The sequence below is a fragment of the Numida meleagris genome, chromosome 6, assembly GCF_002078875.1.
Source record: "Numida meleagris isolate 19003 breed g44 Domestic line chromosome 6, NumMel1.0, whole genome shotgun sequence".
Lineage (NCBI taxonomy): Eukaryota > Metazoa > Chordata > Aves > Galliformes > Numididae > Numida > Numida meleagris.
The window spans coordinates 55,478,224-55,621,177 of record NC_034414.1 but is presented as its reverse complement, the minus strand read 5'-3'; the positions used below and the strand labels follow the sequence as shown (position 1 = coordinate 55,621,177).

The 142,954-nt window shown below is 45.6% G+C and overlaps 1 protein-coding gene across 3 annotated transcripts; it reads left to right on the top strand.

Moving 5' to 3' along the window:
- Positions 24,394–132,524, top strand: PRKCH (protein kinase C eta). Of its 3 annotated transcripts, XM_021401496.1 has the most exons (14): positions 24,399–24,917; positions 48,289–48,352; positions 66,353–66,503; positions 67,300–67,334; positions 68,710–68,798; positions 70,806–70,935; positions 71,781–71,908; positions 73,133–73,276; positions 74,004–74,177; positions 87,735–87,889; positions 112,588–112,726; positions 113,624–113,812; positions 130,223–130,366; positions 131,505–132,524. In XM_021401496.1, the coding sequence occupies exons 1-14, from the start codon at positions 24,558–24,560 to the stop codon at positions 131,649–131,651; spliced, it is 2,049 nt and encodes a 682-aa protein (XP_021257171.1). In that variant the 5' UTR covers positions 24,399–24,557; the 3' UTR covers positions 131,652–132,524. The 3 variants fall into 3 exon arrangements, with proteins under 3 accessions (XP_021257173.1, XP_021257172.1, XP_021257171.1); XM_021401497.1 differs by lacking the exons at positions 130,223–130,366; positions 131,505–132,524 and adding an exon at positions 125,983–130,208 and having other exon boundaries at positions 24,397–24,917; XM_021401498.1 differs by lacking the exons at positions 112,588–112,726; positions 113,624–113,812; positions 130,223–130,366; positions 131,505–132,524 and adding an exon at positions 95,170–101,675 and having other exon boundaries at positions 24,394–24,917.

Here is a 142,954-nt window from a genome sequence, read left to right as displayed (position 1 = left end):
ATGATTTCCCTTGTTTTCTCCTCCAGAAAACAAGGTCAGTATCTGTCCCTCTCTAAAAGGACTGATAAGAGATTCTTTTCATAACTTCCAGCCCTCTGTGCTGGGTGGCCCTTGAGTGGGGTCCCCCATGAAGCACCTTCTTGCCCTTAAATTTAAACTGTAAAAAATTAGTTTGTCCTGGATTGTAATAGACTCTTTATCCACGGAGACTTTCATTTGAAAAGAGGGTTGTTAAGGTTTGATGCCTCTTTATTATGGGTCTTATGTCACTTGGCCTTCTAGTTTAGAATAATTTAGACCACTTGATTCAGAGAACATTACAGGTTTGGTGTTACTTGGTACTGAGTGTTCTTGTGAGCTGTGGATACTGGAACAGCCTTCAGAACAGCCTTCAGATAAATAGGGAAATCTCTCAAAGCTGACTTTCATGGACAGACTAGCAGCAGCACTAAGACAACGTGGTGGATTTGCGTGACATTGCTGACCTGAAACACAGGTCACAGACAGCTATGCAGTACTGGACACGACAAATATAGGAGCTATTAAATAAACATAAGGACAAGTCACCTTTGGAGGCATGCAGTTACCCTTCTAGAAGAAAGTTTGCTTGAATCTTTAGCATTATCTGAAAGTGAAAGTCAATGACAGAAGCTTGCAACTTGTGTAAACTTCTCTAAATACAAAGGCGACCAAGCAAACTGTGAGAATTCTCCAAGTATTTTCCTAGACTCTGTTACTGAAAAGATCCTCACAAGATCTTTCTGAACATTCTCAATATTTTCCTGAGTTTCAGTGGATTTAGGTCTTGCCATACTCTGTAGATAGGATCTCTGTCAAGTTCAGCAAAAGGGCTTGGAAGCAAATTTGCTGGTTGGTGTAGTGAGAGTTTTTAAAACTATAAAATCATGAGGGGGTCTGGAAAATTTTGTTCATCTTTCTGCAGTCTCACAAAGTTTATTTCTGTCACTTTATTTTTCCGTGATGGCCAGCGTATGGAAAATGGCAACATATCAGACTCCATTCCTGTCTCTAGCAGCCCCAAACAAGGTTGTGTGCTGGCTCCCACGCTGTTTTCCTTCTTTTTCTTGGCCGTGCTGGTGGAGGCATTTTGCTGACATTGAGAGAGGAGTATTTATTTAGTTCTGTACCAATGGAAAGTTTCTCCATCTGCAGTGCCGCTCATCAGAGATCTTCTTTTTTCAAATGACTTTATGCTGGTAACCTCTTCAGTTGAAGACATTTGTTTAAGCAGTGACCATTTTGCTGAGCAGTCATAGTGGTCTCCTGACTAGACAACAGAATACAAACTACTGCTTCTCTCCAGTCCAGGAGATCTTTGCTGGTTAGAAATGCTGACATGGAAGGCCCTACCTGCTGATGAGATTAGCCATTGCATGGCTTCACATTTTGGCTGTGGTGACATCTCTGTAGAACAGCCAGCTTGTGAAACTAAGTAATAATAACAACGCCTGTCAAAATGTCCAGCTCATAATACTCCCACCCTGTTACAAGACATGGGTAAAATACGGTTGCTCCATCAGCATATCTAAGCTATACAGACTATGTGGTTGGGTTTGTCCTGTTTGTGAAGTTAAATGACGAGAGGAAATACCTAATACCCAAATCTTGGTATATTGACATTTTTTCCTCACTGAGAGCTGAAAATGCCTAGACACCTTACTACAATGCTTGAAAATTCTGAAGGGAACATTTTATGATCAAAAAAGAACCAAACCAGCTGCTTCCATTTTGATGGAATAATGCAAATATGTCTGGAAAGTGTGCTGGATTGACCCCCACACCAGAGCAAGGCGGTGGCAGCGGTGCTGTAAGTGTCTTTGAAATAAGTTCAGAGTTGTACAAGGAAAGAGCACTGCTCCTTGATATCTGGAATATTTCCACTCGTTCCACATCCAGCTATTCTTACGACTTTTTCATAGCTCTGGTTTCCAGCATACCTGACCAAGCGGAATGTTTTCTGGGTTCATTTTTTTCTGAGATCAGCATACGCCTTTATCATTTTTGATGTGATAACAAGGAAGGCAGATAAGTGCCCCATTCAAACTGAATTGTGCATCTTGATGCAGAATTCCATAATCAAACAGATATTTTAGATGGGTTCCCCAGAGTGATGTTCTGAAGTTGTTTAAAAATGGATAAAGGAAGCAACTGGATTGAAAAGGTTTTGTAGAGATTGAAAAGGTTTTGTAGAGATGAGGACAGATCATCAGCTGGCATAAATTTCTATAGCCCTCATGAAGCCAGTGGAGCCAGACCATTTTATACTAGATGGTGATTCAGCCCATAAAATTATCCCTCTATTTCCATTGTTAATTATGAGCCATGTTTTTGAAATTCATAGTCAGATGAATAATTATATACTTAACATTGTGACTAGTCATGCATTTGAGGGTTACAGGAAGAGAGAGAAATTATAAAGACCAATATAAGAGCAATACACCTCAGAATCTGATTCCATATGGTATTTAAAAAATGTTTTTCTGCTTTATCATGGAGGACATAAGTTAATTAATCCTGAGTTACACTTCATAATCAAGACTCAAGCAATCAGTGATGTCTTCTAGGAATTCTAATTTTATAACCCATTTACCTACAATAGTGAATTATGTACATTTGCTAACTGTTTAGGATGAAGTTACTATGAGCTCTTTTCACTGCTTAGATGTTGACCACTGATGGTCATAACATCAGAGAATGAATCAGTTTGGGATAATAGAGTCTCAGCTTTTGGAGAATGACATATTTTTATTCCTAAAATTAGGTTAAGGTAAATAACTGCAACTATTTAGTAATCCCAGTACTAACCAGTACTATGGGTTAGTTAATAAGTTACTTAGAAATTGCTGGGAATACTTTATTTTTGAATTTATGGACATTTGATACAGTGCTGAATCCATATACTGCCTTTAAATATAAAAAGCATAACAAAACTCTACATTTTCTGCATTAGGCTAGACGTATTTAATTAGCAGTAAAGCATGAGGCTGGGAGCCAGGAGGTCTGGGTTGTAACTTCTACAGGGATCCTTTGGAAGCACTCGCCTTGCCTGTCACCTGGGAATCAAAGACTCTCCTGGGAGGTTTTGCCACAATGGAACTTAATTTACGGGTGTTTTTAAAGCATTTCAAGGGGCTGAAGTGGGAGGCACAGGACAAATGAGAATTGTGTGGAACTACTGTTCGTCCTAATACCTGGTAACTGTTAATGATGGGCACATTATAGAAAGCTTACAGAACAGCCATGTACTTCTGTACACACCGAACTATAAGTAGCCATTTGGAAGCCCAGTGCTTCCAAAATCAACAAAAGTCCCACGTTAAGCCCAATGAAAGCAAGAGCAATCCTTGTTCTAGGTCTGTGTGAAAATATGGCACAAGGACATCATCATATATTAAATGGAATTTTAATTTTAATATCGACAGGCTTTTCTTGAATGTTGTGTACAGATTTATTTTACTTTGCTATAGCCACTTTCTGTATCTACTGCCAATGATAATTCATTTGAGCTCTCGCATCATGATTAAACACCCTGAGTGAATGAATGAAGATGGGAAATGCCAGCATACATAAATCACACAGGCTGTCAGTTGTTCCCCATTTGCTTCCTCCTCCTCTCTCCACACCCATGATCAATGCTGTTTCCTGTTTGCTTCACTCACATGGAGGTGCAGCCTGCCTAACTATCTATACACATGGTTTATAAAGCCTCTCTGTGCCAAATTTCCCTTGTTTCTTGGGAAAGCCTGAATGAGCTCAACTGTAATGCTCAGAGGACTTAAATCCAATTGGCCTCCATCAGAATTGCAAGGGGCAGGAAAAAAAGATTGAGTTTTCAGCCTTCAGTCACATGAGAAAAGTTGCTAACTTACACGTGTCTGTTCCCATGTGTCCATCCCAGCAATGGCTCCTACTCCTCACCAAAGAGTCTTTCACTTCGTTGCCCATAGAGGAAAATGGAAGGAAAAGCTGATGCTACATTTTAGCCATGAGTGTTAAGACAAGAAATGTGCTCTGGTCTGCTGGTAGCTACTTTTTTCTTTGGAAGAAGGTCACAAACATGATAAGTGAAACAACAACAACAACAAAATGGTAAATCACTCAAGGAAAACTAGATCTCTTTTGTTTTGTCCCAAAGCGTTTCATTATAATCATAAACTATAAGGTGTTAAAGGGGTTAACAGGCTCTCAACTCATTGTCAACTAATTATCTTTAAGGTGTTGTCATCACATACTAATCGCTGGGTTCATGCCAGTTCCACCGCTGGGAGGTGCCCAACCCCAGGGTGACCTTCTCTCACCTAACAGATGCTTACTTCATTAACTTCAACCATCACTTGCCCCCAAAAAAAGCTTTTAGGAACTTTCATCTTTTTAAAAGGGCAGGGAAAAGAGCCCTAATAAACTGGTAGCCTGGTTAGCAGTAGGTGATAGCTTTAGCTTAAGGCACCATGGGTGGCTAAGATGTATGAGAAACAGATGTAAAGGCCTTTGGTGATAGGTCTGCACTTTCTATTTATTGACAAATGAAATAGGCAATAGAAGGCAATTAAAAGCCAATGATTGCACACAAACAGTGAAAACCATAACAGCAGAGAGGAAAGAAAAGCAACAACACTGTGTGGCTCAGCTCGTTTTGGGCCAAGTGACATTGAACTGGGAAGCAAAACTGTGATCTCTTTTTGAAGGAAATGCTTTGAATTTAAAGTTGAGGAAGCTTGATATTTGTTCTTTTGTGCTCTGTATTTCCCACAGTGCTACCTGGTTACAAAGCACTTTCCATTTGTTTTTTTTCCATTTGTTTGACTCTACTGGGCTTCAAAGAGGATATTTTAATATTGCTTCTAATTGATGCAGTGAATGAGGGTGAGAATCAAATGTGAATAGGACAGCTCTTTCTTGCAGTGTCTGAATGTGTCAGTGGTTTGACATGAAACCGCAACTTTGATAACCTCTTTGGATTTAAATTTGTTCTTAACAGGCAGGTAGGACTCGAACATGAACAGATAAATTCAAACGCCTAGACCCAGCTTCTCCTGAGTGAGATTTATCATTTTTTCAAACTAATCATCTGTCCTCAGGAAATAAGCTTGCAAGATCATTTATCTCCTAAAAAACCTGAGGAGCATGAGTTCTGCTTGTGGGCTGACCTCCCGACCCTGGAACATGCAGATAGGTAATATGGGGAAGAGGAGATCTTCTTTGTAGGTGCTTTAACAACCGTTTTATACTCAGAGTTGGGATAACACCTACTTTTCACTTAATATGCTGAAGGTGCAAATCCATAGGCCTAATTTAAATGTGCCTTTCTTCTGCAAACTATAATTTTGCACCAGCGGCAAGGGGAAAAACAGCTCACCCTCCCAGGATGATGTTACGGCCAAGCAGAATCTCATTAAAAATCAATTCCTCATGTCCATAAAACAAGTTTATTTTATCTTGTGGGAGCCTGCTGTTAGCGCTCACACAGTCCCATTGTGTGGAATTCTTGCCTCTAGTTGTATGCCAAGCTGCACAGTGTACCATTAACGAGTTTCAATTTTATGCTAAGCTTTTCAATATTTTTGGTGTCATTTACTGCAGGTTATTTTGCCAGCATGTGGTGTCTTATAACATATGTTATTAATAGCGATGACATGTTTAGGTTCTGAAGGTTTAAACAAGACCTCCAATATTTACATTTATAAAAACGGGAAATGATGAGAGCAGGACTGTGATTGGCCACCGAAGGCTCCAGCTGTGCAGGTATTCATCCTAACCCTTGCAGGTCAAGGTTTGCTGGCCAACTGTTACAAAAACATAACGCAAAACACATTTTGTAAGCACCACAAGACATGTCAATACATGTTAATTATCTATTAATCTGCCCTTTCTCCGGAGGGTAGTAGGGAGCACATGTTTCTGTGCTCGTGCTTCACAGTACCCCATATACACAAGGTGCGTGGGGTGATTACACACCGCCCTGGATGATGCAGGGGTGCCCTACTGAGTTACCCTATTTAATACCACAGCTAAGTAATACTTCATCACTGGGGCCGTGCTTGTCCCTGCAAGAAAAACAAGATAAAACATATTCACTTCAAACTCAGAAGAAGAGGTCTGACTTAATGCACTTTATGTTTTATTGCAACAGATTAGGAATACGTGCATGCTCAGTAACCGCAGTTCTGTTGACCTGTAGTAATTTCAGCTGCTGTAACTCGATTGTGTCTCTGGGTCTTTCATCTGCAGGGCTTTTATATCTCTGTTTATCTGTGTTTCCATTTCAGAAGTTGCTATTTGGGATATTTTAGGCACTATTATAATCAATAAATAATGATGTTGTAGAAACTAAGAAATGCCAACATTGAAAGCTGGGAAGAAAATACGATATGCTGAAAATATTGTGAATCTGGCATGTGTCTGTCTTGGGGGAGCCACAGTTCTAAGTATCAGATGTAATTAGGGTGATCAGTCAATGCTGACTACTCTGTAGATTATGGTGCTTGAGTGATGCTCTGCAGTGCTAGAAAATGATTCATGTTTAGGAATGATAAACACAGAATCCTAAATTAATTATAATGCATTCAGCAGTGGTGGAAGAAAGAGTCTCATTTTGTATTTCTGCTGTGCCTAAAATTCCTGGGTTTTCAGAAGGACACCTTTGGTTTTATTTAGGCAGCCAAAAGCTATTGCCTTTGCTCACCTGGATTCCCTTAGAAATCTCAGCGACACCAGTGGACATTTTCAGTTCAGCACAAAGCTCAAGCATGGAAAATGGCAGCTTAAGGGGATGCTTCCCATGAGCTATGCCGAGCTGCTGTGTTTGCAAGAGGTAGATGTGGGTAGCAAGGAACTGATGGTCACAAATGTGCCTGTGGGCGTGGGTGCAGAACTTCCCATTTGTTTAACAGAACTAGGCATGGGCATGAGACCACTGGGGAGAAGATGACTGCCTTTTATTCTTCTCTTGCTTGGCAAAATGGCATCCTCGAGGGCATCATCTGTTTATTCAAAACTTTGTGTAAATGCAACATATCGAGTACATAATAAACCGATGTTTCTTTCTGATCAGGGCAGTTACGTCCGGTTTATCGATGCTTTGTTTTCCAAAATTCTCCTTTCCCAGGATGAAACAAAATGCACTGCACTCAGAAATCAAGTACAGAACCTTCACATGTGAAAATCACACTCCTGTTCATTGTATAAGCCTTAGCAATAGAGGAATGCCACTTCGCATCTTCCATCCGGCTGAGGGTAATGGTGTGTTATGTATCAAGTGGTCTTGAAAGCCAGTAATCTTTATGCTGCATTGTGTTGTGAGGTTTCACGACCTAGCAAATATCTATGAACCTTTTTATTTCCAGCTGTTGTCTGATGGCTGAGGGTGCAAGTAAAGGACTGAGCAATTATTATGCTTTATATAACAGTGATGTTATTTGCTGTAATCTCAAATGCTTGAATTAAAATCCAGATAATGAAAAATATAGCATGACCTCATGCTAGTATTTCTGAAAGGGATCATCATAGAGCACAAACAGGAGCTGTGTGACATATCAGTTGTTTGAATCATCCTCAGAAAGAGCAGCTGGGCACTGGCACCAGCTGCCCAGGGAGTGGTGGGGTCACCATCCCTGGAGGTGTTCAAGAACAGTGGGGGTATGGCACTGAGGGACACGGTCAGTGGCATGGTGGAGGTGGGTTGGGGTTGGACTTGGGGATCTTAGTGCTTTTTCCAACCTCAGTGATTCTATGATCAAGGAGCACAAAGTCTCTATTCTTAAATACCTCTAGGCATAGGAGATGGTTAGTCAACTTATTAATTTTCCCAGTACTTTGAACTGGAATTTCTCAATAAATAAACTTGGTGGTAAAGTATAACTGAAATTATAACTATGGATAAAGAAACAAAATTACTTTACTTCACATCTTTTCCCACATCTGCATTTTCAACTTCCATTCACCCAAGAAAACTTTGGAAAAGTTTAAGGGAATGTTAACCAAATTAGACGAACAGGAAGAAGTCAAAGTGCTCTGTGTCCAAGTCTGGGGCCTCCAACACAGGAAAGATGTTGAGCTTTAGGAGAGGGTCCAGAGGAGGGCCATGATGATGATCAGAGGGCTGGAGCACCTCTCTTATGAAGACAGGCTGAAGGAGCTGGCCTTGTTCAGCTTCGAGAAGAGAAGGATAGGGGAAGACCTCATATGACATTTCAATATTTAAAGGGAGTTTATAAACATGACAGAAATAAACTTTTTACATGGGTAGATAATGATAGGACAAAGGGGAATGGTTTTAAACTAAAGGAAGGGAGATTTAGATTAGATGTCAAGGGAAGTACTTTATTGAGATTGTGGTGAGGTGCTGGCACAGGCTGCCCAGAGAGGCTGTGGATGCCCCATCCCTGGAGGTGTTCAAGGCCAGGTTGGATGAGGCCCTGGGCAACCTGGTCTAGTACGTGATCTAGTGGCTGGCAACCCTGCCTGGGGCAAGAGGGTTGGAACTTGATGATCCTTGAGGTCCCTTCCAACCCAAGGCGTTCTATGATTCAAAGTAGGTATTCAGAAAGTATTCCTACAGATTTTGGGGAAACAAGCATCTGTGCAAAAAGGAAAGATCCAAGTGAATGTCCATGCTGAGAGAAAGGCTGCAGCACAGTGCCTGCTGTAGATAGAAATAGAAATGGGAATTATGTGAGAAGTGCTCATACTGAAGACCTGAAGAACAGAAGTCTCGCTGGAGTTTGCGCTGTGTTAGACATAGGGTGATCCGCGTGTGAGACAGCCACAAGGAACAAGGTTTCACAAGTCATGTTTTTCACAAGTCATGAGTTTTTCAACTGAACAAGCTAGGCATCTCCTGCTGGTTTTCAGTGGGAACTCAACAATTCAGTCATATTTTTACTTTAAAAGTCTTCCTTACCAGTACACAAGCATTCATTTAGGCAGCGCTAATTATGGATAGAATAGGGGACCGGAGCATTCGCACAGCTCCAGGAACAGGGGCTCAGTTGAGTGGTGAGCCAGCTTCTGTCCCACTGTGCCACTGCACTCACAAGAGCTGCTCCTGCATGTCGCCTTCCAGCGCTGCAACACCAACTTGAAAAATGAAGCTGGTGACTTTTTGTTTTATTTTTATTTATCTCCTCTTCTTAAAAGTCTCCAGCCTGGCTAGAATTTCACAGCAAGGGCCCCTGAATTCGGTGGGAGTGGAGTGGTTGGAGTCAGAACATTTGGACCAACCGGAACGATCCGATCTTCATTATTGATCCTCCTGGTTTGCACTTTATTGCTGTTTTGGGAAGTTATCACCACTTAAGCAAGGCATCCCTTAAAGGTCACTCCAAAACCTTTCAGATTCCTGAGAGCCCTCACCTTTCTCCAGTTCATCTGTTGGCATAAACGAAGGAAGTGTCTGGTTCGCTCACCCTTCCTGTCTGTGTCTCCTCTTCAGGCCTCAGAAGCCATTTCCTCTCCTTCTTGGCTGGATTTATTTAATCTCAGCTGGTCTTGCAATTAGCAAGTATCCCTCTGTTATAAAAGTACGCCCCCATCTCCCGTTGCCTGCACAAGGCGTCTTTCCCAGGAGGTACAGTCCCTTTCGTCTCTTCATTTCAAAATTCACTCCCACTTTCTGCTCTGCCCTCATTTGTTAGGTGACCCTGAGAAGCTCTGAAGTGATCGAAGTCCTCTACTTCAGTTCTCTTCCCTCCCTGCCCGTGTGTATTTGTCAGAGTTAATAAAGAAGGTGGTAGCCTTCTCTTTGTCCAAGGCATTAGAACAAGCTAACAGCAACATGTAATGACCCGCCTTTCTTTTTATTAGCCATGTGCAAAACACAAAAATTTCTCTGATCACCTCCTGTGGATTCAGGGACACTGCAAGCCAAAGGGAGCCAAGAAAGAAAAAAATTCCTTGCTCAGAATGGAGTTTGCAGCCTCTCAGCCATGCAGAGAGAGTCCCCCGCACCGAGCAGAATTCACAAGCTGTGTGTGGAGAGATTGCCCAAATTGTCACTGAAGTTAACATGAATTTTTATGGTCTTTCCCTAGGAACATATATTGCTTTAACAAAATAAAAAAGACTTTCCCCTTATCAAGCATTATTCTTTAACATTTACAGTTTGCCTGACATACAGGAGTAATATTCCATGGTTTGCTACAACTTATAAGTTTATGACCCTTCTGTGGCAGATCAGACTAAACATAATTCATTCACAGCTACTTAGTGTTCTGGGAAATAAACCCCTGAACTTAAATAACTATAGTGTGACCTCTGTAAAATATTATTTATGGGTTAAGAACTATTATTATGTACATATCAAGATGTGCCAAAGGTTATAAAACAAACACCAGTCAGCAAACTGCACTGTTTACTGGCCTAGTCACTCGTGGGTTTCTTTCTGGTTACAGTTCTACAAATATATGTAAATGGAGAGAAATATTACTGGGCAGCCTTAGTAATTAGAATGACATTGATGCTATGGACCACAAAGGATTCAACAACAAATAATCTCTGTTGTAAGAAGAATGCCAAGGTACAGCAAAACGATCCAGTTTTTTGTTAAAAAACATTGATTGCTGCAAGGGTGCAAGCCACTGTCAAAATCAGCAGGGAAATGACAGGTGTTCGTCTGCTATTTGTTTTGTAAATCAGTCCATCCAGTGCAGGGGGAAAGCTCCAGGCATGCACATAGATCTCCAACAGGGAATGTCAGGTTCTCTCTCTGATATCTAATGACCCTCGGGGGGTTTGGGGAAGGGTGTGATTGCACAACCATTGTGCTGCTTGTTCATGTGTAACCCACCTATATCAGAACACATCTTGTGCTCAAGGCTCCTAAAGTGTTTTACAGGCAGAGCTGTATAGACACATACATCAGAAACATTCATATTAGTCAAAAACACATCATATAATTTTATGTGAGAAATCTGTCCAAGTTTATTCCTCCCTCACCACCACCCCAAAACTGTAGTTGGATTGGGGAATGAACCACTGACTCCATTTGGATGAGTTTTATAGCAGCTGAGCATAACGTTGCAGGTCTGATCCTTCTATCCCTTTCTCAGACACAAAAGTTTCCTGCTGCTGCCAGTGAGGCTGCAGTAATTACTCAGTGAGGACAGATGTATTTGCACACAGGTTTTCCTGTCTTTCCAATCAAGTCAGTGCTCAACACACAAAAATGCCTTCCATCCAACTCTGTCTTCAGACGTCAGGGATGGTTTCAGGCATGCAAGGTAGGTGCTAATTACTTTGTGTGGGGAAGCAAATAATTCTTTTTTCACTCTCTGAAGAATTTTTCTCTTTTTTAACATTTTTTTTTTTAACTACAAAAATGCTGAGTAAATGAGAGATCTGGTGCCAGAACAGCAAATAGCCCTGTGGTAGGGCATCCACAGAGATGCTGAAGACCAAAGTCCAAGTCCTTTGGCCAATGTGGGGTTTACACCTTGGTGCGCCATATCCCGTGGCTGTGCCTCATCTGCAGACCTGTGTCTGACGCTGACCAAAATCCCACCCTGGGCTGAGCTGCCTTTCCCCTGGGAGCTGAGAGGAAACCAGCACTTTTCCCATCAAAGGGTTTTGATTCAGCGGAATGCTTCAGTCCATTTCGCGGAAAGATTCCTTGTCACCCTGCCAGTCAAGCATTCTTCTATCCTATTTGCTGTGGGGATGTGAGGGCCGTTATGTATCTTAACATGTCCTTCATAATGTGAACCTTCTGTGTCAGTGATACGTGTGGAGCAATTCCCAGTACTCACAGAAGCTGCTGTTTTCATTGGTTTGAGGCTGTTGTGTTGTTTTTAGGATACTATTGTCTATTTTTTCCCACCATATATTCTAACCCATAACATATTCTTCTCATTGAAGTGAGCTGGAGTTGCATGAGTTCAGTAATTTTCAGGATGACAGCCCTAACCTGGATGAAAACTAGCACAGTGAGTTACAGGAGCCAAACTGCTCACTGAATCCTTCTGAGCTTCCCTTAGAATACAGCAGGTGCAGACTTAGCCACCAGTCTGAAGGTGTATGGGAGGAACTGGAACAGTCAGAGCTTGCAGTGCTGGATTTGGTTTCCACTGATGTGAAATCAAGTGGCATTTCCAAATATTTGGTTCTTTTTGCTAGGTCACAGCTTAGCTTAATGTTTGTTCACGCTGGTTCTTTGCTGTGACCTCCTTTAGTCTAGCTGAAACAGAGTGGTGGGGGACCTGGCTTTCAGCAGAGCTGCTTGTAACCTAGCTGGAAAAGCAGAACAGAATGAGCCAGGGTGTGCGGTGCGCATACAGCATTTGGGAAAGCGTGAGCCAAGGAGGAGAACCCTGGTAGGGGAACTGCGCGACCTAGGTCCTACTCCTGGCTCTGTTCCATCTGCAGGGTGTTCTGGGGACAAAGCTTTGTCCTTCTTTGGTCTGCTTTTCTTCCCCCTTATGCCTTGTACTCATGGCGAGTTCTGCGAGACAAGCTGCACGCTCCTTACTAGGTGTTCACCCCCTTCCTAACACAGTGCAGTCCTGTGCTCATTTGGTTCCCCTTAGGCAGTGCTATAATACAAATAATATTACAGATCTGAACACTTTTGCTCTTATCCCTCCAATAAAATTAAATATGTATTTTAAACGTGAGCTCCTGCGGGCCTCCTGCTGTTTTTCATTTACTCCCCAGGGTCATTTGCAGCTTTGATTGCACATGAGGCTCTCGCGGTTCCATTTCGGGCTGGAGCTGTTAGTTGAAAGCACAGCCGTACGCTGCATGGTGCGGTCCCAGCCTGCCCAGGGGGCTGCTCTGACCGAACAGAGTCAAATTAAAACGCGTCATAAAATTACAGCATGCTTTTCTGTAAAGGTCGCCTTTTACTTTCCCGGGCCTGGCCTTCAGGTTTCATTAGGGGCACGGTACCAGCGTGCTGAGGGTACCCTCTAGTGGAGCAGGCACCGGGAGCTACCAAGGGAGGGCAGGGATGCCAAGAGCCGTGTAACATGGAAGAGGCAACTTCTTAAAGCAGTACAAGGGCGTGGGTAGCACGCCTTGTGTCTCGAAGGATTGCAGAACAGCTCAGAACATCTAATGACAGGAAAACAGGCGTGCAAAAAGATGTGTACGTTGCTGCAAATGCTAAGCTTCCTTCCCTTACAAAGCATTGCTTTTCTCTCTGACTTAGGACTGGCGGTGCCTCACCGGCTGCTGCTTGGTGTGAAAACAAAAGGGTTAGCTCCATCTAGAGGTGTCGGATAGTAGACAAAAACCTGGTTCTCAGCTCTGTGCTTGCAGCTTCTGGCTGACGCAGTGTTGTGTGCATGAGGTGCTTTCCCTTGTGCAGCGTGGCTGCATCTTCTGGTTTCTACGTGCTTAATAAGCTCTAAAATTTTGGAGCAGAGCCTTGGAGTTTTAGAGCAGTCCTGAGATACCGATTTTCTTCCCCTGCTCATTTCAGAGTGAGCTGCAGCTCAGGAAGAGCACCCACATGTGTACAGTGTGCAGCATCTGTGCACAGCCTGGGGCTTCGCAGCAGAAATGGGATGGACAGCAATGTTCTGACCGCTGTTTCTCAATTGCTTCTCTCTGTGCCTTCACAGACATCTGGGAATTTCTCAGAGCCCTTTGTGAGAGAGGACTGCACTTGAGCCAACGTTGGTAGTTTTTTGTCTGAGCTTATGGAAAAGATGGGAAGAGTGTCATTGTGGTAACCACTGTGGAGTTGAGGATGGAGACGTGCAGGTCACTTTTATGTGTAGGTGTGCACCCGCAGAGGTATTATTCCAAGCAATTAGGAATCTAACAATTCATATCAAGGAGTAATTGGGATAGCATCTTCGTATCATAGAGTTATGATTTACTGAGATTTTCAAGACCTCAGTAAAAGTGCACACACAGCATGTTTTCTTGCTCTCAGTAAGGAGGAAAGCAGAAACATAGGGACACATCTGATGCACAGCATATCCCAGAAGTACAGGCTTGCCACAGTGCTGTATTGGTATGCTGGGGGATGTTCTGAGGTTTGCTTCTGAACTAAGAGGAGAATACTTTGTAATGAACTGAAGGAAGAAATCTGTACGCCTTATGTAGAGTTTAAAGTCATATAATGCTCAGCACCTCCTGTGTGCTTCTTTTTCCTGTCACCTAGTCCAGGTAATCGTTCCTTTCTCCCTTTGCACTTTCTTCTTCACCATTATATTCTCTATAGTTCACTTACCTCAGTATACCGTTAACTCCATTCATTCTAACCCTTTCCTGCTTGCTTTTCAACTTTCATTTGCTCTATAGGTATAAAAGATCATAGCTCTTGTGGTTACAAGAAAACGTACAGATAAATAGAGATTATTGGTGAACTCTTGCATTTCAGTGGTACAGCGCTCAGCACTTGAGATGATGAAAGAATGTGCAGTTCTTGGCAGATGGAATTTATTTAATTATTTATTTATGACGAGAAAAAGGAATTTAATGAGAGTCACTGCAGGAAACTGAAGGATCAGACCAAGCCCTGACCAAAAGAAGAACCTTGAGGGCTTGTTGGTTCTTTGCCAGTGTTAAAGGAGTCATCTCAGGTATTATTAGCTAATATAACGAGTCTGCAGCATGTAGTCATTATAGTCCCATCACTTTAATGCATTTCTTTCCTCTTTAGCCTGCTTACTGTTAAACAATATCTACTATTGCTTTAGCACAGGTCATAGTTCAGTCTTTCGAGGATTTAAAAAAAATCAAATTTAAACTGTTCAGGAAAAGAAGAAACATCCAACTTCTTAAGGAGCAACATTCATATTAGATGAACACTTCTGGGGGACATTTGGAGTGCTAGTTCTTAAACAGACCTCCAGTCCCCACTGCAGTGCTTTGGTGCATTGAGCTCACCGTCCGTCATTGGTTCACCTCCTTCAGGCTCTCCCATGAGAACCTTGCAATTAGGCACAATCGGTGCTGATTTCTCACAGAGATTACTCCTCACTCAATGCACGCAGATGGCATGTCGCTTTGTCTCCTGGGGGCCAGAACATGGCAGCCCTCAGAGCTGGCTGCCAAACTTCCCTGAGTCTCCTCAGCAACACAACCCCCAGCTCTCTGTACCCGGCAGAAATCCTCTCCCAGAGACATGATGTTGGCACCTGCACAACGTCTGGTGCAGCTGGGAGGCTGTGCTGGTGATCTGGAGGCACACAAGCTGGATACACCCTACCCTTCTTTTCCCTCTGCCATTCTCTAGCAAACTCCGGTGGGACGGCAGAGCTATGTTTTCACACCTATGAATCCTTTCACTATGTCTTTAATGAGAGCGTAACTTAGAACTTCTGTAATACAGACCTTCTGTGATACCTGTCAATATCACAAAAATGCTTTTGCCTGGGTTTAGAAGAGCTCTGACAAGGTCTGCTTGTGGGTACCATTCAGACTCTGGGTTCAGAAGTTCTACCTTGCATCCTTGATGATGGAGATCCAGCAGCAACTCCAGTTACAGAACTGAGGTTCTGTTTGTCCTACAGCACTACCCTACAATGCCCTGGCTGGTCTTTACCCGCACCCTTTTTATTTACTTCATGACTGACCCCCAGTCAACACTTAACCCTCAGGACCTACCTGTTTTCTGTTTTACTTGATTAACCTCAGCTGAAGGACCCTCGGAGATGTCCCTCCGCTGCGGTGCTGGTCGGTGGTATTGCAGTAGGCACTATGTGGCTCACAGGAGGAGTATCCAAAGTCAGGACTGTTGCCCTATGTCCAAGATATATTGACTTGAGGGATGAAGTCTTGGTGGCCGTGACTCAGACTTGCTTCTAAAGTTGGGAACACGGGGGCTAAATTTCCTCAATCTGAAACAAAGCTATATACTGTCACAGTGACAGGCCCTGCCCTGACTCTGCTCCCCCCTCTTTTAAAATAAATGGAAAGTGAAGCTCTTACCACATACAGCTGCAGCTCAGCAACTTGGCTTAGGCAGTGGCTTCTGACCTGAGCAGCACAAAGAGAATAAACACCACTCAAAAAATGGAAGGATCAACCTGTCAGCATGCTATGGCTGGGTGCACCAGCAAACCACAACATGCTCTTCAGTTGCTGTGATGGGATCTCTTCTGCTGACTGACACCTACATCCTTGGAGAAAGAAAAATGATCCAGTGAGAGCAGTGCTTCATGAAGTGCACAGTGACTTAAGACCCACTCCTGCCAGAGAAGCTTGAGGAAGAAAGGCAGGAAAGAGGAGAAGGGGGTTGGTAAAGCTGCATGGTATCTCATGCAAGACTGGGGAGCAGTGTGCTCAGCCTCTTTTTAGCAAGGGTCTAGATCACAGCTCTGAAGCCTATTTTCTGCGTGGAAAGCAAAGGCTGTGTTGTTTTCTCTATGTTTGAGCAGTTCTGCTGTCCATGGAAAATCCTGGGGTTTTGTATGTTCTGAGCTGCACCAGGAGCTGAAAGAGGCAGAGATGCTCTTTTTATTCTCCCCTCTCTGTCACTGCAAGGTAAGGAGGACGCATATATGCCCAACAGTCTGGAGCCATTCCTTGCAGTTCTCCACTGAGTCAGCTTCTTAGTGGTATAATGTACACATCTTGGGCTTCTTAAACATATTCACGTTTCTTGTCCAGCTGGTTCTGTTGCACAAGATGTTAGCACGTGCTAGCTTGGGAAGGAGGGTAGGAAGGAAGTTGTTATCAGAAGCTGATAGGAGGGAAGCTGTAACCAAAGTGTCTCATTTATAGGCAGGAGCAGATAAGCTGACTTTAATCTTTCCGTGTCTAACCCTGCAGCACCACATTTCTCCAGGCACATACCACCCAAGACACAGGCATGAGGTAGAGAAGAGGCTTTAATCTCTGCCCCTGGGATGGTAGAAATGCTCTGTAATCCCCTGAGATGGTCATGCAGTGTCTTGAGCCTGTTCTTAGCAAAATCTCTCATCTTTTCCCTCTTGATGCTGTATACCATTCTTTGCTATAGCATCAAAATGGGTTTGCGAGTAGCAATGGGCTGATGTAATTTGGCCAAATCTGCACTCACCTATGTCCCTCTGATCACTCTGTGTATAATCCAACCATGGTAAGACCTTCTTTTACGAGCCAAATGAGAAGAGAGCTGGTGGGGCGTCTCCAGTACAATATGCTCAGACCAATTTATTTGAAGAGTGTGGCCTTTCTTCTTCGGGCAGTTTAGCATCTTGTGGGATCACATGTGCCATGGATGCACTGTACCTCTGTGCTGGTTTTGGCCCTATCTTTCTGACTGACCAAAGCCTTCAGTGAGCAAGTAGTATAATTTATACTAGGTATGCCCTTGCACCTTTGTAAGAGGAGAGAATTTACAACTATACATACCATTCATAACCACAGTGCAGCAGAAAAAGCCCAATAGTTCAGAAGTTATTTCTACCTCATAAAATATACCCATCCCCAGAGAAGGTAAGCCATAGTCACTGCATATATCTCCACCTCAGCACTGATAGCCTCCTTGCAACACCAGTCTGGTCTGATTGATGGGAGTCTGGAAGATCCTGTTTCCAAAGAAGACTAACAACACGTCTCTGGGTGTCTCCTCCCTCATGGCAATGCAGGGTGAAGAAAGCTGCTTGATGAAAGCCACCTTCATGACAAGCCTTCGCTGGTCCCTTGTGACAATTTAACGCTGGTGTTGTTTTTTGTATTGCTTTGAGCTGAATCAGGGTGAAGAAAGCAGAACAAGTAAGATGTGTGTCAGGGGTCTTTAGTGTTCAGAATGTGGAAGGTCTTCCCAAGCTTGACAACACTGAGTAATGTTCCTCATGTACAAACATGTGCAAGACTGTGGCTCAAGGCTAATTTGTGGACCTCCACAACTGTCTGATCTAAATGTCTATACAAGGCAGAAAGAGATGACCTCTACTTGATGCATCACTCCCAACAAGGAGGAAGTAAAACACATACTTAAACTTTCATGTTGGATTTCAGTGAATTAGGAAAGGAGAGGGAGAGACAGAAAGAGAGCCTGAGAGAGGTAACCGTGAGTGAAGCAGAAGATCCCAGGTAACGTGGAGATGTGGTGCTGAATGACATGGTCTAGTGGGCATGGTGGGAATGGCTTGACGGTTGGACTAGATGATCTCAATGGTCTTTTCCAGCCTTAATGATCCTATGATTCTCTGATTTTTAGCATCCTAGATACAGACTAAAGTATTTTTTACTTAAATCCCGTTGTTCTACAAGCAGATAGAAGCTGCTGCCCAACAGAAAGATAGAGAAACATCAGAAAAATGGGCCCCTGCAGCGTGATAGCTTGGAGCTCTGGTGCAAAGGAGGTTTGTTGGGCTGGGGGTGGTTGGCACATGAACTGACTGTCTTCATGGATGACTTGAATCCGTTTCTGACTGTGTCAGTTACATTTGGGAATAAGCAAGTAGCTAAATTATAATAGGGCAAGGCTGCTGGGAAAGAAATAAACCCCCGTAAACCAAAACAATCCGTTTGTTCTCCACTGTTTCCTGTACAAGTAATAAAATCTAATAACTGACTTGCTGTTAACTGTTAATGACCACTGCATTTGTTAATGGACCCAGACAAATGAGAGCAGTTTAGTACAACAGACAGGCCATTAGTTGTATTAATGGTTGGCTTGTAGGAGTTAGTGCTCTTATAAACTATATTCTGCAGTTTATAATACCAGCACTTTATAAAATGACTTGGTGCTTTAAAAAAAAAAAAGGATCAGGTGAGCTCCAATTTAGCTGTGGAAAATAAGTATATGTTCTAAATAAGAAAAACTAATATTAGGCTAAATCTCTCTTTCTCGTTTGCACTGGTATAAATCAGGAGCAACAGCAGACATAGAAACCAGGGCTGATTCTTATGTAGCTTAAATGAGTGGCAGCTTTGCTTTTAACTTCAGTGAATTTTGGATCGATCCCATAATTATTATCATTAGAGAGGAATTAGATCTTTTTTCTTGTTTTTCTTTTTTTTTTTTTCCTCAGACCACAAATGATTCCACAGATGGGATATTCAGTTTTTAGCAGCTGTCATTATTTAGAAGTTTAACAAGGACTCTTATAGAAAAAAACTATAAAAGAGAAGTTGTATAAATAGACTAAAATTAATAGGGGAACCAAATAGAGTTAGTTCCTGCTTCACTAGCCTCTACAGCTCTTTTACTTTTTGTGTTCTTGAAATGCATTTAACTGCAGTTCCATTTACAAGAGATGTCAGCAGTGTTTTTGCAGTGGTGGTTGTGAAAGCCAAGGTTTTTCCATCACTTTACAGACTCACTTCTGAATGTAACCAGTGTTGGGTAGATATTTCAAATGGAGTAGTCCAAGCATTTGCCCTTAACTTGCCAGATGGGGACGATACTAAATTATTTGAGAATTACAGGTTACTGGTGAAGGAAATATTGCACATTTTGCTAGGGAAAAGGAAGTGGAGGTTTTTATACGATGCATGAATGGGCTCTAATTTGTGTGTAGCTGTAGTGTGAAATGAGGCCAGGCCTAAATCATAAACTTAAATCATACGCTTTGTTTGCAAAGCCAAATTGCAAATTTTCCAGGTAGACTACCAAAACCATAAGAGAGAGCTTGCATAAACTCATCCTTAAGGTTACTGTGACCTGAAGGAAGAATGCAAGAGTCATCTCAGGGAGCTGGCCCCTTCTTTGGCCATTTGCTTGTCTGCAGTAGTGGTGACTAAGCCAGTCTCAAGAAGTGTCTTTCCTGAGCTTTCTCACTTAGATATGGAAATTACAGTCCAGGGGAACATCAGAACAGGTGTACTCATTCCCTCCATCATACTTCAACTATACTGTTCCATAGAGGGGCCAGTAATGGAAGCTTTAGAGTAAGAAATAAGACGTTGAAGCAGAAAAAGGATAAGAAACAAGAGAAACACAGTGTTCCTTGCTCTGTGGAGTCTCCCAGCTGCCAATTTGTGGTTAAAGGACTTCCTGAGCCAGGGTTTGTCTCCTGGTCAGTAGCCACATTGAGTCTATCCTCTATAAATGTCTAGCCCCTTTACGAGGCTGTTTATGTTTCTGGCCTCCATTCTTGGCAGTGGATTCTATATTGGAACTATACACAGTGTGAAAAGGTGTTTGCTTCTGTATGTTCTAAACCTGCTACCTCATAATTTCAGCAAGTACCTCTTAGATCTAAAGATGGAGAAAATGAAAAATCCTTCTCCGTTCATTCAGTTCATGTGGTTTATGATTGCACAGATCTCTCCAGCACGTTCCTCTTCAGTCATTCTTTCCCAGTCTGAGAAATCATAAGTCAGCCAGTCCCTCTCCCTCCCTCCACAACCCTGTTTCATGCCTCGGACCACATCTGCCATCATTTTCGTGCCTTTCCTAGTTCTGCTTTATACTGCTTGAGATTGAGAGAAGCAGAGTTGCACTCAGTATCGGTGGTACGGGCGTATCATTTGTACAGTGCCCAAGTGGTGGTTTTGCTTGCAATTCTGTTTCTAATAATTACTAATGATATGTCTCTTTGATAATCAGTGTGCACTAAGCTGTTTTTTTTTTCTTTTTCCCAAGGGTTTCTCCACTACCGCTCTAAAATCTGGAGTGGTAAAAGGTTACTAAGAGTGCCCATTCCCTGTTTGTTTATTCTGTCACTTGCCCATTACTCAGCTTGTGCTTTATTCTCTGTTTGTTGCTACAGCATGCTGCCTGCCATCCTGCTGCTCGGGCAGATCACCAGGACAGCCGTGCACTCTTCACAGCCCTTTTTGGGAACAACTATGTGTCATCGGCCGACTGCTCAGGAAACCACGCAAGCTGGGCAGGAAGCGCCAGGAAGGGCTCAGCCTCCCTGCACACTTGTAGGGCACAAAATGAATCAACCTGCCCTGCCTGGAGCCAGTTCTCCATCTCATCCCTATCAGGAGCTTGGGAATCCACGCTTCTGCAGACACCTCAGCTCCTGCCTGGAACCGAGCTGTGCAAGGAGGTTCGGTGCAGCCATCACCAGATGGTGCTGCTGCATTCAGCCTTGCAGGGTCACTGTGTGCACGAGTGCTGGGATTCTTGGAAGAAAATACTGAACTGTGGATGTTTTCCCGCTGCTTGGATGTCTGGGGAATAGGCAGGGCATGGTCTGCCTTCATGTCACTAGCCAGTTCTCTTTGAGAACCAGACATTTGGGCTTTGGCTGGGGATTCAGAACAGGGGTGGGTTCAGATGATGTTTGAGATGATCTGTTCCAGCCTGGCTCGAGTGGATAAACAAAATTAATTAGGCCCACATCATAGGATTTCACAGGATTTATTTTTCCTCCAATGGAAAACTGGCTGGCAACGGGTAATCAGGAAAACATATCACTAAACTTCATCTCTTTTTTTTCCATAAGTTTTACAGTTTTTACCTTTTTTTTTTTTTTTAAGGCCCAGCTCCAGGAATCGTGTTATCACATGAGAATCCAACACCCAACGCACAACTGTAGAGAAAAAGTTATGTCCCCTTTCCTACATCTGTTATATACGAAACTGCAGTGTGCAAAGAACTTCAGCTGATGTGATTAAGCAGAGGAAACAGCACTGAACGTTTATCTCGCAGATTTTAGTCTGTTCCCTGGTTGTGGCAGTAAACATGTGATTAGTTCTAAAAAGTTGCTTGGGAAGGCTTTCATCTCTGCTTCCTCAGAAAATGGAGGAAAAGGTCAAGGGAAAGATTTTGACAGAGCAGTTCACGATTGTAATTCACGTTTATCTATTCATTATAGTCTCCCTCTTCAAGTTTATTTGCACCGCTGGGGGAGCATGCAGAGCTCTCAGTTTCTGTAAGGCAAATAGGTGCAGCACAAGAAACTCAGAAGCTAAGCCAAAAATTGTTCTTTTTGAGTCAGCATTCTTCACTGCTATTGCACTGAGATCTCTGAATGCCTCTAGGCAGAGAAAAATCTACGTTTGATGATTTGGAGCTCTGAAAGTAGGTGCTCCAGCCTTCATAAGGTCTTCAGCCTCATCCTGTGGTTATTCAGGCTGTGTGCTTTAAAGTTCTGACTGTCTTTATATTCTGTCTGTGGCCATCACAGTGTCCTGATGGAGTTCTGTAAGAACTGGGATTTGATCGTCCAGGTCAGAACAGGATCTGTCCAGACTCATGGATTCCAAGGGACAGCTCATGGCTCAGAAAGATAGGGGCCATGAAACTGCAGAATGACAAACAGTGATGCTCTTGAGATGGTAAATGAGGAGCTTTTTTATTTTATGGTGTCATGAAAGAATACTGGTGAATACCAAGAAACTGGTATCAAGTGATAGCAGATAACTGCTAAAAAGAAATGTTCCTTTCTGACCAGCTCACTGCTGTGGAGTAGAGAAATCCAAGGGGATTTGAGGATTAAGAACAGACTGATAGTTAATGCTAAAATGTATTTCAAAAGGAGTATCAACCCAATAAAAAATGCCTAAATCTTGAAGTTTTTTGTGGGGATAGACTGTTCTGTGCCTGCTTGGCGATACCTTCTGTTAAAACACGTGGAGTTGGCTTCTGCCGACAACAAGCTCCTGGACCCTGTGGTGTCTGGACATCATCAGATTGGCAATTTCTAAGGTTAAACACAACCAAGCTCCAAAATTCTTAACACTTCTTCAGTTAATACCTATAGATCATGGAACTTAATCCTCACAAAGATACATGTCAGAAGTCTGATTTTAAGGACCTACAAGTTTTCCGGGCAGCACTGTTGCTTCCATGTGAGGAATGATCCCATGACTGAACCTGTTCCACTTGCTCTGTCCCGAGGAGGGCACAGGAGCCCTGTTCTGTCTGAGGCTGATGGAATCTCCTCTGAAATGTGAAGTGTGTGGAAGGAGAAAAGGGCAAGGAGAAAACGGGGTGGGAAACCATCATTCACACAGAATGTGAAAGGTGAAGAGCTGAGAGGAGAGGAATAGTCTGGAAATGTAAAATAAAATAAAATAAATAAAAAAGAAACACATAAGGAAGGCGGCAGGAAGATGGGAGAGGGGTGGTAATGAGTTTAACAAAATGAGAAGGTAGAAGAAGAAGGATGTTGTCTCCGCAGTTGTGCAAGACAGGGCTGGTTTCACAGAGCAGCTGCGAGGAAGGAGCTCATTTACAGGAAAAGAGAGCTTGCTGGGCTAAGGGCAGCCAGGAGGATCCAGAGCAATGGGAAGCGAGGAAAGCAGTTCATAGAATCATAGAATTGTTTGAGTTGGAAGGGACCCTTAAAGGCCATCTGATCCAACCTCCCTGCAATGAACAGGGACACCCACAGCTCCATCAGGTGCTCAGAGCCCCATCCAGCCTGACCTTGGGTGTCTGCAGGGACGGGGCACCACCACCTCTCTGGGCAACCTGTGCCTGTGTTGCACTGCCCTTATTGTAAAAACTGTTTTCCTTATATCCAATCTAATTCTCCTCTCTTTTAGTTTGAAATTATTTCCCCTTGTCCTATCAAAACAGGCATTGCTAAAGAGTCTGTCCCCTTCTTTCTTACAGCCCCCTGTCAGTTACTGAAGGGCCGCTCTCAGGTCTCTCCAGAGCGTTCTCTTCTCCAGGCTGCACAGCCCCAGCCTGTCCTTGCAGGGAGGTGTTCCATCCCTTGGAGCATTTTTGTGGTCCTCCACTGGATGCACCCCAACAGGTCCATGTCTCTCCTTCAGCAGAATCCCAGCTGAGGGCACTGCAGCATTGCCCTCATGTCTATTCAGTGCCTGCGGTTCTTGACCCTCGCGGGGGCCCAGCAAGATGCCCATTGCCATGCTTTGTATTCTTGGCCAGGTGGGACCATTGTGTGACCATATCTTCTGCTGCTGAGCTCACAGCATCATGCAGGTGGGGTGGGCTGCGCAGTATCGACGGAAGGGAGGATGTTGCAGTTCCCCAACCCGCTTCACACTGTGAAATCTGGAATGTAATTAAGTGTATTTAATTCTGACTTATATTAACTGCATGTAGAAACCAAAAAGAAATCCACCCCAAAACAAACGCTGCGCACAGAGTGCCAAAAACGTTAATCACATGCAGCTAATCCCAAAAGACGGGGTTGTAACTGCAAACTTTGCGGTAGCAGAAGCAACATTTCTTTGAATTTGCTGTATGTGTTTCCCTTCTGCAATACTTCATAGAATCTCAGGATGGTTTTGTGCAGACGGGACCTTAAAGATCACCTACTTCCAACCCCTTGCCTTAGGCTGGCTGGCTGTCCCCCCCCGGCTCAGGCTGCCCAGGGCCCCATCCGTGGCCTTGGGCACCTCCAGGGATAGGGCACCCACAGCTTCCCGAGCAACCTGTCCCAGCGCCTCCCCGCCCTCACGGCGAGGAATTCACCCTCCCACCCCGGGCCCGGGCCCGCCCTCCCAGCGCGGACCGCCGGCTCCTCCCCGCCCGGCGCCGTCCCACGCTCCAGGTGTCCGCGCCGAGCAGAGCCGAGCGGAGCCCCGCGCCGGGCGGAGCGGCCACCCGCAGCCGCGGGAGGTGGGCGGTGCGTGGGGCGGGGGCTGCGGGGTCGCGGCATGGCCCGGGGGAGGCTGCTCCGCTGCCGCCCGGCCCCTTGAGCGGGCGAGGCGAGGCGGGACGGGACGCGGCTCGGGCTCCGGCTGTCCTCCGGACTCCTGGGCGCCCCCGGGGGGTGGCCATGTCCGGAGCCATGAAGTTCAACGGGTACCTGAAGGTGCGGATCGGCGAGGCGGTGGGGCTGCAGCCCACCCGCTGGTCCCTCCGCCACTCGCTGTTCCGTAAGGGCTACCAGCTGCTGGATCCCTACGTGACGATCAGCGTGGACCAGGTGCGCGTCGGGCAGACCAGTACCAAGCAGAAGACCAACAAGCCCACGTACAACGAGGAGTTCTCCGCCACGGTGACCGACGGCCATCAGATCGAGCTGTCCGTCTTCCACGACACCCCCATCGGCTACGATGATTTCGTGGCCAACTGCACCTTGCACTTCCAGGACCTCCTGCGCTCGGCGGGCCCCAGCGACAGCTTCGAGGGCTGGGTGAGTAGCTGGGCTCCTGCGAATGAATGGAGGCAGAGCCGGGGCTTGTCCTTGCACGCCTGTGCTGGGGATGCACGCAGCGCGGGGTGCGTGCAGGTGTGCCGTCGTGCATCTCCTCGCCTTGGTGCCGGACTGAGGGGGAGAGAGACGTGGTGACAGCTGAAGGCTGATGCGTTTGGGGACCACAGAGTCTCAGCTGTCATAGCGTGAGGGCTCGGCTTTGCAGCTGAGGGCTGTGCAGTCTCTAGAGGAGACTTGTATGTAGCAGCAAACCTGCACTCACAGGGTTACGTGCCTCCCTTCCCTCACTGCTGAGCGCACAGGGACATGGAAGCATGTGTTTTCGGATGGATGTATTTCTGCTGAGATCTATGCCTGCTTGCACAGTTGTTTGATTTGTCTTTTAGCAGAACTGCAGGACCCGTCCTGCATATGTTACGTACACCGCTGCACTGCTTGAACACGGTTTCACTTAAGGTTAATTTTAGGTTATTTCCACGTCACTTGTATCCGGCCCAGAGAACTCAGTTATGTTTTAGTCGTAATGGTAAGTGAGAGGAGTAGGACAGGCTCTAACGTTGTGCCTTGGTTTCTTGTGCTTTAGTGCAGGAGGAAATGATTGTATTGCTTCAAACTGTAGCTCGCTTGTAAGTGTTAAGTTCAAAATAAATATATATATATATATATTTTTTTTTTCTGGGCGGAGAATGTGCAGAAGAACTCAGAATTGCTGAAGTTAATACAGGTATTAGTGCTCAGAGACCAGGAAGCTCAGCCTGTGCAGTCAGGTAACCACCACAATAAAGTCAGACAGGGAGGAAAGAGCTGACAGCAGAGAGCTGATAGTTATCTGCATGGTATGGCTGGGAGAGTGCCGGTGCTTTCTGTTCTCAGCTGCTGCCTGTGACTAAGGTGTGAAGCTCCATCTCTGGGGTGACTACAGGGAAATAAATACCAGTTGCAAGAGCACTTAATAGACCGATAATGGTGCTGTTTATTTTTTTTTCTTCTTCAGTATTCTTAGGTACAGCATTCTTTGGGGTTAGCCCAGTGGGTGCATACCGAGCTTCCCAGGTTGTGCTGCTGGAGAGAAACTGCCCCTGTGACTTGTGATAAAACAGTTTCTGTGTGGACAGACCCCTGTGGGACCAGGCGAAGGAACACACTCAGGATATAGAGTTGTGGTTTTGAGCGTTTTCTTCCTGTTTGATTTGCTGGGAGTGTTTCCTATTTGCTGTTGAGAGAGCCCTTAGCCCCTTGGAGCGCTGGAATCCTGACTCTGGTGGGTTTGGGCTGCCCTTTTGTGGGGTGGTGGCCTTATTTGCACTACAAGCATACCTGTAATAACATTGCCTGAGATGTGGATGCATGCATATCCAGAGGTCCACTGCTTCTTTCCTTCCACACATCCTATTGATGCTGGCTTTTAGGATGGGTGCAGGATGTAGCCTGCCAAGAAGTTTCAAGTTCTCATTTGGTGTTCGGTGAGGGGAAAAGTTAGATGGTTGTGTGTCCTATAAACTCCTGCATCAGTGAGTTGAGAGGGCGATGGGCTGGAAAATCGTTGTGTTAAACATGAGTTTACATCAGTCTGTAGTTTATCTGGGCATGCAGACGGAGATGAGGAGCTGCTTCTGTCCTTCCAGTTAGCATCCAAACAGTACAACTGTGGTGGATTTAGTGGGGAGGGTGAGCAAGTGTTTGTCTTCTGTCCCTTTCTCCTCCCGTCCCTTTTGACGTGCTCTGTTAGCTTCTTGTATAGCGTGCAGCCAGAATCGCATGATGACAATGGGAACAGAGTCTTGCCCTGATAATTTAATATGTCTTGATAAATCCAGCAAGGCTGTCACTAGGTTTTGTGCAGCCTGAAGGATAGGAAATGCTGCTCTGTATGAACACAAGGTCCACGAGCTGCTGGCTTGAGAAAAGGCACCACAAAGGTTTTATAGATGATTTGCAACATCTCCACACTGATATCCCTCATACTGCCCTTCTTCCAACCCCTAAACAGAAGCATGTATGCTGGTACAGGCAAGGAAGGAAGGGAACGAAGTGAGGGGAAAACTGATGAGAGTTTAACCTGGCTTATACTCAGCTGTACATAAAAATCACTGTGATAGCAGTTAGATTTTTTTTTTTTTCCCCTTGAGTTATGTAGTCCTTCAATACAAAATGGGTGGGGAACAGTGATAAGGAATACCCTGGGGATAGAGCATCCCAGAATGTTTCAGTACCCTGATAGGGAACTGAAGGTAGAGCAGAGCTGGTAAGAAGTTTGAATTGGTGTTATAGGAAATCTGGGAGGGAAGAAGAGAATGGTTTGGTTTGACATGTAATGTTTATGTTCACTTTTCAGAGAAGTTGCAAGGACAAGGCTATATTGGTAAACACCATATGCGCATGCTTTGATACAACTGTGCAGTTCAAGGCAGCTGGAGAAAGGGAGAGGGGAGCAAGAGACAGCTGGGGACTGCCTGGGACAGTCCCCCAACTCACATACTGCCTGAGTTCGGTGCAAGCCCTCATGCTCTCGTGCTTCTGTTGATCAATGGGGATTTTCTTCTGTAGGGGAAAAAAGTGTTTGGTTACAGCATTTGTCACCACCTCTTTGTTAGAGCTATAGGAAGTGTCGAAGAGAAGCAGGTAGGAGGAATTGGTGTGTAAGCCTTGGTGCTTCCCTGGTGACTTGCAGGTACATTGCTGCAATTATCACCCCAACCATTTATGCAGATGAGTCAGTGTATGGGCATGAATCGTCTCCTCGGTAATGCTTGAGTCATCCCACTCAGTACTGGACAAGGTACTGTGGACATACTTTGCATTAAAATCCATGTTCTGGAGACTGTTTAAAAACTGCCTTTTTTATCTCACCATTTGGATTGTTTTCTGAAGTTTTTTTATTAAGCAAATTACCACAGTCAGAATATATATATATTTATTTTCCTGTTGTCAAACACGTTTGATAAACTTTACACAAATCGAATCTATGAGAGCATATTAACTTCAAGATCCTGCTCTCCATTTCCCATTATTTTACATTTACTGGTCGGATGACAGAGTAGTAGTTTTTATTAATACTGTCAGCTGAATGCCATCTTGCCTTGAGCAGGCTTTGATGCAGTTGAAACCAGTTGCGATCTCCCTGGTGCCATGCTTTTTCAGGTAGGCGGTTTCCTGTGGATGAATGGGTGTGAAATGGTGCAAACCTGAATGGTAGCATTTTCCACAGGTGCACATGACCCTGCCAGGTGCAAAGTAGTAGAGAATTCAGCTGGTTACAATCTGTAAGCGGTCAAGTCATGATCTACAGCAGGAGTTTAACCTCTCTTTCTTCCAGCATTTATTTAATCTTGCATGTACTGAGATTTTTTTACTCTTTTAGAAGATTATTTCTCCTCTTTTAACTGTCTCCAAGTACAGTGTAGGAAATGTCAGTGAGACAACAATTAATTTGGAGTACTGAGTTGTAATTGAAAGAGAGGTTTACAATATGCAGAGTTACTCCTATGAGGTTTATGTAGTAGCTGAACTTGTTCTTAAGCTTGGAGAGGCACTATTTACGAAAGATATTGAACGGCATTGGGAGGGATTTAATTGTGACTGTAAAAATGGTTAGTCTGTGGGTAGATGTGTAATTTCTAGCACTCACATGGGGAGTTAAAATTAAACCTTCTGTGAATCAATCTTGAAATAGCAAATTATCACAGTATACTGAAGGAAATTAGATAACAGATGGACTATTAGATTAATGAGCCAATTGCGACTTCCTGATGAGTTTGTTCCCATGTGCTCGTGTGAGAGCTGCTAGATTTGTTTGCAGGAAGAGATTAAAACAAATAATCCCCATACATTGCTTAACCTGAACTCCTTCAGCTGTACTCCTTCCTGTGATTTTTTTTTTCCCTTCCTAAGGCAGAAAGAATAGTGTTTGGCCCTTTCATGTATATGCGGTTATATTTATAGAACATGGTGTTGAAGAGATAAAGGAGAACATGACTTCTTCCCTCGAGCAGAGTGCCGGGGTGCGGTGGGCCAAATGCTGTAGGGTTTGCAGCTCCCACTTTGCTGCAGTGCTCTCCAGGTGGACAAAACTAGCATCAGGAAGCCAAAATATTTTATAGTCGTTGACGGAGTATTTTATGATGTATGTGGTCACTGATTTTTTTTGAGGGCTTGCTTGAAAAGGAGATTTGAAGAGAATGATATGACTGTTGAGCAGAATGTCAAATGAGGCTGTCTGAGTTCAAAAAGAGGATTGTGCTTCTTACCTGTGTCAGCATGTGCTCATCTGTGGGACAGACTGCATCTTGCAGTGCTGGTGTAAATGGTTTCTCCATCCACAAGTACAGAGAGCAGCAGCATTTTGTGTGATTTCCCGTTTCCATGCACGCAGTGATCTCTGACTGTCGTGCTGCACATAAAATGCAAAATAGGCTTGAGTAAACTAAGCTCCATCCCCTTGTGTTAAGTCTTAAGTTGTGTCTGTAATTGTTATTACTGATAGGCAGTTGTGCTGTTGAATGGGAATAGTGAAGGGACAAGCCCATTACAAGAAGATGGTTCTTGAAAGCTATCAGAACGTCATCTTGTCTCTTTCTTTTGGCAGATAGCGGTACTCTGTGTGTATGAACAAACCCCTCTAAGCAGCAGTCCAGTGCACCGGGCTATCTGAACATAGCTTGCAGCCTGAAACAAAAGTTGCAAAATACAAAGAAAAAAAAACTGCTGCTATTTGTCAGGTGTTTATATAATCCTGGCTTGTGTTGTTAGCAGCTTTGTGATCAAGGCAGGTGAGAAAGAATAAAGCTGATTGTGTTGTGGTGGCCTGTGTGCTTGCTGCCCTGTCTCAGCATCACAGATTGAGAAGAGCTACTCCTTTTATTTCTCCCATCCACAATGTTCTCCCTAGGAAAAAGCCTGTCTGACAGCTGTGAGCATCCTTGGAGAATGCAGGCATTTTGCTTGAGGTTTTTTTTTTTTTTTAATTTGCTTCATTTCTTTCCACTTAAGAAAGTCCAAGGGTGGAAAGGTTTGGTCAAACCATGAGAAAATCCAGTTTCCAGTGATGGGAGTCACTAGGATGCCAGCATGTGTCTGTGGGACTGGTGTTTGTGACCTGAATTTGTGTTGGATATAGCAGGACATTAAGTTCTCTCCTTCTTTCAGCCAGGTGCCTGTTGCTGCCGTGGCTGGAGTTGGAAAGGGTTCTGGGAGCACCAGAGAGGAGCCTGCCTTCCTGCCTTGTACTCCTGGCTGGGAGCTCATGCCTTCCTGTCACCCAGGGCTTTCTGGAGCTGTTTGCTGGAGCCCTTGCCTGTTTGGTGGCTAGTGATGGGGTGCAGGGCCACTTGTGGAGGCAGCGAAGCGAGGCTGAGGTGGTAGCAGAAGCACTCCGTGCACCACAGGAAGCTACTGTGCAGCCCCTGCTGCTTGCACTGGTGGGGGGAGCTCGGCCTCTTTGCTTGCTTTTCATTTTTAGCTTTTACCACAGGTCTTTCTGTTAAAATGAGTTTCGTCCAGGCCATCTGAGGCTTTCTGTTTTGAGTATTTTCTGGGTAATGACTTGGTTCCTAGCCATTTTGAGCTTATAGGCAGTAAACCCCCACAGAAAATATTGTCAAGGGGGCTGTTCAAGCTATTGAAATGCCATTAAAAGGTCTACTAGTTTACAGTATAATTCAATATGAATACATATCCTTTACTGAACTGAGTAAGACTCCCACCCTTCCTTCGCAGCCTTTGAAAGCTCCTTTGATGTTTTAGGATGATTGTAGCTATTGTGCTTTGCTAATACAACCAAGAAGTCAGGGACCTCTTATGTAACCATGGGGGGAAAAAAAAGACAAGCAGAATTGTTGCTGGCAGCTTTTGTAAAGGATTCTGCGTCAGGCATCGCACCTTCTTGCCTGCAACATCTCACCCTATTTAGGCATGCAGTTAATATATGTCAAACCATACTGTAGGCTTCATTCCTTCTGGAGACAGTGAGCAATTTCGTTTGGTTTGCTTATTCCACCTCTGCACTATCTGTGGGGTTGTAGTGAACCAGGCTGGAGCCCTGGGGAACAGCTGGCTTGGTGTCCTGAGGGCAGTTACCCGGCAGCCCATCAGCACTTGTTCTTCTCCTGAGCCACTGCCTTCAGTTCGTACCAGGAGCTATGTCTGATTATGAGGGAAAAGCTTGTTTTCTAATTTTATCAGAGATAGCAAATGCACATCCAAAACAAAGTGCCTCCTGAAGCATCCAATTAATGTTGCTCAACCACTTAGGGCTAGCCAGACAAACGACTTAAATTTCTGCAATGCCATTTTTTTTTTATTCTTTGACGTCATGAAATGTTCTGATCACTCAGTGGAGTCAATTGCTGAGGAAACCATCCTGCGCTATTTCTAAAGGCAGTGCAGTGAGCTGGCACAGGCTGCCCAGGTAGTGGGGGGGGTCACCGTCCCTAAAGGTATTCAAGAACTGTGGAGATGTGGCACTGAGGGACATGGCCAGTGGGCATGGTGGGGCTGGGCTGGGGTTGGGGATCTTGGAGGTGTTTTCCAACTGTAGTGATTCTGTGATTCCACAATTCTGTGAACGGATAAAAGCCAAGTTTAGTTGCGTTAGCACGATGCTGTGTGAGAGCAATTTATCTGGGCAGTTGTGGTGCTGCTGATAGCGTTAAAATATGAGTGTCTGTGCTGGGCCCAAGGTGATGGGAAAAACGGCTTTTTCATTGCTCTTGTGAGGCTACGAGTGCCCTTGCTGCGCTAGGCCGGAGGCGTTAAGTGTAGGCCCACCTGGCCTTCAGGCTGCACAGAGGCCTGCACCCCTCACAGCATCCACTGCAGCTGGGGGTGCCAGATGTGTGCAATGGGTATGTGCCAGATCTTGGTGGCAAACGAATTATGTCAGCCTTACAAACGGATGAAGACCAGCCTAGAAGTCTTTGAGCCCCAGTGCAGGGCTAAACATGGGACTTGTTTGCAACAAGAGTCCGGCTTTTCTGCTAACCTCCCTTGATGCTGTGTGCAAATCATTTCTGCGTGCCTTTACACCGAGTGGACCTGCCCTTCAGGCTGATGCAGCTCATGCCAGAGTGCAAGTACACAGGTACAGCTATCTACCTGCCTTGCCAACACAAAAAAATGTTGGCAGAACGAAAGGGAGGGGAGCGTGAACCTGGAGATGACACTACATAAACTCTTTTTCTTGGCATACAGCTACTAAGTTTCCTAAGTATGGATTTTCATTAGGTAGCTGTCTTTGAGTCAGCGGTAGGGAGGCAACTCTGCAGGAGGTTTCCTTCCATTGAGCAGATGGGAGTTGGAGTACTGGTACAGAGGCAGAAGTTAGGCGGTGGTAACTGACAGCAGTTTGTGAGATGGGAGAGATATTTCATTTTTATTTTAACTAGCAAGACAATGCTGGCATAGGCCTCAGTGGAAATCATTTGACCTTTTACGTATTTTTAATTTCTTGCAATAAGTGTATTTCTGTCAAAGGAAGGAAGGGGAGGAAAATATGTCCATACAAGACACGAGTACTACATATCTGCTGTGCCTTTTTGTTTTTATTTTTTAAGATAAAATTATTTGCAGTGCAAAATCACTTGGCAGATCAGCAGAGCCCTGTAACCTCAGTGATGCAGGCTAGTGAGGGAGAGGATGTGAGCACCAGGACGTGTATCTGTTCTACTGCAGAACATCACAGCTAATAGTAAGAATCGTACTGACAGATAACCTGGCAGCATGCATCCAAGAGTTTAGAGATTTGGGATGGTAGTTCCATGTTGAACACTGCTTTTCCTGCCTTTCTCTCCTGTGTTCAGCATCAGCCATCCTCAAGGGCAGGATTTTGGCTGCCAGCTGGTCTGATTTCGTCTGAAATTGCAGCTCATCCCTTCCTGTAGCACTTCTGATTTTTTAGCCCTCTCTCTGGCCTGTTCTGTGGTTTCTGTTTTTCCTTTGCTTGTTTGCTGTTTTCTTCTTGGCCATTTGTCATTAGTCTCCATTTTGCCCTAGTACTGCACTTTGTGTTTCTCTCATGAGTAAATTCAATTTTATCCTGTCGTGTAAGCAAGATGTCACTTGTAAATTTAACTGTTCATGTAATACGTCTCCATTTGCTTTTGTGTCTTAGACCTCTTACAGTACCAAATAGAGTCATAGTTTGCAAACCTATTTTTATTGCTTTTGGATAGAAAATATTTGCAGTCATTCAGTAGATTTGACTAGGAACCAGTCATAGCTGTGCTGAGTGCTGTAGGTATAAAACAGAGAGAAAGGCGCTGTCAGAAGGATCATGTGAGATTGTGTCGGGTCGCTGGAGCTGGCTGGCTCTGCAGCCTGAGCAGGAAGGTGGGTGACAGTTTTACTAGGTCAGTAAAAATGAGCGTGGGATGGCTGCACTTCTAAGAGCTTTTATCTAACAAAACAGTTGCAACAATCTGCTGTCCTTGGTAATATTAAAGTTGGCTTGTGTACGTGTGAGTTAATCTCTAGAGTACTTCTCTCCATCCAGACTAGTCAATATGCTCATGCTGTATTAAATATATTCAGTTCTGCGTTAAGTTGATTCAGAATAAGGATGGCCTTCTAGATCAAGAACAACTTGTGAAGGACTAGCTCATCCTGTTTGAATTCCTACTTTGTCCTGCATTTATTTCCCTTTGCAAACAAGGCCATACAACTTGTCCACATTTTGCCCAGGACTGAGGAGAAGAGGAAAAGTGTGCTAGTCTAAGTAGTGGAGACTGGGGAGTGATTCACGGAATGCTTTCCTGTATCTCATATCCTTTAATTTTCATTAGATTTCAATGCTTTAAATCTGAAGAAGAGAGTGCGAAATCTTTCTTGTGTTGAGGGAAGGCCAGAAATCGGGCCACAAACTGTCACACCCTCTGAATCTGCTCTCTGTATATCACTGCTTCCTGGCATCTATTCTGAATAACATATAAGTAAGTGAAAGCCATCTTCTTCCTTTCTCATTTGGTGCAAAGTGTTACTTTATGAAAAGTTTGTCTGCATCTTTTGTGAGATTTCAGTAGAATAGAAGCCCAGTGTTCTCGTCTGCTTTTGCTTGCTGGGTTTACATCATTGATTACAATAGCATCGATGGAATGGCGCTGCCTGCTTTGCACCAGTGTAATTGGGAGAACTGGGCATACTTCTTCCCTTCTTCCTGTATGCAACAAAGATTTATGATGGCTGGTTATACATTATTTACTGAGCACAATGTGTTCATAGAGCTCTGAGAAAGAGGAAGAAATTGGCTTCTGTGCCATGAGTTTGTTATCTAGGTCATTCACAGACTGAAGCATCTAACATTAATATATTCAATGAGAATTTATTCTGTAAGGCAGCTTGCTGCTAAGCTTGGAAGCAAATGTAATCGTGTGAGGAAGATGCCCCTGTGTGGTCCGAATATATGGTGGGGTTTCTTGTCAAAGCTGTTAAGTTGGAACGCGCTGTAGTTTTTATCTAGGACAAAATCTACAGTGGTGTCAAACATGGGGTGATCAGCCACCTCCTAAAAGGACTCTCTAGAAGTGTTGCTGATTATCATCAGTTTGCAAGATTGAGCCCTAAACTTAGCTCTTTGTTGTCTGCTTACTTCGTAACAGTAAGAATTGGAATGTAGGAGCTTTGGACGCTCCCACAAGAGTTGTTCGCAAGACGAGCTTGTGAGAGGGGTGACTTACTGGTCACTGATTTTAGGCTCATTTCCAACAGTTTCCTTCCTTAAAATGTTCAGCCTCTTGTTTGTGGAGGGAATTCACGGATCTGCCCTAAGAAAAATGCTGTTTTATTAAGTCGTCTTAAAGTAGTGAGATATAATTGTGGTGGTTTATTAGCTACGATACAAGCAACAGGCTTGTATTGTTCTTGACTTGGAACAAAGCTGTTTAGAAGCCCACGTAGACTAAGATAAGCCATCTTCCCCCATGAAAATAGACTATCAGTACTTAATGATAATAACTCATTCTGACTACATTTTCCAGTAATTACCTAAAGGAACATTTAGCCTGTCTTGCCAAGAAAGGTAACAGAAAGTTCTCTCCCATCTTCTTGATTCTATGAAGAAACATACTTCACCTCCCTTTGCAAACTGTTGCTGAGCGGTTGTGGTGTGAGCCCAGGAGTGCCTTGCTCTCTTGCTTATGTTGAGGAGTCATGCTAACCAGCCTGTCCTTTCCATTTGGAAACAAAAAGGTGTAATGTGGAAAAAAGAAACAGACAGTGTGGCTACAAGTCCCAGATCTGTGGAGGTTGAGGCCAAGATCTCTGGCTTTACAGAAAGGACAGTGGGACCCCTATTGTTATTGTTTTGTGCTGTCTCTGAAGTCCAAATCCTTAGGGATTGTTGTGGTCTTACAGTGATAGTGTTGAAACAGAGAGCAAACTAATTGTGGGGTGTCTGGCAGGCTCAGGAATAAAGCATTAGCAATACATTAGCAATTGTAATTAGCACATACAGAATGGCTCTCAGCCCCTTGTAGGCAAAATGTGATGAAACCCTTCCCATTTAGGTGAAAGCTTGCAAAAATCATTCAGAGTAGGAGTGAGTTTTATATTCAATCACGATGGATCCCCTTTTCCAGCAGGGTTGTGACCTGAGAGTTCTGGCAGCTTGTACAGGGCAGATGTAAGAGGATACCCAGTGGGATTTTGTCCTCTTGTGACCCAAGAGAGGTGGAGAGCTTCCTGCTCATGTCGCTGCTTCTTGCCCACCCAACTTGACAGCCCAGTGTGGTGGAGAAAGCGTCAGCAAAAAGCAGAGTGAGCTGATGCAGTAGGCTGTGAGCTGTGGTTTTGGAGACGTGAAAGCAGAGTCCGTTCTGCTGCCTGTGCAGTGGGGTGCTGACGTCTGGAGGAAAAGAGGGGCTGGGGACTGTAATCTCTAGTTGATCAAAGCTTGATACCAAGACAACTTTTCCCTTTTAGTGTCTGCTGAAGAGCTTGGTTAATTATTTGCTGGCTCTTAATAGCAGCTGCTGCAGTGTGGGTGCACTCCTGCAGGAGTGCAGGGCATTGATGCTCGTGGTGTAGAAATGCCTGTACGTGTGTGTGTGCTGAGAGGCACATACTCATTTCAGTTCCCACTTCGCACTTTGTCTATCTAGGAGAAATCCAGTTGGCTGATTGTTGTCTCTCTCGTCTCTGCCTTGATGGATGAAAGTCTTAGAGTTAATAATTTTGAAGTTCTGAAGTTCTTAGAAGAGCCTTAGAGTCACTCTTGTCAAGAATTAAATTGCAGGGTCTGTGCAGTTTTCTTCCAAAAGAAGCAAAGATCATTCAAGTTGTTGCATGCTTTAGCTTTTGTGGAAGTGATCTCAGGAGGCATCTGGTGTGTCCATGTAAGTTTGTCATTTCCCTTTGCATTGAGAAAGGGCTATTGTGATTAATACAAGGTCAGTGGATTTATTTCTATATATAAAGAAGCTTACTCCAGAGAGAATTGCTTCAGAGTTGGGTATGCAGTACTCACTCTTTTTAAGCAATATCACTTCTGGTTTTTCCTAACACTTTGGAAGCTCCTGTTCCTGTTTTGGACATGAAAATAAGGACAACAAAGGCTGAGACGTACTGGTTTTAAATAACCCTTGGTGCCCCCATGCTCTACTCCTGTAAGACTGTAAAAGAATCTATTTATAGTTCAGTTCCTAGATTGGCTGAAGCAGCCTCCTTATATTAAAAGTTATGGACATGTGAAATTTTATTTGCAAAGACGTTTGTGTTTTCTTTTAATTACTTCAGCTGCACTAGAATAGTCTGCATCCGTGCCTGATAATTTCAATGACTGTCAACAATAAGAGCAGGACCATTTTGTTTATAACTATCTATCTACATTTACATATAGGTCTACGTATAGATCTCCAGTAAATAGATAGTTGCCAAAACCTCCTATTGTACTTATTATTACCTCTTTTCTTAAAATATGTTTATCAACTGTTTCCACTTGAACAGTGCTCTACAATAGACGGTGTTGTGGCTGCTTCGAAGCCGCAGTCAGGACGTGTAGGTGTTTGAAGAGCACCGGATCTTTCCACCTCTCACTACAAATTTTCCAGTGGGTCACTGCTTGTTCAGACTTTGCATCTCCATATCTAAAACCACTCTAGTGCATTGTATTACTGTGTATGGTAATGTCCCAGAAGCCTTTCGAGTGCTGCTCAACTGCAAGGAGGAGAATCTTCAGGTTTACAAAAAGCTGAAACTGATTGTGCACCTTTGCATGGGTCTAGTCGGAAGCTCCAACTCAGCTTGTTAAGGATTTCCCCACTAAGGATCGAACTCTTTGCTTCTGTCATCTTATCTATGGCTCTTTGATACCGTGCGTACTGGCTGAATAACCTTGGGTATTCCCTTTTTTAGAGAATTTCATTTGTAATGGTTCACTTCCCTGGCTGTATGGCAGTCATTAGAAGGACTCTATCTTTCATTTTCTTTCCCCCCAGGATTGTTACCAGACATGCTGCTTGTAAAGAGAAGAGGAACTGTTTGGCTTCTCGGCTTTAGGGCTTAGTAAACCTTAAAGAAAGGAAGTTATTTGATTTTGTTTTGAAAAAATATAAATGCTGTCTGGGGGATTTCTGTCCTCAGATGATGAAAGCTCTCTGGTTAAGGCTGTAAGACAAAAATTGATGTGGCTTTTCCTGAAATGAATATGATTTTACTTTGGGAATTGAGGTAGGGTGTCCCCCCTCAGCACGGGCTTTTTGTCAACGGGAAGAGAAGCATAAGCTCCGTATTAGCTGTGCTGCTCAGGTGGGGAAGCGCTTTTCTCCAGAGAGGGATTTATACTTTTGAATGTATTAGCTAGTGGGCTGATGTTAAAAGCACGTGCGTTCGTAACACAGAGTGCATGTATCGCTGACTGTGGCACAGATAAAATACCAGGCCTTCCGTTCACAAAGGAACAAAATATTTATTAGGGGGGAAATATGACAGCAACTGTTCTAATTAGGATGGTCTCCTAATAGAGTCTGTGCTGTTCTTTGCTGAGCTAGGTTTGCCACATGCTTGGTCTTGCAGCAATCCCAAGCAAAACTCTGTTTGGAGAGGGCAATGTTTGTCTGTGCTTTGCAGACATCATTAAATCCGGGCGATGCTGAGCTTCAGATGGGAATGTGCTCAACATTAATTTGTCATTTTGATTGACTCTTCAAACCACGTTCTGACCTTTTCCGCTGGGGACCCTTTCTGGGTTTCCCTTCCCCACTCCTCTTTTAATCTCCTTTAATCTAAAGTATGTCTTGGTCATATTGAGAAATGCTTTCTCCTCTTGAAACTGCGCTTTGGAAAGAGAAAAAGAAATATTAAAAAAGGGAAATACACGACGATGTGCTGCTGTGAGATAGTAATGTACTGCCTGTCAGCGTGCAGTCAGATGCGAAACGCAGAAGTGCATCCTCCTTCAGATGGCGGCAGATGGCTGGGTCAGCATTTCCCACAGTGATACGGCACCTTGTCACCCACCCAGAGGCCTTGGAAAGGCTGGAGGCTGCTGATCTTCAGCTCCTTCCCGTCTTGACTTGCTTGCTGGAGTCACAGCTATGACTGTATGGTCACAAGTGCATGGTGAGATCATCTCTCCCATGAGGGAGAAGGGGAAAACTGTAATCATAGATGCGATGAGGTTAAAAATTGCCTGGTCTTGGACAGTCTGTCTCTTATTGCAGTGTTTGGCCTTGGGATGCACCCTTTTCTTAGCTGCTGCTGTGCAGAAATATTTTATTGTACACCTCCCACAAAACAAGCGAAAAGTCCCTCTAAAACTGAAAAGCAGGCATGCAAAGAGAAACCACTATACAAATAGGCACGAGCTAACTTGGCAAAGAAAATGTTGGCAATGGCTCGTCCTTTCTGGGTGTTGTCAGCTGCATTCTGGATCCTAACCAACATTCTTCGTGCTGCATGAAGGCTTGGTGATGACTCTCGGTGTTGAACCTCATGGGATTAGAGTGCAGACACGAGCAGCAACATCTGGACACCACAAGTGAGCATCATACCTTCAGGAATGCTGGGGGAGTGCATGCCTTGGCACTCCTTTTTGTACCTTCAGAGGTATCTGATTGGTTAAGTGGCCAAAAGTTACTACTGCTTTTACGTGACGTTCTGGGATGTGTTATACCAACTGATATTAAACAATCCAATGAGCCTTGGCTGGGAATGGGAAAGGAGTTAGTGTGCAGTCTAAAATGCTTCTAACCTTCTCCTCCATCTTTCCCTATGGGCCAAGTAGTTTCTCTCCTATATGATACCACCCTTTTATAGCTTGTTTTCATTCCTTCTGTCTTAAATCATGTTATTAATAATATTGCAGCGTGGAACGTAAGAGATGTGGTGGATTAATACTGGCTGGATGTGAAAATCCATAATTCTTTTAGTGCTAAGAAACTGCCAGGTGAGGAGGGAAAAAACCACTGATATTAATTCAAAATATGGAAAGAATAGTCAGAGCATAGGTGGCCTTTTCTGTGGTATCACAGCCCGTGCTAGGATCCAGGTTTCAAAAGCTGCTGTAATGAATCCCTCCTATTCATATCTCACTAAAGATCAGTAATGCAGTTAAGGCTTTAAATGGGGATATCTGTCATGGGATCTTCAGTTCTGAAGACTGGCGTGCCACTGAGATGTGGTGTTTGAAACCACTCTTTTTTCAGAAATATTGCTGATAAGTGGATTTTGCACGTAATTCGTTGTGATGCTGACGGGGTGTTTTTCATTTGTGGTGGAGTTCTTGTTTTTTTCCCCAGTAATGCACTTAGAGCAAGGATTTGTAGTCACTGAGATGGATGGATTCTGGTGCATGAAGAAGGGCAGCTTCTTTTGCACAAAACGAGCAGTTGGTTGGCTCTTCTTTTCGTTTGCGCCTCTGACGTCAGGTACGTGCTGCTCTCATGGGTACTCTAGAGCCCTGTGGTTTTGCAGGTCAGAGAGCCTGCAGTGCAGTGTGCTAAATGAGGCTTTAGAAGACCACAAGCACTGTTTCTAGCTCTGCTCGTGCCATGTGCATGCATCGCTTTGCATCTGTGACATCGACAGTGTAAGGTTTCCCCCGGCATCTCAAGGGGTGTTGAGATCTTTGGGTGCAGAGGTGGAGGGTGTAGATGACCTTTCAGACCTCCCTTTGCCTGTTAGAGGGATGCAGAAGCAGGGAGCTCCCCTGGGTGAAAGCAAGCACTGTGGCCCTATCTGGTGTGGAGGTTCCCTACATGTCTGGGTTTTTGCTATTGCCAGTGTGGTGTTGCAGCAGCTCTGGAGGTGGAGCTGAGATCCGTGAGTGACCATCAGAACAGAGCTGTTGGCTTCACGTTCAGCAAATGAAAAGAAACCCAACTGTGGAGTGTGGGTTATTACAAGGCTTTTTACTAAGTACAAACCTTCTCCAAAACGCTCAATATCTAAGTGAGGAAGGGGGTAAACACCTGCAAATCAAGCCCTCTGCAGATTTTCTGGTTTGCGTTTGAATCTCTGTACTGTGGAACCCCAGCTTCCTGCATTCAAGCTGTAGATATTTATCTAATCACGCTCTGAGATCCTCTTTTTTTTTTCTTTCTCAATTTTATATCACACATTAGTAGTGATCAAGCATGATAAATAGACTTTTCCAGCAGGTTGCCTTTTGCTGTATCACTATGACTTAACATTTTGACTGCTATTGAAAAGATAGGGCTTGGCTTTTCAGAAGCGAGGCTCTTAGAGAAGTAGTTCACAATCTCATCAGTAGTGGGCTAGTTTTAAAAAGAAGCTGCTGCTTATGGGCCAAAAATGGGAAAGCAGCAGTGCACCAAACTGAGTTGTGTATAGTAGGGTTATGCTGCAGAAATAGTGACACACCTAATGGAGACTTCACTGAGAATGGTTTCACAGTAATTCAAGATTATACAATAAAACCTGTGAAGAACAAGAAAATATTTTCTGGCACTGAGTACTGGAGAATAAGTGTGTAAACAGAGCAAGTCCCTGGGAAGACAACTGAAGATGGATTCTTAGTGTTGCTGCTGTTCTTAGTGGTCCTCAGTACCTTGGATTGGGTTCATTCACAGAATATTGAGGGCCCTGTTCTCCATTGTGCAATCAAATGGATTTCCCTGACGTTACACAGTGCTTTACTGCTGTAGCTGTGTGCTTGGCAGTCCTTAGGTGGCCAGCAAGAATACCTTGATCAGAGAACTTCAGACCACAATGCAGACTTTGCTGCTTTATGTAAAACCATGAATGATTCATAAACCTGCTTAGATTTGTTAATAAACTTAATTTAAACTGCAGGTGAATGCTGTGCCTTGGAAGACTTCTCAAGAGCAAGAGCCTAGTCTTTTTGTTTTTTTGTCCCTCTCTTTCCATCCGGCGCCTGTTTTGGTTCTACCCAGTGCTGTGTGCTGGCTGGTTCATAGGTTCACAGCCTTGCACTGACCTGTAGTCTCCTAGTCGAGGGACATTCTGTCAGTGATAAGCTCAGCTATGTCAATGTTATTTTTATTTTGAGGAAACGCGTTGCTGCAGCCCTTGGACAGCTTCCAAATGGAAGTGCCACCAACGTGCCTGCTTGGCAGCTATCGCTGACTTATTTCTTTATCCCTACTAGCCGCAAAATTGGCACAGCTTCCTTGTTTTTCTGCCAAGTTACATTGAGTTAATAAAGATGGTGAAAAATGTGTTTGTTGATCATCTCCAGAGCTTGGAGATAGACAACAGTAGCTTCCTGCAGTGAGTGCTTAACGAGAGGTCTAAAATTTGAGTTGTCATCATCATCCCTTTGTAACTAATGTGTCCAGAGCACTATAGTTAAACGGTGTCTCAGTGGCTTAATGGCTGTTGAAGGGTTTTTGTCTTGGTAATAATTTTGATTCCTTTGCTAAACAACTGTCTGTTGAGGCTCATTGACTTGTTACTTTTCATTGGATGGAAATGAGAGGAAAATTGTGTGTGTGTGTGTGTGTGTGTGTGTGATTTGTGGATTTGATGTTTTCTGGAAATGAAATAGTCTGTTTTCCCCAGCCCTCTGAAAAAAAAACAACAAAATAGCTGCAGGAGGAAGGCAGTAATAGTCCAGAGAAGAATCCAGGGGTGGGTGGACATGGAGAATCCAGGGTTAGATATTACTGTGCATATTTTATGTTTAGTGCTTCATGCAGAAGAGCTAGGCCTCTGCTGGTACATGTGTGTGACAAGGAAAGGTGAAGTATCTCTTGCCCACGTGATTTTTGTTTCTTGGGCTTATAGTGGGGAAGCAGCGGGGCAGGCAGCTTGGAGGTATCCTGTGGGTCCCTATAGGGCAGAAAGCTGCTTGCCTTTGTACGGCTGTGCCTCGGCAATTTCTGTGGTGATCTTGGGCTGCAGAACCCACTGATAGTGAGCTGCAGAAGCGGGACTACAGGACTACCTTCCTCCCCCAGGCTGCAGGCCCACTGTTGGAGAGACACACCACTGAGCTGACAGCAAAGGCTTCAAGGTGGGAGCTGCTTGAGGGTAGATCTGCAGAGCTGTCCCACTCGTGGGTTGCATTGTACCCTCAGAAATACACCATTGCTGTTAGGATCTGGTCATCTTCTGTGTTATCTTCTCAGCCCACCTACTGTCCTAGAGGTTTCTGTCCTCACGCTTGTGGATTTGTGGGTGAGAAACCTCCTGTATAGTGGACACCAGTGTGCTTGTGGCTTTGCTAGAATTTTGCCTTGAGTTCGACTTAAATTTCTGAAGAAGCAGATTTTTGATGGGAAATGGTATTGTTGGGGGCACTACTTTCTTTGAGAAACTTCAATGCTGTGGAACAGGTTTTCTTGGCAGGAATTTTCATGGGAAGGTGTATGTCTTGTTGCAGCCCTTACTGTTCTGAGCAAATCTGTTGAGGTGGGGAGTCACTCAAGTGAAACCAGGCTAAAATTGATTAAAGAGTCTAGGATTAGCTAAGAGTGGTTAGTTATGCATGGTTGTTCGTGGCTGTCATGCAGCTTGTAATTATGCAGCCTGGCTGAAAACAAAAGTAATATTTTAAACAGTTGTCCTGGAACAAAAAATTAGAATGACAATGTTACAGTAACAGCTGGAAGAACTGGTTATAGGAGTTAGGAGGGAGACTAACTTTCCACCCATTTGTGGGTTTACTTTCAGAGTTAAACACACACCAGCAAGAGTCATTGAAAGAGTTTCTTTTTCCCACTGAAGCTTGGATGTCTGCTGTCACTGAAAGGACGTAGAGGTTTGAGGCTCCCTGGTGGCTGGGCAAACTCCCAGTGTTTCTCAGTCTGATTTACAGCTCGGATGAGATGAGAGCTGGGGTCACTGCCTTGCCCCAGATGGCACCACCTAGGATCTCCTGTGCAGTAAGCCTGCAGTGCGTCCCAGGGATGTCTCCATCTGCCCTGGCCAGAGATGATTGCCATAGGTGCCTGCCAGCCTTGGCAGGACAAAGATGACACTTGGCACTCCACGTTTTTTAGGCACGCTTGTTTGAATCCTAACTAATGCACGCTGTACATTTGCAGGAAAAAGCACCTTAGTCTGCTATTGGTCTAGAAATGCGAAATCCTCTTTCAGTTAGAGAGCCTTAGAGATTTTTCTAAGGTGCTTCACTTGATAGGCAGGTGTCATTCAGGCTCCAGATGTCTGGATTCATCAGTCCCTCTTGGACATGTGTTTGGGTGAGAAAGTTGTGACTTGACCTGCCTGACGAAGGCATGCTCAAGTAGAGGTGCTTTGTTATTAATATACAGAAAGAACTGGCATTCCATAAGCATGACCTGTTAGGAACTTGAACAAGAAAAAAGAAAAGAAGTAACTAGAGGCATGCAAAAAAACAGCTTTAGAGTAACCCAGATTCTTCCAGACTGAACAGAGCCTTGGGAATTGCCTCTGCAAATGAGTGATTATATATGCAGTTCTGTTAATTAAATGTAAAAATGATGTAGGAAGTCAAAAGATATAGCTACTTGTTTAATTAAGCTAATTAACTCCCCAGGTAGCTTTTATATTTGCTTTATTCACTGCAAGTGTCTGGCTTGTTCTGCTTGTGAAGCCACGTCAACCCTGACATGGGCTCAGGAGAAGGTTGTGCTTCTAGGAGGCTTACTAATTGTGCCTGTGGGGAAGAAAGGATGGAGCAGCAATGGGAGAAAGGATGTTCTGGGCTCCAGGGTAAATGCAGTTTTCATTTGTGTCTGATCCAAAGACAATAAAAGGATTCCCATTGATTTCAGCGTGGTTCAGATCAGGATTCCCAGCTTGGATTATCTGTTGAGAGGAGGGGAGTTAAAAGGAGAAATCTTACAAGAACTAACGTTCACGCCAGATGCTCTGCTGCCAATGTTCTTCTCGTCCCAGAGGTCCACTGACTCCCACCTTCGTGGCTGTGCTTTTTGGAGAGACCCGCAGGCAGCAGCCAGCCTCAGCTCTTCCCGTCCGCGGGCAGGGTTTGGAGGCAGGCCAGGCCCTTTGCGAGGCCGACTGACTATACCTGCTCTTCGGGTTCAGCGGATGCTTCAGCTGGGTGTTGATACGTTGCCTCCTTCTGAAATTGTTTTCCAGACCTCTTCCATTGATGAATCATACACAACTAGTTTTTTTTAATTCGTGCGGAGGCATATGATTAAGGAGTCCTGCTTTGGTCTCTCTGCATCTCTTCCCTCGTTTACTCCTAAACTAGGGTTTGATTATTTTTATTTTTTAGAGCACAGGTAAGGGAGAATGGGGGGTTAATAACACCTGCCCAGCTGTCAGGAACGACACTAACGTCTTCTTGGGAGAAGGTGTGTGAGATGATTGACTGGGCCCCTCCTATGGGAACCAGATCTCTCCCAGCTCCTTTTGAAGTCACACGGAGCTGAGCAATCCGAGCAAGTTTGGGCATGGGCCACTGTGAGCGGTTTGAATTACTGACAAAAGTCCTCCGTGCTGCTGCTCTGGGCCTGGCTGACAGAGTGCTGCGTTTCACAATGAGGCTGCCATGAAGCCGTAGTTGAGCTTGTCACTCCTTACCTGCTCGTTTCCAGCTCACTTGCCAAAATCCTCCAGTGCATGTTTTCTCTTAGGTATGTCTGTAAAGTTCAGCAGAAGTTAAAGTATGTGCTTAGCTCTCGGCCAAAATACAGTTGTGTTCTTATAGATCTGAAGGGGGTTAGTGAGCTTGTACAGCCAGTCTTACCCATGCTGTGTGTGACAGAGAATCACAGAATTGTTGGTGTTGGAAGGGACCTGTAAAGGTCTTTTAAAGCCAGTATCTTCAGGGATGGGGCATCCACCATGCTGTCTTCCATTTCCGTGAGCTAGAAGTGTGTTGAATAAAGGTGTTAACTGCCCTGATAAGCTCACGCTCCTCTCCCAGCTAGTTAAACTTTGCCAAATTACCTCTGAAGCAGCCAGAAAGTCGATGTTTTTCATCCAGCTGTTCTCTTGGGGGACCAGGCTGGGGATGGAGGATTGCTGTTTATACATGCCCGTCTCCTGCTGGTGCACCAGGAGGGCTGCTCACCGTGCTGCACACCACCAGTGGGATTTGCTTGGAGATCGGTGCCTTGTTGCATTCTCAGTACTACATGTGCAGAAAAATTCCAGCTTCTTTGCTTCTCCCAGTATCCGGAACTTCTACTGTGGTGTATTTCCTGCTCAGATACTAAACCTTACCAACCTCATTCTGTTTTCCTAAAGAAAGCTATCCTCTGCCAAGTTGATCTTGGCGTTAGGAAGCTTTTCTCTGTAGAAGCACATGCTGCTAATATCGCTTGTTACTCTCTGGATATCGTCTTCAAATACATGCTGATGATAAACCTCCCTTGTCACTTCTCTCTCATATCATGCACAGCTCCTCCTTAGTATCATATATGCTGTCTTCACACTGTTGAGTTTTTCTCTGAGCCTCTTCACCATTGGCTTCACCATCTCATGGCATGCTTTTGGCTTTAGTAGCTCTGTCAAGAATAATATTGTGGCTTCTGTTTCTCTGCAGAAACACAGGTTTTGTCTTTGAGCAGCCACAGATAATACTGGGAAGAAAAGAACGTGTGGAGGTGGTAATAAAGGTGTATAGCAGGGGATGGTCGAGGTTAGCCCTGGGGCCTTGGTTTGGAAGCTGCTCAGCTCATGAGCACTGGTTTACAGGGGCATTGTAGATCCCATCCCAAGGAGCTGGTACAGGGCCCCTCTGCGTTGCGCAGCCATGGGACAGGACAGCCCATGCAGCATCAAAACAAATCACGACCCACGAGGTGGGTGCTGCTGTTGGAAGCTGCTCTGTCTCCTGGTCTCGAGCAGGTCTGTGATCAGGTGTGAGTCTCATTTTGCTTTCAGTTTCTGGGTCAGAGACTATTTTCCGTTTCAGGCACTTGCCACATATCTCTGAACTGATCTTAGAGGCTGTGTTGGCTGCTGGTTTGCTGGTTAGATGTCATCTGTAAAGGAGATCACAGCAGGTCCAAAAGGCAGCCTTCTATCAGTAGTGTATTAATTATTTTATTTCGTTGTATCTTATCTGTTGTTGCTGCTATCTGTGTCAGACCAGAGAGACTATTAAGTCTGGCCTGGTCTGACCTCTTGTGCAACACAGGCTGCTGGTTTCACCGCCAGCCCTACACCCTGAGGGTGTTGCTCTGCCAAATGTACCTTCTAGGGCTTCAGTCCTTGTTTTGGAGCCTTCCAGCTGCAGTGTTTCTTTAGATCCTGCCGACATGCACCATGAGTAGATCTTGAGTGCAGCAACATCCTCGTACCTGAGTGCTCTTGAATTGTGGTACGACATGAGCATATCTGTTGAATCTCAATTGTCATTAGTCTCCAAGTTTGGAGGGGAGAGAGATTGTTTTATAACTCACATAAATCTCCTCCTAGTACTTTCACAACGTTTTTCCTTTCTTTGTGAGATTGTGCTATCCAGTGCAGGGGAATCTCATTTACAGGAGGGAAAGCAAGGTGTCTCACAGAGCTAGGACTGAAGACCTGAAATCTTGACAATCCATAAATCAGTTTGGGTGATTGTATGTATGTCACGTGTGTATATATATGTGTTACTATACATTTTTGAAATAACTTTTCCTGTATAAAGTTACACGTCTCCACAGTAAACTGGAATTTAGGCACAAAAGGTTTATGACAACACAGGAGTTGAAGTTTGAGGAGTGTCTTCCACATTAGTGGAGACAGAGGGCTGTTCAAACACAGCTAGTCCAGTAGTCAGTCCAAGCAAACTGAAAATTAATCCTGAATTAAAAATGAGTATTTAATTTAAATTTTTGCTGAGGTATAGAGTTTAGTTTTTTTAGGAATTGGAAAATATGGTACCCATAGAATTAACATTGTGACAAGATTTTCCCCAGCAGTTCCAGTTCCCATGGTTTGCATTGTATTAACAGAGATGTCACTTCTGGTCTGTAGCTGAAGTCGTATCAATAGGATGTTCTCTCTTGCTTTCCTTAACAATATTACTTCTACTCATAGTAACAAATTCCTAATAACTTGACAACAGTTTTGCTACTTCAGCAACAGAGACTTTGAACCAAGAAAAGGTGACAGCACAAGAGCAAAAGCAGTTAGAAACAATCACATTCAGTCATTCCCCTGAGAGAGCTCTATTTTCGGAACTGTTCTGCGCAGATCGTCAATACCCACGAGGTGTGAAGCTCCTCTTCGGTAATTTTATCCTTGCAGTTTGAGGTTGCATGGGGAGAATGTGTCTTTCCTTTATTTGAGATTTCTGTGTGAGCAGCCTGATGCAAACTTCAGGTATTTCTTAGCAGAGACTTTGTTCACCAAGTAATTTGTAGCAGAAAACAGGAGCAAGACCTTAATTAAAATTCCAACTAAAAGTTAGAAAGCTGCTAACCAAAAAATAAATACCCCCTTTCAAGGATAAGTTGGTCAACTTTGGGATCGAGTCTCTAATTGCTAAAATAACATTGCGTCTCTGTCTAATTTCGATTAAGTGACGACAAGTCTTCAGGGAATAACCCTAAGTTTCCTATTTTCTGTGATTAAAAGTCAAAAGGTGATTAATAGCAGAAATAGGAGTTTACCCCAGCACTGATGGTATTTTGAGGGACTGAAACATTTTCGAGGGGATAGGATATAATAGGGAGGAAATATGCATTTAATTCACCATACAGTTATACATGGATCTTTTGAGAGAATTTGATCTTATTCTAGCATGGTTGAGGCTGTTCAACATTTAGGGCTCCTTTAAAAAATTGGGATCTTGATTCCACCTTTTTCATAGATGTGCTGAACAGTTTGGTTGATGGGTGCTTAATTTCTTTGAACGTTAAAGGTGTGCATGAGAGTGCATGGAGCTTCTCATGTTATCAAATGCTGGCAGGACTTGTCCTGCAAAATCCTGGGAAGAAGACTCTTTGCCTTGAAAACCCATCTCCTAACACTGCCTTTGCTTTTTCAGGTGGATTTGGAACCTGAAGGTAAAGTGTTTGTCGTCATTACTCTTACCGGCAGCTTCACAGAAGGTAAGGGAGTTCCTTTGGCTTGTTTTCATTAGGGATTCACCTTTGGTGTATATTATTGCCATCAGTTACCAAGTGACGTACAAACAAATGGCATTCCCCACACAGGTTGCATGCTGTTGCACACTGAGGATTCTTGAGTGGCTCAAAGTTAGGATAGGGCTGTTGCTAACCTTGCGTGCCATAGTCCATCTGCTCTGCTGTTGCACTGATCTTGGACCTAGGGAGTAATGTCACACTCAGCCTGGTTTATTTATCTGAAGTTGTCCTTCAAACAGATTGTTTTTGCCGTGTGTGCTTTTTACCTGTGTGCTTCTTGAATGGCAAGATCAGGAGCATATAGAACATGTTTAAAACATTCGGGTAACTTTTATTTCATAATGGTTCTCATCTATTTCACATGCATTTCTGCTTCCAGAGTTCACTTTGCACAGGAAACATAGGGCAACTTTCGCACTAACAAATTCCTGGAATTTCTGAAAAAGTATCTGGGCAGTTATTTTTTTTCCATAACTATCTCTTATAGTGTGGTGGTTTTGATTTCCCTGTTGTTTATTGTGATAACAGTGAACTCTGATGTACATGTGGATGTGAGCTGTGCTGGAGAAACTCAGGAAGTCTGTAATGGGCCTCTGAAAAAGAAATTATTTTCCTCAGGCCTAAATCCACCTAATGGTGGTTGTTTTTTTTAGCTGTGGCCTTGAACTATATTTGGGGGATATCTCCTGTATGGAAGCCAAGAATCAGGGCAAGATCTGCTCCGCTGCCCTTTACCTGCAGTTTTGGAGTGCTGGATTTTTAATGCTTTGGCTTGTTCCATCATGGAGACACGAGTATTTCAAACAAGGGTTTGCATCTAAACTTGTGATTTGCTGTGACCCTTTGAGGAGCTATGCCACTCCTGCTGAGCTTGTAGCCTGCTGTGTGCTGGGGCCCAGACAGCTGCTAGCGAAGCACTTAGCTTCCTTTGGGTGATGCACAGGAGAGCTTTGCGCTGTGTAGCTGTGTCCTTTAGAGCATTTGAACCTGAATCAATCTGTATCCAGTTGTTTTTTTCCGAGTAGATGTACTCAAAACAAAAGTGGGTAGAGCTCACGTGGCTTTGTGTGCCTCTGTGGTCTCATTGCCTCTTCCCCAGGTAACAGTTGCACAACTGCATTTTATTTTCTATGCTGCATGCCTGTAAATGATCAGTGGAAGGAAGAACAACAAATTGTTGAAGGGCATCTCAGTAGACTGAAGGAGCTTTGGTCACGTTTTTTGCTGCTGTTACCTCCTTTGTAGTAACCAGAGCTTGAGAAAGGAGGAGAGAGCAATGCCCAGAGGTGCTGCCAGGACCTTCCCTTGACTTAGCAGAAGGAACCCCCAGGCTAACATGTTGCTTTAGATGTACCTAAATGGAGCTGTTCTGCAAAACGTGATGCGCTGGGGAAAATGCAGGTCACATGGATGAGGAAGAGAGACTGTTGGCTGCAAAGGGTGGGGGTTCTTCATGCGGTGCTGGATCAAGGCAACAGGTGAGGTGAATAGCAGTGATGTTGGCTTGGACCTGAGCTGATGGGGGATGAGGTGCAGTGGCAGCCCCTCTCCCATTCCAGTGTTACAGCACGTTGTGGTGGTGCTGAGAAGGAAAGGTTGGAGTGAAGGCACTGATAAGCAGTGCTTTGTGGGTTTGTAGAGTATCCTGATGCTTGTAGGCTGTGATTGACTCAGGAAGTCGAATTGTGTGATTTTGTTTATAGTGAAAACCAGTGGTTTCTCACCACAGCAGCTGTGTGGTCTGTTTCCCTTATTTTCAAAGAGCTAGGAAATAAGAGTGGAAGAAAGAACATCCACTTGGCAGGGCACTGCAGCAGGGCGGGGAAGACCTGTGTTCAGTTTTCCAGTGAAATTCACTTTCTATATAAATCTGGGCAGGCCTTGTAGTATCACTTCAACTTTCAGTTCTGTATCTGTCCAAAAGGGATGCACCTTTTTCTGTCTATGTATGAGCTCTGTGGTATGGTAACTGCTCTTGCATTTGCCCATGCACACAATGTTAAAAGATTATTGACCCTTTCTCCTCTTGGGAAATATTCTGCACAACTTTGCTTTGACAAAGGACTGCAAGGTTCTGTGCAAATCAGGTTCATTTGGGAGAACCTTTCTGTTTGTCAGAAGAGAGTGGGTAGAGTGCAAAGATGTACTGAGGAGAAGTGACTGCTCTTGGAGATCTGGGAGGCCCCTCAGAAGCAATAGGGGTGAAATGACATTGCAAGCAGTGTTGTCTTCAACATGAAAATAGTGGTGTGTCAAGATCACTAAACTGCAGGGCATTTACTGAGCAGCATGGCAGTTTGTATCCACACACGATTGTGGTCATTCTTGGCCACTTAAAGCAAGGCTGAGCAGGATTGTTGGACTTAAGCATAAATCCATCATGTGGATGAAAGTCATACTGGAGGCTAAACTGTAAGGACTTGTTGCTAACAGGGTGAGATGAAGTCAAATCTTTCTACTGCTTTCAGAGGAAAATGGGAAATAGTATAGTTCTATTTCCTCTCTAGCAATTGAAGATTACAGAACAAGAAGAGCAGAGATGGCTCTTGGGGCTTTCCTTGATTTATTAATTCCATGCATGGTCACCCTTAGAGTTTCCAATAACACACGTATCCAAAATCCAACTGCCTACTCTAGGAGTTTGCATTAGACTCCATCAAGGTAGCACATAGACCCATGAGAATTTCAAGTAATATGGTGTTTAGGACTTCTGTTCATTTTCTTGTGACTCATGAATGAAATGTGCCACTCCAGTGTGTTTCCTGGTTGGAAAGCAGTAGTGAGAGGCTTCTGCACAAAACTCAGATTAAAGAAAGAATGGTGTGGTAGTGCCCATAGACCAGCTCCTTGAGGCATCCACATGTGTTCACAGCATCTCTTTGTCACTGCTTTCAGTAGGATAATGTGGTGGAATTAGTGTGTGCTATGGGGAGCATCTTCCTTTGCAAAAGCTTCTGAGAGCTCTCACTGAACAACAGTGGAGACAGGGCCAGTGGCTTCTGTTGGTCCCCATGCTGACTGAGCATCATTCATGAATCATTTTAGAGGTGTTTTTTATAAAGCTAATTGTTTGCTTAGGAAAACAGCCAAGTTCACCAAGTCTCAGCCACCATCATTTAATTCCAGTAAAGTGGAAGACTGACAAAATAACTGAAGAGAAGGGAGGAGAGAATTAAGAAAGGGTTTGGTACACCTGACTCAATTACTTGGCTGTCCTAGAAGACTTACCCAAAATAGATGGTCCCGGTGGTTTTGGCAGCTTGTACTTTCTTCGGCTTTGGGAGTGGTTGTTTTCTGTTTGATGGATAGATCTTTTGGCCGAAAATTTAATTTGGTTATATTTTATCTATAATGAGAACAGAGAAGGATGGTGCTTCTGTGGCTGCATGCAGTGTATCTGAAAGAAGCATTCATGCAGCATGAAGATGAGTGTGCTATGGAAAATGTACGGTTGGCAGAAGATTATTCCTCTCTAAATTCTTATATGCCCATCTGTCACTGCCTCATGAAGTATTTTGGCATGGATAGAGGCAGCAGTGCTGTGTTTGGAAGCCCATCTTGGAGTGTCCTGCTGGGCCTGGCTCCGCTCTGGGGAGGATCTCCCAGAGGAGGAGAGGTGAGGCTATTTGTGCTTCTTTACCTATTTTGGGATAAGGCTATTTGTGTTTCTTTACTTATTGTAAAATCAGCACTGTGTTAGTGACTGTCTTTTAGTGCTCATGTTATTACTTCATCCTCAGATCTTTCTAAAGGTCGGATATTATGAAAAATAACTCTCGGGAGTGGTGATGCACTGGCACAGGCTGCCCAGGGAGGTGGTGGAGTCACCGTCCCTGGAGGTGTTCAAGAACCATGGAGATGTGGCACTGAGGGACATGGTCAGTGGGCATGGTGGGGGTGGGCTGGGGGTGGACAGCGATTGCAGGTAAACGACTCGTGATGTTAGTGCTTCTGGACGTGGGTGAGAAGTTAGCAGTGCCACTCGTGAGCAGGTGACTGTGCTTTGGTGCAGCGAGGCCATGCTGGGCGCCTGGAGAATGGGGAGCTGTGCTGCCGTGCAGCCCCCAGCAGCTCTGCCTGCAGCTTGTGCTGCTCTGCCCTCTGCTTGCCACCTCTCTTGATATTTGCTATTTTGAGCAAAGCTAATGAAATTAAGACAAAGAAATTATTTGACTGAATTAAAGAATGAAGCAAACTCCATAGAAAATGAAGTGCTTCTATTTTAGTGCTTCAAACTCTTGTAATTTCTTTTTTTTTTTTGACGTTGCCACTCAAAGTGATAATCCTGGAGTGAAGTTCAGTTTTAATTTCAGTGTTGTGAGGTAAGTTATGGTTGGTCTTTTTTCTTTCAGTGTCAGGAAAGACAGAGACAAATTTGACTTCTGGGCAAGAAATAGAACAAAGAGAATATTGAAGTGCCGAGTGACTTGGTAGAGCAGATATAGCACCCATTGCTAAATATTTAATGTAGGTAGGCTTTGTGGCAGCATGGGAGCCCAAACCTGCCTCAGAAGCAGGAAATGTTTCTTTAGTTTGTGGCTGTCACATGGTGTACATGGGATGGTTTGTTCTCAAGCACACCAGACTTTGTCTTTTGCTGTTGTTTTTCTCAGAACGTGTTTTCCTAGTGTGAAATGGTTTTTGTCTTAAGAAATAGCATTTCCTCAGGCAGGCACCAGTAAGACCTGCAGCCTTGAAGTCTTAAACGGTGCTGCCGTTGTGCTAAGTCTTTGCTGTGTGCTGAAGTGTGGCTCCTCAGCCACACCAAACTCCTGTTGCAAATACATTATTAGCGTCTTGCACAAGAGGGAGGAAAGAAAGATGTTTACTGGTCCTCAGTGAACTGCAGTGAAGTCTGTTTTCATGCTGCTTTTTAAAGGAAAGGAAACAGTTATTTGAAAGCAGGAACTGAGACTGGACGGTGTCCTGTTCTCAGCCTCCAGTGCATTGGGCCACTCTTCTAATTTGGGTTACTAGCTCAAATAGGACAGTTTTGAGGTACATATTAGACAGTGCACAGAGAACCTCCTGATCTAAGCAGGCAGTGTCGGTGCAGGACAAGGTAAAAAAAAAAAAAAAGTTTTGCTGTTTCAGGCACATGGTCTATGAAAACATGGAGGCCTTTCCTAGCCCAAAGTCTTGTGTGACAGAGCAGCAGGGAAGTGTTTTTTTCTATACACCTGTAGTCTTTTTTCCCAGTACCTGATTGCTTTACACTGGTTGCGTATGTGCATGCTGCAGACAAGGGATTTCCAGATGCGCTCTGTGTTGGCTCAGCTCTACTCTTACAGATGGAAATAGATCAGAACAACATTGAGCCCTGTGGGGGAAAAAGTCCACCCATAGCATATCCTTGAGAAGACTATGTCCTTACAGAGACCAGGGGCATCACCCACTGATGCTGAGCATCTCTGTATGGGAGGCAGGAGAACCTCAGTCTTGCCGGAAGGTACCCATCAGGTTAACAAGTACAAGACAATCCTATAAGTGAAGCACTAGGATGTTAAAGCTTTTCAGCAACACTGAAGATCCAGGGAGAGAATTTTGAAGCTGGGGCAATGATGGACAACTTGGAAGTGCTTTTCAAAATGAAGTGCCTTTGAGTATTCTGAGAAACAGCATTTGGCCTGTGAAATACCATTAGTGGAAGTGACTGTTTGACATCTTCGATAGGGTGGAAAACCCTCTGCTTTGTCTTGACTGCTGAAAGGTCTAGATTCTGGGAAATTAAGTGGTTTGCTTGATGTTACAGAGGAGCTTAAATGCAGAGGCAGGAGGTGAGCAGCCCACTGTGTGATCACCGGAGCACCTTCATTTCCTGGAACATGATTGATTTGCTCTACATTATTACATTAAATCACAAGCTGAGAGGTTTCTGGTAGTAGTTCATGGCTTGCCAAAATCTGCCAACTGCGTAGATATTCAGACACTGTAAATGTACCATAAACAGCAATATTAGGGTTAACTTTACTTCCTCGGTGGGCTGTGTTTTGTCTAGGCTCTGAAACCTAGATATAAATATGCAAGCTTGCAATCTGCTCTGGGATTTCAGTGTTCCTGGCTGTGACGAAGGGCAAAGATTTTATTTTGCTTTATTTTAATGTGATTCCTGGAAGAAGTGACGTTAGTTCCCAGAGGAGCTTAAACCTATCTGCTCGGCCTTGGAGGACATCAACACGTTGGAGTGGGTGTTTGTAGTCTAGTGAAGCGGAGTGGCAGATGTGGGCTGAAAGGAGCAGAGCACAAAGCTGCTGGACGTTGGGATTGTGGCTCTGTAGCCAGGGATGACAGCAGCAGCCCTGTGCTGCCAGGACACACATATCTGTAGATAAGTGATTCTGTGCAAGGCTTGGGGATTTCCATCACAGTCCTAAGAGAGGATTTGGGGAGGAAGGTTGCTTGGTACAAAACTCAAGGTAGGAAGGTGGACAGGGACTTGTACCACCTACATGCAACCCTATATGTGCCCATACTTCAGTATTTAAACATCACCTTTCCTGTCTTCTCTACTCTTTAGTTTGCTTTCTGAGATGAGATGGCAACCTTTCTGGGAGAACTTCTGCGAGGGGTGGGAGGAGGAGAAAAGGACAGGAGCTTGAGGGACAGGGAAAGGTAAAGGAGTTGAGACCAGCCAAGCCTGTTTGTAGCTAGAATCTTGAGCAGTTTTTGTGTCAGAATGTCAGCTCTTTTCTGCCGTCTAGCTGTGAAACTTGTTGAGCCAGTGTGTCCCTCTGTCATCAGTGCTGGATCCTTGCAGCAGAGTGTAGCTCTTTTCTCTGAAGTACTGCTCAGTTCTTCTCAAGGAGAGAGGACAGCGCTCTGTGCCCAAGGCCACAGATGGGGGCAGTGGAAGGGAAGGCTACTGCACTTCCAGTGGATGTGTGCTTGTTTTCAATGATGCATTTGTTTGGTTAGAAAACTTGGGAGATCATCCCAAAAACAAAAACTTCTTCATCTGAGGGATATTGCTAAGGTTACAAAGTAAAACCCTAAAATGTAAGGAAATGCTTGAATTTGTGTCTAAAGTGTGGCCTTCCTGTATGTTCATGATGCAGGCTCTGACTGCAGACCGGGCAAAGGCAAAAAGAGATTTCATCTCTGTCGTGCACAGCTCATGGCCCTTAAGGGATAGGTGAAGTATCTGGGCCCCCTGTCTGGTACTACCCACGTTTTTACTTGGATTGTCTGAGAGCGTGTGTTTCACTTGCAAAGGTGGGATGAGGCAAGAAAAGCAGGTCCTTCAGAGATTCACCAGTATCCTGTCTAAAGGGCTGATGGTGTGTTGCAGATCAGGGCCGTTGCACAGCTCAGTTGCACTGTGTGTCCTGTGCCATGGGCACGCAGGGCTGAGTACTGCAGCACAAAGGGCTTTGGGCTGTGCTATCAGAATGCTTGCAAAGCCTGGCTGTTAGTGACACAGCTCTTACAGAAGGCACAGTGAGGTCTGGCTGATTTTCCTTCCAGCTTGTTTTCACACCTCACATTGTGCCAACACAGCTGTTTGTGGGGTGCACAGCAAACCAGATTTAGGAATTGATCCAGCTGAGAAGTGGCTGTGGAAGGAGGCAGGGTGCTGCTATTTAGGGCAGCTGTTTAAATCAGTACTATTGTATCGCACTGCATTCTGACTTTTATCTCATTTCTGTAGAGCCTAAACAAATTCCCTCCTCACATGTTCCTTCTCCATGGAGGCACTGGGAAAAGGAAGAAATGAGCTGCTGGCTGAGGTGTTTATCGCAAGCTGATGGAGAAGGTGGCTTTCATCCTGTTCACCCCCCTCTGCATGTCCATAACTGAGAGGGGTGAGATGGGAGAGCCCTTGGAGAGGCAGGAGGAGCTGTGAAAATCAATTGGTCAGTGGTGCTGGTGGCTGGCACAGAGCTGGTAAAACCTGCAGGGTCCTTGGAATCATGTAATCATTTGAATTGGAGGGGACCTTTAAAGGTTATCTAGTCCAACTCTCCTGCAATGAGCAGGGACACCTACAGCTCCGTCAGGTGCTCTGAGCCCTTCCAGCCTGACCATGAGTGTCTCCCTTGTGTAGGAAGAGATCCTGAGCCATCACAAGCAACTCCCTCTCTGTGTAGCGCCCAGCATTTTTAAAAGCTACATTTGCATGGATTTGGGACATCTGCTTTAGAAATCTCAGAAATGGAGAAATAATGTATTGCAGCATGAAAACCCGGTTGGGGAGGAGCTGGGGATTAGGTATTTCCTTGCAGCACTACCATCATCTTCTCGATGAGAAGAGGTGCTGCCTTTTGACAATTATCTTTGTGGTGGCGGTAAGCTTGGAATGCAAGAGGCTGAATTTATTTTCTTAATTTTTAACAAGTGCTTCTCCGTGGCAGCGTTTCGCTCAGCCCATGGTGTGTGGGAATCTGCGTGGGAGAGCGACATGGTAAACAACCTGCTTCTTAAGGTTGTTGCAATTCGGGAACTTATTACCGAGCTGCCATATGGAAATCCCGAGAGCAGCAGGGATCGGTGCAATCAGAACCGAGCGCGCGGCCACAACGCTTGGGCAGGGTCCGCCCAGCCATGGGGTGACCAGTTGGCTAGGAGGATCCAGCTGTATGGAGGTGGTGGTGATTCAGGTGCTGGTCATCCTACCACACCAGTACAAAGCCAAAGCCCGAGCAAAGGCTTGGGAAAGGCTGAGGCATTGGGAATTGCTACTGCACAGCAGCAGTTGGCAGCCCAAGCAGCAGAACAAGGGGAATGTTTAATTTGTCCGACTTAGTTAACTTTCCCAGTTAATTCCTTCCTGTCTAGTTTCCAGTTGTGCTTTTGGTTACGTTTGGCTTTCCTGATGAAAGGTGCAGTGCCCTTAGTAAGGAAACTTGAGGTTTTATCCCAGGGATGGCTGTGATGTTGAGTAATGTGGTTGCAATTTGTGAAATTGCTGCAAGACGTTGGGTCCTTCTGGATACAAGCTGCTGCAGCAGGCTTTGTGTTCATTCCAGCTTCGTGATGCATTTTGTCTCATGTTGCATAAAGAATATCTTTCTGGTGCCCCCACTTCGAGGAGGCAGATACTCAGCCTGTATCTCTGAAAAAGTTGCATTGCTTAAACAGTAAGACGTGAATTTTAAGCAAACTTACTTGAGTGTAAAACTACTATTGTTTCAATACAATTGGCTGATTTTCATCCTGAACCTGATCACGTAGCGCTGAAGAATGATGTCCCTAGAGCATCTACTTAAAAGTAGCTTTAAACTGCATCTGGTTAAAAATAGATGCGTCTCGGAGCGCGTGCCGTGCTGTGTAGGTATGGCCTCCTGGTAGCATGTTGTAATCCTGCTGTGCAGCTGCCCACGAGCAGGAGTTGCTGGTTGTTACAACACAGGTGAGCCCTGAGGCATTGGGATCAGGGGAAAGTTCAGGATCTCCCTGCTGCTTGCCCAGGATGCCAATTACATGTTTCTCAAGGATTTTGCACTAGTGCTGGTAACTTTGACCTGTAAATGCTGTCACTCCGTGGGTTCTACCTGTGCTTTTCAGCCAGCACAGTGTAGTTTGAAATCTTCGAAAACTGAGGGTTTTTGGTGGATGAAGTTAATCATGGAAGAGACCAAAGTTGCTTTGTTTATTTTCCTGTTTTTAATGAATAATGTGTTTAAATGGCTTCCTTCCCTAATAAATCACATCTCAACATGTTTCTCTTCAGTTTAAAAGGTGGGAAGGACTAAGAGGAGTCTTTAAAATGGAAATTAACTTGCTTAAGCAGAAGGAAATAATAATGAATTTAAGTGATGAGGGGAGGAGAGAGGAATTGGTTTGTTAAGTCTTTAATGAGTAATGCAGTAAGAAATACCAGTTACTAGAAGTATTTGCACATCTTCAAGTGAAGGGGAAGATTTTCCCCATCTTATGGTAAAGCTGAGGCTGCAAGTGGATCATGGGATCATTAGGGCTGGAAAAGACCTCTGAGATCATCTTCGTCATCCCCGCTGACCATGTCCCTCAGTGCCACGTCTCCGCAGTTGTTGAACACCTCCAGAGGCGGTGACTCCACCACCTGGGCAGTCTGTGCCAGTGCATCACCACTCTTTTGGAAAACACATTTTTCCTAATATCCAACCTGAACCTCCCTGGCACAATTTAAAGCCATTAGCTCTCTTCCTCTTGTTGTTACTTGGGAGAAGAGGCTGACCCCCACCTCACCACAACCTCCTTTCAGGGAGTTGTAGAGAGCAATACAGTCTCCCGTGAGCCTCCTCCAGGCTGTACAATCCCCATTCCTTCAGCCACTCCTCCTCCTGGAGTGTCTTGTGCTCCAGACCCTTCACAGCTTTGTTGCCCTTCTCTGGACACACTCAAGCACCTCAATGTCTTGTAGTGAGGGGCCCAAAACTGAGCACAGAACTCGAGCTCCAGCTTCACCAGGGCTGAGTACAGAGGGATAACCACCTCCAAAGTCCTTCTGTCTATGCTGTTTCTGATACCAGCCGGGATGCCATTGGCCTTCTTGGCCACCTGGGCACACTGCTGGCTCACGTTCAGCCAGCCAATGTGCTGCTCTGCCTGCAAAGCAGTTATTACTGGCTATTGCTTGCTGTTCATGGAATTCAGCTTTTTTTTTTTTTTAATCACAGAGGGCTTTTCTCTACTGTTGTCTGCCTCTAACGCAGCTCAGCATGGTAGAATGGGGCTGTAGTGGCACATGGAGCTGCGCTGGCAGCTCCGAGGCACTGGGTTGGGGAATCCATGGTGAGCAGGTAGCAGTGGTGCTGGGGCTGCAGTTTGTTTGCCCAGCAGCAGCTGGGAGATCATGTGCAGCTGCAGGGAAGCTCCTATCCACCATCTGGCTTGATGGGACCCAGCTGATCTACCCTGCTTTTCCAAACCATGTGTGTATTGCATGCCTCCTGCTGGGTACAGGCACAGGTAGGAGCTGGCCTTCCAGTTATGGCCTCTGTGTGGCTCTGAAGGGCTCAGGTCAGTGTTCCAGATGCCTGCTGTCTCTCAAGCTTCTCCTTTAAAAATAAGAACCTTCTTACCTGGCATCTTCTCTTGGTGCACGTTGAGGCATGTTATCACCCAAGCCTGGTTTCTCTTTCAAAAGAGTATCATGAGGTTACCATCTCCAAACTAATGCAAAAACTTGCAGAGATGAAATGATAAAATGAACTTAAGGAAAACATCTCTTGCCGTTAGCAGAGAAACACGCATAGGATGGAACATGGAGCAGTCCATTTCCTTCTCTCACAGTAGTGTGGCTGTAAAGAGACGGGAGAGGGAAGCGTGGAGAAGTGGCTGTCCCATCAAATACATTCTCCTTGGCAGCTGACATCTTTTCTGCAGCCTGTAGCCTGGGAAGCACAGACTAGCTGGCATGCAGTGATGTCCCTTTCAGAACCTGGTCTTCCATGGCATGAGGTTGTTCATGTTCAATTGAATCTTTTTATTATTCTCCATACTCCCATTCTCACTGCAGAAATGAATGAAGAAACCCTTCCATTCATATTTTCCAGCTTTGAGCAATGTACTGGAGTGTTTTCTTTATAACTGTCAACATCCATAAGAAAACTTGTTAAAAATAAATTCCAGAAAGGATTTGTAAAAGCGGATGTGAGGAGTCTTATTTTTGAACCGCCCTGTGCATGTCTGAAAAGCTGTGTGGCAATCTTGATAAAATTCTATGCAAAATAACCTGTATAGAATTCACAGTTGGTCTGTAGACTCCCAAGTGGCAGCAGCGTACTCCCTTGCTGGTTGCTTTACGTTTCTCAAGCTGCCTTCTTCCTTCTCATGTTCTCACAGAACTTATGCAAACATAACAAGCAGCTCTTCCCCCTTCATTGTTAGCACTTAGTGCTTGAGATATATCTGCTCAGCTTTGTGATCTCTTCCTCACCTGCTCCCACCAGGGCTCTGGCATCGCTGTATGATTCTAGAAATAAGCTTGTAGTGGGATTTATAGCAGTAGCTGAATGCTGTCATGCTCGCTAACACTGTTGATGAAACTTTGTTGATCCAGTTCTCCCTGCTGCTGCTTGCATCATCATTTGGCCTTGTACTCAAACACTACTGACTGCTTAGAGCTGAGAGTGAGAGTGGAGATGAGGTTATGTCCTTAGCCTGGCAGGAAAGGAAGGAAGGAGGATCTACCCTACTTCAGCACATGGATGAGAAACAAAGGCCTTGCCTTGACTGCAGAATTCGTGTGATTTGGTGCTCTGATCGAGGCAAGGATGATTTCACATTTTGTGCATTTCCAAGACTGCTGAGAATTCTGTTTCATACTGACGGAGGGTCAGAGCATCATTATTCCTCCTTGTTCTTTAGGACGGTATTTACTAGTTGGCATCTTAAAAGATAAGCTGCTCATTAAAATGGCTTTTCTATGTAGTGTTGGTAGAAGACATCCCAGTCCTGCCAGCACCAGCTAGTTCTTTGGTCTTCATACCAATTGTCTCCCACTTTCAGAGGAGGAAGCAGCAGCAGCAGCTGATTCAAATGTAAGACCCAACCTCTGTTTGATGTGCCATGTGTCTGCTTTGCAATAAACCTCTGCTGGGATTTGAACCAGTCTGTTTTTGTGCACAAACTGTCAGAAACTGCAAGCCTGATGCTTGGATAGTTGTGAAGTGGAAGAGAACTCTCAAGTAGTTGTCTGTGGATGTGGCTGTCTTCCCTTGGCAGGTTCCCGTGTTCAAGTAATTTTTGAAATGAACTGAAAACTCTGAACAACTGCAACAAGTAAAGATTTTCAATCTACAGCACATGTACTAGGCAAGCTGAACAGTCAGCAATGAAAATTCAGCTTTAGGTCATAGCTTTTAAATCCTTCTCCCATTTCAGAGTTGGGCTATCAAACACTTCTTCTCCCTCTGTACTCAGCACTGGTGAGGCCGCACCTCGAGTACTGTGTCCAGTTTTGGGCCCCTCACTGCAAGAAAGACATTGAGGCCCTAGAGCGTGTTCAGAGGAGGGTGACGAAGCTGGTGAGGGGTCTGGAGCACAGGCCTTATGAGGAGCGGCTGACGGAGCTGGGATTGTTCAGTCTGGAGAAGAGGAGGCTCAGGGGAGACCTTATTGCTTTCTGTAACTACCTGAAGGGAGGTTGTAGTGAGCTGGGGGTCGGCCTCTTCTCTCTTATGACTAGTGACAGGAAGAGGGGGAATGGCCTCAAGTTGCGTCAGGGGAGATTTAGGCTGGACGTTAGGAAATACTCCTTTTCTGAGAGAGTGGTCAGGCACTGGAACGGGCTGCCCAGGGAGGTGGTGGAGTCACTGACCCTGGAGGTGTTCAAGAAACATTTAGATAGATGTAGCGTTGAGAGACATGGTTTAGTGGGGTTATTGGTGGTAGGTGGATGGTTGGACTGGATGATGTTGCAGGTCTTTTCCAACCTAGCTAATTCTATGATTCTGTGATTCTTCAATGCTGTGTTGTGTTTGTAAGGTTCTAATTAGAAAGGCTTTCTGTGTTATTGACTATCCATGAGATTATGATGATAATCATAACTCCTGATTAAATGATATCGAGCCTTCATAAGGGATTTCTTCATAAGATAGGATGCTTTCTGGCTTGGAAAATAAACACCTTGGTTTAACCTCTGTTTATTTTCAGTAAATGTGAAGAAGCCTGCTTTAGGTACATATTGAGAGAGCTCTTGCAGCACTGCTGGAAAGGGTGGGTGCATGTTCCCCCTACGCCTTCTATTTACTTGATCTGTTTTTTTTATGTTCCTTTCCTAAAACCCCCAGTACTACTCGCTGGTAGGATGTGGCTAGGTAGCCTTCACCCAAGTGGTTATGGCAGCAGTGCGGTCAGGCTCTGCTAGATGAGCTCTGGCAGGCGTCAGGGCGTCAGCTACTGCAGGGTGCAGCTTTCCCTTACTGCTGCGGTTACAACACCACCATGAGAGCTAAACTGAAAAGAACCCTCAGAATAAAAGAATTTAAAAAAATACCAAAGACAAAAACCACTGTTCCACAGAGGTTTGTGAAGGAGTCAATTCTCTCCAGTAGAGCTTTCTTTGTCCTTCCTCTAACAGGAGCTGAGCTACAGCCAGGGCTGCTTGCTGGACGGAGCAATGGGTAGTGGCACTCAGTGGTATGGATAAATAGCTGTGTTACAACAGTTATGCTTAATTGTCCTAAAGGTGTGCATGGAGAGAGAGAGAGGGATGTCTGTGGTTGGGAAGGCAGGGGTTAGGTAACTGCTGCCAGGTGCCAGTGCATGCAGATGTCCCCTGCTGGCATGAGCAAGTGTTAGGCACCAGTGGAAAGGAGGAAAGTGGAAGTATTTAACTTTGTGGTTTCTTTTACGCATAGCTAGGCACAGTAAATACCCCATAGTTACAGACATCTAAATGTAACCTTGAATGCAGACAGCTCCCATCACTGGGTAAAATTACTTGCTTGTTTTTGTAGTAGTATTTGGACATCTGAACTATTGGTTTAGTGCTTTACCAGAAATTAGAGGCTTTCAAATGTCTGGGTCTTCTAAAGTGGTCGAGAGCAGCTTTGTTCTGTAAAATGCTGTCTGCACACAAGAAGAAAACACAGATTCTGTAGGAAACTCTCCAGAATGCAGAATATGAACAGGAAAACTTCTGCACTGATTTCATATCCCATGACACTACTCGTATGGGGGCTGCTGCTGTGTTGGCCATTCTGTCTGAGGGCAGGCTGAGGATTCACCGCTTGGCGAGGGCTGGCTGCTGGCAAGAAGCTGTCTTTGACAGCAGTGTGCTCCACCATCTCCAAATCACTCTGCCTTGATGTCAGAGGGATGAGCTCGCATGCTCTGTGGTGTGGCTCGTGGGATTGCTGGGTGCTGGAGCCTCTGAGAGTGGGATTTGTTCTGCGGGATGTGGCCATGTATTTGGATCAGTCAGATCATACGATAGATGGTTTCCACTGTCACGAGGTGTGCAGGGCAATCCCACCCATTTTCACTCCAGACAGCATCAGGAAATGGGAGAGCAGTTACCCAGAAGGGTTGACTGCATGTTAGAAACAGTGCAGGCCCCGCAGAGCTTAGATTTGTTAATTTTAATCTGAAGTGGTTGTAAGCATGGGCGAGGATCACCTGGAAGATGTGCAGCATCTGAAGAAATCGATACACACTGCAGGAGCATAGTGTGGGAAAATGTGAAATCTGAGGAATGTTTTAAATATTAACAATATACATAATGGTGCTTAGGAAAAAAAAAAGTTCTTAAAAAAACCCAGCCTACCAAAACCCAATTAACTTGTGGCATGTGTTTTAATGAAAGGTGAATCATAGGATTGTATTGTGCTGTACGTTAGTTCAAAAAGCAATAACTAAAAGGTCTTTATTTGGATGGTTGGGCAGGGGAAGGGTATTCCCACCTAACGTGTGTCTGTAAGTCAGAAGCTGTAGTGCTGCATAAGGTGTTGGTGGATGGAGGCCAAGAGAAGGCTCAGGACAGGCCTGGGATGCGATTAACAGTGCAGGCAGAGATGATGTGAGCTAAATGGAGAACACATTCTCTTTAACTCTGGTAAATGAGAAAGTGGTCCTAAGGGCATGAGCTGCTGGGCTCCTAATGGAGCAGCTCGTATGAACCAAGCTGTAGACTGGCCTGCTTCGTTAGGTGATTTGCTTACATGCTCAGCACCCACTCACAAACACTCTTCTTTACTTGAAAGTTCTCCGGTATGTTCTGAACTCCAAGTCTGTAGTCTTTGCCAACTGAGGTTTGTGGCTTTTTTTTTTTTATCTTAAGTTTATGCTTACACCTAGAACAAGGAGATGTTCACTTGAATTAAAAGGTGGCAAATTCCAAAGTAATACAAGGAAATTTCATTTTTATTTTTCTTCTCTCACATGAAGTTTGGGCTCAGTGAAGGAACTGGCTCTGTATCTGTCTTGGGGGAGAGGGATGAACTGGTTAAGCTCTTGAAGTTCTCCTCGTCATGTTCCCTAGGGCAGATAACAAGGCTATTGAAATTGCGCAATGATTGAATGTTGGGAAGGGATATTAAACCTCCACACATCAGCTCTCACTTAAGGAGATCAAAATGACATCTTGTGTGGGGGGAAGGAGGCAAATTGCCTCGCAGCTGCGGGGTTCCTCCATCTTGCCATCATGTGTTTCTGGTTGCCCGCTGACAGAGGCAGGATGCTGAACGAGATGGACCGATGTTCTGATTCAGTCTGGCACTTCCTGTGGTCCCCTGAGTTCTGTTGACTTCAGTGAGAATTAAATACATATTTAAGCACTTCCTAGAAGGGCAGGCTTTTCTACACCCGTCCCTCTGAGCAACTGCTTGAAGCTCAGCAGTGAAAAAGGCAGGCTTCTTTTAAGTGCTTGAATCAGCCGCACCACATCCTTTTTCTGTTTTCACGAGAAAATCCTAATTTATAGCATGCTTCCATTTTAAAAATAAATGTAAGCTGTCCTACGGCCGGGCTGACCTCCATGTCACAGTTATGTCATCGGGTCTGGAGTTTCCCGTTAGTGCTTGTGGAAGGGAAGGGACACTTGCTCGAATGGCTGGGAGACTGCAGCAGAAAAATCTCTGCGCTTTATGGTTGGCTTTGCTTCGAAACCTGTCTGGCAAGAATACTGAGAGGAATACATCATGTGTCTTGCATCCCTTTGAAGTGGCTGGGTTCTGCACTGCTGGGACAGCTTCCCTTATCTCCACTCTTACAAAAAGGACCAGGAAATATGCCTGTGATGTGGGACTCCTGCACTTCAGGCCTTGATTGGGTTGACAGGTTTCTTTGTTATTGTTTTTTTTTGTGTGTTTTTTTTTTTTAGCGGTTCATCAACAAAGCCAGTTGAAAGCAGGGAAATGCCCTGCCCCCTTTTAGCGGGTAGATGAAGTGGTAGGGTAACAGCTGTGTTTGGGTACTGCTGCTGCTCAGCAGCTCTGGGATGATCAGAGGGCTGCGAAGTTTTCAGACCGCCTGCCTCTTCCTGTGCCCTTATATCTCTGCAGATGGGTTCAGCAATAGCTGGCTTTTGTCCTGCAACACCTTGCCCTCGGAGCAGGAGTCCTGCAGCAGACCCCAGCTTGTGTTCCCATGATGCACTTGTTAGGAGGTCCTGAGCCTATCGCTTGGAAAACAGCTAACTTGAAAACTGAATTTCATTTCTTTCTTCTCAGGCGAGTGTGGCCCAGATGAGGCTTTGATCTGGGGCACTGAGATGAGTCTGACCTGGTCTGTGCAAGGGTCCCAGAAACCAGATGGCTTTTAAGCTATGATTTTAAAGTCAGATGTCTGCTGCTGTATGAGAATGGCTTTCTTAACTGAGAGCTCAGCTTCGTGTTTTAAGAGGGACTTGATTTGTGTAAGATGAGCTTTGCTTGGAAACTGTGGTGTGGCTTACCTAAACCTTGTCAAAAAAAAAAAAAAACTAATCAATTTTGAGATGATGGAGTTTTTAAATGCCAACAGGTCCTGGGGTCTTGCTCTCTAGAACTATAAAATATTGTCTGCCCTTTAGAAAACAAGCTCTCTAGAGAAAGAGAAGAACGGCACGTACTACACAACACATGGTGATACTGGAGCGCAGCATGAAATACCAAAGGTGGATGAATACCAACAGTGCTTGCTTGTTGGCTTGGCACTGCCCTGTAGAGCTGGTCAATCTGTTGCACACGGTCATGTTTTCAGAAGTTATTGCCCAAAGAGCTGTGGGTGTTGATAACTCATTAGCCTTGAGCTTCTGGTCTGTTTACACCTTGTGAATCAATGGGTTAGTGGCATGTCTCAACAAGGGAGAGGAGAGAGAGAAAGGTGGAAAGACACAGTTATTTCCAAATGAAGAATGTAGTTTCAAGCTGAAGTGGCCTTTACAGTTAACTTATTCAGTTGCCTGTCCCAGATGTTTTCCTTGTCCTCGTCCCTAATCATCCAGCTTCTAAACTAAGGGTGTAATTGCAGTCTTGGAAAGAATTTTGTGCCGTAGAAAAAATGGGAGTGACAATTATGCAAGATGGTGCTAAACTTTTGTTGCTTTTTCTTGCATAGGGACCCTCCAAAGGGATCGAATTTTTAAGAACCTCACTCGGAAGCGCCAGCGGGCTATGCGAAGGCGAGTGCATCAGGTGAACGGGCACAAATTCATGGCTACCTACCTGCGACAGCCAACCTACTGCTCACACTGCAAGGAGTTCATCTGGTAAGGATGGATCAGTAGCAGCAGTGAGGACCTTCCCTCCCTTCATATTCTGGGGAGTGACATGCCACCCCAGATGCCAAACTTTTCAATGGCTGCGAAAGTGACTCCCTCTGCCCACCAGGATTAGCAGGGTACATTTACACTGCAAACCACAGTCTACGTCAGAGAGGCCAGAGCTGATGTGTGGGTTGGTTGCTGAAAGCCAACAAGGAGAGTGTGAGGATAGGAGAACATTCCTTGCCTGTATGCGCAGATGTTGTTTCAGGAAAAAAGTAACCCAAGCAATCTGAGGAAGCACTGCAGATGTTGGCTTGTGTGGGGCTTTGAGATTACAATGAGAGGAAGAGTTGCTTGAAAAACTAGAGAAAATGCCAGAGAACAGAAAAGCCAGCAGAGGTGTAAGGAGTGGGATGATACGTGTGGGGGAGTAGGCAGAGAACGGAGAAAAACTTAAATGTCTCAAAAAAATGTGGAGTGGGAGAGAGAAGAACAGTGTGTGGGCCATTGGGATCCATTTAAGTAAGTGTGATGTATGTTGTAATACAGTATTTTAGAAACTAGAGTGAGGGGGAATGTGAGGAATAAATGGACACGGACAGCGTTGCGCTGTGAGCTCTGCCCCTTACAGTGGTCACGCACACCCATACTGAATTGCACCATTATTGCTGGACAGTTTTACCCTCGGGATCTGGTCTTTTTGGGGGTCCTTTTGTCTTTTGACTCTGTCTGCTGTAAGTGGTCTACAGGTAGGCTGGCTTTCTGATCTTAAATTATCTTCATATTTTGTTTTGAACAGGGGCGTGTTTGGGAAGCAGGGATACCAGTGCCAAGGTAAGGTGCTCGGCTCTTGCACTCTGTGTTGAATGTGCTGCCTCAGGAGCACTCCCCCTGCTGCTGGTTACAGGCCTCTCTGAAATCACTGCTCATCTTCTTCCCCAGCCAGTGGAAACTGAGCAGCTGTCAGGCTGTTGGCTTGAGCACATGCGGGAGCAACCACCTATGTTCATGCAAACACTCAAAGGTCCAGCTGCTGTGTTTCACCCAGTGTTCCTCCTGCACAGATCCACTGAGTTGCACTTGATATACTCAATGCCTGGCTAGGCTTGAGAACCAGCATCCCTTCAGTGCAGTGTCTGACTGGTACTAGGACACAGTTACCCTGTCTGAATGGCCACCTTCTTCCTTTCTCTCCCATTGTGGCTAAACAAAGTGAAATTAGGGATGTGACTTCAAAGGGTAGTTTCCTGGCCTGGCGCAACACTTCAACCTGAATGCATGTTTTGGCTGCGTAGCTGTGTAGGTGTTTGTGGTCCTCATTTGCACTTAATTATTGTTCTTCCTTTCCATTTTCCTTCAGTAAGAAAGAAGAGCTGTTCGCTTCACGGGTGCGTGGTCACTCAGGCCTTTTAACATAGTCTGTTTCTTGTGCAATAGGTATCCTGCATTAAATCTCTGAGTGAAAATGAATGTTAATTTTCAGGCCCTTGTGTATGCAAGCTTGAATCAGCAACAAACAAAATAGCGTGGGACTCTGAAATGTACCTGCAACTTATGGTTTCCATTAGACAAACCTCCTTGCATAGTCAGTAGCTACAGCCCTTAGTGGTGACTGCAGTGCACATTGGGTTATGGAGTGGGGGAACCCAAGTTCATTCTAGCCAAGCCTGCTTCAGAGCTGCAGAGACCCCAGCTGTGCTTTAGGGCTAATTAGTCCTCTTGATGAGGGCCAGCTGATTAGCCCACACCACAGCACCGTTCTGCTGCAGTTATCCCAGATCCAGCACTGCACTGAGCCTTACTGACAAACTAATTGACAGCGCTCATGTGGGTATCCAGCAGAAGAGACACTGCCACTAAGATGTAGGGATGGCTTTTGCTATCTCAGACCTGTGTTTGTGTATGTTGTATGACATACCACGTGATAAGTGCAACAGCAGTTTTTTGGGTTCATTTTACAATGTTGGTTCTGTGTGCATCACCCTTATTTTAGCAGCTGTGAATGATCTGGTACAGAATTTCTGTTGAAACAGGTTGGAGATAAATCTCCAAATCTGTTAGGAGATTTTGGAAATTCTGAGCCACCGTGATTATTTTTCATGTTTGTACTGTGTCCTGATGATATAACTGAACTTTAAAGAAACCATATGAGGTGATGTGTTATGAGTCTTTCAACAGCTCTTTTCAGCATGACTCTTTTATTTCCTAGTATGCACCTGTGTTGTACACAAGCGCTGCCATCATCTAATTGTTACAGCTTGCACGTGCCAAAACAATACTAACAAGAACGATCTCAAGGTAAAAATGCTGTTTGTTGTTTTGGGTCATCATAATTAGTGAATCTTCAGGACTGTCTGGGTGGCTGGGTGTTTTCCCATAATGGCACTTAGTCTGTGTCTATGGATTTAAAACTGAGGAAGAATGATAGGGGTGTGCATTGCTATTGTTGTAATAGGCAGTTTAGTATCATCTGGTTGTTCTTCTGTTAATTCCACTAACTAGTTGGAATAGCATATAATTTAGGAAGATTCTTCATACAAAGACATCAAGAAATAGCAGAACAACTGTTTTCCTTGATAATTTATTTTCATGATTAACTGTCATCATCAAAATTTGGTACCCAGTTCTTAACGTGGATTTCTCTGGCTTGAAAATCCAACCACAGCTCTTCATTATGCCTTTTTTTTTCTGTGTGATTTAATGTGGCCATTTAGTCATTGCATCATACCTTTACTCTATGAAATTATTTATGTTGTAATAAAGAAACCCTTGCGTAACTTGTGTTTCCGAAGGATTTTTTCTTTTTGTGCTAGTTTTGGCTACGTTTAACAGGAGTAATGTCCCCACCTAGAATTGCACTGTGCATTGTATGTCTCATTTCTATAATTGGAAACTGTTTAATAACTCTTTGAGGAAAATTCAATTGAAATGTTCTTAATTGAGAGGTAGTTACATTGTATCCCAGGTGGAAACCTTCTTTGTAGTGCGTACATGTGATTGCCTTTCCTCATTATTTCTTAACTTGGAACTGCTGAGCTAGACTTCTTAAAATGACCCCTTGCCAAACCAGATGAAAATAAGCTAAAATGCTTAAGGCTAAAGTGCAAGTTCAGTGGTGAGTTTTGTCACCCAACTCTTAGGGTTGTGAGTGATTTATAACATACCTGAGTGACATGGTTTAGTGGGCATGGTGGGGTTGGGTTGACGGTTGGACTAGATGATCTTAGAGATCTTTTCCATTCTTAATGATTCTATGATTCTAATTAAGCTACTTGAAAAGGTGACAGAGATGAAGAGGTAACACTTGCTTTAAACTTATTGTTTCAGTAGCCCCTGAAGCATTGTTAAGCCACAGGTTCCCCTTGTCACTCTTCCAGCATCTGCTTGTTGAGACACAAATTAGAAAGTAATGAAGAGGTTAAATGGGAATGGGTTCCTTTAGCTGATGTAATATTTTCTAAGGTGTCTTTGAGATCAGAATGATTCACAGTTGAAAAAAAGATAAGGTTAAAAAGGAGAGCAAGCAATAAAGCTAAATGTGGGTCTGAAATGAATGAGGAGGATGAGAAAAGAATTTTAGGAGGAAGTGGGAAAATTATTCCATACTAAATCTAATAAATAGGTAGTAGATAGTGGTAGGACAAGAGAGAATGGTTTTAAGCTCAAGGAGAGAAGGTTAAGATTAGACGTCAGGGGGAAGTTCTTCACAGAGAGAGTGGTGAGGTGCTGGCACAGGCTGCCCAGAAAGGCTGTGGATGCCCCATCCCTGGAGGTGTTCAAGACCAGATTGGATGGAGCCCTGGGCAACCTGGTCTAGTACCGGATCTGGAGGTTGGTGGCCCTGCCTGTGGCAGGGGAGGGTTGGAACTTGATGATCCTTGAGGTCCTTTCCAACTCAAGCCATTCTATGATTCTAATAAAGTCAGTGACTGGACATAAAGTTAAATGTTTGTACATAGTATGCAAGTTGATTATTTGGAAGCTGGTTGGTTACAAAATGCTGTAGCTAGCGATTTATATTTGGCTCTTAAATGTAATAAGTTTGTGATGAGTTAATCTATGCTTCCTAATTCTAAGTTTGTTGTAAGAGTGTAAAATTGGCTAGGCAGCCCTTTTTAAAATTGGCTTTGTCAGATATTCTGGGCTGCCAGGCAAGTAAACCAGAGCAGAGAAGTGATGGATTGGGACGTTTTCTGAAACGGAATTAATTCCGTAGTTCTGCAGTTAGATGTTGATATGTAAACAAATATCAGTTTATGTGTATATTTGAATATTTAAATCTGTGCTTTTCTTCTGGTGCCTCAGGTGACTGAACAGAGGTTTGGCATCAACATTCCTCATAAGTTCAGTGTCCACAACTACAAAGTCCCGACGTTCTGTGACCACTGCGGTTCCTTGCTCTGGGGAATTATGCGACAAGGCCTACAGTGTAAAAGTGAGCACCTTCTTTCTGTAGTCTTTCCACAAAAATGTGTATATTTTAGACTCTTGATGCAGGCTTGATTTGTGCGACCTGCTAGAGAAAGCCAAGCAGTAAGTATTCACCTGTGCCAGAATTACAGAAATACTGATCCACTTGTTAATCTTAGGTTTCCAGGACACTAATTTTTTACTCTCAGTACAGCTTTGGTTAATTTGCATTGTTGAGTTTTTTTTTTTGAGTATTACTTCTTCCTGCGTTGATTTTACTCTTTACCTGGAAGTTGATTAACTGTGTCACACTGTTAATTGATGACAAAATATATCCGTGTTTTTGTTTCAGTGATCCAAACTGTAGAATCAAATGGGTAACAAACAATTTCCTTCATCTCCCACAAGAGGGTGTCTGTGTGTCTGTGAGTGAGAGCAAGAAGGTTTTTAGTTTCCCAGTGAACAATATATCTTTAAAATTAGATAACTGCAAATGCAGGTGAAGTTTAATGCTAAATGTGTAGCATTATAAATCCTAATTTATAGGCAGGCATAGCTTCAATGCCATTTATATACCTCACAAACATATTTGAGGTTATGAATAGCTGCAGGTAACATAGCACCCTACTTGAAGAATTCAGCTATGCATACCTGCTTTTCGGGGAGTTATTCTCTTGAGTCCTAATCCTATTTCTGCTGATATCAGGGGCAAGAATACACTCTTTGTTCAGACCCAGTGTAGAGTCAGGTCTGTCTATTTCTTTAAGCAGAACAATCTTTTGCTAAATTATTTCTCAGCAGTAAAGCCCCCCAAGTAAATCTAAATGTTCCTTTGCTTTTATTTCCCACCCCTACCATCGCCTATGTCAGTCTGTAAAATGAACGTCCACATCCGATGTCAAGCAAACGTTGCACCAAACTGTGGGGTGAACTCAGCAGAGCTTGCTAAAACCTTGGCATGCATGGGCCTGCAACCAGGAAGCATTTCCCCAAATTCGGTAAGTCTTTCTTTTTCCTCCTCTATTTTTAAACATTTACAAAGAGTTCAGTTTGTATGGGTGTAGGAGAAATTGGAGACTTCTGTTACAGCAAGTGGCAGTGGGCTGCATGAGTAGACTGTTGCTCTCTGGATCTTGTGGCAAAGATTTCTCGTGGAAAAGGAATGTCTTCTATCCAGATTTCCCTGGTTTCAGCTAGTGTTCAGGAAGTTAAATTTGAGAGTTCTGTTGGATGTTGTCCTGAATGCTTTTGCTTCTGTCTGCACTGCTGGGGTTACCATTTCTGTAGCAGCAAGACAGGTCTTCTTGTACATGGAAGAATTTTGCATTACATCAGAGTAATCACAAGGTGGAGCTCAAGAAGTCCCTGTGACTTTGTTCTTAGTAATAAACTGAACAAAAGTAGTTTCAATTTCTGTGTATGCTCCTACTGAGTATGGAAAGCTGAGAACTGAGGACACGGAAGACTCATTTGGTCCTCATTTAGGGCAAGAACATGAACTCTAGAAAGACATGCTAAAACTGATACAGTTGCTGAAAATGCAGGCACACATTGCTAGCATGGCTGTGAACAGTATTCATTTAAATTTGCAGCAGTGGAGGAAGGCAGCTGTGGGAAAGAAAAATACTTTGAGGTTTGGATCCCTATGAACTCTATGGGCTTCTAGTAAGAGGTTTCACATCAGGTATAAACCTAAGAGTCAGATGGTCTAGTACCAGATGTGGAGGTTCGTGGCCCCGCCTATGGCAGAGGGGTTGGAACTTGATGATCCTTGGGGTCCCTTCCAACCCAAGCCATTCTATGATTCTATGAAATCATTTTTGATTCCAGTTTTCACCATCAATTTTCATATTTCAGACATGGCATAGCCCTCCTCTGATGTTTGGTGGGAGACTTTATTTTCCACACTCGTCCTATTTTTATGGGGAGTGAGGCTGGAGAGAGGCAGACTATCTCTTGGGTCTGCTATGGAGAAAGTTTACAGCTTAAAATGCATGGATCAGGAGCCAGTTCTGATGTCTCAGCACACCTTTGCACAGTGACGAGCTTGGCTGGTCACATGCAGCAGTTGTGTGGGGTGTCAGTACCCATGCACTTTCCATTCCAGTGGTCAGGCAGTGCATTTGAGCAGGTCCTGCATGCCCATATTGCTGACCTGTGATCATCTCTGAGGCAAAGTAAAATTTCTATGCAGATTGATATTTATTTACTCTTTTCCACAGAAACTGGCTTCAAGATCTTCTTTGAGACATCAGGGAAAAGGCAGCTTGAAAGATAACAATGGGGTCAGTGAAAGTTCAGCGAGCAAACTTGGGATCAATGACTTGACCTTCCTTCGTGTGTTGGGAAAGGGCAGTTTTGGAAAGGTGAGTGTTTGTGGCTCTCTGGGGAAATACTCTGTTTCTTGTTTAAGAAGCTCTGAGGTACATGGAATTACTTCATTATGTGACATGCAGGTTGCCCAGTGGGCTGTGCTTTGTATAAGCCCTGTGTGACAAAGCTGGTTAGAGAAAGTATGGAGAAAAGGGAAAAGAAATCTGATAGCAAAGTGAAGAATGGGTTATCACAAAATAAAAAAATATAGCAACCGAAGATGCTGTGTCCCATCCCAAGCACTCCAAGCGTGTGCATTGGCACTAATTTTAGCAGCTTTTCTTGGAGCACATGAAAACTTTTCCTTTAAAAGAGCCAAGGCAGTAGCTTCAAATGCAGTGAGACTGGGGTTTCGTTTCTCTGCTTTCCCACAAAGCCATTGTAAAATATAGCACTTGAAATTGATAACTGAGGAGGGGATTGGGACAGATGGTACTGCCCAGAAGGTCTACTCTGGCACAGGTGTTTAACCATGGAGGATTTTGAGCATCTAGCCCCACAGCAGGCATTGGAGTGTGTGGGCAGAAGACTGTTGCAAACAGTAGCGTATGTGTCATTGGTTGTACACTGATGCCAATACTAACAGTCTGATTCACTTGCACCCACAAGCCTGCTCACAAGATAGCTGATCTTTCTAGTGTGAGAAGGTACGAGAATCTCTGTGTTGCTCATAGAGACCGAGGGCTCAGCCCTTGTGATTCACTCTCTCCTTTGGTTTAGGTGATGCTTGCCAAGATGAAAGAGAGTGGGCAGCTCTATGCAGTGAAGGTGCTGAAGAAGGACGTCATTCTCCAAGATGACGACGTTGAGTGCACCATGACTGAGAAACGCATCCTCTCCTTAGCAAGGAATCACCCATTCCTCACCAAGCTCTACTGTTGCTTCCAAACACCTGTAAGTATAGCTCAGGCAGTGGAAAGCCTTCTTCTTGATACTGCCTGGCATGTTCAAGGTAGAGGCACTCACTCTCCTGTGTGTTTCCCCAGCTGTTATAAACATTCACCTTAAACTCAGGAGAAAGCTCTCTGCTCAAGGGTGTGCTGTGGACCTCTAACAGGCATTTGTCAAACAAAATCCTGGCTTTCTGTAAGCTCTCTAACTAACTGGTAGTAACAGGGAAGCCTGTGTTCATGTCTTTCGTAGAAGCATCTTTTGTGCATTGAGTGTTTCCAAATGCAAATGCCCACAGACCTGCAGTATCCTGCACTTGTTGTGGGATCTCAGGCCCTACCGATCTCCTCCCTGAAAGTTAATAGCACTGCTTTTGCCATGCCTGCTCAGAATTGAATGAAAGATCCTTCTGGGGTTAGTGGTCGGGATCTTGCTGATACGGGTAGACACTGAATCAAACCCTTCTACAGTCAGTATTTATTTGCATGCATACAAGACAAAAGACAGCATTGCTGTCACTTGTGATATGTATACTTCAGTGGAAGGCTATGTGCTGCCTGTCAAGCTGAGAGCTTCCTTTGTGCGTGTGGATGTGGGTGGGAGCTTGTTGCTGATGTGGATGGTGGAAGTCAGAGTGGCTGTGATGGAGGCAGTGGCCACAGCAGTATCACAGTGAGGTGAGTTTGGGAGTTCCTGAGCTAAGCTGTAAGTAGGACCAAAGCGTTTTTGCAGTGTAGCTCTTTCAGACTGCCTGGGCTGACTTCCAGTTGCTTTTTGTCCATTGGTAAATGCTAATAGTTTGTTTTCCTCTTAGAAGAGGAGGGAGAAACTTGCCCTTTTAATTGTTGCTTCACTCCTTCGTAAACCCAAAATGCTCAAAAGAAAAAAAAGAAAAAGGAAAAAAAAAAAAGGCTTTCAGATGTGTTCAGCCACCCACCTGTTTCTCTTCTCGTTGGGATGATGCAACAGCCAGTTATGGAGTTCAAGAATTGTGCTCGTTTAGGGTGGAGCCCTTCAGGGAGGCTCATGTACTAGAAATGAGGTGTTGTGGTTTTTGTATATACAGCTTACGTAGTTTCACAGAGCAGTTGTACTGTATAGCAGAAACAGTGCGTAAAGCTCACTGTTGTCCCTTGTAACCAAGGAAACTCTTTAAGTTTCATGATATGAAGAAGTAAGGCCCATATTTTAATGGCCTTACTGAATTTCTCATGTAAAATATCAGCAGTGTCCCATGTTAATGTGTGCTGTTTGCGGTCAGATCCAGGACAGCAGCATTTTTTTTGCAACCTGTTGCTATGACTTTTTTAGAGAATTGCAACTTAGATGTGAAAGTAGCAAATGCCGTCCTGGGCTGCGTATTTTCAGTGAACTGAGAGAAGATTTAGGGTCACTACTAATATCGTCTGTCATCGTCAAAGAAGGAGTGCAATCTGCTATGGGTGCAGAGAAGGTCTTTTACAAACGGAAGAAAGGGAAGAGCTCAGCTTGTTTAGACTAGCAAGTTGAAAGCAAAAAGAGAATCTGATTGATGTCTGCAGATGTCACAGAGGAGGGAACCAAAACTGTCAAGATGCTGGCTGAGATTGAATGAGTCTAGACTGGCCGTGGGTACAGTTAGACTGGAAATGAAAAGGAGGTTGCTAAACGGCAGGACTGCCTGGAACAGGAATTTCTGGATCAGCTTCTCGTCAGAGGAAGGGAGGGAAGAACCCCTCAGTCCTCATTGCCCTCGGCCTGGTCAGTCCCTGAAAGGATGCCAAAGGAGTGGTGCTTGTCATAGCAGGGCCCTGCTATTTCCAGTTTTTCCCAGGTTACTCTTTGGCTTGAGTTCTGCATTGTTTCACCATCTGGGCTGGTAACTTCTCTCCAGTAACAAACAAAAACAGAAGGAGAAACAAAGGAAAAGTGTATTTTAGACTCATGTGCTTCATTGCGTCTTCTGTCCATGTTCTGCATACAGTGACACCCACCTCAATCCAGAATAACCAGATTTAAATTGCTTATAAAGGCATAATTAAATCCCTTTGCTATAACGAAGAAATGATTGCAACAGTAGGGTATTTGTGGCAGAGTGCTCCCAGGAGGGCTTAAATGGGGCTGATACAATATGTAGGGTTTATGCTTGTTCTTTATGTGGCTTTGGGTAATCCCCTCCATTAACACTAACTGGTCAGAAAAAAAAAATATATATATACATATATATATATATATATACACATATATATGTATATGTAGAGAGGGAGAGGGAGTAGTCACTAACTCAAAATGTCAGCCTGAAGCTGTGTTTGAAAATAACCAAGCCAATTTCTTGTGTTTGGAGTTGGGGGGAGGCTTGCACAAAACAGTGCCGATTTTCACTCTCAGTTCTGTGGAAACCACATCACATGGATCACAATTACAGTCCAAATTCTGAAAATGTGGTATTAACAGTTTGTGTCATAAGAAAAACAAGCATGACCCTAGTCTGCAATGGGTGGAGATTCTGGATAAATAATAACTTACTTGGCCCACTTTTAGCATTTTTTCTAGAGAAATAGCCATTTTGAGGCTTCTTACTCTTTCAAAAGAAAATAAGAACCTGATGCCATGAGATGCATCAGGACAAGCTGGGAGCAGGTCGTGTCCCTTCTGCAAGACACATGGGGCTCATGGTAAGTGCCGAGTTCAATATGAACCAGCAGTGCAGACTCATTGCAAACAAGTGAAATTATCTCGTGGGCTGCTTTAGGAGGTCAGGGAAGTTGTTATCCCCTGTGCTTGGCACTGGTGAGGCCACACTTAGAATGCAGGTGTCCAGCACTGGGCTCCCCAGTACCAGAGGAAGTTATAAGAGCTGGGAAGAAGGACCTCAAAAATGTCTGAAATGCTGCAGCACTCTGAGAACAATTTTTGAGTGTTTGAATGGAGCTAGAGCCATTGGAATTCACACTCTTATATAATATTCTACCTACACCAGCAGGCTGTTCTGATGTGGAGCCTAGGGCTGACTTAAACTGCCTAGGGCATGTCTGTGCTGCACAGTGCGATATTGTGTAGTGCTAGTAATCTAGCATTAGCTGAGCTGGCACAAGTACCAGAAACAGCAGTGCATTGTCTGAGTTAATCTATGCTGCTGCTACTTTTGCTTGCCTGTTTTGAGTTAGCTGAGTTTTTTCTGTGCTTACACCGGTCTCTGATCGTGTTCAGAAAGGTTTTCTGCTCTGTGATGCTGCCTCTGTGCAGCATTTCTGTTGAGTGTGGTCCCAGCTGCAGCGTAAGGGATGCACGCTAGCAAGGTCTGCTTTAATATCCCACGGTGGGCTGAGGCTGCCTGCCCTCCTGACAGCCTCCTTGCTCTTTTACAGAGGAGTATTGCAGCCACTAGGTGGTAGGAGCTGCAAGTGTTGTCTCTGCTGGGTAGCTCGCAGCTTCCAGAGACAGAAGGGGAAACACAGAGTGGCAGAGGCTGGGCATGGCCCTGGGCGTGCTGGGCACCGGGCAGGCAGGAGCTGGGGACTTGCACCTCCAGATTCCTTTCCTCTGAAAGGATGGAGCTGTGCTGGTCCTGCTCCAGCTGCACCTGTGTGAGGTCTCCTCTCTCACCACAGAGATACACCTCTGTTATTTTATTTCTTTTTTTATTGAATGTTTTGGTTTGAGTACTTTCAGCCTTGCATAAGCCGTTTACCTCTGCTTTTTCTAGGGCCTTACAACCACCCTTTAGTGTCAGAGAGGATTACGCTCCTGCTGCAGTAATCTGTGAGTTGCTGACAGGTGCTGGGGCTGACCTGCGGATAATCTTGGATTCTGTGTTAGGGGTCACAAGCACCCGAAATTGCTTGTTTCCGTTTACCTGGCGTTGGTGTCATCCAACACCTTAACAATACCGGCCTAGAACGGGTGAAGGAAGCTATCTGTTTAAATAATGAAGTCAGTAATTTAACACTGAGGAATGTAGATCCTGGAATGTTTTAATTAAAATGAGTTTGCAATAAGTAGATCCTGTCATCTTTGGGGTTTAGGAACCATTCTTCCTGCACAGGTGGTTTGCTTTTAAATCCTTTTGTCTCAGCTCTTCTGCATGAGAATGAGGAGGGCTGGGGGAGATCTTCTTCCCGTGCAAATACTGTCAAAAGCACCGGTTAGAGGTTGCTGCCTTTTATGTTTATTGCCCTTATCCCTTTTCTCATGACCACAGGGTGCTATCAGGGGACCATCCCTCAGGCGATGCTGTTTCCAGCACTGTCCCTGTTTCTCTGATCGTTATATGGATTTGCTCTCCGTGTGGCTCTGCTGACAGTTGCTGAAGCACAGAGCCTGCTTTTGCTGTTCCAAAAATAGCGAGACACCGGAGCGTGTCTTTCTGTAACAAGCGTCCTTCAGAAGTAATAGCTAGCAGGGTGCTGGTGAGGTCAGTGGGGATTCCAGGGCAGCTAATGGAACTGGTGGTACCTTTTTCTCTGGGGGCAGCCTGCTGACTGGCGAGCAGCTTTCTGCCCCCTTTACAGGCTGTGTGCTGATACCGTGCTTGGCATAGAAAGGAAAAGGTTCTCTTCATCTCTTCTGGTTCCTGGAGCGCTGAAACAGTTCTCCCAGGGTCAGCGCAGGAACTGTGTCACAGGTTTTTGGGGGGATGAGGCCGTGAACACCTCCTATAGGTGTTCAAGCTAACCTGGAGCCTTTGACAGGGCATAGTTTCAAGTTGGGAGCTTGCCAAGGACCAGCAGAAGCGCCTGTTGGGATGCACAAGTGCCCTGACACAGGCCTTGGAGCATGCTGGTGGGAGACAGGGAAATGGAGAGGGCTCTTTGATGTTGTTAGAAGGGTGCTGACAGGGAGCCCCTTGGGAGCAGCGAGGAGAGCTTTGATCATCTCCCAGGCTCCAAACCCCCAGCCTTCCCCCTGGCTTGTCAGGGAAGTATGACATGCTGTGTGCACATACCCAACAGCCAAGCATGCTGCTGGGAGGTTTTTCTGTAGGCTTGCCGGTCCTTTTTCCTCTTTTCTTAAGCATCAAGACTGGTGCTAGCCCCAGGCTACCATGCTGGGAGGCCAGTGTGTGCTTCTGTTTCATTGCTGCCAGCCTAAATCAAATGAAGAAGGTGGTGGGAACATCCTGTTTCTAGGCCTGGTGTTCTCCAGAAGCCTTTGTATGGCCTAGCATGCTTTTTGGTCATAAACACTGGCAAGAAAGGGAGGCATCCTGCTGGGGGCTGGCTGCAGAGCCCTTGTGAAGTCAGGCTTGGAGAAGCTTGGGTTGTGCTTTACCTGGGTCTTTGGGGAGACAAGCCAGGGTTTTTGGGGAGTGAGCCCTCCGACATGGTGGGAAGCACAGAATCATTAAGGTTGGAAAATACCTCTAAGATCCCCATGTCCAACCCCAGCCCATTTCCACCACATCCACTGACCATGTCCCCCAGTGCAACATCTCCACAGTTCTTAAACACCTCCAGGGACGGTGACTACACCGCTCCCTGGGCAACCTGTTCCAAAGCATTACCACTCTTTCAGAGAAGAAATTTTTCCTAATATCCAACCTGAACCTCCCCTGACACAACTTAAGGCTATTACCTCTTGTCCTCTTGTGGAGAAATTTCCTCCCTCCACCCTTGTGCTCCCACTGTACAGCCTGGGTGCAGGGTCACCTCAACCACTTCAGGGTCACACTCAGTCCACTTCTGTTTTTCGATCTGACTTATGTCCAGTGTAACATGGAATAAAGCCAGATCTCTGAAAACTGTGGTTTTGTGGGTGTCCACCGAAAAAATCCATGACGTCTTTGGTAGCGCAGTGATCTCACTTGTTGGTAAAATAGATGTGTCACAGTTTGAGAGGCTCAACTGTATCTCTGGTGTGCACTATCACACCTCTGGTGGTCTCCTCATTGCTGGAGGTTGGGTGGATTTTATGTGTAGGGGCAGAGCAGTTCTGGCTTCAGAAGATGAAACAAGATCAGACTGACATTTCTGACTTTATCTGTGAACTTTGCTGCGTGTCCACACTTAGACTGCACACTGAGGTGATAGGAGCTGAAGTGAAAATATGACCTGAAGTGTTAGCTACCATCATCTTAACACTGTTGCAGTCATTTTCCTGCCCTGGGCACTGAGGGACTTTGGCTACCTGCATTTCCGTGAGGCTGAGAAAATGTGTCCATCCGCAGTGGTTTATGAGAGTTACTGCACCTGTTAGGCAAAATGATGGAGCTTAGAACAAGGGTAGCCAGAGGACGTTTTGCTGCATATATTTACTGTGGCTAACCGTAAGTAATACTTTTCTTTGGCTTTAAAATCTAAAAAGTTGCAGCACAAAAAGAGTTGAAACGAAACCAACTCACAAACAGCCTGAATGACCAAGTGATGTTTAGCACTGAGAAAGGATTAGAAAAAGATGGAAAAAAAAGAAGCTATCAATCAGTGCTCAGAGAAGAGCTAACTAGCTGAGGCTGAACCCAGCAATGCTTTCAGCTTAAATCTCTTTGAACTTGTATAGCTTTCCAGGCAGCGTTGGGTGGATTCATAAAGCCCTTGCTTTGCCACTCTGATTTTCCTGCAGACCTTTAGGTGAACTTTCAGAGGTCTCTGGCTTTCCCCAAGTGCAGCCTGAAGCCAGCAGATATTGCAAACAGTATTTCTGGAAAACAGGCCAGAGCTGTCTCAAGCTGATCGATCCAAATTGGAAGTGGCAATTCCAGTAGCTTGTTCTGAACTGAGGGCTGGAAAAATGGTAATCTTTGTAAATCTGCTCTCTTCTGAGACACCACGACATTAGACGCTAGCTAGGGAGTGCATATGTCCTATAAATTTCTGACTAATGAGTGATGTCTATAGCGTGATATATTCTCGCTCCTTATTCCTGGGTTTATTCCTCCTGAAGTTCAGCCAGCCCTTTGGTTTTTGATCCTTCAGGTGGGAAAGAGTGTTTGTGTACTTTGCTGTGCTGTTTAATAAGATCTGGAGGGTAAGATTTAATTTCTTCTTTCCTTCTTCTTGCATGGTATTCTACTTTTAGAATATTCTGTTTTAGAACCCAAGGTGGCTTTATTTTCTTCTGAATTGGGATTCCATAAGGATTTTTGGTATGAGCTGGTTGATCTAGTGCCTGTGATTTTGGGCTTCTTGTTCCTAACAAAGCAGATGCAAATGAAGTGATTTAAAATTGTTCTCTTGCCTATGTGTTGAGTGAAAGTTTTTGGTCATAAAATGAGCTAATCCTACTATGAATTAGACCGTCTTGAGGTGAGGAGATGAGGAGGAAATCTGTGCATTTGGCTCACCTGCATCTCCTAAAGGCTTCATTGTCCCAAAGAAATAATGGTTTGACTGCATGTTAAAAAACATCTTCAACCTGCGAGCTTGAAATTTCAGCCCACCAGTAAGAAAAGGCAGGCAGAAATGTGGAGGATGTAGTAAGATTTGTGATTTTTTGGGGGAGCAGGGTGGGAACCCACAGCTCCCATCTGCTTGCCCTGGGTTGTGACAGTCACACAGCTCTTCTGGAATGAGCTCAGCATTAACGCTGTGCTGCATGCACATGTGTGCACAAGGCAGCCTTTCCCTCCAGGGACTCTGGAGAGTTTATTTATGCTAATGTAAGAGCCAGTTTGCTGTTCTCTAGGCGATGTTTCTGTGCCTGGCTGCTGCTGCATAAGGGAAGCCAGCGTTGTGCCCACTGTCAGCAGCGTAAAATAGCAGAGCGCGGTCATGAGCGGTAACTGCCCCGTTCCCCAGCTGTGACAGTGATGCAAGAGCCAAGAATGGGGGAAGTTAACTGTTCTTCTCAGAATTGCATTCACTAGCTCATCAAGCTGTGAGGAAATGCAGCGTGCAGCTTCCCCTGCTTCACAATCTGAATTGTCACTGCACCCTTTCCTGGCTAAAAAAGAAAATAAAAACAAATGAGAGAAAGAGAAACCTTCCTTTCCTCAGCCCTTCAGATGTGGTGGGCACACCCTGATCTCTCCCGTCTCAACAGCCCTGGGGCTGTATGGTGCTGCCTCCTGCATGCTTCCTTGCTGTGGTCTGATTTCTCCTCGGCGTAAGCAGTTTTTGGGGCTGGCATGTACTTGGGGAGCTGCTGAAGCACAGAGAAAATGGCTGATGAAGCAGCAGAGGTCAGCCAGCAGATTGCTGCGGAGCCTGCTGCCTCTGCCATCCTGTCTGTATGGGGTCTTGGGCCACGGTGGTGGGTGCTGGTGGCAGTCATCGCTGCGACCATGTTTAGGAAGTGTAACTAATGCATCCAGATAATTCCAGCTGAGCAGACACGACATGGAGCTGTTTCTTCTCTTCTGCTTAATGTAGTCACTCTGATATGAAATCAAAAGACCAAAGCTTCGCCAAGCATAAATCAGCATCTTGTTCCATTGCAGCGGAGTGCTGCGTGGGTGCTGCCTGGAAATTTGGGGCTGAGCTCAGCTGGTTCAGCTGGAGGTTAGATATTAGGAAAAATTTCTCCAGAAGAGTGGTCGGGTATTGGCACAGGCTGCCCAGGGAGATGGGGGAGTCACCATCCCTGGAGGTGTTCAGGATCTGTGGAGATGTGGCACTGAGGGACGTGGCTTAGTGGGCAGTAGTGGTGGTAGGTGGACAGTTGGACTAGGTGATCTTAGAGGTCTTTTCCAAGCTCAGTGATTTTATGATTCAGCTCTTCTGCCCATGCCTCATAGTGTGCCCATTCTGATGACACCTGTGATCCAGCGTTATTGGTTGTGTTACACCTACAAAAATAAATACTGGGAAACAGACCTGCTTATTATTCCTCCTCCAGGTCCCATGCTCTGGAGTGCATTGACCCAGATAATGGTCACTCACCCTGCTGGTGGGGCTGGATGTGTGGCTTCCCAAAGCCCAGTCCTCAGAGTGTCCTGCTTGTTTGCATGCTCCTGGCAAGACCTAGGGCAGATTGCTTTGTGTGGGGGTTGCTGGCCACAAAGGGAGAAAGGGAACATTGGGAACACTGAGGGAGCCTGCCAGCTCTTGTAATTATCATGTAATGATTTGCTTACAAGCTCCCTGAGCTCTGCTACTCATTTTTGGAAGCAATAAACTTTTGCTGTGAAGCAGTGACACAGCTGTCTCTGTATGAAGATAATTTTGAAAGCCTGCTTTCCGCTCTGCAGAGCTTATACTGCCAAAACAGTGAAAAATGACTGTTTTCTTGGGGAAACCCTTTGGCTTCAGTGAACTCAGATCAAGTCCAAAGCTGATTTTCTAAGGAGTTGTGTGCATGAGTTACTTTGAAAAGGATGAAATGCAAGCTTAGCAGAATTCCAGTGCCAGACATTTTTTTTTTTGAAGGACTGGACCATTGCTCTAAACCACGTTTGAACAGCGCTCCATCATCTCCTCTAGACGCTGCCCTAGATGGCAGCTGTCAGCAAAAGAGCAGGCTTGTGTGAAATTCCTCCTGGGCTGTGTCCTTGTCCTGCAGGGAAGCAGCGTGGGCAGGAGCAGGGCTGGGGGAGCTCTGCTGCGGAGGGGTGAGCAGAACTCCTCCAGACCCATTTTGCTGGCTCTGGCACAGAGCTCTGTTGTCTTCTTCGATGTCTGCGCACAGGAAATGCATCTCATCTCCTTCTCTTCCCTCCACACCCCCTAAATTGGGGCGGTGATGCTGCCGTGTTGCATTTACTTAACGTGGAAGGAGGTAATGCTCTCACCTCAGCTGGATTCAGAGATCTTTGGCATGACACTGGTCTTGCGTGGCTTATGCATGGGCATTGGCTGTGGCACTTAACTGGAAATGGGTAGGAACCAGCCACTGTGCTGGCCTTTTTTGGGGCAGGGAAAAGATTTTAATAAAATCTGGAGTTGATTAAAATTCCTATGATGATAGCAATCTTAAATAAGAGGAAAGTTATGAGGATTCAAAACAGCTTCCTAGTAGAGCTGGGGAGGACAAAGGGCTAGACCAGTGTTTGGGTTGGAGTTGGTTTGTGAGGGTAGCTGGTATCTGGGTTGGTCTTTAGGGCATTCATTGTGTGTTCTTCAGATGGCCCCAGCATGGCAAACTCAGACAAATCTAGAAACCCAACTAGCTGTCTCTCACAGAAGTTGGCAGGGCTGATCTCTAGCTGTCGGCCAGCCTTGAAATGAACTTACCTGATTCCATGGACTGTAGTTATGCTTCCTCCAAATGTTTATTTTGTTTATCGTAACAATTGCTCTGTGGCTTTATTCACCTCGATCTCAGTACAGAAATGCTGCAGTGTGATTTCCTCATGTGGCATTTGCTGCTGCGAAGGCTTTAGCGTCACCGTTTCCTGTTGACTCACATGCTCTCTCTTACTTTGCCAGTATCAAGAAGAGATAGCAAATCAGGGAAAACTTGCGAGAAGTGCAAAACAGAAAACAGTTGTGAGGATTTCAGCGTTGAGCCCTGGCAAAAACACTCCAGCTTTCTCTGCCCTCTGATTCCCACCAAGAGGACCCCAAGGAAGGAGCTCACGGCTCTAACTGGCAATTGGGGTTAGACCTGAGAGAGGAGCTGCAGCCTCTTGGCATGAAGCAGAGCTCACCTGAATTTCCTCTCACCTGTGTGCAGAGCACCTGTGCTCTGGAAAGACAGGGAGAGCCGGCTGAAATTTGCAAGCATCTGAACTGCCTGCTATTTTAGGCTTTCCCTTTCCTGACCTCTTTTTAAGCTATTTGTATACTCTTACTTTGCATGCTGCAGATTGCCTTTTTTTATTTCATAAAATACCGCTGTTTATTTTACTTTTCAACAATTCCTGGAAGAGGAGTTGGTCTTTGTAGCTTGGCAAGCTGATGATCTCACTTAGGAGTGAAAATGGCAGCCCTTCCTTGGTCCTTAGATCCATAATCCCTACAAGTGCTGATCTTGCTGGCATTTGCTGCCAGGTATGCAGGAGGCCAGTGCACACATGCTGTGTTATGAAGAAGCTGTAAAACTCATCCTGCTCTTTTCTTCAACAACCATGTAGGATTTCTGTGTTTGAAAACTGTAGACTTTAGCTGGACATTACAAAAAAAAAAAAAAGTAAAAATAAGAATTTGGGTAGTCAAAAGTTGTGTTAGGCCTAAACAGGAGAACTTCATTAATTAAATAATAGATTATTTATGCTTGACCTATGAAACGAGACCGTGAGTGGAGGAGAATCACAGAATCATAGAATGGCTTAGGTTGGAAGGGACTTTAAGGACCATGGGCTGGTTGTCCCCCTCAGTTCAGGCTGCCCAGGGCCCCATCCATGGCCTTGGGCACCTCCAGGGATGGGGCACCCACAGCTCTGGGCAGCAGGGCCGGGGCCTCATCGCCCTCTGACTGAAGAATTTGCTCCTACCATCTAACCTAAATCTCCCCTTTTAGTTTCAAGCCATTCCCCCTTGTCGTATCACTAGCCTTAGTTATCATTCTTGTGAGCACCATGGAACTCATGCAATGATACTCTCATGTCTGCTGCATATTCCCACATAAATAATGATGTAAATGTTGTGATATAATGTTTCAGTGCTTACTGGAATGCTTAAGAAGAAAGTATGAGCTTCCTTTAAGCATTGGAGAGCATAGAAGTACATCCAGAAGTCTGAGATAGGCCATGGAGCTCTGCCAGCGCTGGAGAAGCAGTGTATGCTTTAAGAAAGGGTTAACTTTGTCTCCCTGAAGCTTACCTTTGAGAGAGTAGAAAATTCATATTCCTACCTGTGTGCATGTTTATACAAGCATATGTATTACTTACGTAAGTACACACATCCCCTGTCAGGTTGCTGGTAAACTAAATTACTTCCTGTAGAGGACCTGGCAAGAGGGATTTTTTTTTTTTTTTTTTTACGTGTGGGATTGTAAAGATGCCTGGGCAAGCTGGGCTGGGTAAGCACGTGGCATGTGGAGAGATCAGCGTGGAAGGAGGAGGAAAGGAGATGTAAAAGCTGGCCTGACTGGCATGGCAGAGGCGATACCTGGGCTGCACAACAGGTAGGCACAGCAAAGCCACATCCAGTCCAACCAACTGCAGTGAAGATGTGGCTTGGCAGATCTGATGTGGGCTGAAGATCCAACGTTGGTGCTGGGTTTGCAGTGTGTGCTGCTCCAGCTAGACGTAGCCAGTCCAGCCTGGGTGCTTCAGCTGCCCTAAGCTATGCAGCCAGAGTAAAACAATAAAGTCCTGTTGTCTGTATGGACTGGAAAGAGCAGTCAGCATGTGGCTGTGGTTAGATTGCTGGGATCTCACCTGCCTTAGCCTTGCTGCTTTCCAAAGGAGCACAGAAGGAGCTGCTGATCTAAAAGCAGGATGGTGACAAGAAGCAAGCTGTCCTCTTCTGCCACGAGCCATTTGCTCATAGATGGAAAGGACTGAAGGGATTCCTGGTTGCTTTTCTGTGTATGTCTGGGGATGTTAATGCCATTGCATTAGCAGTCATTGCAAGCTGGCTGGCTGCCAGAAAGTGGAGAATAACAATGCTCATCCTCTTAAATTTAGAGAGGGTTTAAAGCCAGCTTGTAGATGATTAACATCAGACCTGGGAAGGGGCTTGTGGGGAGAGAAGGGCAAACAGTACCACTGCAGGGCTGGCTGGCTTCATGTGAGAGGTGTGCCTGCTCTGCAGTCTGCTTGTTCCTGTTACCAGGAGTAAAACTGAAACAATTAATGCTAAATGTCCTGAGACACGCACCAGGGGAAATTCTCAAACAGTCTGAAACAATCCTAGGGTTCGGTTTTGTGGCAAATCATTGTGTATCCATTCTCTCAATTACGTGAGCACCCCTTGGGCACACACTCAGCCTGCACTCAGGCTGTTGAACTTGCAGTTTAAGCATGTGTCTTCCTATCTGCAGACTTCTGCGAAATCCAGAGCAAGGCTAAAATAGAAACTTCAAAGACCAGCGGCTGTGGTTAATGGGCTGAACTTTATTGAGCTGCTCGCGCTGCTGCCCAGTAGAGACTTTGGTTTATGCTTTGTCCTTGTCAGTTCCTTTATCACACAAAGATCTTTAGTTTAATCAGAGCTGTCAGGAAGGCTATAATATGGAGGCCTAAAAGGCAGCTGCCATGCAGTGGATGGCAGGAAATTCCTCTCTGTAAGACAATGCACGTTCCCTAGAAATAGTGTCAGGATACCCTAGAGACAGTGTTGTTATTGCTGCTCAGAGCTCTCGTGCTGCTGTGGCAGTGCTGGTTGTGCACGTTGTAATATGGAACATCTATCCCCAGAAAGCTGCAATGAGTAAGGTGGGAATGACTTTTTGTAGTTTTCTGACTGCTTGGCTCAGAAAGTGCTGCTGAAGGGGTATCCTACTGCTGGAACCAGTTCAACAAACCCTCTGTATCAGCACCTGCTGATGTGCCCAATCCACATGTGAACAGGGATTCTTTTCTGGGGCAAAACTTTGGGAGGTGGGGGGAGTGCACAGCAGGGAGGTATTAACAGATCTTCCTGGCATTGTCTTAATTCTTCCCTTCCCTTCCCCCCCCCCCCCCCAAACAGTGGGTTTTTCCCCCAACATCTCATGGGTGCTCAGCCTGTTTTTGTTTGGGAGATGATGGTTAGAATTTTCTAAGCCTGATGGAGGATATGATTAATGCTGTTCGTATCTGTTGTGTTTGCGTGTGTGAAGGATCGCCTGTTCTTTGTGATGGAGTTCGTAAATGGCGGGGACTTGATGTTCCATATTCAGAAGTCGCGTCGCTTCGATGAAGATCGGGCCCGGTTCTATGCTGCAGAAATTATTTCAGCCCTTATGTTTCTCCATGAAAGAGGCATCATTTATCGGTGAGCAATCCGTTCATTCATTCATTCTCTTTGTCTGAACCCCATGGCTGAGCTGATAGCTTGAGTTTTCTGCTTGAGTAAATAACTGTCTCTTGCTGCCCACCAGGAACAAATTGTCAGCTGGGATAACAGCACCTCTGCTTTCCCACTAGAAAATACCTGAGGTGCACCCAGCTTCCAGGACAGAATGAAATTTCTGCTTGCTGTATTGTCTGTAGGGAGGGTGTTCCTATGATGTGTGTGCAAATGCAAAGAAAACTGGTTTTCCTTCCAAGGCATGGGGTGTTTGTGTTGGTGTCAGTTCACATGGCTCTGCAGACCTGGCTGCCCATCAGCTCATAGCTGGCCTTGCTCTGCACACCCAGGTGTCTGTGCTCTTGGTTGTGGGACATTGCTGCTGGATGACCAGAGCCCCAAGGCCCAGGGGCCTGTCCTGCTGCTGTGGAGCACATTCCAAGCTGCTGGCAAAGGGGGAAGTGTTCAGTGAAACCCTTGTAGGTTTTCTGGGAGGTAAAGACAAGGAGCTGTTGCCTTTGTCACTGTGTGCCTTGTTATTTAAAGGTAAATTGGTGCTGGTTACACCCAAGCCTTTTTATTTCCCTGTATTAACTGTGGCCCTGTGCCTAAATCCTATCCATTTGACATGCCTATTCGGTGCCCTTCAGCTCAGTTACTAAATGTCTTTTCATTCCTGCCTTGGTCCTACAGGGGGAGATTTTTCTTCCTGCCTGTGTCTGTGTTTGAGGTTTTTGCATTTGCACTAGGGTCAGCATTGCCTCCCTGCGTCAGCCTCCGCTCCCAGGTCTCCAGGCTGTTCTCAGGAAGCCGTTTCCCATACGTAGCTCTCTTGTTTTGTCCTCCCCCAGGACCCAAGGGGGCAGTTTGGTTAATTTTTTTCCTTTCTCTGTTGCCAAAGTGCTCTGTTATCAGCTCAAGCATCAAGGCATGGGGCAGGCAGCGTGGATCAGCCAGCCAGTCTGCTCTGTGGCCTACCTGACCTGGATGGCCATTCAGTCAAGGAGCACTGTTCTGGGGTGGCACAGGACACTATAGCAAGGAGATGTCAGTACTGAGACTGTCTAGTTTAAGAAAGAGGTTTTTCTGACATGCTTTGCATAGCCCCTGGCATCCTCTTGCTCGTAGCATTGGAAAGGAGGAATAGTCAGTTGTTTCATTTGGACATTGTTACCTGGGTTCCATTGGCAAAACATGCATATTTGGGTATGGTCTGTTGTGGCTCTGCTCAATCCTACTTGTGACATGCCAGAACAGCGAAGGATTGGTTAAAGCTGCACAGCTGTGACCCACCTATGGGACCAATTCCAATGCAAGTCAGGCTCTGTCAGTACCATTTCAGACTGTGAGTTGGGCCAAGCGCTGTTTGGTTTTGGGTTTTGCATAGTTTAGCTCAGGTGATGCTGCTTTGTGTTCAGTAGTGCATTCTGCCATGTCAGATAAACCCAGGTTTTGATACGTTGAAATCTGAATCGCTGAGAGCTAACCTGGCCCAAGGGGTTGTGCAGAAGGTGCTTTGCTATAGTGAGATGATAGGATAAATCAAGTAAAGATAACTTCTCCTTTTCCTCCTGGTTTGGGCTCCATAAGAAACAGATGGGCAGATGAAGACAGAGAATACTTATTTTAAACTATGAAATCATGTGATACATATGGCACAGTAAAATAGAGAAGGAATATCATCTTAATATTCTCCAGGGCCCGGGAGTATGAAAATTACTGGTGATATATACCATGCAGACTGAGCTTCTAAAACATGGTGATTGTCTGTGTAGAATAGCAAATCTGCTTATTCTACAGCTGGATTTCAGTCTAAGTCTTCCCTTGTGAATAATGCCAGCTGCTGAAGAGAGATGCTGCCAGATAATTAGGCAAATGACATTATCCCTAAAATAGTGACATCCAATAGTTCTTGTCAATCATTCAGCAGCAAAACTGTATCTGCACGTAATATAATGCCACTGTGCTTCCAGCTTGTCCTGTACCCCAGCCCACTGCCTGTCACAGGTCAGAAGTAATCGATTCCTCTGGGTTTTGGCACTCTTCAAGTGCTGCTGTAAGTCATGATAGAAACAGGAGGAGTAATTGAAAAGCTGCTTGAACAGCTGAGCGGGCTTTGATCTTGTTGTGAAACTGGTTGAGCCGTGGAGTCAGGTAGCTTCAGCTGCATGGGGTGGATGTGAGGGGTGACTTTTTAATTAGCCAGGGAGAATCCATTCTGGAAGGTATAGGGGGAGAGAGCTGCTGGTCACAGTTGTGGTTGCTGATGTTGGGTCGCAGACACGGGCTTTGGAGAGGTGTGTGAAACTGGCTCCAGAAGGGAGTCTGCAGATGGGAGGGAAATACTTGGAAGAGAATCATTGCGTTTCTCTAAGAGGGTTTGATGATTTTATTTTCCGAATCTGAGTGCTTTCCTAGGAAGCTGGGAGGAGTGGGGAGAGACACCAGGAAAAACCTGACCAGAAGGTGTTTTGCCAGAAGCTGTTCAATGAGCCTCTTCGTTTTGGATTCCTGGAGTCAGTGGAGTAAGAGTCACTGGCCCAGAATACGCTGTGTCATATGTTTTCCTTCTGGGCTAACCATCAATAGAACAATACGGTATTTCCCCACTCCCTTCAAGATTAAGCAATTCAGGAGACAGCCTGCATTTACCAACACCGTGACTGTACGGGACCATCAAGATTTGCAACATGTCCTGCCAAAAGCTGGGTTCCTTTGCTTCGAAATGCCAGAGAGTTTTGGGAGTGAGCCCTGAAAGTTCATTGATAAGCAGCTGAAATGTGTCACTTTGTGTTTGCTGAGTTCTTTTCTGGCCACACATACAAGATCTGAAATAGCTGTAGTGCAGTATTTCTGCATTGCTGCTGTGAGCCCTTGAGAACAGGGTTCCTCAGGCCGACGCTGTTGGTTAGACGTAACTTTTTAACAAAGTCAGCCTCGTGCTGGAAAGATGCTCTCTCAGGATGACTTCCATGATGTAACTGATATTTTCAGTGGTTGCCTCTCATTTTGTTGAAAGTTTCCTTTTCGTTACTAAGCTCTGGCCAGAATAGAAGTGCTGTAAAATACGTGTGTGTGTATTTGTGTGTTTTTTTTCTTTAAGTGAGGTTTTAGTTTCATAGATATTTTTTTTCCTTCCCATTTGCAGCATGGCAAAGGAGAGGTGGCTTTCTGGCCTTATCAAGGAAACACACCTGGCTTGCCCTAAGCAGGAGTTTAGCTATCATCTCAGCAGTGCCTATTTATAGTTGCTTCCTGGAAACACGGTGTTGACAAGTATAGCGTGGTCCTATACCCTATCATGCAAGGAATAAAGCTAGAACAAATGCAGCCATGAAAATGAGCTTTTCAACATATCAAATCATAGCATATTGCACACCCCTAGGCCCAGAGGGGTGGGACAAGGACATGCTTAGGATCAGCTCATGCTCAGTGTTGCCAGGAAAAGGTTAGGCAGTAATCAAAGCTATCGTAGGTAAAATCTTTGCTCACGGGGCTCACTTCTCGCACTGCTTCTTTATTTAATGACACTTCTAAAGAGAAACAGCATGCTGGGCCCTGCTGCAGGTCGGTGGGTTTGTCTGTGATTTTTATGTAAAGACTGCATGCCTTATTTTTCTTGCGGCAGCTCTTCCCAACTTTCACTTTCCGGTTCAGCAGTTCCCAGGCTGTGGGAAGCATGCTGTGGCTTCTGTGCACGCCGGGAACAAAACAAAACAGCATTCAGGCTGAGCACTGTGAGACTGCACCGTGGCTTACATAGTGCAAATGAGCTTGTCCGCTTGCAGTCTTCTAGAAACAAAGAGTAAATAATTATAAGGATTTATTTTAAAAGCAGAGCTTATTACTTCCAGGTAGCGTTAATGTGAGAATGTCTGATCTGCCCTTCTGCCCTCAAATCCATAGCACTGCATAGAGTGGCATACAGCTTTGCTGGTGGCTATGTCCACTTGCCCAGGAGGCATCCCTCAGTAAAGGCATCATCCTGCACATTGAAGGGAACTGCAAATGGTTTCTTAAACTGGGCTGTCTCGAGGGGAAAGGATTAGGGGCTTTCCCTGTAGACATTTTAGATTTCAGAAAGATAACAGCCTATCTGCATCTGTATAGAGCCATCAAACCAACCTGGTGGCATGGTCTCGATTTTCGACAAACCTGGTTTCTCTGCAACTGTATCTCACTGGCAGGATGAAGGGGTGATGAAACTGTTGCTTTTCAGAATGTCTCTGCTACCTGTGGAAGTGATACAGGATGCAGTGCATGGTGACGTACCCGAACTAGCCTCGGGCTAGTAGTTCTCTGGAAGGAGAAGCAGTCACTCTGCACATCAGGGCTGGTTTTGCCAGGGCTGGGTATGGGACTGTGTGGCCCAGCTCACCTCTCAGTACAGCACAACAGCAGGTGTATCACTAAGGATGTAGGCAAAGCAAGTGATGAAAAGTCAGAAAAGCTCAGGGCTGGAAAGCTTGGAAAAGGTTTGCTTGCTGGACAGATGAAAACCTTTTTTATATTCTGAGGGCTCGTGCTGTTTAGCCCACTCTGTTGCCATTGTGACTGCCTGATTTGTATTGTGGCTGGCCCATGAAGAGGTACATGGGTCTGCTTGTGCTGTCACACCTGTGAGTGTGGGATGGTGTGCACTGAGTCCCTGTGCTCTGTTGTGCCACCAGCACTGAGATAAGCAGCCGAGCATTACGTAGGTCCTGTGACTTGACTGTTTAATAGCATGCGTGGTCCATTTTGAAGGCAAAAGATAATTATGCAATTATCCAAATGAGCACGTGGTCTTGCCTTGGGGCTGAACACTAGCTCTTGGGGAAAATATGAGAGGCTCGTTAATGGCAAGCATTTACTTTTGTCTGTTATCTGAAAGCATCACCTTCATGTGTATGGTGCTCCTTAGGACAGGGAAAAGCTTCTCCTCTGAGATCTGGAAGGCTTGCTGGGTGCTGGCCAGCTCTCTGAAATCATCACCTTCCTTCGTGTAGGAGGCCTGTCAGGTCTGCAGCTGTATGTCTCATGACTGGTGGCTTTTATAGGCAGTGTGGTTTTTTGCAACGAGTTAATTCCCAGCCAATTCAAACAGTAAGCCTGTGACATTTGGAGGGAGGTTTACATAAGCCTTTTAAGGAGAACAGTATTGCTGGAAAGACTTTTATTAACTGAAACAACACTAAAGTTTCTTTCAGCGAAATCAATTAAAAATTACATGCTGAAAACAGGAGCTGGATGCCTTTCCTAATTACACAGAGCCACTGTTAACAAAGCAGCTCTTATTAGCATGCTGTTTGCTTTTGCCATGGGTCAAGACATTGTAGACACAGGATCTCTCATGTTTTCAGTCTGTTTCTTTATTTTGCAACTGGTGATTCTGTTTATTCTCATCTCACATTACCCCTTTTCACATCTGGAGTCAGATCTGGTTTCCCCTGAAGATGAGAGGTTCTCCCCAGGGATGTGAATGGGCAGGTGGGCTGGTACTGCTGATAGCACTGCCCTGCAAGGCAAACTGCCTGGTGGGAGGCGAGCTGGGGATTGATTACTGCTGCCTTGCCTAGGTGCTGTGTGTGACTTTGTTTTCGTAGCAAATCCAGGTGAATCTCTTGTTTCATGAGCTATTACTAAGCTGGACAACTGTTCTGAAAGCTCTCATGGGAGCACGCTACGTGTGATGCACCTGTAGGTAGGCTTTGCTGTGCTCGATGCTTCCCTGCTCTGGTTTGGCATAACTTCAGCTGAGGGATGTGGTCCCTGCTGCTTTGAGACCTCGACTGAGATTGCTCCTGGGCTTGGTGCTTTCCTGATTGGGACTGAGAAGGCTGCGGTAGATACGTGTAAGCGGGACCAGAAAAAAAAAAAAAGGATCTGCTGTGTTATGAGAGCAGCAGAAAGAATGTGGTGTAAACTGATTTTATGGTGAACAAGTGAAGCAAATCAGCTACAAGCTGCAAATTGGCACAGAATGGCACACCGGCAGCCCTGTCCCTGCAGCAGTGCTTAGTGCAGGAGAGAGAACTTCATGCTGGAATACTTGCAAGTGCTTCGTTCAGAAAATATGAAGGAATGTCTCTCAGGGTGGGGAGCGTGGTAATGTCTGTAGCTCTCTTATGTGACAGTCAGCAGCTTCTGTGCAGTGATTTGCGCTTATGGCTGGTATCTCTTCTACATAATTTTTCACTAAGCTGTGGTTGTGGCACGCTTGCAAGCTGGGCTCCTGCCTGCACCGTTTGAAGTGCTGTTTCTCTGCACTCGATCAGATGGAAAGTGCAGAGATAAAACGCAGCCTCTCACGGCTCCATGTCACATTGAATCCGTCAGCATGAAGACAGCGCGGTCCTGATGTACAGTTGTGCTTACAGAGGGCAGTCCTGCTTTGAGATCCGCAGATCAGATCTCTGTGCCCCATTGACTCCACTGTGTATAGTCTGTGAACTTTAATGCAGCTTTCCACATGACTAAGGGCTAATGAATAGCCGACAGAAGTTTTTGGCTCTGCTAGTGTCTACTTTTCCTTTATGCTTATTTAAAGGGATTGATTGGAAACCTGCAAACTCTGCACACGATAAGCTTGTATAAATCATTAAAAACAGAGCTCGGAGGGGCCTCAAGAGTTTGTCTGGTTCATCCAGCTGCCTCGGGGCTGGATAACCTTCACTTCAATATACGTTCCTGGTACTTTTTACTCTTGTTCTTCTCTGGTGTAGCTTTGCTTCTGCGTGTAATGACTTGTGTACTGCACAGTGAGACACGGACTCTCATTGCGGAGTGCTTGAAATGAGGGCTTTGTGCTGCTTGGTAATCCTGGTACCAGTTCAGTGGAAATAAGCAATATTGCTCATGTGTGGTAGGGATAAGCAATTAAATGTTAATTATTTTCTGGCGTTTTTAGGGACTGCCGCATCCTTGTGAAGACATTTCACAGTTAGCATACAGCTTATGAATTTGCTACATGTAATGGTTACAGCCAAGTTCTCCAAAGACAAAGCCCAGAATTAGACTCAGGTTTTTAGGTCCCAGAGCACCTGGAAATACATAGATTAGAATTTTTGAAAATAAGAAATGATCTTATCTGTAAATACCAATTTTCCCTCCTTTTCCATTTCTGTTTAAAGGAGTGAAGGGGACAAAAAGGAGAAAGAGTAAAAACGAAAATAATTTTAAGAAATCCCATTAAAATTTATTTTTAAAACTACCATTAAAGGTTCTTGCTGCCTTTTTATCCAGAACTGCTCATCTGATTTTTAATTTTTCCCTGGTATCAACAGCACTCTGGTTAGTAATTTCCCAGCATCACAGCATCAATCCAGTTGTTGCGTTGGCCTCTGGACCCACCTGCATTCTGGAAATAACATTGAATTGAAGAAGCTTTCAGCATTAATGTCAGAGAATATGACCCGTGAGTTAGCATTAGGGAGGCTGATATTTATAGCTGAGGAAAAGGTCCCTGTCAACCTTAATGAATGTTTTCTACAATGTTTTTGAAACAAAGATTATGCCAACAAAATGCTGTTGCATCTGCTCCCTCTGGCTTGCTGAAATGGAAGATTTCTTGCAACACGACGTGTCGTGGTGAGTGAAGCTGCTAGAGATGTAAGAATGACAGTGAGGAATCAGCTCTGCTGACATAGTTGGCCTGCAGCAACCGCCCTGGCTTTCCAGGGAGAATTTGATTTGTTCTGGAACTGTATCAGCAGCTGATCCCGACGTTTCCTTGGTCAATAATCTCAATGTCTAGATACTGTTGTTTATGCATGTAGATGCACTGTCTTTATGAAACAGAGGGATTTTGTGAAGTCACCCAGCAGCTTCTGATACCAATGGAGCAACTAAAACACCAAAGATTCTTGTTCAAAGTCACTAGCTGCCTGTGATGTTTACTTAAATAAACTAGAAATAATAAGTGTTATGTGGTAACGCTGCAGTAATTACCGTCTGTTTTACAGTAAAAAATTTCTGGGGGAAGAAAAGCCTACAATTTTTACTTTTGTTCCAGCAAATAACGCAAATTTCCAAGTGAGAAGTGATTCTGCTAGCTGGAAATTACAGGTGTTAAGCAGCTCTGATTCCTTTGCAGTGTTTATCTAGCACCTTGCAGTTGGTGGCCATAGCCTAGGCTTTGCTAACCACCTTAGGAAGAAGCAGTGGGCACTGTCACTGCTGGTTGTCAGACCTACTTGGCATCCTGGTTGTGCCATGGGGTAAGGAGCATGCCTTGTGTCCGTGTTGCCCCGGGCAGGATGGCGGGCACAACTCTGCTCCTGCCCTCTGCGTGCCAGCCAAACCGGCTCCTGGGGTTGTAACTGGCTGCTGGCACAGCACAGGATGCAAATTGCAAAGCCTGTTCCTGTGGAGCAAGGGGAAAGCGTTGCTCATCATTTGGCCTCTGAGTCATAACAGTTTTGCTGTTGATGGGATCGAGATCTTCCCGTTTATCAGGCTGTGCCTAAAGGCACAATTTAGCCTCAGAATTGTATTACCTGATTATTATTCCACTAAAGCTAGTGGAGATATTCCAGCTGACAACAATGGGAACATCAGCAGGCCTTCAAGTCTCAACTGCATACAAGGTGTGATGTATTCAAAACTGCGGAGATGCACTGTCACCACCATGCTCACTAAGCCATGCCCCTCAGGGCCACAGTCGGAATGCACATGTTTGCATCTGAACCGCTAATGTGGCAAGGGAAGGTGTGGCACTGCGAAGTGCCCGGGCTCTGTGCCACCTTGGGGTGGGCAGCGGTGTTGTGGTGCCTTGCTGAAGTGGGTCACAGTTTCATTTATTGTGGGAGAGGGCTGGAGGAGGGGATGGGTGGGAGATTGGGCACAGCAGCGTTAGCTGCACAAGCCAGCACAGGCAACTGTCAGATCTGTGTGGCAGAAGGGGCAGTAGGAAGCTGTCCCTTCCAACTTCATCATCTTTCAAATAAGGCTGCAAGTGCTGGCGCTGTGCAGCTGCGGCACATTGCAGCGTGCAGGCTGTGTGGGACACGCGTTAGAGGCTGAGCCGGTGCATGGCATTTAGCAAGCAGGCTTCGGGTTTTCTCCTCCCCTCTCTGGATCTGGTTACATTCCTTTTGACATTTACCTGAGCATGAAAAAGTAACAAGCACCAAGCAATGTCCTGAATCCTCATTGACTTGTGCCTGAAAGCTGAATTACTGGGCTTTGTATTTCAGTTTGCCAGCATCTCAGGGATTCTTTAATGCTTATTGCTATTTTGGAGATTTCGACCTCATCAATGTAATTTAGCTTTTGTCATGGCCTGTGTGTTTCTCTTGAACTTCCCTCTTGCTTTATATTTGTTCTTAGCTGAAGCTTGCTTTTTCAGTATTTCTTATATTACTGTTTCAAAACCTGGTGCCCAAGCAGCAACGCTACAGCTGGAATCTCTGCATTCAGCCTCTGCTCTGCAAAAGGAGCAAAGATCTTGGCAGTGGGCTCCTACTTCTTGTGTCTCTGCCTGGCCCCAACATCGATGAGGGAGCCAAGGAGCTGCCATGGCTCTGCCAGCTGGCCGTGGTCCCAAGGAGACAGCCCACCCGCTGCGAGGTCAGAGCTCTGCCCCAGCGACCCGGGCACAGAGCAGGAGCTGGTCCTGCTGGCTCTCCTCCATGGGGACTCATCAGGGCCAGGGCTGAAGCCACAGGAGGGCTGCAGTTCTCTGTCTCCTTTGTGCTGCTTGGGACACAGCAAAACAGTGAATCCAGCTCTGGCTGTTCCCACTTTCGGTGATGAGGTTTGTCCACAAACACTGGAGAAGAGGAAACAGCCTCTGTACCCATATTCATTGCGGGCAAAGTGGAACAGGGGCTGAATGCCATGATTTGTTTGAGGAACTAATTGATTGTGCAAACGGAGCCAGCAGTGGATAGCTTTATATAGTGTAGTTCAGCACTCCTTTGTGTCCTTCCCTCCATGCATTGCTCTGCTGCATGTGGAGGGCCTGAAACCCTCGTGCCTTGGGCTGCTGAGTTAATGGCAGTGTTGTGATGGCCAACTGATGGCAGCCAGTCTGGGTTTGGGTGATTAGTGTAACTCATAACTGAACTTGCAATTTGTTCAGTATCCCTAAAAACTGCCCAGATACGCCTTTATAGCACCGTATCTGCCAAATAGCTGCTTTAATATGTGAATGAGCTGCTTGAGACTTGTTTTCTTGTCTGCTCTCAGGAAGGCAGTGCTAACCTGTGCTTCTTGATGGAAAGTAGTCAGTGAAGTGAGGCTGGCTTTGAGCCTCTGAGGCCATGAAATATCTGCAATTTGAGTACGTACAAGTCTGATCCATGACTGGAAAGTGTCTGTGTTGTGTTTCTTAATCTGGTGATACCTCTCGGCTCGCTCATGGCTCACATTGGTGACTAATCTGACAAAAGACAAAAAATGTGATTAAAAAAAATAATAGAGCTGTCTTGGAACCTGCCCTGTTTGCTGCACCTCAGCCTCTCCAGTCACATCTGCCTTTCAGAGTCCTCAAGGACTGACAGCCTCCCCCAAGTGCTGACAGCACTGGGCCATCAGATGAGATTCCTTCCCAGCATCAGCTGGTGGCACCTCTTGGTGACCTGATCCCTGCTGGCCATGAAGCCAGACAGCAAACTCCAAGCATTGCCGTGATTCAGTGAGCTGACACTGGGCTAAGGATGTGTGAAAGGGACGGGATGTCAAAGGACAGCTTCTGGTGGCCTAGCTGATGCTTCTGCATCTGAGTTAAAAGTGGCTGGAGATTAATGGAGATTATAGAATCATTAAAGTTGGAAAAGGCTACTAGGATCACCAAGTTCAAACCCCAGGCCACCTCCACCATGCCCACTCCTCACGTCCCTCAGTGCCACATCTCCATGGTTCTTGAACACCTCCAGGGACGGTGACCCTACCACCTCCCTGGGCAGCCTGTGCCAGTGCCTCACCACTCTTCCTGAGAAGAATTTTTTCTAATATCCAACCTGAATCGGGTATCTTCATGCTCTGTCATGTCTAGGATGGGTTAATTAAAGTAATTATGTAACTGGCAGAGAGCTTTCCCTTCTTTCTCTTCGCTTTCTTATAAGCGAACCTCATGCTGAAATTCTCTGCCTCTTCCCTGGTGATGTTTCTCATGTGACCTGGGGTGGCTCAATCTGTTCTCCTGTGCCTAGTGGCATGCCTCCAGTTAAGAAGGTGGTTGTCTTCTAGCAGACTTGGTTTATAGATGTGAGCACAGAATTCCTGTAGGCCCTTATCCCCAATTCCCTGAAGCCTGCGCTGAATGAGTGAGGATTTATGTAGCCACTGGTATAGCACAGGCATTTCTCACTTCTAGTCTTTATTGGGCCACTTGCAGTCTTGGCCAAGTGAGTGGCTGCATCCCAGGAGCTGTTATGTAAGGAAGAAATTCAATGTTAATTGTGTGCCTTGGCTTTGGGATTCATTCTGTCACTCTGGACACGAGATGTAGTCTCAGAAGTTTCTCTGTTGCTTCTGTAAACGAAGAGAACCAGAACAACCAAACTTTATTTTGCAGGCTTTGTGTTCTAGTGCCTTATTCTGGAACATGCAGTCTTTGGGAAACTTTCCCTTCCTTTTCCTCATCTAGCACTTCTTCTGGAGGAGTTGCAGAGTGCAGTTAACACCCAAAAGTATTGGAGCTGCTGAAGTCAGACAGATGAAAACAGGAAAGTGTAATGTTTCTCTTTGCTCTCCTCATTCTGACGTCTGGAATGGACAGACAGACGGCTGTGATGCACTGTTGCCAGCATGGCTGTAGAGGCTGGCTGGGGTGTGCTGAGCCGGAGATGTCTGTGCAGCCCATGTTCTCGCCTTAATGGCTTTCCTCCCCCATCCTCCTGCAACTGAAGTCATTAATGTTTGTTAAGCCAGGATGGAAACAAACCCAAACAACAACAGTCTACAAAATAATTTGGTCACTCCAGACTGCTTTTTTTTTTTTCTCCTCCAGTGAAGCAATTAGTCTCCTATCATCCCCTTTTTAGCCAGGCAGAAAACAATGGGCTGGACAATAGCAATTTCCCCGGCAGGGCAGTCACCTGATCTGCCTCAGTTATGGGAAAGGTGAGCAGTGTTTCCTTGCGTCTGTCTGTCTGCTGGGACGAATCTCTAGAGAAATTCCTCACCTCTCTGTCTGCCTCGCTGAAAGTCTTGCATTTGTGCACCCTCCTCGTGAGTCACAGCCTGGCTCCTCTGAGGGCCCTCTCTGCCGGTTGCTTTTCCTCTCGACCCACTGCAGGGTTAACACTTGTGTGGTTTGCACGTGTATATAGCCCAACCCACTCGCCGACTGATGATGTGGATTGCGGGTGCTGGAAAATTGTGAAGTAATCGGTGGTTTATACCAATGACGAGCCCATATAGCACTCATGTGGAGGAGGGGGGAGATTTTTCCAGCCTTGCTCATCTGAATGGTACTTGATCCTAGGAACGGCTCACCCTGTGTGATGGGACAGCGCTGCAGAGCAGGGGACTACGCAATACGAGTAAATGCATTGGAATTCAACACCATGAGCCTCAACGCAGCTTGGCCAGGGTGATCTGGGAAGTCTCTGTGTTCCTGTAATTGCTTGCAACACGAGTAACACAGAATGGTGTCCTCTGCTTGGGTGAGGGCTGCGGCTGCGCCATGTGCAGGGCTGGGGTTGGGTGTAGCTATAGAGAAGCACTGGGTGCCCCTCCATCACTTCACCATTACCTGCCCAGCACTCCAATGTCACCAATGGGACAGGAAAGTAGTAGGAAAAGTAGTAGTAGCAGGAAAGTAGTGTCATGCTCCTGGACAAGAGGCCAGAGCAAGAAGGCTTATCCTTTGCTTATAAAAGCAGCTCTGCTGGTAGCTTAGCAGCTAAACCTGAACACATTCCTTTGAAGACTCAGGAAAAAGCAGAGCCCAAATCCACGTTCTATTTCATTTCTGCCCATGAAGTAAAAGCCACAGGCTTGCTCGTCAGATGCCAGAAAAAGCTCCAGCTGCCCAGGGCAATTGAGGACAAAGGAGCTCTGCTGGTAAAACCAGCAGCCGCCGCGTGTCTGAGTAACGCTTCAGTGGTGTCAGAGCTCCGGCGTCTGTGGTATGAAAGCAGTGTGGGCATCAGAGCTGTCGGGCTGTGGGGCACCTCCCCTTGAGATAGAAAGAAGTGCTCTGTGAATAAATTTGCTGTACAGCCTCGTCCTTGGATGCACAGCGGGAAGTATTTCTGCCTGATCCCTGAAGCTTGGATTAGCTCTGGGGCAGAGCCTGCTGCGTCCAAACATCATACTGCGTGTCAGCTGCTCCCACTCTTGTGTCTGGGCAGAGCTGCTATGGCAGCGTGCTTTGGTTGCTGTGGGGGAATGAAAAGCTGTTGATAAGGGTTTTCTTCTTGCTGGGCATTTTCTGTTTTAAGTCATTCCAGCCACGATGAAGGTTGCTGCTTGTGCCAGGAGGGCCCGCAAGGGTCAGGGGGCAGAGCACTTGGTCAGGGTCAAGAACTTGGTCAGGAGGCAGAGCACCAGATCCCAAGGCCAAGTTCTGTACAGTAGGGCTGGCTGTGGAGGGCGGGCATGGGTGGGGAAATGCAAATAGTAGATAAGAAGAGGAAGCAAGCTGGGTTTGCATTCGTATCTCAGTGGTGCTTCCCAAGTCACCGCAGGGACAACGTGAGGTGGAAAGTGAAAGTTGCCATGTGTTTGAAAGTTGGTTCCCAATGGAGATGGATGTAATCTTGATGTGAAAGTGGCTGCCGTATCATGGCGTGGATGTTTTCCTTTTGTGGTCTAGCCCAAAGGATGCCGCAGCACCAGCGCCCCCAGCCCTCTCAGCTCCCACAGCTCCACCATGAAGTCAGTTCGCATGCAAAATCATAAGGAGATTTGCAAACCATCTGTGGAGTAAAACAGTGAGATCTGCTTGAGAACAGAAGTAGGGGTCAGGTAAACCACACGTGTATGTAGTGTTCCCAAAGTGCAGAGAGGACACAGGTCTTCTGTTGCTCCTTGTCTGCATAGCCTATCTAGAAAAGTTCCAGGAATTTGTAAGTTTTAATATATATTTTGTGGATGATGCATTTTGGCACGTGAAAGTTAAAATAATTTGCTTTTTGTTCCTTTTTCTTAGGTCAGTAGTGAGTCCTACTTCTCCTGAGCTTCTATGGTCTTCCATTAGTCCTCAATCAATTATTTATTGATGGGGAGAGTATCTGAAAACAGTAGTCCAATCGAAGGGTAATTGTACTTCCTTGTGTAGGTGGGTCTGAAGTACTTGATGGCAGAACCCACTGGAATTGTCAATAACATTAAGAACTGCTTTCCTGCCACAAAATAAAAATACACAGTTGTAGATGAAATGTGCTAAACTTTGATGGGGACGTGAGCTGTAAAACAAAGCACTTTAGATGTCACCTGGGTGTTTGTACCTTTGGCAAGGACAGACAAAAGGTTCTTTGGAAAACATCTTGCCCTCCGGTTGGCTAACTTTTGCATTGTAATGGAAAATATGTATTGTTGTGCAATTCTGTCCTGTTCAGATGCAATATGTTTAATTCTGAGTTTCGATCTGGTGTGGTGTCCCAACAACTGTAAGCGGAGATTTATTTTCACTGTTGCTTCTTGTCTTGCTAGATTAGAAATAAGTTCACTGAGGATTTATAGTATCTAATTCCCGTAGAAAGAGATTTATAATAAAAAAAAAAAAGTAGTAAAAGCTTGCGTAAAGAGGAACCTGAGAGTTTCAGATCTTCCCCAGTTAAGATAGTAAAACCTGTGATTCTTGAAATCTGTGGTATTCGCCTGAAGAGTGGTGAGTTAAAAGCAGTCACCAGATACCTTCCGGTAATTGAGGTGTCCCGGTCCTGGAAAGAAGAGTGAGCACACAGAGTCAGAGTGTGAACTGACTCTAAATCAGCTGACTGAAAGGCACATGGGCAGCACCTCCAAATTTCCATCATATTTAGAGTTTGCTGCATGCTGAAGTTAGTCATTGTTCCCGTTGCTATCCTGAAAGTGCCCCTTTGTGCTTCCTGCACACAAACTTCCCAGTCTGCTCTGTGGGGTTGATACCCTGTATATTACATTATGAAAGGAAAGGGAGACAGAGCTTATTTTTCATTTTCTGATTTGTTTTGTACAGTACAGGGAGTTGGCAGCCTTCTGTGCATGCTAACCATGTCAGCTGAGCATTGCCTCCTGCTCTAAGTTACTTCTGCTGTGCTTGACATTGAGCAGCAAGCTAAGGCATCTACGCTGGAAACTTAGATGGCCTTGCCAGCTGGTGAATCAAATTTTAGAGGGGTTGTACTGCTGCAGGAAAGCACCCCTCTCCCTGTGCTATCTGGAGAGGGAGTCCTGACCAAAGAAACTCGTAGGCTAAGTACCTGATGTGACGCAGGGACAGTTGTTCACGAGTGGCTTTTGTTTGCGGCCTGCTTGGTACTCGCCTGAGATGCATCTCATCATCGTGATGCAAAGCTGAGAGGAGTCCCCAGAAGGAGGAGTGGAATTGCAGGGAGCTTGGCATACCCAGCCAGGAGCTTACCCTGCTCTGCCCTGCTTATCCAGGGTATGTGGGCTTCACACAGCCTGGATTGAATTCCCTGTGACGAGAGAACAGCAACAGTAAACCACATGAAATGAGAAACTAAATCTTGGAATAATGACCCATTCACCACGCTCTTGCAAATACTTCTTTCATCTGATTTCACTGCTGCTGTTTAAGTGATTGTTGTGGCAAGAAGCAGAGAGATCAGAGCAGTAAGGAGAGCACTTTGTGTGCCCGCAGATACATTGGAGCCTCAGAAAAAGGAGTCAGTGCTATCAGCAATGACCATAAACATCCCATGACAGCATCTCCTAGGAAGCATACTTAAAGTCTGTTCTGCTACGGGCTAGGCAGTGCTCCCTCCTGTGCAGGGATGGGACATCTGCGTGTTCTATGCCCACAATGTGTCACTAGTGCTGAGACTGCTTTTTCATCGTGTGCAGGAAAATTCTGTGCAAATGGTGAGATTTTCCAAACCAGCCATTCTGTCCCAGTAATGTTCCTTCCAAAGTTAACAGTAAATTTGACAGCGGAGATCTACAGGCCAAAGCAAAGCGCTTTCAAGAAATCCCCTCTAAAAATACAGAATACTCTTGCCTTCAGCATTGTTCATTCCGTTACAGAAAGGAGATTAGGGCCTATAGCCTTAGCTTCATAAATCTGGATCTGTAATGCAGAGCCTTAGTAAGGTTAATTTTTTTTTTCTAAGGGCTTAATCCAAAATTGACTGAACGTGACAGGACATCTTCTGCTGATTTCCCAGCATTCAGGATAAGGGTTAGAGTATAGTGAACCTTAGCCATGTTATACGAGTCTGAAGAAGTCTGACAAGACATACAGGTTCAGAGCAGGAGTGCCTGCTTCCCCACCAGGTGCTGCTGGCATTACAAATGCCTGTACAGGTTTGCTTGCTGCCCAGGTTGTTGCCAGAGGCAGTCTGCACGTAAAATCATGATGGATGGTGCCTCCTTTTTTTTCCCTTTTGGTATTTGCTGGAGTGAAATGTTCCTCATAAGACTGAGCATGGGGAGGGTAGATTTCGTGAGCAGCTGTGAGATTAGCAGTGAGAGCGCAGAGTCACTTGGGTTTGAACTAGTGGCTAATTCCCGTAGGGTAGGATTAGTGGCAGGAGTGGTGACATGAGGATATGTCACTGTGCTGTTGGAGAGAGGAAACTCTTGAGCAGCATGGGCCCGCACTGATTCTACTAGGACGGGGCCTCAGAGCTCTGAGGTGGGCTGTGGGTAGTTGGCGTTGATCTTGTTGGGTAACTCATCCATCCATCTGGAAGCACTGAGACCACGTTGTATTGCAGGCATAGGCCTGGTTTTATTTTAATTTCTGTATCAGGCTTTGAGTCAGCGCTGCTCTATTTTTGTCAAGGTGACATAACAGGCTTATGCTTCTTAGTCTTTCTTGGCACTATGCATCATAAGTCCACCTCTTAGTCTTGTTCATGCATTTAGGTCTCAAGCCTGTTGTACGCCTCCTCTGAAGACTTCAGGCAAAGGGACTCACAGAAAGAGGTGTTGTGTTTTGGATTTGTTTTTTTTCTCTTTCCCTCTTTTTTTGGCAGGGATAAAATAGAAGCTCTGTTGGGAGCAACTCAGCAAATGATGTTTTCTGGGCCAACAAATTCCAGCATTGCTGCCCAGTGGGACCAAGGAGTCTATCACAGGACTCAGCAGCCAGCCTGGCAGCTCAGCCAGAGAGGTGTGCATGGCGTGCATACCAAAGACTTGAAGCCTTTTTGTGTCCACCTCTCTCCTTCCCACAGTAAATGGAGAGACATTTACTTTGGGATTCTGGGAAACACCTCAAATGTAACTCCTCTTTTCTGGCAAGAATACCACATAAAAGTGCTGCAAATAATATATATGCACATATATGTATAAAAAAAATAAGGTATGCACACATGTGGACATATAAATACTTATGGGTTGCTCCATCCTTGGGATTATGTAGCAATCTCCAGCGCGTCTGTGTTTCAGCAGTAATGGCCTCAGCTCTCTGCTGCCCCATTTCACAAGAATGTCTTTCTGCCCTTGTAAAGCTGCCTGTGGAAGCTGTCATTAGCTGCTGTGCATATGGTAAAGGCGAAGCTCTTATAGGTGTGCCTGACCCTGAAGGGACTTGGAGCAACCTTGGGGTCCCCCTGGATTTATGCCCCTTGGGTTCAGACCCAGCGGTGTGATGGAAGCTTTGTGATTACATATTGCGGTGTGCCAGGGGTTTTTGTAGTCTATGCCTGTATGCTTTAGCCTACCACTCCAATTTAACTGGAGGGTGAATCATGCCCATTCATCTCAATAGCAATGAAATCATGTCAGTAATTGTGTTAGCTTCCACAGGTACTTTTCTGAAGTGCCTGGAGGGAGGGAAGGTGGGACTGCTGGCATTTCAAACCAGCAGAGATCCTGGATCCTGAGCAGTACCAGCTTGCCAGCTGCTTTACTGTAAGAGAAGTCAGCCCCATGGGCATCGTTTCATCTCCAGAGCAGCAGCCCAGGGAACATGGGGATGGGGCTGCTCATAGGAGCTGGCTCACAGAGAGCCCCCACCAGCAGGAAGGAGTCAGGCATGGAGGGAGCCTGGAGTGCCATTCCCAGCCCATCTCTGCCAGAAAACACACAGTACTGCCTTAACTGGGGCATGTGGCTTGCAGAAACTTGTCCTTATGCTTGGAGGGCTGCTTGACTTTAAGATTAAAATCTAATAACAGAGCGCTTCTGGATGTGAATGTTTGACAGTCTTAGTCTGAAGCCCAAGCCGCCAAGCAAGGATACGTTTTAAAGCTTAATCAGTTTTATCCCAGCCAGTGCGTAAGATTGATGCAGAGTGCCTTTGGACACACTGGTGAGCATGGGTACAGGTGGAGATCTCTCCCTGGCTTGTCCAGGTTCAGACACCCATCTGCTTGCCAGAGCAGTCCTTGGCTGTGTGCTTGGCATGAGTTCTCCAGAGCTTTATATCTGAGCCCTGATGTGAGCGCATGTTGCATCACTGCATGCCAGGCATGAGCCTGCAAGAGCCTGCATGGAGGCCGGGTGGCTGTAATCCATCGTGCCTTTATCCTACTGCACAGATGCAGAGCATCTCAAAAGCACACAAAGCAGCCAGCAAGGACAGGTGGATGCTCCCTGTTACGTGGCCTAGCAGTGAGTGTTAACTTTCACAGAATTTTCACTCACTTGAGCCTCTTAGACTGGGTCTTAGTTTTATTCTTGTATTATGATATTATACTTCTGGTTTTAATTTGTTTCTGAGAAAGTCTGTTCTGTTTGGAGATGTTGTGGCCCTGTTTATGGACACTGAACACGTAGGTGCAGGCAGCTTTGAAAAATAACTTCTGGATGTTGGGACAGTGGAGGAGAGCACCTTGCTCCATTTCATTCCTGCTTTCTTGTAACTGTGAATTTATTTATGTGTATATGGGGAGATCATCTATCTGTCCTTGGTTGCTGTCCTTGGTTGTACCATGTTAGCCTGAGTTTGCCACTGCATCTTGGAAGTTGGCTAGAAACTAGATGGAACATTTTCTTTTCTCAAGAGAATGTTTTTCAAGAAATCCTGGAGCTGAGCTAACGCTTTGCAGTCCCTGGCCTGTATTTTGATCCAACTCTATGCCATACCTGAAGGGTGGAATGTGCAGCTCTGACATCCTTTTCTTCACTTAACTGGGGAGCTGAGACTGGGAGAAATGAAGACTAAATCCCATGGGGATTTAAAGACTATGTTGTATAGTAGTGGGTGAGTAAAGCAACACTATCTCAGCATGTCATCCCCAGGGACTGTTGTACAACAGCACTGTATGATACCTTCAGTTCTTCCTTTGTTCTGCACCCAGGAATCAGTGCTATCCATAAGCACCACGGGACTGCTCAGGCTGTAGTGATTTTCCCCTTTAAAGTACCATAAGAGTTGTATTGGAATAAGCCTCCAAGGCTGAAAGGGAGCAGTTGCTCTTCATTTCGTTCAGCAACAAACCTGAGGCTTTCAAGCTGCTTTCCCAAGTGTTGCACAGCTTGATCTTTTTCTGATCTCTGCTTTGTGGCTTCCTTTTTCAAAGGCTGGTGACCTGGGTTTTCATTTGTGATTTCAATATTTCTCCCTATTCTAAAGATGTGGTTGTTATTGGAAGAATGTGGGAGATGCCAACCATTTTCTGTGAAGAAACTTCTAAGCAACAGTGAGTTCTATACAACCTAAGACTTGTGGAATTGGAAATTAATTTCCTAAATTCCTTAATTCTTTTCTTAATTCTCAGAGTGGTATAAAACCTTTGAAACAAAATTTGGATGTCCCTATTTCAAAACCAGTGGGAGATGGCATTGTGAAATCAATTAGATTCTTTGAGTTTGGCTGCTGAGCCCCCAGAGCTTAGTGTGGAAAGAAGAAAGGAAAGGAAGTTTCATTTGGGCCCAAAATAATTGTTAGGATGTCTTAAAAACAACTTATTTTTGCAACTCAAGAGATCTTATGCAAAGGAAAACTGAAATATTGTTAACTTCACAGAGGTATTTAGGGCTTTTCTTAATAAGAGGCCTCCTTCTGCTCCCCTCCTTATTTAGTCAAAGTATTAGTTTAAATGTGTTGTCCACTGTGTGTATTTGAAGTAGGTCCTCCAGCTTGAAAATCCTTCCTCTTAGATAAGTATCTTAACACCTGCACTGTTATGCCAGCTCTCTTTCGTTCTCCTCTACTGAAGTTGTTTCATTCTGGAAAAAAAGAATTACATTTTCACTGGAGCAGCAGGAGATGGAAACATGTATTGCTCTGGCTAGGAAAGCAAGAAATAGAAACACATTTTTTCTCTATCGTAATGGAGATTTTCGTATTTCTGCAAGGTAAAATGATTTCAGCAGAAGAGGTGGAGAAAAATCAAAGTCTAGTCCCTGCATGCAAAGGAGGTTAAGTGCACATTTGCTCTCTCCAAAGGAATATTCAAATGACTTTGCACGGTGAAGACTGAAAAATCAAAATGTTCCCATTCAGGAGTGCCAAAAAAAAATGACTTGGCTAATTCTGGGTTTTTGGGGGGTATTTTATTGTATAAATATAATATAAATATATATTTTTTTCACATTTGGATAGTCTATAATCCTTGTTGCAGCTCAGTTTGTGTCTAGCTGTTGCTACATTGTCTCTGCATCTTTTGTGACTAAATCGCTTGCCTTGAGATGGGATCACTAGGGTTTTTATGAGCTTTAAACTGTGCCTTTGGGATTTCCAAACCTAGGAGAACCTCAACATGAGGCAATTCGAATGGGAAGCCAGCTGCTCCTGCAGTGTAGATCCTTATTGCATGCACAGCCCTTGCAACACAGAGTGCTGAAGGCAAAAGAAGGAAAAAAATGAAAGGGTTCATCCTTTAAAATGTATTTCTATGTCATGAGTGAGGTTATCTGAGCAGAGTGAGTGGCAGGTACTTGTATAACACCTATTCATTGGCAAACTCACTGGTGCTGGGAAATTGTATTTGACATGCCTCAGAAAGGGCTGGATCATCTGCAATTGTAATTTCATTTTTTACAAATGTCAGACTGAAGTGGCTGATGTGTAAAGAACACCTCTCTCGGTGAATGACGCTTAGGCAGCTCATTTTGTCATTTCTTCTGGGTCTAGAATAAAATGACGCCGTTAACCTGATGTGCCATAGCTGCGTGTGAGGACAAAGGCTGCCTTTCTGAGTCGGGATGAAGTCTGTTTTCCAAGGGAAGTTTGCCAGTGAAAGGCTTATGGCAGAGCCTCAGTAGGACCTTAGAAACGCAGCCCTTAGAGAACCTCTCTGCCATTCTTGCTTCATGGAACTGCTAAAAATATTGAATGGAAAATGCAAGTATTAAGGAAATGAGGTAGATTTGGGCCCTGCGAGCTGGATGGCTTCCAGTTTCATCAGCTTCCCGGAATCCTTGCTGCTAAAATGAAGAGCTCCTTGTAAATCTTAGAAACTTGTCAGTGTTTTTCCTCTCACATGACCACACTGGTTCATATGGTGGGATGCACAGGAGAGCTGTCAGCGTAGAGCAGCAAGTACAGAGCTTACGACTGCTGCCGTCTGTGAAGACAGTGAAACCAAGGCCCAGCTCTGCCAGAGCTATCTTTAGGATGGGCCTGGGGTAGCCGGAGGGAGCTGCTCTAGAGCTACATGGCCAGGCCTTGCTGCTGGCCCAGCCCATGAGACCTGCTCCAGGTGGGGCCTTTTTTGTGCGGCCTTCTGGGGAGTTGGCCAGCGAAGAGCACTGGGAAGTCGGTTTGGTCATGGGAGAGAGTCAGTCATGCAGCAGAGAGGCCTTGCATCTCCAGCATCTCCTGCTGTGTTGGTGCTGTGATGAGGGCAGTGCGTTGTGCAGCCCGCAGGGACTGCAGGCCCTGCTTTTTCGAGGTTCTTGCCTCTGTTCCTCAGGCTCTGCATGAGGGACTGAGAGGGAATGGCCTCAAGTTGTGCCAGGGGAGGTTCTGGTTGGATATTAGGAAACATTTCTTCTCAGAAAGAGTGGGGATGCACTGGCACAGGCTGCCCAGGGAGTGGTGGAGTCACTGTCCCTGGAGGTGTTCAAGAAAAGGGTAAATGTGGCACTGAGGGACGTGGGCAGTGGGCATGCTGAGGGTGGGTTGTGGTTGGGCTTGGTGAAGTTGGAGGTCTTTTCTAACCTTAGTGATTCTGTGAGTCTGTGACTGTAGCCTTATTTAGTCCATTGACATGGCTGCATTTCTTCTGGCTCAGGTGTAACAAAGGTGTATTTTGAGGTGTTTCCTAAGCACTTCAGGACATGGCGGATGTTTAGGGGGGATGGGAGGAAACCTGGAAGGGGGATCTCCAAGCAAGTTCACCAAAATTCTCCTTCTGGTCACGTGGTTAGGTGCACCCTCCCTAAGAAGTCAGGCCTGCCCAGGGCTGAAAAGGCATTTGCTGCATTTAACACCAAGCCAAGAATAAACTCTGCATTTCAACCACATCACTGCAGATTCCTGGAAACAAGGCCTGCCTTTATGCTTGGAGGGCTTCCCTGCTCTGCCAGTAACCACAAGGAAGAGCAACAGCAGCTTTGACTGTAAACTGCTGTTGAAGGCATACTGTCCTGGACAAGCACGTACAATACCACTCATTGTGCTCACCTAATACTTTGCCCACATGGCTTAACGGTTATGCTTAATTCTGAGAAGGGGAAAAATAAGTATCTTCTGCTGAGCATCCCACCCAGAGCAAACACTGAAGTGTAAGACAAGCATGGGCACTGTCCTAGACCTCCAAATTTCACTGGCCACCAGATAGCCAGTGGCCTTCTGGGAAGGGCAGCATCCAGACAGACGGGTTTTTACTGGCTTCTGCTGCTGTATCTTGTTAAAGTTGAAGAGAGAGGATGCGTATGAACTTACGATTAAGATCTTGTTCTGATTTTCAGGAAGTTGGTGTTCAGTCTTGGTTCTGGCAAATATGGGTAAATTCTTGACCTCCACCCCTTGCTTACCCATCCATTCAAAAGAGGCTAATAATACTTTTTCTTATCTCTTTAGGGCAGGATGTGGCTCTGTTTAGCACAGTGTGTCACTGATCTTTCCATTGTGACAGTGAAGTGGTGAGAGAGCTTGTCAGAAACTCTAGAGAGGCTTCTGGTGGTGGTGCGGGCTGTAGAATGCTAATGCAAAGCATCAGTTAACTACCTGATTTTCACTTTGGGATCATAGAGGATGGGTGGGATCAAGCTGGATTCAGATTTCAGCTCTCCCACAGATCTTCACATCGGTGTGGAGATGCCATTTGTGTTACCATTCTCCTCGTTGCAGCCCCTTTCCAGGAAAACAGATGTCCAGTCAGAGGTCAAAATTGATTAGATTTTCAGTATGGATTTCATAAGGGGGCCCTGAGACCCTCAAATGATTTTTTTTTTTCTATGTGGGCACCCAAGTGACTTTGAAAGCAGCTTTGTCTAGGCCCATGACCCTGTCCTCCGTCTCAGCAGAATGCTGATGGTAACACTTGCCTCAGAGCTTCTGTGAGGACTGTGCAGAACTCTTGGCCAAGGTTAGCCACAGCTGAGATAGTTACTGTGAAAGAGCTGTGACCTGTAAATTCATTCCGTATCAGAGATATTTAAATGCATCTTGTGCGAGAAGCAGCAGAAACTTGTATTTTAGGATGCTGAACTACCAGGATGCTTTTGGACACCCCTTGATGCAGTTTTTCTCCAAAATGTGAAGAAAAAAAAAAGTGACCTATTTGCACTCCCGTCATAGCTGCTTTCCTCCATCTGTGATGGTGCCTAGAGCCCGTCTGACAGCTGAGAAACAGAGGTGCCAAGAGCTAGTATGTATTTTTAGGAAGGCATTGCTTAAGTCTGCAGATGACCCTGTGCTTTCTGGTCATGTTCCTGACAGTACTTATGGCTGCAGGCTATTCCCTAAGGCATTCTCCCTGATAAGCTTCATGAAGACTCTGTCGTTTTGGCAGCCCTATTTTTGATGAGGTGCTTCCTGGCAGTTACAGGTGATGCACTGGAAAATGTGCCTTTCTGCAGCTTGCTCGCTGATGGCATTTGGCTTCAGGACTCTCGTGGTAGGGAACAGGTATGAAACAAGGAAGTCCCCACCCCAACGAGCACTACAGGGGGAAATAGGTTATTGCATTAGCTGCTGGAAGGGGTGCAGCCAGGAAAGTTTAAAGGCTTCAAGAATTTGTAGGTGGGATTTATCAGTCAGGGTTGCCTCAGTACGGATAAGCATGGGAGCTAAACCCTCAGGAGCAGAGAAGATGCTCTCCCCCCAGCACGGTGCTTTGCCAAATCACAGTGTCACCTGCGCGGCGTTTTGCAGCATCAAAGCATCATTACACAATTTGACAGCTCTGGTGACCTCTGATCCAGTGAGTCCCAGAGCTGAGTGAGCAGGAGCTCGGCTGGTCAGGCCTGCGGTGTGTTTGGAAAGCCATGTGGGCGAACTCGCGTAGCACCTACCCATGTTAAATGCATTTTGGTGGAAAAATGTTTGTTCCTCCGTCCCTTTTGTAAGAGATGGATCAAAAGAAAACCCTTCCTGCGTGACTTCTGTTTATTTTATTTCTATTTTTTTTTTTATGATGATGAGGCTTGTCCAGTTCACAGGTTAAGCTTTTGAGGCCTGGGATGCTGCCTCCATTTGTGCTGGGGCTGCACCGAGCACGTAGCAACTTGTCTCGTTGCAGGGACTTGAAGCTGGACAACGTGCTGCTGGACCATGAGGGTCACTGCAAGCTGGCAGACTTCGGAATGTGCAAGGAGGGCATTCATGATGGCATTACCACAGCTACCTTCTGTGGTACACCAGACTACATTGCTCCGGAGGTATAAGGAACCTTTCTTTGCCAGGAAATGTCAGTTTTGAGCAGCCAGCCTGCACTCTGTTGTCTTTAGTTAGACCTTATTTGTCTGCTGGGTGCAAGGTTTCCTACTAGATGCATGCTTCTGTTACTGGTCCCTGGTGCAAACGAAACATGAGGCGCCAAGATAAGCATATCTTTTTCTTAAGCAAAGGTGAGGTGAAGAGTGGAGCTACAACTGCAGAAAACTTGAGGAAGAGGCACATACAGATCCTGGCCCAGTTTGATTTGAAAGGAGATCATATTCTCCCTCCTTTCTCTATTCATTTTTCTACCTTCTCCCCTTCCCTGTCATTCACCAACCTCACTACAAAATTAATAAACGCCTCTTTAAGGAACAACTGCCCTTCAGATGCTGCCAGATGTTTTGACAGGGTTTCAGATCCTCCTTTCAACACAAATGAATTTTTGTTTGTGGTTGGTGTTTGTGCCTTTCTCATACAGTTATGCTCCTTCCCCTCTCCAGCTGATAGTGCTGGTGTTGGAGCAGTGTGAGCATTTCATTCCCAGGGGCAAGGAAAAGGCGGTATCAGCTCATGCGCATAGCTGCTCCACCACTTCTGAGGCTCAGATAGTTTAGCTGAAATGTCTTTTTTCCTCCTGATAAACTCTAGCATCATTTCTAAGGCATTGTTGACCCAATGAGCAGCCAAGCTAATTCAGTCATTTAATAGATCTGATGTACCTTAGTGCAGATCAGTGGGTTCCCAGCTGTATGTCATGTAGGCATCCAGCCAGCATAGTAGAGAGAACTGTTAGGCCACAGCAAGAACTTCCGCAATGATATTTCCAAATCTCTTTTCCTCCCTAGTTCAGTTTAGGGACCTCTAGGGATGACGTGTCATTCTCATGCCTTTTCCAGATACTGCAAGAGATGCTGTATGGCCCTGATGTTGACTGGTGGGCCATGGGCGTGCTGCTATATGAGATGCTGTGTGGCCACGCGCCCTTTGAGGCAGAGAATGAGGACGACCTGTTTGAGGCCATTCTGAACGATGAAGTTGTCTACCCAACATGGCTCCAGCAGGATGCAGTGGCAATCCTCAAAGCGGTAAGTTCCCTCTGCTGTCTTCACTTTCTTAGCTTTCTTCAGTCTAAACCTAACAAAAGGAAACAGGGCTGGAGGATGGGTGCTCAGAAATTGTGGTTTCCCTGGCCCTTTCTTATCTTGGACGGAAGGATAAACTAAAAAAGAATATCCTGCCACACTTCAGCATGCTTTCGCAGTTACGTCCTTTATACAGTTCAGCAGCCAACTTGGCAAGCAAAGTGTGTGCTGGTCTGCCTGTCTGGGCATTCCCTTGCTGGCTTAATGATTTACAACATACGGTCATCTTCCAGAACAGAAGTAGCAGGTATATACAGTATTACCAGCAGTGACTGTATGATAGGACAAGGACAGTTTTAAACTAAAAAAGTAGGTTTAGATTAGATATAAGGAAGAAATTCTTCACTGTGAAGGTGGTGAGGCCCTGGCACAGGCTGCCTAGCAAAGCTGTGGCTGCCCCATCCCTTGAAGTGTTCAGGGTCAGGTTGGATGGGGCTTTCAGCAGCCTAGTCTGGTGAAGGATGTCCATGCCCATGGCAGGAGACTAGAACTGGATGGTCCTGAAGGTCAGTTCCAGCCCAGGCCATTCACTGATTCTGTGGTTTCCATGTGACTCAAGTGTCAGTGAAGTGAAGACTTCCTGATAATCCTTTGTTCTGACTGTTGGTACTGCCAGCTTTCCCCTGGGGACCACTGCCTACCTGCATACATAAGTTTCTGATTTTTGTGTGTTCGGGTGGGGGGGAGGGGGGAAAGGGAGGCTGTACAGCAAACAGTTTGAGGAGAGTTGTTGCTGACTGCACTTAGTTCTTGTTCTAACATGTATTCCTGAATTTTCCCAAGACCTCTCTTATCCTGTGCCTCACATATTTGCCTGTGACGTGAGGAGGAAGCTTTTTTAGATTTCAGACTGTGCGTGTACAAACAGTGCCTAGTGTACTGGAGCTCCTTGGCTTTGTCTTGAATCAGTGACAAAGGCATTAACCTTGGAGTCAGGAGACCTAACTTGGCTGTTCTGCTACTGACTTCTTCCTGCCCATGATCATATCTCTTAATATTTCTAAGCACACTTCTTATAGAGAAGGATCAGAGTTTGTCCTTCCCTTGCAAAGTGCTGTGAACACGAATGTATTCAAGGCTTGGTACTACTAAATGGTAATAGAGGGCCAAAGAAATAATTGGACAAGATAGCATTTTATAGTAATGCTATATGAGTGCTGACTCAAAGAAATGAGAAAGAAACAAGAAATTTCCTCTGAGGAAAGGTTGAGGGAACTGGGCTTGTTTAGTTTGGAGAAGAGAAGGCTCCGGGGAGAGCTCATTGTGGCTTTCCAATACTTGAAGGGAGCCTATAAACAGGAGGGGGAATGATTGTTCACGAGGGTGGATAGCGATAGGAGAAGGGGGAATGGTTTTAAGCTGAGACAGGGGAGATTTAGGTTAGATATTAGGAGGAAGTTTTTCACACAGAGGGTGGTGATGCATTGGAACAGGTTGCCCAGGGAGGTTGTGGATGCCCCGTCCCTGGAGGCATTCAAGGCCAGACTGGACGTGGCTCTGGGCAGCCTGGTCTAGTGGTTGGCGACCCTGCACTTGGCAGGGGGTTGAGACTCGATGATCTTTGAGGTCCTTTTCAACCCAAGCCATTCTATGATTCTATGAAATGGAGAAATTAAATATGTAAAGAACCATTTCAAGGTGAGGAGCGTTTGATTTTGTTGGGTCTTTAATCTGGTAGCCAGAATCTGTAAGGAGAATTGCTTATTGTAGTCTTCTGATGTTAATATTATTTTTTGTAGATACAGCATTATCATTACTGTGTGAGCACCTTCTAATCACTGTTGTGTTGTTTGTCTCAACGGAAAGTGAATGTGAGCTCCCTGATTTACAGCTGTGGCAGTACTTTCTAACCCATGATATTAAGAGCATGGAAAATCAGAGCACTGAACTGCTGCAGTGACAGAAATGATAATAAGTAATTACATGGCATGGGAGGTGTATGGAAGAGCAGGAAATTAAACCTGGGGTCTCTTATGTTGCAGGCTAAGGCCTTAATATCCTCAATAATTGGATTATCCCCTCACTAAAAGTTCTGGCCTCTAACCTTGAGCAGAACAAGTGGGAATTCACTTAGCGCTTGAGTGGTACAAAGCTCTGAAACTAAAATCAAATTCCCCTGCCAGGAAGATGTGATTAGGCGTAGGTACTAAGAGATTCTATACAAATGTGTGTATCTAGGTTTAGAAAGCACTTGGGCAGCCTGCCTTCTAGAAGAGCTTCCTTATAAATAAGGATAATAGGTTTTAGGACCCATTTCATGGATGCTGTTATTTTGTTTTGCTTACATTTACCATAACTGTGTGTCACCAGTTTCCCCTGATCAGAAAGCACCTGATTTCTGAAGATTGCATCCTGTTCATCTTTGCAGTTTCCTGATAATGACCAAGACATGTTCTTAGGCCCTCATTAAGAGCAGTTGGTGTTACTGGTTTGTTTTTGAGCACTGACACCAAGGAAAACAGAAACAACCTCAGTGCCCTGGGACTGTGCTTAGAATTCAAATCAGAAACATTTGGGCTCTAAAAGAAGTTTTCTTTTTCTGTTTATTAATGTTTGGGTTGGTGTGGGGTTTTTTTTGGTTTTTTTTTTTTTTGTCCTTGATACTATATTTCAAGTGCTGGAAGTAGTAGGGCAGAGCTAAATTGGTGTAGATGAACAGGATTTGGATGGAATCATGACTCTCAGAGGAGGGAACTGGGAAATCCCAAACCCTTCATGTTTACAGTACCCTGCATGACTGGAGTGAGTCACTGGGAAATTTAGGGAATTATGGGTTCAAATCAGGCAGAGTGAACTCAGGCAAGGAATTCCAATTGGGCATGGATTTGCTTGAGGGCGGGAAGGACATGCAGAAAAGGAGAATTACTGCTGAATGGATTTAGACCACTTTATCTCAATCTGAATAGACATTTCAATTTGATTACCATCCTCTCTTCCCCTCTCCCTCAAAAATTGTATTTCTCCATAGCTCTACCCATAGCAACAAATCTATGCCAGAGGAGCACTGGCCCCAGCGCGACAGGATCTGTGCCTGCAAAAGAAACTTTTTCACATGCTCTGCTATCAGCTAAGTAATCGCCTGTGTCTGATGATGAAGAGGCTGTGAAAGAGAAACTTTGTGAGCAGGCAGAGAGCAGAGACTGCTGGACTGTATCTTTTACTGTGAGAGTGCAGCTGGGATTTGCTTTGTTACAGCACGTTGACGTTTTGAATTTGTGAATTGTTACTAGCAAAAAGTGCTTGAGCAAAGAGAGTGGCTTTCCAGGCAGCTGGAGGCTTGGGGAGTAAGCTGAGTGAATAGCAAAATGAAATACAGTTCCCTTGTTTCCCGTAAGCAGGGTGATATTTTGGCTGCATGTTTCACTTGCTTCACGTTTGACTTTTTCAAATACAGTGCAATCACTGCACTATGTTTGTAACAAGCAGGCTTATTTGGAGGGGGCAGGAAGGGACACAGTGAGAACTGGAGCTCAACAGTGGAGTAATGGGAAGTAAATTCGCAGGAAAAGCTGCAGGGATTTTCTTTGGTGTCAGATGAGGAGAGGAGGACAAAGTCTATTGAGTCACTCCATGGAGTAATCCTCTGATGTAGCAATGGTTGGCCCAAACGTTTGGAAACTTGGATGAGGAATTGCAACTTGGATGTTTTTGCTCTCAGAGCCAAGTGACAGAGCAGGTTACAAAGCAGTATCTCCCTGGGGAAGTGTTAGCATTGCTCTGCCTTCTGCACCCAGCTTTTCTGAACCTGGTGAAGCTGAGTTCAGTGAAGCTGAGGTTGTCTCTTAGCATTTGTGTACCAACCTCCAGTCATAACATCAGCTCTGAAATGCCTCTGGTCTAGCTGAAATACTGCTTTAAAAAGCGAGGCTTGGGCATGTGGCTGGGCGTTCTGGGGACACAAGTCAGACTAATGCCCGTTCTCGCTCCAACTGGTTAAATACAGGTACTTTGGAGAAAGCACCACCAGAGTTAAGCAAAAATGGTGATTCCCCTTCTGTGTGGCTTTCATGTGAAAAATAAACAACAGGCAAGAGAAGAGGAAGATGCAGAGGAAGCTGGCTGTGGTTTCAGTAGTCTGCATTCTGCACCGGTGCAGGTGGAACCTCACAGGGTAGCACTGATGCAGGAGGTTTAGCACAAAGAGCATTATTGTAAGGAGGGAGAGGGATGGAGAGGTTAGTGACCTCAGTTGAGAAAGCAAACATGATCCATATCTCGGAGAATAAATGACGTCAGCAATACAGTGAAAAGGATGCAAAGGCAAAACCTGAAGTTTATCTGTTTTTCTAGAGAATAATAGCCTGGAAGTGATGCTGAGTCAAAAGGGAAGTGCTCTGGTTTAGTGCAGTCTCTGCTGCTTTGTGCCACTGAGTTCAGTTCCTCCCTCCGGCTCATGTGGCATTCTGTGAACTCTGACGCTACTGCTGAGGTGTGAACACCCACCCCATGCTCCCTTAGGCTTTGCTCTTGCAGCCTTGCTTCAAATCCCCTTTCTGTTGCTAAGTTAACATCAAGGGGCTGTAGTGTCTGCAAATCAGTGCTTCAAGCTCTGACCTGGAGAGAATGATGTTCTGTGGGTCAGCTGAAGCCAGGTCCAGCTCTGAGCCCAGCTGTAATGGACACATTTTTGGCTTTTGGAGCATCAGGTGATGGAGTTGGGGTTTTCTGCCTGGCTTTCATCAGCAGCCAGGAGCAAGATTGTGTGGATTGCGGGAGAAGAAGGAGGGGGAGTGTTTGAATGTTAGGAAACATTTCTTCTCAGAAAGGGCGGTGATACACTGGCACAGACTGCCCGGGGAGCGGGGGGATCACTGTCCATGGAGGTGTTCAGGAGCTGTGGAGATGTGGCACTGAGGAACATGGCCAGTGGGCATGGTGGGGGTGGGCTGGGGATGAGCTTGGAGGAGGTCTTTTCCAACCTGGATGATTCTGTGATTCTATGAATGTGCCACACTTTAAACCTAGCCCCATGGTCTCCAGACAGCCTTGAAGCCTGATCTAGAAGGAAAAGCCTTTTGTCCCATTTCTGTGAGCCCATGACAGACCAAAGACAAGAAACTCGAGCATTTCTGTTAGTTCCTTAGCTCTTTTGGCTTGCTTGTACAGCTAGTACTTACAGCAGTACTATATAGCAGTATTCAATACCTAGAGCTCTCTGGCAGTGTAACACAGCCCTCTTTCCTAGGAGGCAGCTCACACAGCTTTTTCTGGAGAGCAAAAAAGCCACTCAGGAATGCTGCAATGCAGATGGCAGCAAGTCACTTACTTTTCAGTGGGAAAGAGGTACTGGGGCCCTTTCACAACCACTCAGCCGATGTTCAGCTTGCTAATTAAAAAAGCTGCTCGAAACTTTCTGTAGGAGCTTGTCGTTTGTTTGCTGCCCAGAGAAGCGAATACAAAACCGCCTTGGGTCCCTCTGGCACTTAACATCAGAGCAGGCAGGGCCACAGGAGAATTTCCCACAATGTAGTACAGGTGGCAGGAGTATAATTGTTTGTGTGTGGCTCCAGAGGCAAGTCCTGTCCAGCTGGGGAGGGGAGAAGCATGCATATTGCTGGGAAGTGGGGCCAAATTCTCTCTTAAAACAAGAGGTTGAGTTAGGGAGCATGGGTAGTCCATTGTAGAAGTGCTTTACAATTGTTGGTTATTTATATTCATATGTAGAATGAGGTTAAATAACAGTAGAAAAAGTGTGGGTGTGTTAGAGTTTTCTTCTTCCCTAAATCTGCAGGTAGTACTAGGCCAGGAAGAACTGAATGTTCTGTGTTCCATCCCCTTCTTCCAGTGAAAATGAGCACTGTTTTTTCTTTGTTTCAGTACAACTGTGAGTGGTGACTCCAAATGAGATACAAATGTTATTTACTATTATTTTTGTGTGTGTAAGAGTTAAATCCAGGAGTCCGTGGTGAGTACAGATTGAGCATAGTCATCTCCCACTATTCCAAAGTAATTCTTAGGAACTTCAGCTAACCCACATGCCCGGAGCATAGGGCAGGTCAGTTTGGTTGAACGCAGAATAACCGCTCCAACAGAGCCCGTGGAGATTTGGGCTGTGCTACAAGAGCTTATTGTAACAGGCCGGGAGGAAAAAAGTTTGGAGAGAAACAAAACAAATACCCCCAGGGCACTCCACCCAAGCACGGCAGCAGAAAGCGAAGTGAGGACTGAGCTGAGCTGCAGGAGGAGTGAACTGCATGGTGAGGGGATAACATTGTGAGCACCCAAAGTCTTGGTGAGCATCCCTTTTGTGTGTGCTGCAGCTTATTTTCAGGAAGGTTTTCTGGTCGGTGAGCACTCAGCTCTGAACCAGACTGGCCCTAAGGCTGTAAGTAACTTGAAAATGTCATTAATGTAGAGAGAAGGGAGAGGCCAGGGTTTTTGCAGCAGAAAGACTTAGAGGCAGATTTTAACATAATCAAAGCAAACAGCCTGCAGTGACAGAGGAGTGGAGGGAAAGGGCTGGTTTTTAGACGTCTGAGTGGAGAGATGTGCGTGCTCCAAGCTGCCTGCTCTCCACAGCTGCTCCCTGAACGTCAGCATGGAGGATGAGGTCTTCTGAACTGTTCTTAGGAGATGGGTTCCTTCTCTTCGTGCTCTATGCTTGCTTGCAGTCCAGCACACCTGGATGCTGGGAGGTCAGAACTAGTAGGAACTGTCATCAGCTCAGACACCACAGTAGGTGTCTGCATCCTCCCTGCATGCTGCAGCAAGCAACACATGACTCAGAGCACCTCGGCTGTGCTTGGCTTGGCACATCCAGGTGCGATACGTATGTGCTTCCCGCTGCCTTCCTGCCTCGCCTTTTCCCTCGGCCCTGGGCAGTCAGTTTGGCCGCTGTGTGAGCAAGGCGAGACCTTTGTGCTTGAGCTCCCCTGTCCTCACCTAAAGGCTTAGGAAGTGTGAAGCAAGGCAGCCAGGTGGTGATGGTGTAACGTTGCCCACATTTCTTGTACGCCACTGCACAAGGCATATGGCTCTCCTTTGCACTCGCATCCTGCAGATCTGAGCCGGGCTCTTTCTTTCAAACAGACAGAAAAATGCAGATAATCTGTTCCACATGCAGTGCTGGAATAGTCAGAGTGAACCTGGTTTTGAATGCACCAGATGCCGGGAGTATTTTTTAAACAAAGATTAAAAGGAAAAGGAACAACACAGTGGTGGACCCACTGAAATCAAAGAGGGAGCGAGATGGGCTCGTTGCTTTATCCTCAGAGCGGAGGAGCCAGCTAACAGAAGCAGATATTAAAAATGCCTTCAAATATTCCAATAAATTATTCTCCTTGGCATCCCTTCAGAGCTGGCTGGCTCCATAAATCCCTTTCACAGTTTGATTAAGCTTTGGCTGTCACACTCAGGCAGATATTTGAATCTCTGTGAAACTCTATGCCGGATCTGTGTAAACATTTTCTCTTTGTTTTGTTTTCAAAAATGCTTTCATCTTGCATTTCCTGGTTGGCTCTGGAGCCTCTGCAGGAAAAGCAGGACCCTGGAGCCGGTTGTTTCCCAAGCAAGAAGGAATTCTGCAGCTTTAAACGATCTCTTGTCTGAGCCATTTATGCAATAAACACGCGGTGTGGTTAAGCGTCGGGGCCGAGTGAGCTCCACCGCAGGTTGTCGTCTTGCCTCTTTTGCCTGAGCTTGCATATCCATTACTATAATGTCCTGTCCCTTTGCCATGTAATTCTTAAAAAGCAATCAGTATTCCCCAGCGATTTTAATCTCTTCTGTTGATTGATCACACCCCTTTCTGATGTGTTCCTCTTCCCCGCAGTAATAGCCTCATGCTTCTGAATAATTCACCGTGAAAGAAAGCTAATGCCATCCCTATGTAGCCTGCCAATGCCAAATTCATCTTGAAGTTGTCATCAGATCTTTTACCTTTTCCTTCTCAATAGGCTGAAATTGGCTTCTTATTTAAGCCCACAGCATGCAGGCTCAGATTTGCTTCACAACAAAAGCTCCTAACCCTGCCTATTGTTGTGGCAATTATGATTCATCCTTCTCTTTCCTGCCAGAGATTAAAAAAAAAAAAAAAAAAGTGAAGCGGCATTCATTTGTGCCAACTTTCCACTTTCTTTTTTCTTTTTTCTGCTTGCTCTTGGTGCATAGGAAGAGGCAATTCCTGTGGCCAAGCCTAAAACTTGTGGCCTGGGCTGACTGCTCCACTCTGCCACAGATAAACACGGTGATTATAGACCCTCAAGAGTGTTTTGGTGGAGTTCATTAAAATGTGATCTTGGGGAGGGGCCGAGAATTCCCTTGAGAACCCGACTGCCACCTGGACATGGGAATAACCAGTCCTTGCTTGCAGCTGGGGCCATCTCTGCCCATGGAGAACCAGTGCATCCAACTGGGGGGTCTGAACGCTCCCCTCGGGGCCGTAAATCTCCGATTGTCCCGGCTGTTTGGGGCTGTAGGTCTTTCTGTCCACTTGTCCTTCCAGCGTTGACCTTTCTGACCCCCTGTGTCTTTTCAGGAACTTTGAAATTTAAAAGAATCGAAATATAACCAGGACCATGAAAGGGCTCCTTTGAAGTATTTTCCTGTGATTTTTTTTTTCCTAATTGGCCTTTGCAGGTTTGTCTGGGGCACTTTAGTCCCCTTTGTACTTGACCCTATGTAAATAGGCCACCCAGGGTTGTGTAATAAATTCCCGGTTCCTCTTGACAAGACTATCAGAAAAGGATTAATTGTTTTCCCGTGCAACCCTAGGGAGATCTTAGCGCTGGTTAAAAGGAGAGTGGGATCATGCCCCTGTCTGTTAATGAGTGCGCTGCTCATTCCCTCTGCACGTTTGTGTTACCCTGATTGATGTATTGATTTAGTAATTGACCTGCGTATCCCCATGGTGTATCCGTAATCCAATTGGGGCACTTTAACAGCAGCAGCTTGATTTTCAAGCTCCAAGCAGCCTGCGTGGCAGGTGACCCATGTGGGAGCTGGGTTGTGCCCGTTTGTTCTCAAAACACAGATTGATAGGGTGACATCTTGACTCAAACCTACGCTAAATGATCCACATATCTGATGACTAAAGTTAATTTCTCTGTGTTATTTATTAGATGAGTACCAAAGTCAGGAGTGTCTAAGATCACTAGCTGTCATCGGGGACCAGTCTGATGTTTGTGGCCTTTTCATTCTACGCTAGTGTGGATGAGTTAAATTGGGTGGGAGGAGGCAGGGAAGCAGATTTCAACACAGCAAGGAAGTTTGTAACTATTCAAGCAGTATTATTTTTAGCAAAGTCTCACCTAATGATAGTGAGCAAAGCTGAACCTCTGGGAAACGTGGAGCCAGATGTGTCCATCCCATAACTGAGGTGCTCTACCTGCCTTAGTTTACTTAGGAGCAAGGCTGCCAATTGATTTTGACCTCCCTTCCCATTCCTTTTTTATCTGGAGGGGGAAATAACTGAGACTTCACGTTCTGTCTCTCTCTCCGTCTCTCTTCCTCTGCCTCCCCCTTAAAATGCTCACAGGGCGGCCTTGTACTGAGCCCTGGCACTGCGCCCACCAGACCTTTTCAGCACTGCAGGATTTCACCTGCTCACAGTTCTCTGTAGCCAGAACCCTGGGATGGCGTCATGGTGCCATGTGCACATGTCGATCATGTCCTGGCTCACAATGGATTGCACTGGTGCAAGTCGTGGCTTTTAGCAGTCGATCCTGCTGTGTGCATGGTGAAAAGATGAAATGCTGCATGGCCATTAGTGGCTGCTGTCAGAGCAAGTCGTCGGTGTAAAACTGAGGCAGCACTCGAGAGTGGTCAGTGGGACCAGGCTGTGGTAGGAGCCTTGCCCAAGACAGCAAAATGCAAGGCTGGCTCAAAAGAGCAGCTTTTCATTTAAAAAAAAAAAAAAAAGAAGAAGAAGAAGAAGAAATAAGAAAGACTCTCTGCTGTGCTAAAGCCTCCTGACTTCTAGTCATTAAAAATAATACAGACATTGACTATCTGAGCCATAGAGCCATCTTTCTTCCCTTTGTTAGAGGTGGATGAGCGGTAGTGAAACCCCAGACCATGGGTCTGTTTGCCTTACATAATGGGCAGCCAAACTGTTCTGTGACTGTGGCATTCAGTCAGGAGATTCATGGAGGGAAGCCTTAATTAGAGTAATTGCTCTATTTATGTAACGATCTGCTTTTGTCTGAGATCAAATGGATCTTTGAGAAATCTTATTTCCTTCTGAGTTAATTTCTGCCCTGTTAGTTCAGCGTATGAATCCTAATGAACACAAGCGTGTTCGGTATCTCACCATCTCCCTGCTCTCCCTCATTACTGGAGCGGAGACCATGGGGCCTTAACCTTCTGTGCTGCTGCTCTGCACTTGGATAGCAACATGAGGAACACCAACAGGCAGGAAAACTTAATGCCGTGAACTGGCAAATCTTGCTTCTAACAGCTTGGGATTGATGATTACATGGGCACAATCCTGAAGATGGACTGAAAATCAACTTTTACAGTAGTGGATAGTGATAGGATAAGGGGAACGGTTTTGAACCAAAAGAGGGGAGATTTAGATTAGATGTTGGGGAATTTCTTCAGTCAGAGAGTGGTGAGGCGCTGGCACTGCTGCCCAGAGCTGTGGGTGCCCCATCCCTGGAGGTGCCCAAGGCCATAGATGGGGCCCTGTGCAGCCTGAGCTGGTACCTGATGTAGTCGTTGGCAATCCTGCCTGCATCAGGGGGTTGGAACTGGATGATCTTTGCGGCCCCTTCCAACCCAAGCCATTCTGTGGTTCTACAATTCTGTGGTTCTGTGAAGAAGGGGACTTTGAGGCAAATGGAAGTTGTCATGTAGAGGAGGTGGAACTGAAGATCTGCTCTCAAACCCATGGCAGGCTGCCCTAGGCTCAGCAAAGCAAAGTGGGAGTTCCTCTGGTTCCCTCCTCCCAGTCTGCAAGGTGGGGGATACTGTGGGCTTGTGTTTGACGGATGCACTGCTCGGGGGGCAGTGCTTTCTCTTTCAAGGTGAATATACTCTGCCAAGTGCAACAGAGTGCTGGGGGGAGCTGGCACATCTAAGATGTTCTTTAACACAAGAAATAACAAAGGACTCCTCTTCTAGATGGCTGACAGTGTGAAAAGAATGACTGTATTCCTGGAGTGCATTTCTTCTGTGGAGGGGTCTGGGTTTGTTACTGTTTTCCTAGAACATGAAGTAACTTCATGTAATCTATTCACAGCGTGAATTATCCTGATGCAAACAGCACACAAATGAATTACATAAAAACCTATCAGAGTGCCAGTATTGAGAGAAGGAACCTGTAAATTCTAGGAAATGAGCGCCTGCGAACATCGGCCTTGTACAAAAATCCCTTCACAGACCTCCAAGCCATTGCACGGATTTACACACACTGACTCTTGAGACAGGCGCTGCAGCATTGCACGTGGGCAGTGCTGGAGAAGCATAGTGCAGTCCTGTCCTGCAGCTGGGGGACGCCAGCCCTTCCCAGCATGGTCCCAGCAATGTGGGTCCCTGCGGCCCGGCAGCCCCTGCACTCCCTCACCTGCCCTTGGGCTGAGCTCCCAGGGCTGACGCAGATTTTTCCCTCTGCTTGGCGCTGCTATTTCTGCATTTTTTCCTTGTAACTTCACAGGCCCTCCGTGGACTAGTCTCCACCTCTTCATTTCTTGTTGCGGCTTGCTGCATTTTCTTTCAGTAAATGTTTTCAAATGGTTTCATGAAGTCATGTTTTTGGCTCTTTCCAGCTGCTGGATTTGGCTGCGCTGTCGCTGGAGGGTTAGCTGAGGTCAGCGAGAACCCTGCTCCAGACCGCTCTGCAGCCCAGAGGGACCCAGCCCAGGGGTGCTCTTTGCACTCCCCACGGCTGGATGTGGTCACATCCAAGGCCTGGTGGCCAGGCTCAAGTTGGACGCTGGTTGACTTGCTGTTGGTTTTGCTAGGAGGCCTTACGATTTGGGGTGATGACGTGTTCTTTTTGCTTGGGAACATCTCCGGTTTGCTTTGTTGGTGTTAGTATTGGACGTCTTTCTGTGTTTCTTCATTGAACTTAGCGTACCAGAGGGTGACATCCATTTTGAATTCTGGATAATAGAACAAAATTAGAGATAGGCCTCAATGTTTTCTTACATTTTGCCATGAAAAACTTTCTGCAGAACATCTTCTTTCACCACCTGCAAAAACACTGGAGAGTTGTACTTGGAAGCTCGCTTAAGACTACCCAACCTGAGCCTAGCTGTGAAGCAGGAGTCTGACCCCAGCCTTCCTGTGGATGCCAGGAGCAGCCAACGCTTTGTAAGACTTTTTCCAGCCCCAAAGCCTGGCTATTTCTGAATGCAGCAAAAGGTGAGCTGCATTTCCAAAAAGCTTTCCCCTGCACAGCCTGCCCTTGGGCAGAGGGCAGCATCTGCGCTCTGGGCACGCGGCTCTACCTGTCCTGCTGCTGATTGCTTCAGAGGTGCTGCTTATATGGTCAGAGCCGTGGGTACAGACTCCAGGTACTTATTTCAGAGGTGAAAGCTGGGCTCGTCATTACGTTCCTCAGAAATCCCTACTTCTTTTTTTGCTGTGCTCTAAGTCCCATCAGATACCAGAGCCATTTTGAGACAGGCCTTGAGATACTGCCCTGTTGCAGCAGAGAAATGTCAGTGCTGCCTCAGGTAGAGAGAGGGAAGACTTCATGGACTTTAAGCCTTTGAGAGGTCATTATATTCTTCTTTCTTTCTGACCTCCTGCATAGCACAACCCAAACTGCAATGTCATCCAGTTTTTTTGCCAGTGCAGTAATTTCTGGTGAATTCAGATGGGGTTTGAGTGGGTTAGCTGTGTGTTCTAGTGGAAACCAGCTTCAACAATGCCATCTTGTAATTTTATCTCTCTCATACAGGGCAGCAGGTGCAAAACATCAGTGCTCTTTCTGTTGTAGTCATGGTTTGCACGCTTGATTTTCAGCCCAATTGTCTGGTAAGGACTGGAGTCACTTCCCAGAGAAAACAGCCCAACCTTCCCAGGCTGAGGCAGACCTGCTGCTTCCAAAATTCACCAGGAAATTTCATGTAAGGAGAGAGCAGCAATGGCTGATATCTGGTTTTCTGTCACAGCGTCTGGGTGTGGAGGTGTATGTACATCCCCAGGCCAAGTGATCTGACACGGAGCTGTGGCTTCCCAGAGACAGAAGCGTGTTTCACACCCTGCATGCTGAATGTGGAGGCAATGTTTTCAGTTCCCATGCATAGATGCAGTCAAGAGGTCTCAGCACAGTGTACAGTACATTTATCAGGGTTGGAAGTTAACAGTAAGAGATCATCCTTTGAAATTATATCCCCCCCTTTTGTTGAAGCAGATTGTTAAGAGTCTGACTCCCATGAAAGAGAAGCCTCTTCATTTTGCATTGATACTCCTTATAGAGTGCACGATCTATATTCACTCCATTTGCTCACTTTGGAGGGTTGCAGTATCTGAGAAACAAGCTATTGGGAGTTCAAAAAACCTTGCCAAAATATTTTTGGTGCTGTTGGGTCACTCCAGCACCCTGCTTTTATGGATGAAGAGAGGCAGCAGTGCCAAGCATGTGCCTGGTGGCTAGGGAAGGTGCTGCTTGGTTGGGTGTCCCATCCATCAGCTTACTGCTTTTAGGGTGAGGATTAATTCGGAGAGTTTCTGCAGCAGCCCAGTATCACTCTCAGCTGCCAGTGAGGAGGACATGTTCTAGCAGTGGGTGAGTTTGAACCGTTCACTCACCTCCTGCCTCCTCTGTACACCAAACATGGAGTAGATGGAGCCTGGAGTTGCCTGATGCCCGGTGTCAGCTCAGGTTTCTCAGTACGTGGGTTGAATGCACAAACCAGAGCTAACTGGTCAGCTCTAAACGCTCTTTGTTTTGACTCTTCGGTTTTGTTTTTTCAGAGCCCAAAACAGCCCACCTCAAGGGACGGCCCTTGGCTAATCCTTGTCCTAACAAAAGGGGTGGTTTAAGCAGTAAGGAATGCATTTACGTTGGCTCTCAGCTTGTTGCATCGGATGCCTTTGCTTGGTGCAATTTTGGCGTCATTTTGAACAAAGCAAGCAAGTAGGAATGTAAACGCACTTTTATATCCCAGGGCTCTGAACTGGTCTGGGAATGAGCAGTCCAGTTTAGGTTTTGGTCTCTTATGGTTGAGCACAAATGGGAACCTGAGGAAAGCATGTTAACTTTCCAGAGATTAAGTCTTACATGATTTTTCCCTACACGCACGTTTAGCAGAAGCTTCCTGGTGTAATGGAGCTGGTGGTAGGTCAGGAGCCAGGAGACATGGGCCTTATTCCCAGCTCTTTCTCTCCTCTTTGTCTTGTCTTTTGGACTATTCCAGTCTTTACCACTCCCAGAACCAGCGAGCTCTGATCTTGTTTGAGCTTTCTAGACGTTCCAGCAATGCAAATCAGAGCTAGTGGGGTGCAGATATCCATCTGTGGGGACAAAGAGCTAGGCAGGGAATTTCTAGAGAAATATGGGCTTACCAGGAGATTTCTGGCCTGTTTTGCAAACCAAAGAAGTTTAGTTAAAGACTTGCAAAGGCTTGTTTGAACCAAGTCTCTGAGAGATTTTTGTTGGACCCATTTCTGGTTTGGAAACCAAAATATTGTCTGGAGATCAGAATCACACAGAAACCTTGGGCCAGAGTCCTTTGGGAAGCAAATTGTGTTTGATTTCTGTTGGTAGAAAGGGGCAAAAATGGGTTGACAGGGTCGGGGGGAAACAGAAATTGTACTTTTCCTTTGGCTTGACCATGAAAAAGCTGCCATGAGTGAAGAGCCCAGGTAGAGCATGTGAATGCCCCAGCTGGAGAGAGCCATGCCGGTTTGCTCCTGTCCTGGTGACGGCTCTTACAACCTGGATGCACTCAGCAGCGCTTTGTATTGATGGTTTGGGTTGGGATGGTGGAAAATAGCTCTGCTATAGGGAATGCAGAGTCAGTACCTGTCCTCAGAGGGGTCGGGAGGGTGGGTGGTCACATTGGAGCTGGGGTTTTTTGCCAGTTCAGCAGATTCTGGGGTCCTGTGAGGTCTCTGAGCTGCAGATATCCCCTCACCTTTGTCTCTGAGGGCCCCCTCAGACAGGAGCACTGGGGAGTACTCTGACAGTCTTCTTTCTTCTTCCTATCATCTCTCTAGGCAGGGAATGACCACTTTTTATGCTCTCATCCTAGGAGAATTTGTACCTGCTGAAAAGCTCCTATACTGAGAAACAAGTTGATTTCTTGCTGCATCTCCCCTTCTTTTCATTTCCCCACAGCCCAGATGCAGCAGACTTGGTCATTCCCGAAACAGTGACCGATTGTCTGGTTTGGCTGGTTCAGCTATTTGCTAAACATAATGCTCTTTCATCTTCGAGGAAATCGTCTGGACACCTCCACCAGAGTGGAGCTTGCTTTATGCTGCTGTTTCAATAGGCAAATAAAAGAAGCTATTTTCCCAGTTTAAACATAACCTGGTTTCTCCAGTGAGTTAGAAATACTTGAGGGGAAGGAAAAGATTGTATGTTACTGAATTTTTAAGAACTATAATCCTAAGTTAGCAAGCACGCTAACTCTTTTCCTGCCTTGGGAAAGGATTCTTCTCCTCCCCCAGTATTTCCCTTCCCCTTAAGAAATATCTGCAGCACTCACACTTCATCATTCTTGCTGGGACCTAATGAGGGCAGCCACTAAGGCCCTCTCACACCATGTGCATGGTCTGTGGCTTTTCTTTTGCTCCTTGGCAAATCAAGGCGCTTTGGCTGAAGTTTCAGATTTATTTTCACTAGTAGCAGAGTAAAACGTGTTCGAAAAGGAAACCCTCTTTTGGAGTTTCACCATCGAGAGGAGAAGACAGTCACCTGTAAGTCTTCATCTGCTCCAGGTTCTGGGAGCACTGAAAGCCAGTGCCTCACTGTTTTTTCCTCTGTTTCCTAAGATGACAGGAAGGAAAGCGTAGGCTTCTGGCTGTGCTTCAGCGGGCTGAGGCTTAGGAAAAAGACACAGCTCAGGACAGGCTCTCATCCAAAGCCTGGCTGGAGGGTGAGCAGCATTGAGTGAGAGCCTGTATTCCTCAGAAATTAATAGAGAAATAAGTAACACCCTAGACACTGTGTAACATCTTTAACGTTATAAGCAATGCACTTCAACTTTCTTTTCTTGTTGTGGTTACCACGGTTTCGACTGAATTAAAAGAGACCAGGGAGAAATACACCAGAATTCTTCCTCTAGAGAATGAGTCAAGTTCCTTGCACGCGGTTCCAGTACAATGAAATTGAGAAGTCTGGCCAGCAACTGGGTTCAACAGGAAAGCTGAGGACAAGCTTTTGTGCCACTGCTAATAGGTCTTTCTCCCGTGGCCCTGCCGGACAGGAGAAAACAAACAGCCCTTTTTGTTTTGCAGTTCATGACGAAGAACCCCAGCATGCGGCTGGGCAGCCCGGCGCTGGGTGGCGAGAGCGCGATCCTGCGGCACCCCTACTTCAAAGAGCTGGACTGGGACCTGCTAAACCAGCGCCAGATGGAGCCGCCGTTCAGACCCCGAATTGTACGTGGGAAGGAGTGGGGGGGGAAAGGGGCCTGGTTTTGTTTTGTCTCTTCTGGGGTCTTTAAGCAGGTTTGTAAAAGCAGGTGCTGTAGGTCAGGCACCTAACTACCCTTTGCCTTGCTCGCATGTAAAACAGAGTAAGTAATCCTCATTCCGTCTGCTTGGCCAGCAGTGCTGCCCATTTTCCCAGTGCTTCCTCACATCCAAAATGATGCTCTGTGATGTTCCTCCCTGTGAAGAGACTTTCCAGGGTTGTCTCTATGGCTTCAGTGCCTTTGAAGTTCTCGGTTGGGGTGACCATGTCTCATTCTGTGGTCACACTAACTTAATGGCAGCGGGCAACTTGGTCCCGCTTCACAGAGCTCAATGGGTGCAGGATAAGGCATCCTGGGGAACTGTAGCAGTACAGGGTCAGACACTTGATTGGTTTTCAAATTTAATCAAAGACTAAGGGAGCCTCCTCAGTGCATCCATGATCTGGGCCAAATCTGGAAACATTAGACTTAAGTGTCAATAAAACATCTTGTTCTGGATGCAGGGAAAACACATGCCTTGTCAAAATGTGTCACAAATCCAATTTGTGTGTGTGCATTCTAAACAGTCCCAGTTTGTCTGGTGAAGCTAGCAGTCCAACACCTGGAGTCAAGCCATTTGCCTTCATACAGCCTCATAATTCATTATCGTGCAAGTTTAATGACTGCACATAGAGGAGTGTACCCCCCAGCAAGCCCAGCTGAGACACTGCAGATGAGGAAGGACTGTGTGGAGTCAGCTAATTGGAAACACTGCCGATGGACCATTTTGAATGGCTGGGTCTGTGCTAACGCTGGAGGAAAGGGACTGATCCGTATGCTCTGTTCTGCTGTATCAGGGCAGGCAACCCTTCAGCAGCAGTATCAGTTAAATCAGCGAGAGGTTTGACTGTCAAAAGCCTGCAAAGACTCTAAAAGGCTTTACACTGATGGAGGCTCTGAGGGGCACTCAGCTGCTCCCAGTCCAGTCCCAGAAAAATCTCTCTGTAAGCTTTTTGGAGGTAACGGTTCACTGCACTCAAGACCGGACTGAAGATGCAAAGAGAGTAGCAAGCAGATGGTGCATTCTTGTGACATCTCTTCCCTTTGTCTTTTCCATTTGACAGAAATCCAAAGATGACGTGAGCAACTTCGATCCCGATTTTATAAAAGAGGAGCCCATTCTGACTCCCATTGAAGAGGGAATTCTTCCGATGATAAACCAGGATGAATTTAGAAACTTTTCATTCACGAGCCCAGAACTGCAGCAATAGCTACGACTCTGAGGAAGGGCTGCTTGGAGGACTGGGGGGAATGAAATGAAAACCAGGTTTACCAGAAATTTCATTCTCAAGGAGTAACAGTGCACTGACTTTACATGATACAGCAGCACCACTGTCAACATTACCTTAATGTGAAATTGAAACCTTCCTGTGTCTGTAGGATTTATTCAGCTCTTGGATCAAATATTGACAGGGTGGAACAAATGTGATATTGTAAATAGCTGCCGCAGACGGAGAATTGGATGCTGAGCTAGTTGGCTCAGCCTGAATGTCATCGCTTGCAGCGAATTCGAGGAGTTGACATGAGCACGAAACAAGTGTCTTGCAGCTCTGAGCCAAACAGACTTGCAATAATTCTGATTGTTTGCAGGGCTGTTTTGTGGAGTCCCAGCACTGTCCAGCGTTGTAGAGCCATGATCCGGCATCCCATGGCCTGATTGAACCAGATATTCCTGCTGGCTTTACCTGTTTCCGAAGTATTTATTTCTTTCCGAAGGACAAATGACTCTCTTTGCCGCTGTTCGGGTTTGCAAGTGAAATATTTCATTGTGCTGACTGGCAGAAGGAAAAAAACAAGTGCCCTGTGCCCACACAGATTCTTCCAAATCAAAGGGAAGTCACGTGCTCGTAGTGTGTTACTGTTTGTGCGATATGAAAAGTTTCAGTGTTGCATTCTGTGAAATGCCTTTTTACATCATGCATCTTCAATGCTCCATTCTTTGCCTCCCAGCTGTTTTCAACTATAATGTAACTAGTAAAACCTTACTGTTTATTTAGGCCCATTCTATTTAATTATGCTATACAGAGCCCCTTTTGTGGGTTTAGTGCCTCATTAAAATTTTGATCCAAAGTGGTATTGCTTAACTGATTTGTAGCATTGCGATGGGAGCTGCAAAGCTGGGAAATTCCTTGAAGGCAAAGTTGTCGACCAGTAGGTAATGTAAAAGGATGACTTTCTCCCATGAGAATGATAAGCCTTATCTAAGAAACAGGGTGGCTTGGTTTGGCTTAGATTTAAGGGCTTATTACTCACAGGGACACTTCTTTTCACTTGCAGCCTCAAGCCTCTCCCAGGCAGACAGAGGCAAGTTTTTAGTGCTGTTTGTAGAAACCAGACAGAAGTCAGACTGTGAGATATTTCTGTGATTTGCCTGCTCCTCTGAGAGCTGAATGATTTTCCTGTAGCTCCGTGGCAGAACTTTGCATTCTGTGCTAGGCTTCAAGTTGTTGTGTCAGGATTATAACCTCATTTTGGGCTGATGAATTACTGGAAAAGAAGAAAGATTTCAAACTTCTTGTCAAAAGGGCTTTTACTTTAATTTAATTTAACCTTTTTACTTCTACCCCTAAACTGTCTGCTGAACTGTTTGACAGGTGGGGCATAGGTTTTGTTACCTTTGGGCTCTTTTTACTTTTATGTTTGTGTATTGTACCACACCTCCCTCTTTATTTCCTGCATTTTCTCTATAGTCTAAGCATTTCATTCTCTGATTTTCTCCCTTCCATTGACATATCCTGGCCATATTGCATCCAGCCAGGCTCTCGGGCCTTTGCTGATGTGTAGATACCCAGCTTTGTCAAAGTGGGGCAAGAGAGGAGGAAGGACAGATGTGTGTGAAGGAAAGAAGAGTGGATATTTAGAAAACTTATCCAAGAGCCAGCTGTGCAGGTTAGCTTGAATTGCTTTCTCATATAGGAAGAAGTTTTACAGGAATGAATGCATTTGTGTGAATGATCACTGTGGCACCTCATTCACATGTGTGTTAACATGGTGTTTGGTGCAAATGTGACCCTTTTGAAGCAGCCTTCTATGAATTTTGCGACAGGTTTTTGATTCAGTCACTGTTGAGGATTATGAACAACCCATCCTTCCCTGGAGATCAGAGCAGGAGAACAGTAAGTGACAGGTGGTTTTGCCAACTTGTTGGTGTCATCTTGTTGGTTTCATTGGTTGTGCTTTCCTCGGGGCTCTGGAGACCTCCTGGAATGATTCCTCCTGGAGAAGCTAATGCCACAGTGTTGTCTTCAGCATCAAAACATTTGATCCTGTCTCCACGACCACAGAGTCCAAGCAGCTCTGCTTGTACTATGGATGGCACAAAGCGTGTGGAAGATTCACCTTTGGAGACTTGTGTTGGTGTAGCAGGTACCGCCCCAACTAATCCATCCTGAAAGCTTGGGGAATGGAAACTAGGATGCTTCTGTAGGTGCTCCGTTGTGATTTTTGTGAAGTGTAAATCAGAAAGCTTGTAGGTCACTGGAAGATGTAACATGGTGTCTGAGGCCATCCTGCAGAGCAGGAAGAGCTCTTGTGCTGGCCAGCCAATACCTGCTCTGACCTAGGGGTTTTTGACTTGATGGGACAGGGAAGAAATATCAAAGGGAAGTTCTTCCCCAGCTTCACTCCTCATTGATTTCCAGTGCCATCAGGGTCACTCCATCCTACCCCTAACCTCATTGGGCAGCATGTTGGGACTAGAAGCCTCATGTTCTGCTATAATGCCTTTGATTTTCACAATTTCACCTGGATCTTGCTTCATAATTCAGGGTAGCTTTTCCCTTCCATTGCCTGCCTGTTTACGTAATGACTTCAGCCACTCGAGTCAGCAGATCTTGAGTCAGCCACATTTGGCCGAGATCCTTGAACTCTGCTGTACTTTTACGAGAAGCTGCCGTTTCAACTGTGCTCCCTCCAGACTCTGTCAGCAGCACAGATGAAGACCAGCTCCTTAAAAAGTATCTATGCGATAGAGCTGCTTTTGAAAAAGCTGAATTAATGTTTACACTGCTGTTGAATATGTAAAGAAATGCTGATTTTTTTAAAACAAAGCAGGAAGGAAAAAAAGAAAGAGCTTTTCCACGAGCTAACCTGCCAGCTCTTCTGGCTTCACTGCTTGCCTGAGTGGATGCAAGATGGTTTTAGTCTATTAATTTGGTTCTGGCTTCAGGAGTATAAGCTGGCAGACACAGGTTTTAAGGTTTAAAGCATAAAATGCTTGTATTTGCTCCAGTGTGAAAACTGGCAATAGAGCAAATTGTAATTAGTTCCCATTGCACTGCTTTTAGTGCTTGCATGAAAAGGGAAGGTCCCTTTGATGTCTCAAAATTTGTGTTCTGCGCAATCCTTTCATTTTCAAAGAGGTTGATGAAATTTAGCTATAAAATTCAATGGCCTGCGTCTCATTCGAGGCCTTTGAAAGTCGAGGGTAAGAAGCAGACGGTATAGAATGAATAGATTAAAATCATCTTGCATTTATTCATGCTGGCTGTGCTGCCACAGACATCATTTTTAATACCACTACTTGATAGGCAATGGGAAAAAAATCTTACTGTACTCCAAGTGCCTAAGGGATTTTAATGTAAAAAATTCAATTCTAGCTGCTGGATAAAGATGTTCTGAGTGCATTCTCAAAGACTGGCACAGGTTCCTTTCTCTTTGTGAAGTCCTAAATGAGAATTAATGGCCTTAAGTTGTACCAGAGAAGGTTCAGGTTGAATATTAGGAAGAATTTCTTCTCAGAAAGAGTGGTGATGCATTGGCACAGGCTGCCCAGGGAGTGGTGGGGTCACTGTCCCTGGATGTGTTCATGGACTGTGGAGATGTGGCACTGAGGGACGTGGGCAGTGCGCATGGTGGGGTGGGCTGATGGCTGGACTAGATCTTAGAGGTCTGTTCCAACCTTAACGATTCTATTAAATGTTTCCCAAAGGTATTTTTGCTTGAAGCTCTGTGTTCCTGCTGCAGAAGTTGCTGTTCCCCCGGCTGGATAGGAGATAGGCTCCAGTACCTGCAGTATGAGGGTTTGGTTAGCCAGAGCCAAGAGAAGGGAAGCGGAAAATGTGTCCGGGGTCATCCACTCTATCCTCAGCCAGAAGAGAACTGTTGGTTTGTTCAGCAGTGCGTAGTCATGAGATTTCTGCTCCTCCCCAGGGAAACATTTCACAGCTTTTACAACTCCTGCTGTTAAGTAAATTTCCTGATATTTGGAAATGACATGAATGAGATAAAAATCTGTCTTATCACGCCATTAAGTTTCTTATTGGAAGCTGCAAGTACAAGGCTTTGTATTACTAAATAGATTCAAGGCTGCCAAACCCCAGCATTCAAAAATGATGAGTCAGGCCTTCTGAAAATCACCGCTCATTCAGAAGTCAAGAGCTTTCCGAAATAATAAATGTCAAATTCTTTTTCTTTTCATTTTTTTAACATCTGGATTATGAATATTTCAGATTCTGACTTGCACTTCTCCACGTCAATAGCTGGAATGTCTTGTCATCACATTTTTTTTTAGATGAAAGCTAGAATCCGTGAATTGATGAGAATCCAGGCATCGGAGCTTGGAGAGAAATGCCAGATACCAAAAGATGAGTGATAAAACCGCAAGAACAGAAAACTTGCGATGGTTTTTATGTATTTTTCCACCTCTTCCTATTCTTTCTGTGTAGTCACTGCATTGTGGTCCCTTGCCTCCTTGTCTCCAAACCCATATAGCAGCATAGACTCAGGAGTGAGGAAAGTGGAAAGGAAGACTGAGGGAAGGCACTGACGACTTGTGTCATTGCTGTGCGTAGGGCTCGTCAAACAGCATTGCTGACCTCCTGCATCATTCCTTGTACAAGAATGTCACTTTTGCCTTCTGCTCGGCTGTCCCCATCTGCTCAGCATCGCCCCTAGGCCATCGCCAACTGGAAGTTTTCTGCTGATGGAGCCAAGCCCATAGGAGGAACAGGAGGTCAAAAAGCATGAAAGAACAATAAATAAGGGTTGGTACGTGGCTACCAAGCAGTGTTGGCATCTTGTAGTCCTGAATCAGGTGGTGGGGACCCTGAGACGGCCAGAGTCCTAGTGGTGTCCATATGGAAGCTGTGAGAGAAAGCCTGACTATCTCCCCTCTCATGCAAGTACTTAAAGCTAAGAAAGAGAAGGGACAGGAGGGTGACCTCTGAGAAATGGGGTCACCATTCCGGTTTGCTGCTGCTCCAGCTCTGAGCTCCCACAGCTGTTGTTGGCAACGGGTTTTGTAAAAGTGGAGATGGGAGATTTGAGCAGCAAGTTCAGGATTGCTCAAAACTAGTGACTCAGCTCCTCCAGAGCTTCCTTCACTCCCTTCCCCCTCTTCAAAAGAGAGGTTTGGTTTTCATCTTATTTCTTATTTCCTAACATTTAATGTGGGCTGGGGTCAGAGTTTCAGTTTTTCTACAACAGTGAGAAATATATTTCTTCTTAAGTGAAACCTGCTCCCTCTTCATCTCACTTGATTCCAGGAGGAAGGTTTCGAAGTCCTCAAAACCACGGCAACACCTGCAACACAAGCAGTGCAGCCACCAAGTATGCCAAGGCAGAAGAGCATTGTGATAGCTGGTAGTAATGCCATTTTTGGAGACCAGCTGAGCTGTGCTGTGGTTGGACTGGGCATGAGAGGCAATTTTATACATTTCCCTCTTGGAGGTCCCTGGAGGCATTCAAGGCCAGGCTGGATGTGGCTCTGGGCAGCCTGGTCTAGTGGTTGGCGACCCTGCACAGAGCAGGGGGGTTGAAACTCGATCATCTTTGAAGTCCTTTTCAACCCAGGCCATTCTATGGATCTATGATCTTATCTAATTCTAGACTCAAACGCAGAGCACTTCCAGGGCTCCTAGTTGTTATCTTCTGCCCACAGCTACCTTTTGCACAAGTCTGGCTTGTTCCCAAATGCAAAAGCTCGAAGAAAGAGGATCTCAAGAACCTTGGAGCTTGGTGTTAACCACAGATTTATTCTGAAATGAGACTTAGTGTCACATTCACCCCAAGAAATGGGTGTTTGCAAATGCCAGCAAGCCTCTGGCTGAGATGTCCTCTAACTTCTGGGGTGTTGGTGTCTCACAAGCTTGGAGTGAATGCAGCATGGATAGCTCGAACCTTCTGACTTTGGGCAGGGAGCCAGTGTTAGGGATGAGTAAGTATTTCATCTAGAGCTGAGTCACCGTTGTTCTTATGGACTGTGAACATGCTTGTGGCTTTGTGCTTGAGTATTGTTACCTGATAGACGGATCTGAACATGTTGCTCTCCTTGGGGCAGCCTTTCTCTTTGCCACTTCTCTGGCCCTTTATTCTTACTCCTCGCTAACCCTCTCTCCAAAGAGAAGGCAGAGTGTTTGTTTTGTTCAACTTGTGGCTTCCACCCTTTGCTAGACACTGGAGAAAACCTGCTTCCGGCTGCCTAAGACTGGACGAGTGAGCCCTGTGTCACTGTGTCATAGGAGAATGTTCCGTGTTACTCTCAGTGCTCTTAATTCAATTTTAACTGGAGGAAAAAAGGCAAGTGTGACGTTTAGACTTGTTCAGCTAAGCCTGGACTTCCACATGTGGGAACCTTCTTGATCAATGGGTGTCACTGGGGCTCCATACAGACCCGTGGAAATTGCTGAATAGAGCCTGGGTCTAAATTACACCCTGGCAATTGAAAGCTGTCTTCTGGTTTTGCTCCTAATGAGCAAGAATTTCCACTGCCAGGTCGGGAGGCCTTCTCTAATCTGTTGCCCCGACTCCTTTAATTTTCCCTGCACTGCGACAATTAACCATGGCCCCGAGTCTCCTATGCACAGCAGGCATTTCCCTGGTGCAGACAGAGGGGAGCTCAGCTATTGCCAAGCTGGTGAAGATGCTGTAACCCAAAACTGGGTTGTCTCAGCTACATTGGTGGAGCCTGGTAATTTGTCTGAGCTGGAAAATCCCCAAACTGCAATCACTGCCTGGGACACTTGAGTGGAAAATGACAAAATTATAATGTGGCTCATCTCCCTGTGATGAATTAGTGTGTGTCTGCATATAGACCTATCTGTGTGGGTCTGGGTCAGCCAGTGTGACTGTAGAGGTGATCTGGATCCCTGTTTTGGCTTTGGAGCCTCTACCTTGGGTTAAATGTAGAAGAAGTGAAGCACCCACAACCATGCACAACCAAGGCCTGGTGACATCGGTGAATTCTGAAGGAAGCCCAATGCTGGCAGCCAGCCCATGGTGGGACCGGTTCCTACAAGAGTCAAGGTGTGAGATGAGGTGCCTGGAGCTACCCGACCTGGAGTGAAAGCCTCAATGCAACAAGCTCGTTAGTGCCTGGCTGGGCTGGCAGAGGCTCATGAGGTCATTCAGGGACATGGCCTCGGTCCTCCACCCACCCATGTCCTCAGGCTGGGGCACGTCGAGCAGCTCCTGAGGGCACACCCCATACAGCTGGTGGTGGAAGCAGGAGACTTCACAGCAATATCCAAGTGAGCATCCTAGCTGAGTATCAGCAGTCAAAGCCTAAGAAACTGTTGTGCCACGACCCTGCCCTGCTTCCTCCTCCCAGCCTCTCCCGCAGCACACTGCTGCCTGGGGCAGTTACGGGGCTGCAGGAGCCCGGTGCTGGCTTAGGGTCATCCAGCAGAAGTCAGTAGGCAACACCCACATTTCTGCATCTCAGTGTCCAAATAGAAGCAGGATTCTGCGGCTTGGTTTTATTACCATCATGAAGTGAATATGGCAGCTTTCTGAGATGAGGTACAAGATAAGCGTGCGACAAGCCCAAGTATGCAGGTAATTTTCTCTTAATTGCTGTTGTAGGGCAATAGAAATGAAAAACCATGCGTCTCAGGGTATGCACGCCCTCATCCCCTGATTAGATGCGTATAATGAGATGGAAAGCTAATCTATCATATTTAGAATCATTCAATTAGAGGGTTAGGGCTATGGATGCATTTAGCTTTAGCATTAGGGAGATATTTAAACCATGGGCTGTACTTAGTCATTACTATGCTAAGTGATAGTAGATGCAGGTCACCCTATATATGGGCCCTGGTAATCAGCTTGCAGTATTACTAATTAAGCCTTTTCACCTTTGGGCTCCCTTCCATGCCACCACACATAAAGTGGGCCATTGAGGTCATGGTGACACGCTCTTTAAAACCCAACACCCACTGTTTGTTGTGGAGCTGAGAGTGCACCAAAGTGATTTGGCTTTCTGGTTCAGACCCTGCTGCGTGGGCAGAGCTGTACAGAAGTGTTGTTTGACAGATATCTTGCTTTTGGTCTCCATCAAGCAAACATGTAGTGTCAGTGCCAGCCGGGCACAGCCACTGCCCCCTTGTCCACTTGGCTTTATTCAAAACCCATGCACCATTGGGTGAGGAAACCAGGTCAAACCAAACCTGGCTCTGCCATCTCCCTCCTGGCCGTTTGTGGAGGGGCTGAGCACCAGGTGGAGGTCAACAAATGCTGCAAATGCTTTAGGTGCTCTGGAAAGCAGCTTACGCGATTAGGCAGCAGGTCCAAAATAGAAAAGACCACAAAGGAAGGCCTAAAAGTTGTGGGTGTGATACGATGATGATGCTCGGTGATGGCCCTACCTGCCTCAGCTGCCCCCAGTGAGAATTGGGTGCTCCGAGGTCCTGACCTGCCTCTGACCAGGGGCATCCATTACTCCTGGGCTTTCAGGGACTCCCTTGGGCCAGAAGCTCTTTGTAGCTTTATTTTTTCTATGAATGAGGTTTGCAACTCTTTTTAAGCCTCCCCTGTGTTGTGCTGGTGGTAGAGCTGCAGGCTGCCTGCTGCATGCAGCCAGGAAGGCTTTGCAAGGAAAATGGAGCTCGCTGCAGTGTGACCGTGCAGGAGCTGGAGCATCTCCAAGCACTTTCCAGCCCAAGTGGAGCTGCTGTTCTGAGCAACTTCTCTCTCTCAGTACTACTGAGAAATTCCTGACAGCATTCAGGCTCCACTTTGCTGAGAAACGACCGCCCTGACCTTAAAGTGTAACCTCCTCATTCCTTCCTCAGATGCTAATTGCTCCACTTCAGCCCTAATTTCTGGTCTGCAAGGAAGCGTTGCTGGGCAAAATCACCCAGCCCATAATGGGTAAACCTGACTATGTGCCCACAGCATTTTCAAGCAACTAAAACCCTTGTCCTTCTGGGATGAGTCTTTGCAAGCAGATACAAGCATTGCGGAGGTCTCCAAGGAGGGCACAGTGTTTCTGTCTCGGTTCGCCAGGTCTTGGCTTTGGCACAGCCCAGAAATGTCTCCAAACCCCGGGCGTTTTGGAGAGGACTTAGTAAGCATTTCCCCATTTCCTCTCACACGGTGGAGCCTGCTGCCAACGTCCCCCCATGGGGAGCTGCCAGGTTTGGAGATGCTGGAGCCCTGCCTCGAGGCGGTGGCACGGGGTGATGCAATGGGCTGCGGCTCTTGCACCACTGGCACAGGGAAAGCAGCCACGGTGCCCATGGTCCTGGGGTGGTGTGGGGCAAGGGAGCAGCTGCCCAAGAGCTGCCAGGGCGGTTCGCTTTCTTGGCAGATCCCTGGTGTTTCCCAGCCTATTCTTCTGTGGGTGAGAGGATGGAGGTGAGAAAGTGGTGTCAGAGCTGTGCCTGGTGGGTATGCGTGGTGTGAATGCTTACAGCTCCATGTGGCACCCACAGCTCGTCTTTAGGCATTGAAATGGATTCGTGAGCATCTATGACTCATGGCCGCTCTACAGACAGAGCATGAAATCTTGGAGCTGAGTTGGTTTAGGAGCAAGCAGCCGTGGCAAAAAGCCCATAACAAACATTCTGTGTTTTCCTCATGTGCTGACCCATGCATTGATGGGAAGGATATCCCTGAATCTGTTGCGTTCAGCCACTTTCTGCAGTGTTTCTTCATCACCGTTGGCTGTGCATGGGCAGCATGCTTCCACCAAGAGGAGGGCACTGCCATCTGGGGACCACCAGCACCACCACATCCGTGTCCCAATTATTCCTCACTCTCTTTGTCAGTGAGGCCATGGAAGGTGGCTATGGAGGCATGGTGGGCTGGGAAGCACTGGGCTGGAGCAACAGTGACAAACCCAGCCACCAAGCAGTACCACGCATCACAAACTGTGATGCAATCAGTGGTGGTTGCCATAACCTGAATGATGCTTGACTTATGCTGATGGGGAAGCTCAAGTGGTCAGGCAACAGCGGGGCTGTGCGTTAAGTCCTGTGATCTGTGCTCTGTGGGGGTTAGCATCAGCCACTTGATTTTTTCCCCTACTTGTTAGCGTTGGAGAGACTTTCCATCTCTCACTGACCTGATTAGCAGATCATGCTGAGCCATACCTGAGCTCGCACAGGCTGGTCAGTGCCTGGACAGGTCTTCGCAACACCGCGTTGGGTCACGTCAGCCCGTGGACGTGCCTTGCTCGGCACCTACACGCGCTTCTTGTTGTCTCACCTATCCTCCTCCCTCTCCTTCCGCGTTTTTGTCTGTCTGTGATCCTCCGTGTTACCTCAGCTCCCTGTTTGGGGAGGAGCGCTGTTGCACCAAGGGAAAAGTTTAAGCTTGATCTGTGAGAAGTTGATTTGGTCACCATTTGTGCTGTGCTTTGTGTTTTTGGGGTGTTGCTATTCATCTGCCCAGCTCACCAAGCTGCTCCTGTGCTGTGTCAGCACTAGAAGCTGGTGTAAATGGGCATGGCTCTGCCCGTCATGGTAGGGATGCGTGGGCATGTGTCTGCTGTGGGTCTGTGCTGTTTGAGCAGGTTGCTACTATGGCTTTGACATCCTTAAGACACCTGGATGTTTGAAGAGGACGCTCAGCCTTACATCCAAGCTCACATTCTTGGTATCAGCACCGGAAGGTGCACCCAGGGCCTGCTGTGCCAGTAGCTTTTCAGACCTGAGCCCCATGTGGTTTGACCTTCCTCCCCTCTTGGAGCTCAGCTGGCAGGGACTCCTCTTTCATCGCCCCAAGAGGAGGTAATGTTGGTCACCACCAGCGTTTTTCTACTGGGACGCACGGCAAACAATGCTCACTGTTCACCTGACCTCCTGCCCCCACAGCCATCCCCGCAGGATGGAGACCCACGGGAGCACACATCTCCTCCTCCATGCCCTGTTTTCATGTTAAGGTGGCCCGGAGGCTGGTTTGGGGCCTGATAAAGCAACAAGCAGGCCCTGCAGCTTGGTGATGCCAGCAGAGGCTGCAGCCACGTGGCCTGGAGATTCTGTGCCGCTGCAGTCAGACTCGCCGTTGTGCTCCTTCCTCTATCAGCTGCTGTTCTGTGAATCAATGTTTGCTCCGATTGTAGGTCCTATCTTATCAGAGCCTCCTGCTCCTTTTCCCCTCCATTTCCTTCTTCCTGCCCACCATGACTTGTCTCTCCTCATCTCACGGAGCGAGGCGGTGAGCACCCAATGCCGCCAGTCCCACTGCCCACCCCCGTGAGCCTGCCCCATGTGCACAGACCCAGCACCTGGACAAATAAATCCTGTTCCTCTGGAAAGGGAATGGGGACATTGAGGGGTGAGGGGGGGATCAA

Coding starts and splice junctions, on each gene's coding strand:
- PRKCH (XM_021401496.1), top strand. CDS start 24,558: ATGTCCGGAGCCATGAAGTTCAACGGGTACCTGAAGGTGCGGATCGGC. Junction 24,918..48,288: donor GCGACAGCTTCGAGGGCTGG/GTGAGTAGCTGG, acceptor TTGCTTTTTCAG/GTGGATTTGGAACCTGAAGG. Junction 71,909..73,132: donor GAAGCATTTCCCCAAATTCG/GTAAGTCTTTCT, acceptor TCTTTTCCACAG/AAACTGGCTTCAAGATCTTC.